Below are 144,179 nucleotides of genomic sequence, written 5' to 3'. Positions count from 1 at the left end.
CTTCTGGTTGCTTTTTAGCCACACTGCATTGTCTCTAGGTTTCCTTCCTGAAGCTTCCATGAATAATTTGTCTGTCTGTTGAGAGAGAATCATTTTGTAGACCAACCCCATCCTTGCATTGCTGGGGGGTGGAGGAGAGGGAAAGGAGAGAGAGCTGCTTTAAATCAATCAGTTGACACTAATCTAATGTCTAATTAGTTCTGGGTGGGCGTGTGCTTTGATTATAGGAAGTGCCTCAGGCTGTGGCTGGCGTTTGAAGGGCTGCTCCACACATATCAATCATCCTTTGACAAGATCTGGAAGAAAAAAAAAACAACAAAAACCACCCCCCAAAAAGGGTATGTTTCTATCATCTGTTGATTATCTGTTTCCAGCGGTCCAAACCAGTGCTTTGAAACTCATCCGTTTGCTCTTAGCAATGAGTGCTTGACCAGAGAGAGAGACAAACTTTCTAAGGTCAACTGAAACTGCCAGTTGTGTCAAATAATTACTTCCTGTGTCACAAAATACCTAATCATATTTAATAACAGTTATGCATTTCATTGTTTTTTAAATCTAAAATAAATGCAGAAGCTCTACTTGTGAGTATTCAGCTGAACCCTAAAAGGAGTAATTCATTATTATGGAATTGTTCCTATTTATAGTTTATGTTAAATGAGAGATGATGGAATAAAATAGACAAAATCTTTAATTAAAATAAGAAATTGCTTTTTATTGAAAATGGCATGTGTGCAATTATTTTCTAATTTTTTTTTCTTTTTTGTCTGTAGTTAAATTCTGTTCTTTTCAGGGGACAGATGGTTTAGAAATTTTCCTAGAAGTTCCCTTGGCAGATTTAGGTGCTTGCTGCTACTGTTACTATTTCTAGTAGAAAGGTAGGAGGCTAGTCTCATTCTCACTTGCTCTTTTTCTAAGACCTGCTCTAACTGTGACTCAAAGTTACAGAACGATGATTAGATCAGAATTAGTAAGGCAGTTTGATGTCCAGTAGTTTTTAAAACAAACAAAAAATTTAACCGAAGGGTTGATTTCCCTCTCATGCTTATTCGTTATGAGATTGAAAACAGGTATTTTAAAGCAATGTTTTTATTTCAGATCTATTTGATTTGCTTTTCTGTGTGCTTTTATTTTTCTAATGATTCCAAGCTGTCGAATCTGTTGGACCCAGGGAAGTGGAATGATAGTAAAAGGTGCTACTTAAAGAGATTTGCGTGCAAAGCCTTGTATAAAATACCATAGGAGGCTCTGCAGACTATTAGGCTTAAATCCTGGCCCTGCTACTTACCAGCTGTGTGACCTTGGGCAAGGTACTTAACCTCAACGAGCCTCACCTGTAAAATGGACAGCATGATAGTGCCTCTTTCATAGGGTGATTATGAAAATTAGATAATATGATGCACGTGAAGTGTTTAACACATGGTAAGCACTCAATAAAGTGCTCAGTGTTATTGTTGGTGTAGATAAGTGAGTGTTTTCCCAACAGCCCTGGCTGAGTTTAGAAATCCATAAAATGTGTGTTTCTCTTTGGAGGCAGAGACTGGAACAGGAAGGTCCTTTATCATATTTTATGTGAGTACCAAACGTTGATACTTCTATCATTCTCTCAAATAGAAGTATTGTGGGCTCACAGACACATTGCATTATTGGATGTGAAAGAAAATACTTAAGATTATTGACCCACTTTGAGTTAAGGTATTTCTTTTTTAAACACATTTCATAAGACTACATTTTCTTATTCTATGTGAAGAAATTCTAGTTTGACAACTTTACAAGGGAATTCACATTGGAATGTTCACTGAAGTTCCCCTGTCCTCAATGATAACTTCAAGAAAATGTCTCCTCTCCCCTTGCCCCTCTCTTCTTCTTTAATGCAGGACAAAATAGGGAAACAATGGTGTATATGTTATCAAAGGCACTAGCTCATACTTTTACCTCTAAAATTTAATGCCTTCAAGTTTTTCTCGAAATTTGAAATATATATGAAATATAAGTGACTTAACTTGAAAATATCCTTTCATTTTTACTCGTGATACATTTTAGAAGTTTTCATAAATGTTGACATGAAAACATGCATTTTAATATGAATTATTATTGTAAACTTAAGTTTTTTAAATTTGAGAAAACGAGACTATCACGAAAGTGATTAATTCTGATTTCTTTCCTCGCAGCACCTTTTTGGTAGGTGTCTACTCACCAGTTGATTAAAAAAATCCAGTAAGGAAGTTGTCAGAAGCAGAAACTTGCATTATGTATTTTCAGATTCCTTACTGAAAGACTGTTAAGTTTTATTACTCTGAATGAATTTTGAAAAGAGCAGTTAAAGGCAATAAAAACAAGTTTTATTTTGCAGAGACATGCTATTTCATTACTTTCAATTATGTATAACAATTTAAAGTAAGATGATAGGGGATTGCCAATAAGAGGTTCTGCCCTTTTACCTATTTTAAGTAATAAAAGAGTAGATAATAAAGATTTATAATTAGCGTGTTTATGATGAATATTTTAAAGATTTGGATTCATTTTTACATGTTTAATTTAGTTTAGTTTTTTTTTTTTTTTTTTTTTACAGGAGTCTCCTATGTTGCCCATGCTGATCTCTAGCTCCTGGGTTTAAGGGGTCCTTCTACCTTGGCCTCCCAAAGTGCTGTGATTACAGGCATGAACCACTGCACCCAGCCAAGTTTAGTAAATGTTTAAATGATTTTTTCAATATAATGAAAATGAAATAATGGGCCGGGTGCTGTACCTCACACCTGTAATCCCAGCACTTTGGGAGGCCAAGGCGGGTGGATCACCTGAGGTCAGGAGTTTGAGACTAGCCTGACCAACAAGGTGAAACCCCATTTCCACTAAAAATACAAAAATTAGCCGGGCGCGTTGGCAGGCGCTTATAGTCCCAGCTGCTTGGGAGGCTGAGACAGGAGAATTGCTTCAACCCAGGAGACGGAGGTTGCAGTGAGCTGAGATTGCGCCAATGCGCTCCAGCCTGAGCGACGGAGCAAGACTCCGTCTCAAAAAAAAAAAAAAAAAAAAGAAAAGAAAATGAAATAATGCAATGAATAGTTGAACAGATCTTCAGGCCAGTTTGCATCATACCATATCAAAATCTGAACTAACGGTATTGGAAGAATGTTGTTCTACTTTCCACATTGTCTTTACAACTAATTAAAATCCCCAGCAGTACCCACAAATGGCAAAAAGGAACAACTCTTGCCTTCCAAAAGCCCACATCACCTTTTGTTTTGATAAACTGTGATATAAAAAGCTCAGCTGAAATTAAGACCATGCTACAAGAAGCAATATAGAGGGAGCAATATTAAGTTGCTTTCTTTCTTCAGGGGCCTTGAATGTGGTAAATAGTTCTCTGCTACTGTGGGAACATGTTTTAAAATTGTGGTGGGAGGGAGTGTGTCTAGACTGCAGAAAACACTTTCTAACCATGAGGGTTATATGTCATGGGAAAACAGTATTACAGCAGGGGCTATAGAACTTCCTGCTATGGGGATTTTATAATAAGAGCCAGGCTGGTGTCATTTCACACAAGACCTGCCCGGAGGTAGGGGAATGGATAAAATGACCTTTCCTGCCTCCTCCATAGGCTATAGCTGGTCCTTAATGAAAACCTGGTACCAAGGACTAGTTTGGTGTGGAACAATGCTTTTAAGGCCAAAGTTTAATTTCATAGCAGAAACCAGATACTACAGATGGACAGATCACTCTCTTCTGAGATGGATAAAGTGACTTGGTCTTTAGAGCTCAACCCAAGGGGGACTTTAAGGAATATTCTCTGGGAACTGCATCCTCTGCTGGCCAAAACATTATTTGATGATTTCATGGATTCTTTCCATTTCCAGGTCTTATGATGTATTATTACTCCCACTGCATCATTATAGTCTAACATTTTAGTATCCACATGGTGACAGACACCAACCAAGGCATTTGGCCATCAAACTTCAAAATGTGGTCTTGTTTCATTGCTGCACGTTTGCTCAGGATGGTAGCTGCTGTACTTCTTTCTTTCTCTCCTTTGAATTTGAGTGTGTTCTTATCATCATGGTTAAGATCTGTATGTAGAGTTATTCAGTTTCAGTCTACATTCCAAGGTGGTTGCTGTGAAAGTTTATTGGTATTGCAACGTATTCTCTTGGAAGTTAAAAGTCCCCAGTGCCCTTGATCTTCGATCTTTTTATTTTCACAAAAATAACAGATATGGTCTACATGGGGATATCAAATATGAGTAGTTTCATATTAGGTTGTGTGTGCGTGTGCGTGTGTGTTTGTGTAACCAATTCATACCAATAATGCTCAATGGGCCATCCAGAGAAATGATTATGTTGTTGCCTTTTACGACTCTCACCTGGCATAACTCTGAAACGAGATAGGATTGCTACGCTTACTATTGAAGTAGGCCAATGGGCAGGCTTTTCAGGGTGGTGGGAGAAGAGGTACAAGGAAGCTTTCTGGCTTCCTTTTTGTATGTGTTCCTGTTGAATGCCGGTGACTTTGACTTCTTTTCTGTTGCTACTGAAACAGAATAAGGTGGCACACAATGGGGGTGGCAGGAAGGGAGGGGCGGCGGGCAGGTCTCCGCAACAGGTGCAGGCAACATGGCCACCCCTTTCCCACACGTATCAGGGAGTCTCAAGTGGCCATGTGCGCTCAGAAAATGAAATCGAAATGCAGATCAGGTGTCTGCCAATTAGAAGTTGGAAGCGAAAGAGCAACAAGGGGTTGTGAGGAAGGGAGGGGCTCAGGGAGAGGGGTTGTTTGTGTCCCTCTATCTTTGTTAGCCCCATATCCAAAGCTCGCATGTGAAATCCTATCTGTGTTATTTTGCCTCCAATAATCGTGCTCCAGTGAGGTTCCGAGATGGTATCTGGATGATGAACACAGAGAGAGCTTCCATTGTTCCTCTTCTCCTTTGTGCAGAGGAAGCCGTTGGCTGGTAAGTGTCTTCAGGTGGGCCTGGAAAGTTCCCAGGGAGGCAGATAGTGTAGGGAACCAGGCATGGGGCTTCCCCACAACTGGCCGTCTTCTGTGCCAGCACCTCTGCCCTCTACCTCATATATCATTCATATGTAATGGACTGATAGTGCCTGTCATATCCTTAAATCTGACCTGAAATTGTGATATTTGAGGCAATTTGAGATCAGACAAGTAGAGGACATGTTTGTGGTTAAGGAATTATTTTCAGGGGTCTGTCAAAGTATTTCCATATGAGGCTAATGCCATTTTTCTAAGAAGCACATGCAAGAGACAAAATAAATATTATTTCGTTTCCTTTGGTACATTAAAAGTAAAAGATTCTGATTGTCGAAAGAAGGCATTGGCAGGGAGATTTTTGCAAGAGCAAGTAAAATGCACTGTTAACTAAGAAAGTGATTGTTTTTGGGGGTGGAAGGGATAATTTTGGGGGTCCTATTTTTCAGACTTGAGGTTTGTGTGGAGATCGCTAAGTGATTTATGTTTTAGTTAATTTTCATTTCAATTTTCTGCATAATGGGGAGAAGGAATATATTCCAGTGATTCCCTCTCCAAACTTGCTCGTTTGATCCCTGCATTATACCGCTTGCTTCAGTGACTTCTAACTTGATATATTCATTACGTGTAACAGCTTTCACAAAGCTTTGGCATCTGCTACTCTTTATGTGGGGTCCTTTTTTTTTTTTTTTTTTTCTTTCCCTCTATTTGATGACCTCTTTCTCATCCTCCAAGACTGGGACCTAATGTCCCTTCTCGGTCAAACGTTCTCCAACCCCCTCAGGCATAATATAAGCCCCCTTCCTCTTTGTTGCCCTGAGCTTTCTGTGTGCATTAAGGCATGGCAATTATTTGTTAATATGGCTGTCTCTTCCCTGGGTGATGAGTCTGTCTGGAGCTGGGGACTTTCCTCCTTCTTTAATTTTCTCACTGTCTGATGTGGTGCTCCATAAATACTGATTGATGATTCCAGAAATGAATGGGGCTTTCAGAGGTTAGAGTGAGCTTGACTGAAAGATGGGATTCTCAATCCTCTTTAATGATTTGCCACGGATGAGCACTAGAGCCCAGAATTAGGAAGGCAGTTCTCAGATCTTCCTTTCGTAGTAATAAGGATTTTAGGTCATCAGTAAGTGTGATATTGAATTTATGGTCAGACTTCTTTATATGCATTTGCTTGTATATAACTAATGATGATAATAATTGCTGATATTTGTGAGTGTTTGACATATGCCAGGCACTCTGGTGAGCAGCTTTATGCTTACAATATCATTCTCTGCCTACAAGAATGCTATGTGGTTTATACTATTATCCTCACGTTATGTGTGAGGAACCCAAGGTAGAGGGACTTAGGTCCTCACTATTAGTAAGCAGTAAAATCTGGGTATGAACTCAGGGAGCCTGGTTGCAGAGTGTTGATACTGATTATGTTAGTATCAAATGAGGGCTATGGGAAACAGTCAAGGATGCTCCGACTGTACTGAGCAGTTGTAGGGTTTCAGTCTGTGTTTTCCTGCCCTACTAGAATTCCTAAGGCATCAAGTATTTCCTATTTTCATATTACCTGTAATTTTTCTCTGACCTTCCAGAGTTCAGAAAAATGTTAAGTGCATATCCCGGACCAGTTTGGGTCTCCAGACTGAATGAAGCCAGTCAGCTGGGATTCTGGTTGAGTCTCAGACTCAGAAGAAACTTGTGGGATTAAGTGGTTTTTCTGGAAAATATTGGCTGAAAACCACATTCACCCCAAATTGCTGTGTGAATGAAACACATGGGTTTTCTTTGTGTTTTGAATAATTCCAGTGGTGGCCTCAAGCTTCTATTTCCCTGTGTTTTTATGGAGTTAACCAAAATAGCTTTGTACAAATAACAAAAAGTATGAAAAAGTATATGCACCTTGTCATTGCTTTGCCAATTGGAAATACTCTTCAGACATATGAACAACAATAAAAAGCTGTGGCTTCAGCTTTTAAAATGCTGAAGACATGGCTTATTCCAGAATCTCTGTCTTATATTTGGTTACTTTTCAGTTTTTTTATTTGCCTATTTCAAGCATGACATTTTTCTACTTCTCACATAGAAAGTATTCAGTTATAGTCTTCAAATATATTTAATTGTATCTGATGCTCAAATGAGCCACATTCTAACAAGGAGGAGGAATAATGTTGGTTTTAAGTGGTAATATTATATTTTTGTGGTTGCCTATTGGGAAATTTCTAATGTAGTTCTTCATCTTGTACTTTTAAGAGATTAGAGGTTTTTGAAAGGTTTATGGAAATGCTGAAAATAAAGGTAAATCTCTTTCCTCTAAACATTACCAGAACTCATTCTAAAATACAAAGCAATGGTCCACATCTGTATGTCAGTTATATTTTTCTGTGGCACAATGTATATAAACTATGATAAACATTTTTTCTTATTTCTTCTTCTTCTTATTATTTTCAAGATGGAGTCTTGCTTTGTCACCCAGGCTGGAGTGCGGTGGCATGATCTTGGCTCACTGCAACCTCTGTCTCCCGGGTTCAAGCAGTTCTCCTGCCTCAGCCTCCCAAGCAGCTGGGATTACAGGTGCATGCCACCATGCCTGGCTAACTTTTGTATTTTTAGTAGAGCTAGGGTTTCACCAGGCTGGTCTCGAACTCCTGACCTCATGATCCACCCGCCTTGGCCTCCCAAAGTGCTGGAATTAGAGGCATGAGCCACTGCACCTGGCCTCTTATTGATTATTTACTGACTTTTTTTTTTTTTTTGGTCTGGATGGCACAGCAAATGAAACAAGAGTTACCAAGTTGCACTACCATGTTTGGTCTCAAATAGTTCTCTCCTTTTAACTATATTTAATCAACTTGGATTTAGAGAGACTATTAATAAAAAGGCAGGACTTGAACATGCCTGGTAAAGAGCAGTTTCAGAATTGTTAGAAAACATTTGCTTGGAAAAGCATTCTCGGTACTTTTATAAGCTTATTGGAAGAAAAGCACTGATGATTTTATAGAATGAGTCTACAAAATTTTGTAGAATCCTTATCTGATGTAGCTAAAGGCTTGTCCCTAGCTAAATTTTTTCAAAACCACTTGGTGATGTCAATCTATAACTTGGGCATTTTTACTTAGGTATTTAAAATACTCAAAATATTTACAAACATATCTATATATCTCTCTATATATCTATATCGATATCTACCTATATCTGTATCTATATGTATCTATATATCTATATATCTATATCTATATCTAGACTTCTGTGAGTTACAGGAGCCCAACATTACACTAGAATATTGCAGTATATTAAGTCCATTTAAAATAACAGGTGAATAGAACTTTATATTAGAAGATACTTTAAATAGACCAGGTGTGGTGGCTCATGCCTATAATCTCAGCACTTTGGGAGGCCGAGGTGGGCAGATCACAAAGTCAGGAGTTTGAGACCAGCCTGTCCAACATGGTAAAACCCCATCTCTACTAAAAATACAAAAAAATTAGCCAGACGTGGTAGTGCATGCCTGTAATCCCGGCTACTCAGGAGGCTGAGGCAGGAGAATCCCTTGAACCTGGGAGGCAGAGGTTGCAGTGAGCCGAGATGGCATCACTGCACTCCCACCTGGGTGACAGGGTAAGACTCCATCTCAAAAAAAAACAAAAAACAAAAAAAAAAACTTTAAATAAGTTGTCTTAGTCCATCTGGGTTTCTATAACAAAGTATAGACTGAGCAGTTTCTTTCTCACAGTTTTGGATGCTGGGAAGTCCAAGGTCAGGGGACAGGAAGATCTGGTATCTGGTTGAAGAGGGTGCTCTCCCTGGTTTGCAGACGGCTGTCTTCTTCTTGTGTCCTCACAACAAGTTGGACAGCAGACAGAGAGAGACTCCTGTCTGTTTCTCTTTTTATAGGGGTATTAATCTCATTCATAAGGAATCCAGCCTCATTACTTAATTTCTTCCCAAAGGCCCTATTATCAAATACCATTATATTGAGGTTTTAGACTTCCATTTTTGAATTTTTGGGGTTGGGGGGGCATAAACATCCAGTCCGTAGGAGCAACTACCTCTCACATGGTTCACTAGCTGATTGCAGATGCTTGAGCAAACCCAGTCAGAACAGCCAGGCTTGACCCAGAGCAGCAGAACTGTCCAGCTGACCTGTAGATCCTTGAGCAATAATAAATACTTATGCTGTTTTAAGCCACTAAGTTTTGAGATGGATTATTAGACAGCATAATTATGGTAATAGACAATTAATATAGTCAAACACTAAAGATACGATTAAAGCTATTGTAGGACACAGACATTTCGTAAACCACCTATAATATTCAACTTTACTCAGATATAGTCAAAACACAGTTCTTGTTTTCAGTTGTTCATTGGTTCAACGTTCTACTGATTTGAATATCCAGGCGATTATCCTTTTCTAAAAATTCCTACGGAATATTAGTTGAAGTTGGGCTTGGAAATCACTTAGTCCAACCCATTAACGTTATAGGAAAGAAATCAAGGTCAGTTGAGTTTAAAGGCATGTTTATAGCCACTCTGCCAGTTACTTACAGAGCTGGAGCTCTACAGTTTTGCCACTGTGCATTGAATGTTTTGATCTTACTCTTAATGATATATTAGAAAAAGAAAAAATATACAAATACTATATTATGTAGAGGTTATAACTAGTGCCACCATATCTTTAAAAAAAATAATTCGCCAGGCACGATGGCTCACGCCTGTAATCCCAGTGCTTTGGGAGGCTGAGGTGGGTGGATCACTTGAGGTCAGGAGTTCGAGATCAGCCTGGCCAACGTGGTGAAACCAGGTATCTACTAAAAATACAAAAATTAGCTGCGCATGATGGTGCATGCCTGTAATCCCAGCTACTCTGGAGGCTGAGGCAAGAGTATTGCTTGAACCTGGGAGGCAGAGGTTGCAGTGAGCCCAGATCGCACCACTGTACTCCAGCCTGGGCAACAGAGTGAAACTCTGTCTCAAAAAAAAAAAAAAAAAAAAAAAACAAAAATGGCTGGGTGTGGTGGCTCACCCCTGTAATCCCAGCACTTTGGGAGGCCGAGACAGGTGGATCACAAGGTCAGGAGATCGAGACCGTCCTGGCTAATATGGTGAAACCCCATCTCTACTAAAAAAAAAAAAAAAAAAAAAATTAACCAGGTGTGGTGGCAGGCACCTGTAGTCCCAGCTACTCGGGAGGCTGAGGAAGGAGAATGGCGTGAACCCAGGAGGTGGAGCTTGCAGTGAGCCAAGATTGTGCCACTGCACTCCAGCATGGGTGACAGAGCGAGACTCCATCTGAGAAAAAAAAAATTAAATGTTTTCCATGCTAGTAATCACATTTAGCTACTGCTAATAGCAAAATGTCTTCAGTCTTCATGTGGAGATGTCTACTGCACTTCAACACCACGGTACGTCTGCTTGCATGTATTTTCTAAGTTACGACTGTGAGCAAATGGTGGTTATTGAATAGACGCTGCTTAATGATTTTGGTGGAGAAGTGAAACTCTTCCTTATAGATCAAGGCCTTATTTGCCTTGCCACTTAGATATTTTACACCTTGTGACATCCTCTGTCAGCATGCAGTTTCTTGCATTATTCAATGACTGCAAGTGTGCATTAGAAACTCCACACCATGCCTATGAAACATGGCTCTGAGCAGTTTCCTACAGGGAGTAAACTGTCATTTTTCACCACATTAAATTTTATAAGTTTCAAGCAAATGGAAAATGGATTTTATTATTTTCTGTTTCTCTCTCTGTCTTTTTTTTTGCTATGAATGTTTTATGGCTGCAAAAACAGAATTTGTGGTTTCAACTGTTCAAGTTTGATGCAGAAGGCTGTGGAACCTCTTATGTAACCTGATGGCCTGAATAATTATCAAAATATTTTGCTTTCCACCCTTTCTAAGCTTCAGCAGCAGAAAAAAAAAGGAGTGTGTGCAACCTTTTGACCACAAAATAATAATAATGAGAAAGCCCCTTTTACACCTACACTATGGATACTGTAATTGGGGGAAGGTCAGTGCTCACTGGGCCTGGGCCTGTGCCCCAGCTCTTATCAGGGACTACCTTTGCAAGGAAGGAAACAATCTATGAGAAGAAAAGCCAGGGCTAAGAATAGAAGGGATAGGCCAGGTGCTGTGGCTCACGCCTGTAATCCCAGCACTTTGGGAGGCTGAGGTGGACAGATCACAAGGTGAGATCAAGACCATCCTGGTCAACATGGTGAAACCCCGTCTACTAAAAATACAAAAAATTAGCTGGTCATGGCGGTGCACGCCTGTAGTCCCAGCCACTCGGGAGGCTGAGGCAGGCGAAATGCTTGAACCCGGGAGGCAGAGGCTGTGGTGAGCCAGAATCGCTGCCACTGCACTCCAGCCTGGGTGACACAGTGAGACTCTGTCTTGAAAAAAAAAGAATAGAGGGGATATCTGGGGCATGGTGGCTCACGCCTGTAATCCCAGCACTTTGGGAGGCCGAGGCGGGTGGATTGCTTGAGGCCAGGAGTTCGAGACCAGCCTGGCCAACATGGCGAAACTCCATGGTGTGGAGATTCCAATACACATTTGCAATTGTTGAATAATGGAAGAAATTGCATGTTGACAGAGGATGCCACAAGGTGTAAAACTGTCTAAGTGGCAAGGCAAATAAGGCCTTTATCTATAAGGAAGAGTTTCACTTCTCCACCAAAATCATTAAGCAGGATCTATTCAATAATCACCATTTGCTCACATGGTTGTAACTTAGAAAATACGTGCAAGAGGACACACCGTGGTGTTGAAGTGCAAAAGACATCCCCATACTACTAAATTCTACTACAAATTCTATTTTTTGGTAGAATTTTTTTGTATTCTACTGAAAATACAAAAAAAATTAGCCAGGCATGGTGGTACGCACCTGTAGTCCCAGCTACGCAGGAGGCTGAGGCAGGAGAATCGCTTGAACCCAGGAGGCAAAGGTTGCAGTGAGTCGAGATCACACCACTTCACTCCAGCTTGAGTGACAGAGTGAGAGAGTCTCTCAAAAAAAAAAAAAAAAAAAGAATAGAGGGAAAAAAATGTAATGGAAACCACTTAGTAGAGATTTATAACAACAGGGTCTCTTACCCCTTCTGAATAAAAAAAAAGAATCACATTATTTTGATCTAAAAATATTAGAGGGTAAAAAAGTGTATGTGTTGGTGTGCACATGTGTGCGTGTGTGTTTCTTTTGGCTTACATAAATATCATTTTTCAGTGACTACTGAGAACAGAACGTCCCCTCACATCCAATATGGTATCAGCCCTGACATCTCTTAAATACAGGTAAGCCTTAATTCATGAAATCTGGAATCCAGATCCAGAACGTAATACCAGTAAGTCAAATTCTTATAATGAATGATATAAATATAACCTATCAGTTATATAAAATATTACATACAATTTCTATAATTATATATTGCTTATTATGTATAATTATGAATTTAATCACTCTACTTTTTAAGCTCAGAAATTAACCTCCATTTAAAATTTTAAATTAGAAGTAGTTTTCAATCTATGTTTTTTCATGTTGCTTTGCCCTAACACTTCTTTATGAGGTTAAAGATCCACGTACATCAACAAGTATATGAACTATAAAGTAGGGAGTCCTGCTGTAATGTAAAAACTACCGCCCACACCTCACATTATTACAACTGAAAGAAATATGGAAAAATTATGGTTTTTTTTCAATTTCAGTTTGGATTATTTTTCCCTTGGTCACTTTTAGATTTTCATAAATGTCTTAATTATCATGGTATACTCCTTTGGCAAAGAAAAACAATCTAGCATGTTTTACTTCTACCCAGAAAACGCTAACTTGTTTGCCATTCAATCCAATTTCCAACCACATTACGTAATGTATCTGATACGTGAGAAGTGTAAAAGGCATTTACGAATGTTCCTGCCATGTTTATCAGTGGAATATAAGGTCTGTGAGAGCAGGGGCATTTTCTATCCTGTTCTGAGACTTCGATAGTGGTCTACTACCATGCTACTAGTCTGGCATGCAGTGGAAATTTAATAAATGTCTGCTGAATGATTAAACCAACACAACAAGCTTCACTTCTAATAAATGGCATAACATTAGCAAATAATGGCTTATTTTTCCTGAATTAGAGATTGACAGAAAATAATAAAGTACCTACCTTTAAATCTTTCAAGTATCATGGGGTTGTTAGGTTTCAGTAGTAGAAATGGCACTGAACTTTATTTTATTTTATTTTATTTATTTATTTTTATTATTATACTTTAAGTTCTAAGGTACATGTGCACAACGTGCAGGTTTCTTACATATGTATACATGTGCCATGTTGGTGTGCTGCACCCATTAACTCATCATTTACATTAGGTATATCTCCTAATGCTATCCCTCCCCCCTCCCCCCGCCCCACAACAGGCCCTGGTGGGTGGTGTTCCCCACCCTGTGTCCAAGTGTTCTCGTTGTTCAATTCCCACCTACAAGTGGGAACATGCGGCGTTTTGTTTTCTGTCCTTGCGATAGTTTGCTGAGAGTGATGGTTTCCAGCTTCATCCATGTCCCTACAAAGGACATGAACTCATCCTGTTTTATGGCTGCATAGTATTCCATGGTGTATATGTGCCATATTTTCTTAATCCAGTCTATCATTGTTGGACATTTGGGTTGGTTCCAAGTCTTTGCTATTGTGAATAGTGCCACAATAAACATGTGAGAAATGGCACTGAACTTTAATTCCAGTGATTTTCTTGCAAGTTATTCAAACTCTTAAAGTCTGTTTCCTAAGGAAATGTGTACTTACTTCATGGAGTGACCCCCTAAAGAGATGATATAAAGAAAACAGCTATGTAGGATTCAGAATACAATATAGCTATACAATGTTATTATAGGACTCATAAATTCTCCTAAAGAGGACTAAGAGAAGAATATAAATGATACTAGAATTGATAACCACTACCACTTATTTTTAGCTAACCATCACCCAAGGCCTTGCAGTAGTGGCTCTTGCAAAGCCTCTGTAGGGTTTTAGTAGCTGTATTCAGGCTATTGAGTCTGACAGATCTGGCATGGACTTGCAGCTTCATTAATTTAAGCGCTCTCTGAACTTGCATGAGTTAGTTAATATCTTCATGCTCCAAATTCCCCACCTACAAGTGATAAGAATATTTCTCTTTTGAAATGTTTGCACATATGGAGTGACAATGTTCATATAGCAGAGTGATTTTAAATTGTAGGTAGTGGATTCAGGTTATCTGGGTTCACATTCTGACTCTTAACAGTGGGGTAAACATGAACAAGTTAGCCAACTTCTCATGGCCTCAGTTTAGGGTGGTTTTTGAGGTGATTGAGTTAATGAATAAATAATATTTACCATTTCCTTAAACATGGGACGTGAATAAATTTTAGTCTCTATTGTTATTGTAAACTATTAAATGGAAGCTATTTTAACACTTCTACTAAGCCACTCAGAAGCGGCAATTGTACTTGAAAAAGATGAATACTCTTTGTCTTTTGTTTTATTTTGTTTTCAATGAGATGCTTTGTCATATCTAGAAAATTATGCTAATGAGGGAAGTGGCTTATTTTCATGGAAGTTTCCAGAAGGTAAAGCTCTTTCAGTGCTGGGCCATGGTAAAGTTCAGCCAGGGGACCTTAAAGAAGGGACTGGTACTGGACTGAGAGATCTCATTTCTTCTTATTGGATTAACCCCATGCCCGTCAAATGTAAATTCTAGTGATTAGCCATCCATGCTGCTTTGTTAATAACAGTCCTTCTATTCAGCGCGTATTGAGTTTGGGGGCTGATGGAGTTTCCTTTTCAAATCAACTCTTTTGGAAATCCTTCCTAATGGAACTTTGTTCATATGGCCAGAGAACAATGCGACCAAATAAGCTACCAGCTGGAGTAAGAGAGATGGCAAAGCTAAAAGGCATATCTCATTCCGGGGAAAATTAACCTCCCAATTTTGCCCAGTAATTGATTCCATCTGACTGAGGCGTTTCAGCCTCCACTGTGACTGTCATTTGGGTAGCTGGGAAGCGAAAGCCTGTAATTACAGTCATGCAACCCTGTTATCAGAGCCCGGGGAGGGCTTTCCTCTCTTCCTACCCTGGGTGATCACAGGTGAGGCTGACCAGAGAGGGAGGAAGGAGAGAGGGGCAAGCAGGCTGGTGGTTCTTTCTCCATGGGAGAGAGACCCCTAAGGCAACCCCAACCATGGAGAAAAGGTCAGAGGTCGCAGGGAGTCCTCTTGAGTTTTCATGATATGAACATGAAGAGGCCAGAGCTTCCTGCTTGCTGCAAATTCTTCTCCCCAGGGAGATGCTTTGCCTAGATAGAGCTAATAAAGAGCAGGGAGTGTGATTAACAGAGAATTAGAAGAATTCTTCTGATACCATCTATAATAGGTCGTTACAAGCTGTGTAAATAATTTTGTTATGCTCGGATAGGACCTGTGAACCAACTGCATGAACACTGAATTTTACAGGACACTTTATGTATTTATTGCTGTTTTTTTATTTGTATAAATTTAAGGAGTACAAGTGCAATTTCCTTACAGAGACATATTTCATAGTGGTGAAGTCTGGGCTTTAAGTGTGTCCATCACCTGAATAATGTCCATTGTACTCATTAAGTAATGAGATAAAATAAAAATTGGACTTGTTCTCACCTCCTACATGTTTGTAAGCAGATGTTGTTGAAACTTATAAGGATTGTTCTGCTATCACGATAAGACTAAGTGCAACATTCCTGCTGCTTGTCAGCATAGGTATACATGCTTGTCTTGTTAAAGGTTGAACTGAGACTAGCAAAAGCGAGATTACCTTTGCTGTGGCTTGAATGTGTCCCCCAAAAACTAAGTGCTGGAAATTTCATTGCCATTGTAACAGTATTGAGAGGCGGGACATTTACAAGGTGATTAGGCTATGAAGACTCCGCCCTCATATATGGATTAATGCAGTTATTGAGAGAGTGGGTTCCTTATAAAAAGATTGCCATTTATCTCATATTTGGGAAGAGTAAACAATGTATTTATTATATCAAAATGAAATATAAAGGGGTGTATGTGTGTGTGTTAGCTACTATGAATCAACACAAGCACTTCTGGTATTCGCCTAATTTCTTCTTTGGATGTTCACTATATTCATTTGTTAAAAAAAAAAAAAAAGGGAGAGATGAAGACACCTTGCAGGGTTGCTTTGAGTGTTAAATACGGATACACGGCCTGGCGCAGTGACTCGCATATGTAATCCCAGCACTTTGGGAGGCTGAGGCGGGCAGATCACGAGGTCAGGAGATTGAGACCATTCTGGCTAACACGGTGAAACCCTGTCTCTACTAAAAATACAAAAAATTAGCCGGGTGTGGTGGTGAGTGCCTGTAGTCCCAGCTACTCGGGATGCTGAGGCAGGAGAATGGCGTGAACCCGGGAGGCGGAGCTTGCAGTGAGCCAAGATCGTGCCACTGCACTCCAGCCTGGGTGACTGCATGAGACTCCGTCTCAAAAACAAAAACTAAAACAAAAACAAAAAAACGGGTACACATGGTCTGACACACAGCTCAATAAGTACTAATTTTCCTTCTCCCTGCTCTTCTCTTTTTAAAAATTATTTAAATGTGCTATTTGTCTATCTATTCATGTTATGTATATAAGTTTGTAAGAATTTTCAACCATAAACCAAGTATTATTAAATGATATCAAAGATATAAATGTATTTATGTTTTGGACAGGAAGAACATTCACAATTCAAAAGGCACGTGAATGATATACAATGAAATTTTCTCTTCTATTCCCCTCCTGACACCCAGTTTATCTTTCCACAGGCAAATGATTTTATAGCTTCTTGTGACTCCTCCCAGAGGTGATTTAAGTGCATTACAAACTTATATATATTTATATTTCTCTATCAATATATGCATATGCATACATGTATATATGTGTGTATTATATATGTCTGTACACACATACATTTCATCACATATATTTTCTTCCCTTTTTTTGCAAATATAACATTTCATGTATTGTTATGTGATTTGCTTTTTTTTCCCTTTAATATCCTGGAGAACATTCCATAGCTGCATACACGACATTTCCTCATTTCTTTTTAAAGCCATATTGCTGTGTGTTGCATGGATATACTATGCTTTATTTAGCCTATCAAGTACTACCATTAGTTAGTAACCATTTTTTTTCTATTACAAACTATGTTGAATATATGAACCTGCCCCCACTATTTCCAATATTTCCTCACAAGTGCTATTTTATCTTCTGAAGATAAAGCCTCCTGGTTATTGGAAAGGGCCCAGGTAAACGGCCTATATGGCTATTTTCTATTTTACTAAAGGGGATTGGAAGGGAAAGCAGGGGAGAAACCCACAGAGTGGACACTAGGGCAAATTAATTATTGAGGTCGGACAGCACTTTGCTGGGATCGCTGGAAGGTTGAGTCATTGGAGTATGGAAAAATCCCAATTAGATGATTAATTTAGGTACTGGGTATGCTTTTAGCCTATGGCCATGGATTCAGGAAAAGAAACAATTACCTCTCCAAATTGCCATGCTGGGCTGATTAATTTTTAATTGAGTCTTGTTAAAGGCATGGAAAACTCTGACATATATAACCTGGAGAAATAGGCCTTAGCCAGTGGGAGCCACTCGTCCCCACAGGAACCAACAGATTTAACTGGAGAGGAGGGTGATTTAGATAAAGCCTGGAGGCAGGGGTTGGTAGTGATGTGGAGAGGACTCAGCTACCTTGGAGAGAAAGCTAGACTTCAAAGTAAAGTGTCAAAGGGACAGCCGATCTTCTTTCTGGCTGTCTATAGCCTACCCCATGGGGCCTTGATGTGTAGAGGGCTGTTCTCATATCATTTGCTGCCTAAGATGAAAACAGCTGGCACTGCATTTAATGAAGTATCTTAAATTGCATTGCTGTGTAGAAAATTTAGATGAGGCTGAAGCCCTAATCCTTGACTTCCCTTTGGCCCTGTATAATATGAGGAGAGAGAAAGAGAGAGAAAAGGAGGAGAGAGAGAATGAATGTCACATCCTCAATGGGTGTTCAAACTGTTCTAACATGAGAAACAAATCGAGTATTGGGCGAAAGGTGTAGATGTGGCACAAAACAACTTGAAGAGAAGTGTGGATTTATACCAAGATACTGGCATGCTAGAAACCAGAAAGAATCCTCAGGTGACATCTTGGAATTTTTGAGTTTTCTAAGTGTATTAGTTTGTTCTCACACTGCTATAAAGAAATACCTAAGACTGGGTAATTTATAAAGAAAAGAGGTTCAGTTGGCCAATGGTTCTACAGGCTGTACAGGAGGCATGGCTGGGGAGGCCTCAGGAAACTTACAATCAAGGCAAAAGGTGAAAGGGAAGCAGGCACGTCTTACATGGCTGAAGCAGGAGGAAGAGAGAAAAGGGGGAGATGCTACACATTTTAAATAATCAGATCTTGTGAGAACTTACCATTACAAGAACAGAAAGGGGGAACCACCCCTGTGATTCAATCACCTCCCACCAGACCCCTCTTCCAACACCGGGGATTACAATTCAACCTGAGATTTGGGTGAGGACACAAATTCAAACAATATCACTAAAGCTTCAGCTCCATTAGGTAACAAGACCTCATCTGCAATGACACCAATGTGCTAAAGGTATTGCACTGAGCCTTTCATAGGTGTTAGGCCTTCCTGGTTCCTTAGGAAACTCAGGGACTAAAGAGTGCCTGTGAATAGACCCTTAAGTGTTGGGCCAAGTGCAGTAGCTCATGCCTGTAATCCCAGCACTTTGGAAGGCTGACATGAGGGGACTGCTTGAGGCCAGGAGTTTAAGAATAGCCTGGGTAACATAGTGCGATCCCATCTCTATAAAAATAAAAAATAAAAGACTCATAAGTGCAAGTTGTTTACATGATTGTACCATATGCAATTTAATGTAAATTAATTAGCATCATGTCCCTGTTGGGAGACTTCCTCTTAAATCACTTTAATTAGTATCTTTATTATCAAGGAGATACTAATAAGTGAAAGGAGGTATTTGATGTCTGGGCAACAGAGCAAGACCCTGCCAAAAAAATAAGTTCCCAACAACCAAACAAAAATGATATCATCTTCTTTTCATGGATGAGAAAACAGAAGTTAAGTGAGTAAGTAATTTACCCAAGATCACACAGCAAGACAGTGGCAGGCCTGGTGGTCAGAGCCAGTTATGCACACCTCCTTTTTCCTCTGCATTTAGATGTAATAATTTTGCTGTCTGTGCTGTCACTGTAGACTGAATCAGTCTCAGCCCTCATCTCACTGCATTTTCTTGGTCTCACATTTGGACTTTGAGAGCCAGACATAATAGTTTTGAATCACAGCCATGTTACTAACTTCCGTGTAACCATGGGAACATCACTTCATCTCTCTAATTTTCAGTTTCTTAATTTATGAAATAGGGATTATACTTTCCTTAGCTTGTTGTGAGGGTTAAATGAAGCCAAGGCAGATGATATCTGTCAAGAGTTTAGCACATATCTGTTGTACAGCAAGCATTCAATAAATGATGCCTACATTTATTGTTTTTGTTCTCTAAAGGGAGAACAGCTGAAAGACTGGTTTATGTGAAAAAAGAAGAGCTTTGAATAATGCTGTAGTTAACTAATACATGTGAATAATACACTAATATTCAGAGAATACTTTCTAGGCCAGGATGAAACCAGTGGTTGAGTCAGAGTTACAGAAGCATGAGAAGCAGCCACAGTTTCAAGATTAGCACATGAAAAAATGTCTGAAATATTAGTAATAATAAGGTGCTGTTTACAATAAATTAGATTCTTGTTTAAAAGTATTCACTCTCTTCTCTTACCTCCATGGGGAGGGTGCACTTCCAAGGAAGTTGATTTTGGGTATGACCATGGGACTTTTTGTCTTCTTAGTAGGTAAAATATACTTGTGACTCTCAATGTGTTCTTAGTCATTGACTTGTTTTGGCCAATAGGATCAGTAGAAGTGACACAACTCACTTGCATAGTTAGAGTTTGCTTTCTTGCTCTTCTATTGCTGTGAGAGGACCATACCTTGGCCAGACCTCTGGTCTATGTAGAGTGAAAGGCACATGGAGCATATCTGGATTCAATCTGAATCCTGGGCTGCCCAGTTGAGCTTGGCCTTGAGCTTGGCCTATATGATTAACTCCCATCCCATCTGCAGATACATGAGCAAGAATAAATACCATTATGTGCCATTAGGTTTTTGTGGTAGTTTGTTTTGCAGGAATAGACAACTGATAGACAAATGTTAGGTATATGATAATTGTACAACCTATGTCAGTATTTATCTTAGGTTTTATCAGCACATAATACAGATTTCAATCATTTAAAGATAGTATCTCCACATTTTCTTTTCTGGTTTGCATAAAGCTGGAGCATGCCTTGTATTCTTAGACAAGTCACCCGGGCCTTTCTATGTCTGCTTCTCCATTTGAAGAAGAAAGATTTTACTTGCCACCTACCTTTCCCCAGAAGTCATAAATTAACAGTTGAAAAACTCTTTGAGATCTCCCATGAAAGTTACAATTTAAGCAGAAGCATGCCTATTATTTATTTTTATTATCCATTTTAAAATTGAATACTTAGAGCAAATAGATTTTCCAGCCACCAAAAAGGAAGTTTCTTCTATGCCACAACATATTATGGATTGGGCACTCTCCAACTATAGACTATATTTCCCATTTATAGCACTAATTTAGATGTTTATGGGTCTGTAAATGTATTCCATTTCTCCTGGGGCTTCTGAGTACCTATAATAGTCTAATATTTTGGAACACTAAATGATGCCTTGGGCAAAATATAAAACAGGAGAATAAGAGAGGCAGGGAAAGAATTGGGTAACAATAAAGACAGTTTTTACAAAAAGTACTAAAAAGATAAATAATTTTAGACTCCCAGAATTACCTGGGAATGTAGTCCAATTTGTGGTGATTGTCTCTCCTTCATGTTACAAATTATCACTATTATATCGAGTTTCTATTGAGTGCTTAGCATACAACTATTTGTGGAAGAGGACATATTTATACTAATAACTCACATTTATAAGTCCTTGCTCTGTGCCAAGTACTATGCTGGTGCTTTTAAATAACTCTTATTTAGTTCTCTCGCGAACTAATGCATTGTTAGTATTACCATTCTTGATGCTCCAAGAGGTTAAATGACTTGCCCAAGTTAATTCAGGTTCTTCTTTTTTGGAGAAAGCCCAAGCTCTTAATCATTATGCTGTACTTCATAGTGACTGACATGGTCCTTGTTTACAAGTTTTGAAGATGATGAAGCCAACATAAAAAGAGCATAAGATATTTAAGCATATGTAATGAAAATCATTGTGATATCCTCAAAATAACTCTAGGGAGATAACTAGCATGGAAGAATATGGAAATTAATGCCTGCTGTGCCATTGCAGCTTACCTGTGGCTTTTGTTTATTTTATTTTATTTTTGCAATCCCTGTTTTAACACTGAGGTAGATAATCAGGATTTTAGTCTAAAACCGAAGATAGTTCTGTCTTGAGCTATATGGAATTTTCTATGCAGTGATGTACAATAGATTGACTATGTAATTATTGTTCTTGCCACTTGTAATTTGAAAGATAGCATTATGAAAATTAGTTGAACAAAAATCTACTAACATAAAGTTCAGAATCAGAGAAAATATCATGGATGAGGGATTCTTTCTAACTTGAATTTTTGCATGGAACTCTAATCTATGTCAAGGTGTAAAAGTCAGTCTCTTTTCAGGAACTGAAAAATTCAAGCCACATTTTCAAAACTATCTTGGTGTTTTTGAAATCCTCAAGAGGAGGAATCATATTTTCATTACTCTCATCTATCTTATAAAATTTGAGACCCGAAGGGATCAGAGTTTGCTTCTAGGCATTGAGGTTCTGACATACTCAGAACATGGCTCCCTGAACAGTGTACCCTGGGAGGGTCATACCTTTGTTAACTACTCTTCTAGTTTTTAAGGCCTGTGTTGAAGCCAGCTGGCTATGTCTTCTTATTGGGGTGTGAAACTCCAACTTTGTCAGTACATTAGATTGGCATATACCCCATCATGCTAAAAAAAAAAAAAAAAAAAAAAAAAAGGGAAAATCATTTGAAGAAGCATTTTAAATTCTTGTATCAATCAGTCATTTGTCAGTTACCATCTCTACACAATGGTGTATAAAGAAACAGGAATCCTCAACTCTCTTTAATGTTGGGCTTAACATTTAAGTCCTCTGAAGCAGGTCCTCTAAATCAAGATAAGGTGTGCCCCAACTTGTGCTTATAGAGGTGGTGTGAGAGAGTGGAGGGAGCTGGGGGTGTTTCCCTTCTGGACCTTAATCTCTTTCTCTCTCTGCAGCTTTCTAGCTGTGTGACTTTGGGCAAATGACTTAACTTCTCTGAGACTTGATTTCCTTAGTTATGTAGCCTGGGTATAATACCATAGAGTGGTTTTGTTGGGAATATGCAATGGGTCATTGACCACACAGGGAATGGATAACACATACAATCTATCTATCTATCTATCTGTCTATCTATCTATCCATCCATCAATCTATCCATCCATCCATCCACATGCTGTCTTCATCAGCCTTTTATCAGAATAAGTGTTTAAAGAAGGTTGTGGAAAAACTGGGAGAGATAAATGTACTACTGAGGAGGTTGGTCAACTCATCACAGAGCTTTTCCATTTTTACAAATTACTTCAAGCATAAAGGATTACATAGTATATTAATATATAACTTGAGATGAGAGAACATTTTGAGAGTCTATAGAGTTTTTTCCAATGACTCCATAAAGAAGATGGGCACAGGATATGTGGATATTAACATGGGAGGAAAAAAAATCTATGTTTTCTTTTCTTCTCTCAACTCCTTCTGCTAACTGGATCTTGACTAGAGAAAGGGATTTCTCAACTATTCAATGACCTATCTAATGAAAAAATCTTCCTGTACTATCCATGGCAAGTTAGGACCTAGCTTTCCATTGACACCCAATGGGAGGCTTAAACATCTATCTCATGTGGGTGCCATTCTGTTTATGGCCTGCCAGAAGTATCAGAAAAATTTCCTTATGCTGAACCCAAGTTTCTCTGATAGTGTATACTTTTTAGTTATCTCAATTCTGTACTCTATAGCCACACAGAACTACCTACCTCCTTAAAGAAAATCTAACGTCTCATAACTAACGGCAAAAGTGGCTCTTAGGCAAGAAGACATATTTATGTTTCTTTAGAAAATAAAAAATGGTACTTATCCAGATTTCTTTACCAGACACCTTAGTAAATTGTGCCTTCCAGGGGCAGACGGCTGAATCTTTTGGTGGGTGCCAGATTATGTTGGTGCCACATTGAAAACCACATGCTTCACTGAAGGGGGTGATCTAATGAGTTTATTTCCCTGCCTAGGTTCCAGCGACAGGGCTATTGAGTGACTTCACTGCAATCAGTATTGCTGACTAATGCCTGTATCAACACCTACCGCCGCCACCACCGGCGCTTCAGTGATTTTATGTTCAGTTTGATTTCTCCAGACAGAACTTTTCCACATCATTGGAACTAATTGAGGTAATGGAGAAATTATTCTGGTGCCAGAACACTCTTACTTTCTTTCACCCACTTTCCCCTTTGGTATTGAAAGACAACAATACGCACAGTCTCTCCGTGTTTCTTTACAGTCAAAAGGGGAGAACTTGATTATGTCGCTATGGCACCCGGGCTGCTTCTGGACAATTAAGGCTAGAAAACAGACTCTCACCTCCATCTTTCTTTGCTTCCCAGGGCTGCACGTTCTGGCATGTCCCTGTGCCATGCTCATGAGCTGCTTCTCAGTGGGGATTTCAGAATCCCCTCTGTTGATCTCCGACTGACCGCAAGAAATCTAACATTCGCTAAAACAACTAGCAGATGGAAACAAACATTTTATGAGTACATATTCCACCTTAATTATATGCATTGTCTGCCAATGTTTATAGCATCTCAGAGGGAGTTTGGAGGTAAGACTGAGCTGGCCAAATATGGTTTTGATTACAGGGATTTGTATCAAAAGTGGAACAGTGCCTTTTACTGATTCCCCACTCCCTTTCTGCCCCACACTTTATGTCCCTTACTCCAGAAGGTTGAATGAACCATTCCCTAGAGAGGGTGGCATAGTGGAAGGGCTCTGGTTATGCCCCATGTCAACAGTTAGTGGTTCAGTTAGTATTGGGGCTTAATTATGGTAGACCACAGTGAGCCTCTCCACGGAAAGACCCTGTCTGGTTTGGATTTAGGAGACTACTCTGCAGTGTGAGAAGGTAGGATGGCCTTTCAATAGTCAGCAGAGTCTTCTGCGTGGCATAGAAATGCTGGTTCATCCTCGGGGATGGGAGGACAATTAAAGATTAATGGGAAATGTGCATGTTTATTGGAAGTTGGAGGAAAATATTTACTAAAATCTAAATAGTGATGACTTTAATAATAAAACTCAGCTTGGATGTTATACTGGTATCCCTTTCTCTGCATTTTCCTTATCTTTCCAGTTGTTCTCCTTGCATCTTTTCCCCTTATTGATTTGTTCATTTGAGATGGATAGCAGAAATGATGCAATTTGAGCAACAGATTGCAAATCCATCTGAGTTACTACTGGTTAGCCGCTTTGGTTCATGTTGGGAAGTAGTGGCTATTAGAGCACAGAGCTCATATGGGTGTTTTGCATTACCCATGGATTTTATTTCTCCACATCACCTCTGACCCCTTTTGCAAACTTAATTGAGAGTTGGCCTTTTTCAAATTGACTGCAGGAAATTGACCTTTGTGTTCACGCTATGTTAGGAAAGACCTGGATGAAGAGCAAATCAGGAGGCAAAATGGGAATGATCTGGCCCCTACAGTCATGCTATGGCACTACGTGAAATAATCACAGCATTCTTGGTGCAATTACATAGGTGATGTTGCCTTTAGAATTGTTTCCCTATAGAATCAAACCATAAATCAGAAAACCCCATTTTAATTTGTAACACAGTCTGGTGGTTCAAAAATTTAACAATCTGAAGGTACCTTTTAAATTAATGTCTAATCTGCTTATCCTGCTTTAGCTGAAGCCTGATTCTTTGTTCTTAATTATTGGTGGAGATAGCACCCTGGGGCTACTTATATGGAAATCCAATCCTTATCTGGCAGGCAAGCATATTTGTTACTTTGGGAAGATGGAAGGGCAATTAGAAAAAGTACACTCACTTTGACCTCAGCAATCCTGGGTTCAAAACTAGACCCTGCCACTTATTCCCTGAGTTACTTTAGGAACAATATGTAAAATCTTGAATCTTAATGCTACATCTGAAAAATGAGAAGATTTTCAAGAAATGAGATTGTGTGAGTTTTCAATGAGTATTTTTAAGAGCTTACTTAGTACATAGATTCTCAATACCTTCAGTTGCTTATTATACATTATGTGCCTTGTATGTGCACTAGGGATCCAATGGCAAAGAGAATAGACAAGGGTCTTGCCCTCATGAAGGTTACACTCTTTAGGGGGCTTATAGTGTTTTTACTCTTTCTGGGGACAATGAAGAACCTCGGTTAAACCAGCAATGTTTGAAATGCAATAGGAAATGAATTGTTATTTCTAACCAGAAAGCCGGGCTGTGAAATGGCGTCTTAAGACTCACAGCTGGACTAAATAATTCTGGGTCAGAATCTAGATTTCATGATCTGGTGATGAGAGCAGATGGAACTTGCAGGCAGGGTGTCTGATTCACTACTCTATACCAGACACGTAGCCTACTTCTATCTTAGTCTTTATTTTCATTTTGTTTTGTTGTTTTACCTGTAAAATTTGTACAATAATACTTTTTTAAAAAAAACCCATAGGTTTATGAATATAAAATGAGATATATGTGAAGGCCACATAATAAAATATATTCTTAGGTTCATTTTAATTTTATTAGTGAACTATGGCATGGGCACCCTACACTCCAGGAACTTAATTATATTGACAAACTACTCAAAAACAAAACAACACTAGACAGCCCTGAAGGAGCCTGCAGATTTAAATATAACACAAATTAGATCTTGAGGGGAGATAAAATGAAAACCAGGCATAACTTTTTAAATAAAAGCACTTGCAGGGCCAGGTGTGGTGGCTCATACCTGTAATCCCAGTACTTTGGGAGGCCGAGGCAGGCAGATCGCCTGAGGTCAGGAGTTTGAGACCAGCCTGGCCAACATGATGAAATGCTGTCTCTCCTAAAAATAAAAAAATTAGCCAGGCATAGTGGCAGGTGCCTGTAATCCCAGCTACTCAGGAGGCTGAGGGAGGAGAATCACTTGAACCTGGGAGGCAGAGGTTGCAGTGAGTCAAGATCATGCCATTGCACTCCAACCTGGGTGACAAAAGTGAGACTTCATCTCAAAATAAATAAATAAATAAGTAAATAATAAATAATTGTAAATAAAACACTTGCAGGAGGGGAGAGAGGGAAAAAGAATTTGCCTGTGCTTAGTAAAGCCTATGGCCTATTATTAACTGTGTAATGGAAACAGAAGAAACTCTAGAGACACAGGAGTGAACTTAGACATGGGTTCAAATCTTGGCTCTTCCACTGTCTATTGTATTGAGTTAGCTACTGGCATATAAAAAACTGCCCCAACCCAAGTGGCTTAAAACAATATCTGTGGGTCAGTTGATAGTCCTGATTTGGGCCAGTTCAACTGATCTTGGCTGGGTTTGCTCAGGGGTCTATTCTGAACCAGGGTCAGGCTGGTGATCTAGGTTGGCCTCACTCCCATGGCTGATATCTAATGATTGGCTGGCTATGGCCTGAGTGATGGATGTGGCTGGGCCACTTTGTCTCATCATCCTGACTTTGTTGACTTGTTAGCAGAAAAGCTGCAAAGAGAGAGTAGAGGTGTGCAGAGGATCTCAAATCTCAAGCTCTGAGCTGTTATTTTCTTTGGCCACATTCTCTTGGCCAAAGAAAGTCATGAGACTAGCTCAGATTTGAGGGATGGGGAAATAGGCTCAACTTCCTGGTGGATTTTTAAAAGTTAAACGTCGGCACATTAAAACATTAAAGAATTTATTTGGACAGACAGTGATTCATGAATTGGGCAGCTCTAGACATCAAGCAGGTCAGGGCTGTGCCAAAGCGGCACCTGGGGAAGACTTTTAGAGGGTGAATGCAGAAGCAAGGCAAAGAAAATATTTGATTGGTTAAAGTGAAGCAGTAGTCTTATTTGGATCATTCTAGTGGAAAGTCCCTAGTTAAAGGTTATTTAACAGTTGTGCTTGGTTAAACTTAATTTCATTTTATCATTTATGCTGAGTTGAGTGTCACTTTGCTAACATGGGAACCCAGGATACTGGAGTCTCTTGATAAATTATTTCAGCAGGAGCTGCAAAGTCACATTGTAAAGGGTGTAGAAATAGGGAGGAATGGAGAACTAGGTTGCTTTTTAATCTACTACATTTGTCTATGTGCTTAGATAAATTCTTTAATTTCTTTGAGGGTAAAAAGTATCTCATAGGACTGTTACGAGTATTATTGACAAATGTAAAACCCTGAATATAGTTTAAAACTTACAGGTAAATACTAAAAATGGTAGCCATTATTATATTTCCCTTTATTTTTAGTTATACAAAACTTACATTTTCCATAATACACATCATTACAGATTTTTTTTTAAATTTTTTTGAGATGGAGTCTCACTCTGTCACCCAGGCTGGAGTGCAATGACACAATCTTGGCTCACTGCAACCTCCACCTCCTGGGTTCAAGCAATTCTCCTGCCTCAGCCTCCCGAATAGCTGGAATTACAGGCACATGCCACCACGCTCAGCTAAATTTTATATTTTTAGTAGAGACTGGGTTTCACCATGTTGCCCAGGCTGGTCTTAAACTCCTTACCTCTGGTGATCCACACGCCTCAGCCTCCCGAAGTGCTGGGATTATAGGTGTGAGCCACCACACCCGGCCTACAGAATTATTAAAAATACACATAAGTAGGCAAAAAAAAAAAAAAAGGAAAGAAAAAACAAAAATTATTGAAATCTCACTCTCCCTATCTAAGCACTATAAACATGTGAGTAACTTAGATTTTTCTCATTATCAGCTATCATCATGCTTACTAGCTTGAATATATTGGTCTTGCTTCAGGTTGTACTAAGTTAGGCTAGTAGAACACTAGTAAGTTAGTGTTCCCTATTACATATAGGTGACTGTAAAGTCTAAAACTGTATTCTTTATCTACCCACCTACTCCTGTCCTAGGCCTTATCTCACTCACCCATCTACTACAAGTTTCTTTTATTTATTCATTATTTTATTGATTTGCCTGTTTGTTAATAGACACAGCTTTACCTAGAACTTAGGTATATCTGACTCCCATATTCAAATCACTTTTCCCTCTTATCCTTCCTATGGGGTGGTGCCAGAGTAAGCAATTCTGTTGCTCAAATCTTTTAGGCACTTCGAGAGAAATGTAGTTTCCCCCATGAGAAGAGTGAGCCCCCTTATTATCTTTTCTACCTGTTTCTTTCTAGTCTCACTTGCCTCCATTCTTGGACTCTATGCTTTATGCTGTTTTCATCCCAAACAGTGCAGGCCTTGTCTAACACACCATGATCCGTGCACATTCTGTATCTGTGCCTGGCAGCTGCTTCCCAGCCATATCTTCAAAGCCAGTACTCTTCTCCTGCATTACGGTTTAGCTGGACTATTACCTTATCTGTTATGCATCACCCTCCATGGAGAGAGCCACACACCCTTCTCTGGCATGCATGCAAATCTATTCTAGCCCTACTTACTAGGTATTTTGGGTTACATTAATATTTCTGTTACTAGACCCTGTGTTTAGGGGACAGAGTCAAAGTTATTCAGTCACTAAACAAGCATATGCCAAGTCTTACCTGTATAGGGGCAGGACATTTGAAATTAAAAAGAAAATGAATGAGTGATTTAATCATCTACAAACTCTCCTCTTCAGCACCCCAGAGCCACTCATCAGCAGAACAGATGGTGAGGGTTAAAATGACTGAGGCCAGAGGACAGAAGGAAGCTGGTTGTCCCATGTGGACGTAATGATGCCTTCTCCTCATGATACTCTCCTACGTCGTGGAGAGAATGTGCATTGAGAGGCTCAGCCTTGGTCTCAGCAAGGCTCACCAAATCAATAATCAGACCTGAGCAATGGAAAATACTCAGAGAAGCCACCTCATTTATGGTGTTGTAGTCAGTTCATGTCATATCGAATTCATTCTGTCTTGAAACAGGAGTAATTACCCTAGATGCAAATTGTGAGTGAATACAGGGGGAAATCTTTGTAAATAAATACAAATTAGAATATTTACTTCTTTTAAAATAAGATTAAAAATAATGTTCAGTGCTGGCAAGGATGCCATGAAGTCAGTTATTTCAGAGTGTAAATTTGTGCACTTTGACAGTAGGTACTAGTATTCTTAAATGTTCTGTAACTCTGCCATCCATATCTAGAAGCCTGTAATAAAGAATCCATAAAAGAGGCAGACAGCGGTGTATGTGCAAATTGCTCACTTATGTGAGATTGTACAATGGATTTTTGTCAGCTGGAAAAATAATAATGATAACCATGGTATTTTAATCAAAAAATAGCATGCAAAATACATATGCATGTATATTTATATATATGCACGTGTGTATATACAGAGAGAAGAGAGAAAGAAATAGATGGGAAGAAGACAAATAAACCAATTTCTTAGCAGTGCTTATACAACTTTAATAATCGTATTTATTTTTTGTATTTTCTAAATATCTTACATAGAGAATACGTACATTGTAATGTTAAAAAATAGTTAGCAATCGGTTTAAAAGATAATTGAAGACAATATCACTATTGTATGCAATTGAATACATTCTGCTTTTCACCCTGAAATGTAGGAACTATAGGACTATGGCTAAATATATACACAATAAGTTGCTAAATGGACCTTTGGATGTTTTGTAGTTAGGAAAAACAATATTGCTACTGCCGCTTTCCATGTAAAAAACTCCAGAGAAGTGTTAAAACACACACACACACACACACACACAACTATTAGAAACAAACAATAATATAGTTTTCTTTTAGAAACAAAACCTGTGTTTAGAATCCAAAAGCAATGTAATCACTCTGGAAACTATTATCATAAGTAATTCCATATCGATTAGTTCACGCTCCCATGTCTCCTGGACATGGTAGAGTCTAGGAGAAACAAAGGTTTGGACAGGAGTGAAAATAATCTTAGATTCTCAGCCTCATCCGGGTCTCTGGGTAAGTCACAATTGAACAGTAACAGAAAATCCGGGATAGTCTCAAACCTCTCTTATATGTAGACTTTTTTCATGACCTGTGGGTCTGCCTACACTTGTTTGACTTCCCAGTTGTTCCTCCTCTTTTGGAATCCACTGTATTTGGAGGAGCTGCCTTCTGGTCAGAATCAATTTTTACTCTGGTTCTCTTTTTTTTTGTTTTGTTTTGTTTTGTTTTTTGTTTTTTTTTGAGACAGAGTCTCCCTTTGTCACCCAGGCTGGAGTGCAGTGGCATGATCTCGGCTCACCGCAACCTCTGCCTCCTGGGTTCCAGCCATTCTCTTGCCTCAGCCTCCTGAGTAGCTGGGATTACAGGTGTGTGCCATCATGCCTGGCTAGCTTTTGTATTTTTACTAGAGACAGGGTTTCACAATGTTGGCCAGGCTGGTCTTGAACTCCTGGCCTCAAGTGATCCACCTGCCTCGGCCTTCCAAAGCACTGGGATTACAGGTGTGAGCCACTGTGCCCAGCCTACCGCCCATTTTCTAAATAATGTACCTTCCTTCCTCCTATACCTCATTTGAAACCCTCAGGCTGCATCAAGTCTGAAAAAGGGATTGGAGGACCCACGGGGTGAGTGAAGGGGGAGAAAGTAGTGTGATCTTTGGGCATGCTAGCTCCTCCCTGGGGGGCATCTTGGCCATGCTGACCAGGCAGATCAAGCCTCCCTGGGAGAACTTCCACTTCTCTGAACTGAGATAGATGAAGGAAGATGGAATAAATGGTTGACGTGCCACGGTGACTTCTTGGGCTAGCTGGTGGAATGTTCCTTTATAGCTCAATTACCTACATGAAAAATAATAACAATAAGAGTCTTCAGTATCTTGCCCAGGAAACGATGTGCTCTTTCCAATTCTGTCTTTTAGACAATTAGTCACCATACTTTACCTTGGTTGAGCTGGATGCAGTGTGGCAAACTGAAGACAGTGTGGAATTTGGAGCCGAGTAGATCTGAGTGGAATGTTAATTCTGCCACTTAGTAGCCATGTGGCTCTGAGCATTCTGTATAACGGGAATAAAAAGATCTATTTTCTGTGCTGTTTCTGTTTTTTTCAAGCCAGGGCAGCCCAGCCATGCACAAAGTTCCATGAGTAGGCTACAGAGGGCTCAAGTCGAGGTATGCTAAGTTTCATAACCCCTTCTCTCCTGACTGGCAGGATTGAGACCTTCTTGGGACTCATGTCACCTTTCTGAGTCTTACCTTGGCTTTTTATCAAAAGCCTGGTGTTGATTTCCAAGAAGTTCACAGGCACTGACCTAGTAGAGGTGGAGCAACTAGGGAAATTTTCTTAAAGCTAGTGATGGTACTGTTCTTACTTAGATGTTATGTCACAGATCAATACAAATATAACAGTTTTCTAACCTGTGCTTTGTATCTCATTTTTTTCTTTTGTTGTGTTTACATGGAGAGGATGGGGGCTAATGATGAAAACCTGGAGGTTTAGATTCGTCCTTCCTTTCCTGCAGACTTTAAGGTTTCTGTTTCCATAGGCACTTCCTGACTCCCCTGCTATTGTGATAGAGTGCTTCTGTCTAGCTACCATTTCTCTCTCCCCAATACCTGTCAAGCCAGTCTGACTTGGTGAAATGAAGGGAATGGAGAGGAATGAATCAAATCACCCACCTTACCAATATTTTAAAGATTATGTGAGATAAAATGTGTCAAGAATGGAGAAATGGTAGATGTATTCTAAATTCTTTTTTCTTTTTCTTTTTCTTTTTTTTCTTGAAACAGAGTCTTGCTCTGTCGCCAGGCTGGAGTGCAGTGGTGCGATCTCAGCTCACTGCAACTTCCACCTCCCAGGTTCAAACGATTCTTGTGTCTCAGCCTCCCATGTAGCTGGGACTACAGTTATGTGCCACCATGCCCAGCTAATTTCTGTATTTTTAGTAGAAACAAGGTTTTGATACCCTCTATTCTCAATTCAGGTGGTAAGCAAAGAAGCACATTTCATGAAGGGAATAAATAATGATAAAATGTTGACTAATGTTAAAATTCTTTTTTTTAACAGTTCTCTAATTTTTCTTAGTAACTTTTGCTGGTGTTTATAAGGCATTGGGATTAGGTATGATCTGTAGGCAGATTGCTTCTTTATTTTGTTCCCAAGTCACTTTGTCATCAATCAAATGCTATGAGGAGGATAAAAGAAGGGTGGCTCTTAGCAAATGTATTTGCCTATTTGGAGAAATTATCAAGAGTGGGTGTTTGAGAGAGTGAGTCAGAACTATCCTCTTCTCCTTGAAGGTCTTCTGTTATGACCAGGTACTGGAGATCAGAGAACAAAATTTGTCAAGGGGAACATGCTGGAAAAGGTATCAGAGTCCTTTTTCCAATCTGTTTGGCCTGTTTGTTTATAGTTGTTTTTCTGTAATTGATATGGTTTGGCTGTGTCCCCACCCAAATCTCTTCTTGAATTGTAGCTGCCATAATTCCCATGTGTTTTTGGAGGGAACGTGTGGGAGATAATTGAATCGTGGGGGCAGTTTTCTCCATACTGTTCTTGTGGTAGCGAATAAGTCTCATGAGATCTGATGGAAACCCCTTTCACTTGGTTCTCATTGTCTCTTGCCTGCCACCATGTAAGATGTGCCTTTTGCCTTCTTCCATGATTGTGAGGCCTCCATGGCCATGTGGAAATGGGAGTTCATTAAACTCTTTTTCTTTATAAATTACCCAGTCTCAGGTATGTCTTTATCAGCAGCGTGAAAACTGATTAATACAATAATTAATTCTGTGACCTCAGGCAATTTGTCATGTTTCTGATTTGCATGTGATTCCATTCTCTGTCTTGTGGCCACAGTTAACCATCTTAACACACAAATGTGATCATCCTATTTTCCTGTTTAAAATTTTCTTGGGTGTCTCCTCTGGTCCAGATCCCTTGTACTGTCATGCAAGACCTTTATACTCTTGCCTCTGAATCTCTCTTCCTCTACCTTCCCATCACATGTGCTTCCCTAAAGACAGGTTGAGTTATCTGTGGTCACCCCAAATCATCAGGCTATTGTCACTGCCAAAAATACTAAGGCCAGTTTCTACTTATATCCAAACGTACCTCAAATGTCTCCTATTGGGACTTACCTCAAACCTTACCCACTATTACCAAATCCCTGCACCCACCCCTTCTTGAGTTAGGTATTCGACTTCTTTATAGTCCTCATAGAATACACAGCATACTATCTTAGAGCCTATCAATCATGCCATCTTGCCCTAATGACTTTGATTCCTTGGTCAAGATTCAAATTCTAAGACACCTAGAGGTTTAGCCCAGTTACTTTTTTCATTCATATTATATTCTTTATATTTGCAATTCATTATGATGTCAGATACTATCCAGACTCTTCAAGGCTTCTTTGTCTTGAGTCAAGTGTCCATAACCACCTGGGCGACCTAAGACTCATGAGCTGGTGTACAAGGACCTCATTTAAAGATCAGGGTAGGGAGTAGAAACAGCAGCAGGGCTCTCTACCTGTACCTGAGATCTTGTAGCCATGATTTTAGGAAGCATAGTGGGCTATGTGAAGGTTCATCTTCTATTATTTCATTGTCAGTAGAATTTATAAGGAAATGGTGACATCTATTCACAACCCCTTTGTATCTTATTCAGATAATCAATTAGCAAGTTGTGATTTCTTATATATTCCTGCCTCTAGCCCAGATGTCGACACTGCCTACAGGCCAAACAGACTTATTACTTCTTTTTGTATAGCTTGTGCATTAAAAATGATTTTTATGTTTTAAAATAGTGGAACAAAAATCAAATGAAGGATGGTATTTTTAAACGTGAAAATTATATGAAATTCAAATTTTAGTATCTATACACAAAGTTTTATGGGAACATAGCCAAGTCTGTTGCTTGTGTGTTTTGCATATTGTCTATGGCTGCTTTTGCACTGTAATGGCAGAAGTGAGCTGATGTGACAGAGATCTTGGGTCTGCAAAGCCAAAAATGGTTACTCTCTGGCCCTTTAGCAAAGACATTTGCCAATGTCTGCTCTAGATAGTACATTCCTTTAGGTCACGTTTGTGTTGTGCTTAGCTCGATGTTCCTGGAATATGGTACATGCTTGGCTCATAGTAGGTACTCAATACACATTGGATGAACACATGAAGCAATGAATACATGGGTGAGAGGTGGTTGAACTATTTTGTATTTTAGAGTCTATTCTAATTGAAGTATTCTACAAGTCTAAAGCACATGCTGGATGTCACTAGTATCTGGTCATTTTTTCTTGTGGTTTTATATTTACATTCTGATCATTATGAGCATTATTTTGGAAAGGGAGAGTTATAAAATAAATCACAATCGGCACCTCTTTAATAATGTCTTTTTTCCCTATTTGTTATTATTTAACAAGCATATTTTCTCTTTGTTTGATAAGCTGTGATCATTCAGTTTTAATATACTAGCAAATGAAAGAAGCTAAGTTATTCAAGATGGTAGGAAATGGGGAGGGAGCAAGCAGGGAGTGGAGGCTGCGGATAGAGTAACAGATATTTGCAGAATCTATCACTGTTTTCATGGTGCTACTGTTACCACCTCAGAAAGGCCCACATTTGGGACCATTTATAGCTAATGGACTTGTGTTGAGAGGTGTATGTAGGGTGATATGTCATGCAAAAGTGAAAGGTAAATGTTTGATTTTGCCCAACCAGAATGTGGACCAAAAGGGAGAATCCATGCCAGTTACTTTAAGTGCCTACACTCATAACTAACAGGTGTCCTGGGCTCATTTTGGATGTTTCTATGCATACTGAAATTTTCCCTTTGAAAAAGAATTTGTCAAGAACATGAAGTCAAGACAATATTTTAAATCACTCAGGTTCTCTAGGGCCCCAGCCTTGGCCAGGAAGACAGCCACAGTCATTTCAGCTTAGATGTTTAGGCAGCCTTCCTCCAAATCTGTCTCATGATTTGTATCTGTCTGGTTCTTGCAAGTAAATTCTCATGTCTCTAGCAAGTGCTTGAAATCTAAGAATTCCTTATTTTGGCTGCGCTTTCTGGGGAAACTGTTTCTCTAGACATGCCTGTGAATTGATCACTTTTGATGAGACCACCCCCCTAAGAAGAGAGATACAGACGTTTCTCCAACTTTCTTCCTCTTATGCATTGCACCGATAGTAATGGAAGTTGACTGTCTTTTTGGTGCATATTTTGGGCACTGTTCTTAGAGCTTTTCATGTACTGATCCATTCACATGGTTATCCTCTAAATAACTCACTGTATAGATACAGAAACTGAAGCATAGAGGTAACGTATTCCACTATCCATTTAACAGATTTCTTCATTGCATACCTGTGATCTGCCAGGTACTGTTCTCTCAGCACTTGAGATACCTTTGTAAACAAACATGTACTGCCCCCTAACCTCATAGAGTATAAATTCTTGTGTCAAATATTACAAAGCTGGTAGAGTGGCAGAGCTAGGATTTGAACCAGGCTTTCTGGCACTAAAGTAGGCATTTAAGACCACAGCAGGGTAATGCCACTCCAAGCTAATTTACATCTGCCCATTGACTCTGTGTCATGGTGTAACGGAATTCAGTGCAATGCTGCGGCTGGCTCCAGCACAGTCCCTTGTTTATTTCAGCTGCATCCTTCTAGTTCTCTGAGGTCCTGGTTTGATGCCTTTCAACCTATTTTAACTCTTGTTAAGGCTCAATTGCAAAAATTATTTTTCTATCAATCAATTTATCATCTCTCTTTGCAATGAATATTTCTTTTTTTATTATCGTAGTCACCAGAGGCAAGGAATGAAAGCAAACAATTAAAAATGAACTCAGATAAGTGACTGATATCAAGGTCGTTTATTCATCCGCTAGCTACCTTGAAGGATCTGCCTCATCCTCACGCATTTAGGCAGTCCATGGCAGATGTTAGAGCTCAGCAATGTTTGCAAGGGTGTCCTAGATTCTGTTCCTGTTTCCCCAAATGCCTCTCCCTGCATTTCTCTGCTCATCCCATGCCTGCTTTTGATTCTGCCTCTGCCCTTTGGGGAGTTTGCATTTATTTTCATTGAGTTCCTACCATGTACACACCTTCAAAGACTATGGATCTTCCATTTCTCTATCCTGGTAATAAAACTAAAGCACATTGTCTCCCCCTTTTTCTTCATACAGATGCTGATATAATGAAGCTTGTGCCTTTTTGAGAGCTTATACACATATCCTTCCTATGTCTTTTTGCTGAGAATGCCATCGTTTGTTGGCATCTACATTAAAGATAAAGAGTTTTTTTAAAAAAAGAGTCAGGGGGCATAAACTGTGTAATTAGCCACTTAGAAGTTTTTGTTAAAGTTTGAAGGGAAAAGTTGCTGAAATTATTGTGTAAAATGAGGCTTTTGCTTTAAAGGTTTCATTTGTCAGTGAATAATTCATACCAGCAATTAATAGTGGCACATAATTTTCATGGAAAAGACTTTAAGGTCATTGGACTATAAACAAAAGGTCAATCCCAAGTTATATTCTTTTTTTTTTTTTTTTTTTTGAGGCGCTCTTGTTGACCAGACTGGAGTGCAATGGTGTGATCTTGGCTCACTGCAACCTCCGCCTCCCAGGTTCCAGCAATTCTCCTGCCTCAGCCTCCCAAATAGCTGAGATTACAGGCACCCGCCACCACGCCCGGCTAATTTTTGTATTTCTTTAGTAGAGACGGGGTTTCACCACGTTGGCCAGGCTGGTCTTAAACTCCTGACCTCAGGTAATCCACCCACCTTGGCCTCCTAAAGTGCTGAGATTACAGGCGTGAGCCACCACCTGGCCTGGAGTACAGTGACACGATCTTGTCTCACTGCAACTTCCCCCTCCTGGGCTCAAGCCATCTTCCCAAGTAGCTGTGACTACAGGTGCACGCTACCACACTGCCCTTTTTTTTGTTTTTTGTTTTGTTTTTTTTTGAGACAGAGTCTCGCTCTGTCACCCAGGCTGGACTGTAGTGGCATGATCTCGGCTCACTGCAACCTCCACCTCCCGGATTCAAGACGTTCTCCTGCCTCACCCTCCTGGGATTACAGGCATGCGCCACCACGCCCGGTTAACTTTTGTATTTTTTGTAGAGACAGGGTTTCACCATGTTGGCCAGGCTGATCTCAAACTCCTGACCTCAAGGGATTTGTTCGCCTTGGTCTCCAAAAGGGTTGGGATTACAGGAGTGAGCCACTGCACCTGGCCACATTATCATTTTAATCAGAGGTCCACACCCAAGGGATGGTTGGCTGGGAATATGTCAGAAAAAAGAAATTCCACAAGTGTATGTTGTAAGCATGTCTGTCATACAAATCTGTGCTCAACATCAGACTTTTGCTAGTTACCAGTTTGGAAATTAGTAGCTTGTTAATCAGCATGAGGGATATTAAGAAAGGATGTTGATTTAGACTTAGAGCACTTGAGAGAGGTGAATGGGTTAAAACATTTTAAAGACCTGGCTACCCCTGTGGGTAGAGGCTGTTAGAAGCCAGCTCATACCTTCATATGGGCACTGAGAACCTAAGATGAATATCTGAAAGGCCTTATGTCCAGTCATCTGCTTTGAGCAGGGTTTCCAAACCTTGGCACCATTGACATTTGGGGCCATTTGTTAAGATGCTTAGTAACATCTTTGCTCTCTACTCACCAGTTACAATAGCACCCTCATTCATCTCTTTCTGGGTTTTGTCAATCAAACGTGTCTCCAGACATTGTCAAATGTCCTCTGGGGGGCAAAATTGCCCAGTTGAGAACCAGTAGTTTAGAGAATTTCTGGTTACTGGGGACCACCTATAAGGAAGACTGAGTTCTAGCCTGGCTATTATTATGTCAACCTTGGGTAAAGTTTCATAGAAGGTGGTGGCCAGATCCCCTCCAAAGACAGGGCACGGAAGCTTCCTTGAGCTCCCAGAACAGTTTCTGTAAGCTTTCTTTGTGCCCACTTGCTAATAAATGTTTATATTAATATCTCTGTGTGAGACAGATTTGATCTGACACTTGGTTTAATTATAACTGGTAATGAGTCTGTGGAGTAAATAATTAGACCTCTCCCACCTTGAGCTTCTTGGTGGCTACCATTATCCACCTCAAAGAACCTAAGAATAATGACCAAATTGCATCTGGCCAGTTCTCAGCAGGAGTGGACAATGACACATGACTGACTTAGTTGGTATGGGGAGCCAGTTAAAGCTCTAGCACAAAGTTCTAGGTACTTGCTGGCAGAGAAGCAGGGCAAGGAGACCTACGAAAGTGATGGAAACTCTCTTTCCCACTCCCACCCCCAACCTAACTTTGGTATAATTTTATCATTTAATGCCCTGAGCTCTTTTGCAATGGTCCTTTCTGTTTAAGCCACTTTTTACTAAGACCTATTGGAAGAAATAGTACAATAGCAGCACTTTTTTTTTTTTTTTTTTTTTTTTTTTTTTTTTTTTTTTTAGTTGAATGTCCTTTGGCTCAATCTCATCGTTGGGTCTCAAGAAGATACAAGGATGAGAATTTGTTTATCTCCCTGGAGTCTTTTTGGCAGAGATTTGGAGTCTTGGTCCACAGATTCCTGTGAATCTAAACACAAACTCATCGTAAAATAAAATGTCCGCAGAATTTAAGTAAGATCAAAAGGTCATCTGACCTAGACAGATGAGCGTCTGCAGCTTTGAAATGCCTCAGAGACTTTACGAAGACCCCTAAACTAAATTTGAATTGCTCCGTACTTCTTTAGCACCCCCACCCGCCTTGGAAACATCCAGGAGAGGTGCTTATGTGGCTGAATAGCTTGGCTGGGCAGTAGGGTTCCAGCTGTCAGAGCAGAGAGTGCCCCCAGCCCACTGCCTCTTTGCAAACCATTCCCCTTTGCAGCAGCTCCACCAGGCGGCTCTAAGCCCGGGGAGGAAGGAGGAGCAGAGTGCTACTGTCCCTTTGCTGTTCTCTTGATGGGAAAGTTAACGATTTAATTGTGTCTATGTGGGATACATAATGAATGAGTCTGAATAATTCAAGACAGGATGTTAGTGAAGAGGATGCAGCCAACACCTGGGCTGCACAAAGATTTCTTTGGCTGCCTCAGGGGGAGGGGGTGTGCAGTCTTCATTTTACCAGACTGTGTTCCCCGCTGCGAACAGTCTAAACTACAGGGACATTCTCTTTCTCTTTTGAGAAGATAACTATGGCTGTTTGGATGTGTGTGTGTGAGAGAGAGAGTGCGTGTGTGCATATATGCATGTGTATGTTTGTGCATATATGTGTGTATGTGTGCATCATGTACATGCAGGTGTGTGTGTACATGCATATGTGTATGTGTGCCTGTGTGTGTGTGTCCTTGCCAAGAAAAAAAGTCAGATGACCAGTCTGGCACCTTTAAAAAGATGCTGGTCTTTATCCCTTTACTCAACCTCAGACTTGGCCCTGAGAAAAGTATCAAGCAAGCTGAATTCTCTTCTAAAGTTTTATAATAATGATAATAAAATGGACCCCTACCAAGTTCAAAGAGGCTTTTCATCTGGCTACTGTGACTGGGATCTTTGCTGAGGGGAGAATGGGAATCTGCTGAAATTCCGCTGCTTTGGGAGAAGACGGGAACAGCAAGATCAAGCACCTGGCTCACCTGAAATAACCCCAGAACTGAAATTATTTAATGACAGTGTCCTGGCTCTTTGTGGTTGAGGTGTTATATTTTAAGTAAGGGGCTGTATGTAGATTTTATAGCTTCTGAGAGTTCTATTATTTTGTTTTTCTTCTGTTAAATCTCAGAAAATAACAAGAGGAAGAATTCGTCTTCATGAATTGCAGAATTGTCAGTTCTGCAGACAATTATCAAAAATTTTATAGGAACACCTTGGGAGATGTCGAAGTGTTTATTTCAACAGCCCAAAGAAGAGAACCACAATATGGACACTCTCTGTCTTCACAAATCCCCCGACGCATGTTTTATTCAACCTTCCAATTTTTAGACAAAGATTCTTGTTAGCCTCATGAAAGACCTGGATACTGGGGGAAAGATGGTATCATATTTTCAATTATGATCAACTCACCTAATCTGACGGAAGTGGTAAGAAGGAAGCTGGTGTGTATGCTGATTGTGATTTCGAGAATAAACTCCTACTTCTAAACCACTTACAAAAGTATTTGCTTATAGGAAATGCTGTGTCTGGGTGAGGTACTAGTGGCAGTAACACCTATTGTACTGTGACAAGTATTTAATGGAATTTAGAAGTAAGGTTGAGCTAAGGATGCTCCCAATGTGGCAGGATTCACAGCAAAGTATACAAAGGAAAGACTATGAGTGGAAAGTGACTTGTTAGAATGTGAGCAGAGATGTGTCCAGAGCCTCTTCCACCTGCTCATGGGAAACCCTTAAAAGATCCTCTAAAGTCTCTCCAGTGGCTCTGTCCAAGTGGAAAGAAGAGAAGGAATAAGGTAGAGTAGGAAAAGGAGTTCTTCATGCTTGGGAACGTGAAGAACATTCTCCTAAAGTAATGTTCTTATTTCTATTAATCAGCTGTGCATTGCTCAGGTGATTTCTGAGATGAGATGCATCAGAATCCGTGCATATCTTTTGTGGTTCCAGATAACAGCCTACTTCACTAAAAAAAATCTTCCAGAATCATTAAGAGCATTAATTTTTAAAACTATAGCAGGACTATGGACATCTTGTGCTTTTAGAGAATGAACACACAACACATTTTCTGGTATATCAGAGCTTACAGCTTCTATCAATTAAGAAAGTATGGCTCCACTCAATGAGCTATAAAGTGATAGCACAAGAAGGACTTTAGGAATCATTGAGCTCCCTTATCCCTTTGGACAGATGAGCAAACTGAGACCCAAACAGGAGAGGAGAGGACAAAGTCTTACCCTGGTCGCCTACTGAATTTGTGGCAGGGTCAAACAACATTCATCCCAGATTCTCAACTGACATTTCCTTATACTGTCTTCATTTTGACCATTAGCTTGTCAACTTAAAGGATTCAATTAATTCAAACAGGATCTTGTAATTAAAAAAAATAGAAAATACAAAATACAAAATCAGACTAACTTTCCATGAGTCACTTTTCCAAAATGTTTTGTATCAATGTGTAACAAACGAGGCAAATATATGAGTTGTAGCAGGACCACAGCCAAGATTCCCAAAGTGGGGGTGGTGGTGGTGGGGGGGGGGTGTATTTGGGAACCCCTGATACAGAAGAATCGGTTGCAGAGTCTCTTTTAGTAAATCGTTGTTTATAAGTTCCCTCTTAAAGAGAATGAAAAATTAAGACTTCATGCAAACCACAGAACAAAAGTTGAGACTTCCAGTGAAGCAAGAAAGCAGGGACTTTTAAAAAATGAGAGTGGGGGTGGGAGGAAGGAAAGGGATTCTTAATGGTATATTGTTTTCTGAGCTCTACCAATTAGCAAACATCTCTTATAAAAGGAAGAAAGAGGGAAGGAATTTCATGCACTGAAATAGCCCCAGTCAGCTGCAAACGCTCCAGGCTTCTGCAACAAGGCTTTCATCCCCCCTCCCTAACTCTGGCCATTACATCAGTCCAAGTGCATCCTGGGGCTATTGTCATGCTGATGAGACAGCCCCTGAGACTGGATTCTCCCACTGCCCGGGGAGACATTCCCACCGCAGACTGGCTCTGGGGCTCATTCAAGCTGTGCTGAATTGCCCTGGAGAATAAAAGATGCAGCCTTAATTAACCACTGCGCTCAGCTCCCAATCACAGCTTGATTGTTTTGCTGGCTGCACTCCCTGCTAAAGAGGAAATGCCAGGGCTCCTGATGCAGACCCAGCGCTGGGAAGTAGGGCTCTCCTTAGGGAGCTGGAGTTGGGTTATGTCTTGTTTTGAAAATAAAATATCTTAGAGTATTATATCGCTGTATCACTGATGTCCTGTTTTGCAGAGAGAAACAAACCTCAGTGTCTATTATTTCCCAGCCCTGCTCCTGGGATCCACCCTCATACATCTCCCACTAAGGGTCTTTCTTGCATTTTATAACTCTGGCAGAGATCTCCAGTTTATTCTCAGCACTGTATTTCATTTTCATACTGGAGAAAAGAAAAGACCCTGATCAATACTGGGGAATCAATACTGGGAAAAAGAAAAGACCCTGATTTTAAACAATATATATTGATACATACATGCATATCTGTATGTGCATGCTTACATGTATATACATTTTTCTAATATATAATTTATACATATATATTTAGGGACTTGGGGCTTGATCTCTTTTTTGTTACTTTCTTTGCAACCTCTTCACCAAGAGGTTGGGTGAAATCAATAATGGTCACGTCTTTTTACTCTGTGACACTTCACCTTTGCTCCTCCCTAAAATCATAGCCATTGGCTTGATTTCTTACAGTTGAGCTCTGTTCCCTCTAATTACCGTAGAAAAAAAGGGTGTTCTTAATGGTGTATCAGAAAAAATTGAATACAGAAGTTTTAAAGATGCTGCAGCTGGTGGGGCTTATGATCTCTGAGTTCTGGATGCTGGTGACTGCGAAGACAGACAGTGGGGATCAGAAGAGGCCTCCCCATTCTCCCTGGGAGCCCAGGAAGAGTGTTGCTGGATTAAGCAGGTGGGCAACTATGGGAAGAGTCAGCCAGGCTTTGAGCAGCACTTGAGATGCTACCAGGAAGGAAGGAAAGTTGGAGTTGATTTAATTCCCCCTTCCACCCCACTTCCACTAATTTGACTCTCAAGTAAAATGACAGAGAGATTTTGAGGGCTGGAAATGAGAGATTGTATTTTTCTGGAAATGAATTCTTATGAGCACGATTTTAACAATCAGGTGCAATTTTTAGGAGATAGAGATCATGATGTGTTTTTACCATTTACCATCATTCTAGAGGAATTGGTCTGCAAGGCCAGTGTCAAGAAGGTAATTGTTCCCCTTTGCCTATTCTGGACACTGTAGGATATGCTGCTGTCCAGTGCGTGATCCCACGTTCCCATTCAGCCTGCAAGACTTCCCATGGTTATGGTCGAATAAGGGAAATCCTAGTATATTCCCAGTTCAGGCCTTCTTTTTAAGTAAAATAACAAAGCATTTAATAAATGATTCAGCATAAAATAATTTTCAGTACAATGAATCACTATATATTTTTAAATGATATGCAATTAGACCAAGACCTTAGAAGTCCTGCCTTCAGCTAGGTATCTGATATGGTTTGGCTTTGTGTTCCCACCCACATCTCATTTCGAATTGTAATTCCCACGTGTTGAGAGAGGGCCCTGTAATCCCCACCTGTGGAGAGAGGGAGGTGATTGGATCAGGGGGCGTTTCCCCCATGCTGTTCTCGTGATAGTGAGTGAGTTCTCACAAGATCTGATGGCTTTATAAGTATTTGGAAGTTCCTCCTTCATTCGTCTCCCTCCTGCAACCTTGTGAAGAAGGTGCCTGCTTCGCCTTCCGCCATGATTGTAAGTTTCCTGAGGCCTCCCCAGCCATGCGGAACCGTGAGTCAATTAAACCTCTTTCTTTTATAAATTACCCAGTCTCAGGGAAGTCCTTTATAGCAGTGTGAAAATGAACTAATACAGTATCTTAGTCATTAACCCTGACCTAATGAAACTTGATATTCCTGTAGCTTGAGTAAAGTATGTGATTCCCCTCACCAAAAATCATAACCCAAATCGAAAGTTTTTTTCTGAGCTTAATACTTTAACAATTGTACCAGGCATTCATACATGTGGAATTTATATCGATATTTCGAATGACAGAGACTTACCCACCTGTCACATTTAATAAAAAAATTAGCATGTTTTATCAAGCCATAGGATTTGAAACCACACAGCCTGTCTTCTGATTATAGCCCAGTCTCTTATGAACTGCAATTCCCTGAGCAGGCATTATTGAGATTCCAGAATTTCTTATCTCTAAATTGGGCATCGTATCATTTACCTTGCGGTGGGGGCGGGGGGATTGTTGTAAGGACTAAATGGGATAAAAGATGAGAAAGTATCCTCTGAGAGTGGACAGGACATCACATAGGTGATCTGTAAGCTCTAGTTTCCTTCTCTACTCTCTCTCGTTTTTTTCTCATCGTCTGGAATTTCTAGAACGCTAATTGACTTCATTTTATTCTTCACTGCATTCATGAACAGAAGCAGAGACAGACAAAAGAATTCACAGAGCATATCTTTATTCTTTCCAGAACGTTCACCCTGTGATGCTGATGGTTTCCTGATTATCCGATCAAAAAGGAATGATGTTTATATCCCAAATTTGATCACAGAATTTTAGGGCTGCAGTGGAATTTAGGGAAATAGTCCAAGTCCTTCATTTCATAACCTTGCTTAGTTATTCTGTGGCAGAGGCAAAAAGAGAAACAGGGTCTTTTGATTCTCAGCCCAGAGCTTGGGCTGCTACCCCAGTTTACCTTAATACTTTCTTTCTTAAATTAGTTCCTCTGCTATTGACATTTTGCAGTTTAGTATTTCTCTGCAACAATTCAACATTGGATATGAAATATATTGGAGTAAAGTCAAGTCGATCAGAGGTACAGTTTGAAAACACACACACACCAACTAAAATAGAATTCAACATACTTAAAATAGCATCCTAATGTGATTTAACTACCAGGCAACTTTGAATGAAAAGATAGCTCAATTGTCAGAAGCAGACATGCTGACACGGCTAGGATAATGGCTTTGAACTGTGCTTTTTGGTCAGCAGAATTTTAAAAAGTGAAATGTGTAAGGGAGGAAAGACTACTTTTCTCACTCCTGGCTAGCTTTATGGTTGAGATCCCTATAGAGACCAATTAAGAAGAAAGAAAAAAATGTATACACATTGATTTAATAGGAGTCTTATGTGATATGGGAGCCTTCAGAAAGGAGGGAAAGCACAATTTGTCTCAAAGAGAGAAACAGGGAAACCTGTGTATTTTTACGCTGCTTGATGAAGAAGTGGATACTCCTGGAGAGATGATGGAAGGACAAAAGGGGGTGTGACCTACTGGTATTCAACTGAGGGGAACTTCAGCAAAGCCTGTTTGTTCAGATTCTTCTTAGTGTCTCTGTGTCTTTGTGAATAAGGATGCTCTTTTCCTGAGTACAGGGAGGATGCTTCTGAAATGAAGGTCTCATGACTTACTTTAGAAGAAGTCTGCTACGTTTTATGGCTTGCTTCAGGGAAGGGGTTAGGGGAAGATAAGAGTGACATTCCTGTGTCTGCTCTTTTCTGAAATGCCAAGGGGCCCTATTTGGGAACGCTGTCTCCTAGACTCCATCAAATGTTGCGTGGAACTCCAGTGTTCTGGAGCAGAGGGAAAAAAGCCGCGGAGCAGAATTTCAATTTCTCTACTGTCCTATTGTTCTACCCTCATGTCCCAACTCTTAACTCATGAGGGACTTCTGAAAGAATGCTGGGCTTTATGTAGAAAGTTGTGGTGTCTTTCCAGCTACGATGCAGAAGATGGATTGTAGATCTCCCCTCACTGCCACCGGGGGTTTTATAAACATCTTCAAACAAGGCTGTGAATTTAGCCTTATTAAGCATGAGTCAGTCCCAAACTAAGCTATTTACATAATTAATAATACTCAATATTGATAGATTATGAAGATAGGGTAAATATCAGTTAAGTATCAGAAAATTCAGTATTCAGCAACAAGTTACTCAGTGTATTTAAAAGATGGTAAAACAGATATAGAAAGATATTTGTTAGATTTAAAACATCTGATGAAGCAATTGATTACACTTTCTGTTGACTTTCAGGTAAACTCCAGGAAATAAAGAAATCAGAGACATTTTGATATACTATTTGAATTAATTAAATTGAAACGATAGCATGGGAGTAGAGAGGCATCCTTCCAAATTAGAACCAGAGTTTAAGTAATCAAATAGATTCAATTTAGTTAATGAGTGACTTCCAATATAACATGGTTTCCCTGTGAACTGAATTCAAACTTCAAAATTTGGGTGTGCCTGGGACTTGGCTTAATTTAGCCCTAAACATTGATCATGGTCTAGCTCCAGCTCAGCTGTCCTGTATAAATCCCTGTTGTTTGCAGTGGGCACCCTTTCCTCCAAAGAACTGCAAAATTTGTGTCTGATGGTGGTTGCGTGGGCCACTATTATTTCTACCTTGAATTACATTCCGATTTTGACTCTTTTACTTTTTAAATGAATTGTTCTTTTTTATTTTCCTTAATTCTGACTAATCCTTCAAGACTCAGTTCAGCTGTTTTTTCCAGAAGTCTCTGAATCTGTAGCTTGAATTAAGTATCTTTTCACTCAACACTCTGTACATACTTTATACTCACTGTGTTATGTTTTTGTGTGTTTTAGTCCCTGCACTTAAGGTATTACAATTCAGTTAGAAAGACAATGACCTACTCATGCATGTATATTAGTGCAGGGTCTAGAATGTAGTATGTATTCGAAAATGGCTTTTTGGAATTGTTCAATTTAACAAAAAGCACAATTCATGCATTAGACATGCTTTCTGATACATATTTTTTTCTGGATATTCCTTTGTCAGCCAGAACATTAACAGAGTAATTTGGTTAACGGTTTAAACTCAAAATAGCGATTTCTTATAAACCACAGAAAAACTCATTTAGAGCACCAGATCTTCCCCCCATGGAAAATTAGTTGCTCTCTTATTGTCTTTCCGTAATACTTTAAATGTGCTTCTCTTACTGCTAGGGTGACTGTATAATTTACCATCCACATTGGGTATTTCCAAGAGTAATAGTTGGCCCTATTAGTCATTATATCACAACAGCAGACATGACCCAGGACTGTCCAAGTGATCGAGAATGAATGATCATCTTAGTGCATTGAGTTTGTACTATAATATTGGTATTAAGGTGCCTCTTTCTCCCTAGGCTGTGTGTTTCTCAGGAGTCAGAATGGCATTTGATTTATGCTCAGTAGCATGCTTTTCACATGCTAGAATGTGTTTCATGTGTGCTGAATGAATAAAGTTTCTCACAGCTATTATGATCATATCATTTTCTTCACCAAAGTACACACTTAATGTATCTGACTCCACACCCTCCTTATTTCAGCCATGTCATAAACAGATGTTATGTCAGCCTCTGAGGAACAAGAAAAAATTGTGTCTGAGCACATGTCAAACACTCTTGAAACCATCAAAAGTAACAGAGAGAGACTTAAAAAGGGAAATGCTTAAGTCTACAGGATAGAACTCTTGGATCAAGGTGGCGACTGTGACTCCAGCTGAATCAAGAGACAAGCGTGGTTGTATTGAGTTCCTTTTAAATGTACTTAATCAGTCTTCTATTGAGACAATAGGTGATATGGTTTGGCTGTGTCCCCACCCAAATCTATCTTAAACTGTAGCTCCCATAATCCCCACATGTCATGGGAGGGACCCAGTTGGAGGTAATTGAATCATGGGGGCAGGTCTTTCTCATACTGTTCTCATGATAGTGAATAAGCCTCACAAGAGCTGATGGTTTTATAAAGCGTGGTTCCCCTGCACATGCTCTCACATCTGCCACCATGTAAGATGTGCCTTTGTTCCTCCTTCACCTTCCACCATGATTGTGAGGCCTCCCCAGCCATGTGGAACTGTGAGTCCATTAAACCTTTTTTCCTTTATAAATTACCCAGTCTCAGGTATTTCTTCATAGCAGTATGAAGATGGACTAATACAATAGTACATGAGGTGATTGTGCACTCATCCAACTGAAGCCTTAGAATTTGGGTCCTGCTGATTACAAATGTTGTGAGCTAAGGCACTTTCCTTTATCTCTCTCTGCCTGTGTTTCAACATCTGTAAAATGGTGAAATAATACTTCCCTTCTGCTTCTCCTCTTCCCCTTCTTTGTCATTATTATGACAATAATATATTTTGATTGTCCTCAAGGGCCTAGGTCTTGTTCATCTTTGTATCATGAGCACTGGAAATAATAAATATAGTAGGCACTCAATATGTTTTTGATGAATAAGTGAATAAATGAATGCTGTCCTCAATACTCTCATAAGAAATACTGTAGGTAAAACCTTGGTTGGTCACTTTTCTCAAATGCTTGACATGTGTACATATTTAGGAGCAGCTGGAAAGGTCCATTTAAGAAATAATGAGGAGGAACAGTGAGCTTTCTCAGGCTCAGATGTGGAAGATGATATTGCATTTGTATTCTCCTTCATTGGTATTCCAAGAGCCAAGTTGAGTCCGTCATAATTGTCAGAGAACAAAACAGAGTTTCCAACATCTCGCCAAATCAATCAGTGTGGTTTTAATGCTCTTTTAAAAGTTAAGATTCCTGCAGTATTTGGTTTATGGTGACTCAGATATTTTTAACCAAGGAAATTAAAGAAGCAAATAAATCTCCTGGGGGGATAGCTTAGTGGTCTAAGTCTCAGGTTGGAAATGGGGAGACTCCCTAGAACTGTAAAGTTCAAATTACAGCCACGTTGACTCACCCTTTCGTCTTTTTTGAGATAAATTGAGTTGCACTTAGTTTATGGTGGGAGAGTTGTTTGGATAAGTACCCTAAACTCCCAAGGTTTGTTTGCTCTGATTGGGACATTATAGAACTCCTGAGGCATTTTTTTCTTCTATTAGGAAATGGTTTGCTGCAATTCGTTTGGCCGCAAATTCTGATACTCAGTTGAAATGTTGGAAAAACAGAGAATTGGCTTCTCCTATAGTATATTAGACACTTAATAAAATAAAATACAGATGATTAAGAGACCTCTTTCTGCTTCCCAGATGAGTGCTTGAGACTGGGTGGGGAATAGAAGTAAAGGAATGGGGTGACAAATTTTAGGATGATTCTTTAAAAGTAGGATTTAGCAGTATGGCTAGAAAAGTAGCTCTTGGGATTTTTTAACCTATGAACACTGACACTGGAAGCCATTAGATTATTTCCAGTGAACTTTCAGAAAAAAAGCAATAGTGCTAAAGCTGTTGTATCTAGGCAATGGAACCAAACAATGGATACAGAAGTGATTTTTCGATTATTGGAAATATAAAATAAATAATCTCCACTTTTAAAAGAGAAGTTCAAAACTATAAATAATGAGACTATTAAAAACATCCAAGTAAGATTCATATGAAAACACACTAAAAGAGGAGGGCTCATATATAAATGTACACTGACGAAATGTTTGTACTTCAAAGATTCTTAAAGATTCTCTTAATGTTCAAGCAGAAAACTTAGATTATGTACAAAGGAACAAAAGCAAGCCCTTTCTCCTTAGTAATACTTTACACTACGAGATAATCCTGGAATTCTTGGAGACTTTGGGGTGGTAATAGACAATATTCAAGTATTTCATAACATGCCATATAGCCACTCACGAGCAAAAGCAACAGAAAGATTTTCTGAAATATGAAAATATAGAGGATATGAACTCTTTGATAAAACTGCTTAGATTCAGTCTAGCAATATTAGAGGTAAGTGAAGTTGATAGAGAAACATAGTATCAAGGGTGGACATAGGAATTAGAACCAGGTACTTCTTTCATGTAATACAGATGAGGGTAGAAACTCAGTAAATTCCTTACATATGCATGTATGTATGTATGTGTGAAAAGATGCAACAGCCAAACTGAATTATTTTATTTTATTAGATACAGGATCTTGTCCTGTTGCCCAGGCCAGAGTGCAGTGGTGTCTTCATAACTCACTGCAGCCTTGAATTCCTGGGCTTCAGTGATCCTCCTGCCTCCGCCTCTTGCAGGTGCATACTACCATGCCCAGCTCATTTTTCTATTTTTTGTAGAGATGGGGTCTCACCATATTGCCCAGACTGGTTTTGAACTCCCAGACTCAAGTGAATCTCCCACCTCAGCCTCCTGAAGCACTGAGATTATAGCATGAGCCATCATACCCAGCCTGAATATTTTTAAAATGTAAAATAAATCAGGTCAAAATTTGGAAGTGTCACGTGTATGCATGCATGTCTTTGGGATCTATTGCAGCATTTACATGAAGCCATGCTCTCCCTAGGCTACTCCCAGCTGATGGTTGAGCACAGCAGAGGACGAGAGTCGGGCCTTTTCTGCCCAATTCAGTTCTCTTTGTTCTATGGTTTCCCTATGGGCTGGCTGAGACATTTTCAAAGCTGCATTGCAGTCAGAAGCCCTTCCTGCCCAGGCCTTTCTTCCCTCTTTCCTTTTCCAGGCATCAGACCTGTATTAAAATACATTTCACTGCTTCATTTCCCCTTTGTCTTTCATCCAATCAATCTCTTGGACTTCTAGTTCTATCTTGGTGTCTGCTTCCTGGAGGACTAATATTGATATAGGGTGTTTATGTGTGTACTTGCTTGTTGTGAACTGGTGGGTGGAGAAAGTAAGTTATACTAAATTAGCATTTTTGGAGGGTGGTGTCAGAGCTTAGAGAAACTAAGAAAACCATCAAAAAGGGGTCACAACAGAAAGCATGGGATTAAATGGTTAAGATATGACCAAACCATTGGTCATTACATTTACAATATTGACCATTTATAATATTGTAGATGTAATGTTTTAAAACACAAAATTCAGCTACCTGCTCCTCATACAAGACCCTTCAAAGGGTTAGAAAGGTAAACAACTAAGAAAACTGGTTAGATAATTTAATGAGCAGCCACAAAAGAGAACAGGGCAGTTGAATTCAGAGCAAGATGACAAGTAATAATTTGATAAGAATCTCATAAAAAGTTGAAAAAGTGTTTTAGAAATTTTATCAGAAGCTATAATATATAATGGAAATGAAGCCTCAAATTCCAGAATGTAATCCTGGATGGCTTAGAAAATTTAAAGCTGGAGTCTTATGGTGGGTCTTGGATTAGCTGGACTCCAGTATGACTGCACACATTGATAGAATATTGAAAAAATACCTGTTAGTAAATAATTTCTGCTGCCTATGGCTCAGAATTGCCTGCTCCCCACTGCCACCCTGGCCAGTGGCTCCTCCTTTATGATCCAGGAATCAAAGATTCAATGCCCATTGCAATAGGAGATTCCAAGATGCTACTCTAGGGTCTGTATCCATTCTGACCAGTCGATGCTTGTGCTTACCTGTTGTTAAATATTATAAATAATTGCCCCTGGTATGTTTCACTTCACTTATAATGCATAAATATTTCTAAGGAGATGTAGAAAGACAAAGTCCTCTGCCAAAATCAGTTAGATACACTGTGAAAGAAGCTTTGACTTTCATAGGTGATGATTAAGACCCTATCATACAATCGTATTAGAAGGACCACTTAGTAAAGCCATGCCTATTCACTTATCTTAGGTGATTGAAGTACTTAGGTGATTAAAATGAGCAGCATTTAAAGAGAGATTGCTTTATCATTTATTCAAAATGCATTTGTTTCTTTTTCTGCACATGACTTATATTAACTCTTCACTGATAAATTAGGCTTTTGCAGTTGTGTTTTTGGCCTGTCCATTTATATAATTCTTTACCCCTTTTAGAGGAATTACATGATTTATAAAGATATAGCAATTATATAACAAGTTGTAGATAAAATACTAAAGGCATCAAGACTTGGAGGTCATTACTCTTTGCCAGTCATGTGTCATTTAAACCAATTCAAATGTCCATTACTTTATTCAAGACTGTGTACACAATCTTTCATTCTTTCTCCTTATCCTTATTCCCCCCTCTCTCTCATTCTCTCTCTCTCCCCACAATATGAGCAGCTACAAGCAAAGTCCTTCAAGATGGCAGGGCCATAGGGCAGAAGGCATCCAGGTCCCTAATTTGGAGGAAAGCTGCCCAAGACCATCTACAGTGGACTTGCAAGTGTGAGAAAAAACCTTGGCTGGGCTAAGCCACTGATATTGGAGGTTGTTTGTTTCTTCAGCCACCACTGATGGCCCTAATGTAGGTCTTAAACTTTTATTTCCTCTTTCTGTTGATGCAAATTAAGAAATAAAACTTAGACATTACTCATTTTAATTTAAATGTTACTCTCCTTCCGTAGAAATATGGGATTTTATTGTTCCACTCTCCCTTTGAGAAATATAAGAATTATTTGGTTATTTTAGATGAAACAACTCTAACACCAGTTTTGTTAAATTCAATTATCCCTGCAGAATGACATTATTTTATCAGAGATTTGGGAATTCAGAAGTTAAGATTTTTTTAACAGCAAAACGTTAGTAATGAAAATTGTCTTAGTCTGTTTAGTGTTGCTATGAAGGAATACTTGAGGCTGCATAACTTATAATGAAAAGGGTTTATTTGGTTCACAGTTGTGCAGACTATACAAGAAACATGTCACTGGAATATATACCTGCTGAGAGCCTCAGGCTGCTTCCACTCATGGAGGAAGGTGAAGGGGAGTTGGCATGTGCAGAGATCATATGGTGAGATAGGGAGGGAGGGAGGGAGTGAGAGAGAGAGGGAGAAGAGAGGGAGAAGAGGAGAAGAGGTACTTGGCTCCTTTTAACAAATAGCTCGCAGGAACTAATAAGAGTGAGAACTCATTCACCCACAACTGCCTCAAACACCTATTAAGTGCAATTCAGGAAAGGCGTTATTCTGTTCATGAAGTATTCACCCCCCAACCTAAACACTTTTCATTAAGTGCCACCCCCAACATTGGGGATCATATTTCAACATGAGCTTTGGAGAGGACAAATATCCAAACTATAGCAAAGATCAAATTTCATGTGCAAAAATTCTTTTCCCCCAGAATATATTTTATATGAGTATAATAGACAGTTTTAGACCACTCACCACTAAATATCCAAAAAAAAAAAAAAGTAAATTTAGTGGCATGAGAAGATTTATCCATGTTTTTAAATTTATACAAAGAAGGTTTGGAATATTTACTAAAATGTCCAGTTTTCTGTCAGAATTGCGGGATGATATAGACAATACTTTCAGTAGTCTCTCAGATAAGGATTTAAAACATATCAGACCACAGAAGTAATTTCATTTTCCTCTTTTCCCAGGAAAAAAACATTAGCACACAAAACATACGTAATTAGCATTTTGCTCTTGTTTGCCAGGAATGTATCATTTTTCCCTCTAGAAGTTGGCCCAGAACCAGTTAACCCCCACAGAATAATCAAAAATGAGAATTCCTATTTTGAAGCATTAAGGCACTGTATGAATTAGAAGAGTCCAATCTTCTCTTGCTGAAGGGAACCCCTTGAGTTATAAGCCTATGTTTGTTAGTTAAGCAGAGTTTCATCCCACTGATTGCTTCTATAGGTAATATTTCTATTCTGTATGTTTGACATAGAGACACTTTCATCTGTTGTTTTCTCTCTCAATCCTGATGCACAGAATTGGGTGAACACCTACATGCTTTGGTAAAGATTTAGTATGTTAACTTATTTCTCTATATGATTCTGTACCAGATGGGGGTCTTGTAAGACGCTTTGGTAGAATTTGGTAGGGAATAAATGTTCTTTCAATGAACTAAGAAATAAATGACTATTTGGACATGTTCGGGTTTGGTAAGTGCTATTTAACTGAAGACAAACAAAAAAATAAAACAAAACCAAAAAAACACCAACCAAACAAACAAAAACAGAAAACAAACAAAAAAACTATGGCATACCCAAAATGGTGACCAAACCTGAAGTGTTACCATTTGGAGCTTCCTGATCGTATAACAGCTACTAGCTAAATGTAAAGGTCATCTCCCCTTTTGCTATAACATTATGATCAAAAACATGAACCCATGCTTTTAAAAATAACTCCTTTGGCATCAAGTGGGACAGGAGAGAGAAAAAAGAATAAGAAAGTAGAGTCATAAGTTTCACTGCTCTTCCTGCCAATATATATAAACCCACATCCAAAACACATCTCATTTACATGCCTGTTTATTTTGTTTTCATGGCTGTCTGGAAGCTGGGCCCTTTCCTTTTTTTCTAAATTGAGACAAAGGGATATTAAGATAAAGTAAACTCTGACCCTGCTCAGCTGTGTCCATCCCCAAAATGCCTTGCCATCGCCACCTGGACAAATGTTCTTTATCACTGAGGGACTCAGTGAATGGGTAGGTGGGTCACTGGAGATTTGGAAAGAATACTGTGAATTCATTTGTTCATAAATTTTAAAAAATAAATTTTGCTCTAGGAGTTACTAATTTTACTTGGTTTCAGGAAGATTTAAGGTATATGAAAGGGACATAGTGGGAGACTAAGTCATTTCCTAGAAATAGAACCTGAATTTGTAGAGATTTTAGAGTAGAATACATCATGCTTGAGCAGCAATTTTTGATAAATTTTTGTCACTATTATTAACAAGCTCTTATCTGTGTCAAGCATTACTCTAAGTATTTGAGAAATATTAACACATTTAATCTTAATAACAATCCTGTGAGATATGATTATCCTCATTTTACAGATGAGGAAATAGGCTCATAGAACTTCAGACACTTATCCAAAGTCAAGTGTCTTGCATGTCTGTTTACAGCAAGTAAATTGAAGATCCTGATTTGAATTTAGATAGTATAGCTCTCAAGTCCTATATTATTCTACAACTATCAGCTCATTATCCATATTCCTTTCCTCGTGAAACTCCCTCTTTATAAATGGAATATAACTTTCTTCTTTGGATACAGGATGCATCCTTGATCAAAACTTTTCTTTAAAGTTTCTTTTCTTCCCAACACTGAGTTACTGTCATGTCTGTAGGCAAGCACTCATTGCCCAGTCCTGAGGCCACATTAGGTTAGGTTTTAGAAGTAGGAGATTTTGAGTATTCGAATCCTCCAGAATTCAGTTCCCTATTTTAGAGCACACAGTTTTGTCTCATAGAGTTAGTGATTCCTCTCTGTTTCATCTGATTTCCAAGGGCTGCGTTCAGTTTCCAGTCCACCTTTCAGAACTAATTTTTCCATTCTTAACTATTCCCTTTCTATCTTAAATGAAAATGGTCAATTTGATGGTGGTAGAAAAGGCTTTCTGGAGAATAACAGCAAGGAGGTTCAGCATTGCCTCACTGAGTGAGAAAAATATGCTGGTGAAAGATTTTCTATTTTTCAAAGAGAATAAGAAATCTCCACATAAATCTCCGCAAACTCAGCCTGGACCATAAAGTAGAAAGGAGCTTTGAAAATGGGCTGTAAACCGGGCATAACCAACAACCTGTGCAGGCAATGATTCATTCTGGAATTGTTCTGCTGAAATGTACACTCAAGGGCAAAATGGATGCTGCATGCTTTGAGTTCTTAGCCATGTCACCTCCATGGTCTGGAAGAGGAAGGCCGTGAAGAAAACGATATGAGTTGTAAAAATCAACAGTTTCTAAGAGCTTCCAAATAAAAGAAGCCCTTTATTCTCTAGGTTCACAGCTCCCCAACATCCACAGCACATACTACCATTGCTTACCCTTAGTAAACAGGGTCCCTTCCTTGGCTTTTTAGTGCCCTTAAAGTACATTGATTCAGATTTTCTGAACCCTCATGATATGACCACTACTGATCTATGTCATCCTTTGCAACTTTTTTTTTCTTTTCTCAACTTTTATTTTAGATTCAGGGAGTACATGTGCACGTGTGTTACATGGGTTAATTGCATGTACCTGGGGTATGGTGTAAAAATGATTTTGTCACCCAGGCAGTGACCATAGTATCTGATAGGTAATTTTTTGACCCTCCCCCTACCCACTAAGTAGGCCCTGGTGTCTATTGTTCCCATTTTTGTGTGCATGTGTACTAAGTGTTTAGTTTCCACTTATAAGTGAGAACATATGGTATTTGGTTTTCTGACCCTGCGTTAATTCACTTAGAATAATGGCCTCCAGCTGCATCCATGGCTCTGAAAAATACATTATTTCATTATTTTATGGCTGCATAGTATTTCATGGTGTATATGGACCACATTTTCTTTATCCAGTACTGTTGTTGATGGGCACCTAGGTTGATTCCTTGTCTTTGCTGTTGTGAATAGTGCATGTGTCTTTTTGGTAGAACAATTTATATTCCTTTGGGTATATACCCAGTAATGGGATTTCTGGGTTGAATGGTAGTTTCTGTTTTAAGTTCTTTGAGAAATGTCCAAACTGCTTTCCACACTGAACTAATTTACATTCCCAGCAGCAGTGTATAAGCCTTCCCTTTTCTCTGCAACCTTGCCAACATCTGTTATTTTTTGACTTTTTAATAATAGCCATTCTGTCTGGTGTGAGATGATATCTCATTGTGGTTTTAATTTGCATTTCTCTGATGATTAGTGATGATGAGCATTTTTTCATATGATTTTTGACTGTGTGGATGTCTTTTGAGAAGCGTCTGTTTGTGTCCTTTGCCCATTTTTAAATGGGATTGTTTGGGTTTTGCTTGATTTGTTTACATTCCTTATAAATTCTGGATATTAGACGTTTGTTGGGTGCATATTTTGTGAATATTTTCTCCCATTCTATAGGTTGTCTGTTTGCTATGTTGATAATTTCTTTTGCCGTGTAGAAACTCTTTACTTCAGTCCCACTTGTTTATTTTTATTTTTGTTGCAATTGCTTTTGAAGAGTTCATCATGAAATTTTTGCCAAAGCCGATGTGCAGAATGGTATACCCTAGGGTTTTTTCCAGGGTTTGTACAGTTCTAGGTCTTACACTGAAGTCTTTAATCCATTTTGAGTTGCTTTCTGTATATGGTGAAAGGAAAAGGTCACGTTTCAATCTTCTGCATATGGCTAGCCAGTTATCATAGCACCGTTTATGGACTACATAGTCCTTTCCCCATTGCTTGTTATTGCAGACTTTGTCAAAGATCAGATGATGGTAGGTGTTGCTTTATTTCTGGGTTCTTGAGCCTGTTTTACTGGTCTATGTGTCTGTTTTTGTACCAGTACCATGCTTTTTTGGTTGCTGTAGCCTTGTAGTATAGTTTGAAGTTGGGTAGTATGATGCCTCCAGCTTTGTTCTTTTTGCTTAGGATTGCTTTGCCTATTTGGGTTCTTTTTTGGTTCTACATGAATTTTAGAATAGTTTTTTCTAATTCTGAAAAATGGCATTGGTACATTGATGAAATAGCATTGAATCTGTAAATTGCTTTAGGCATTATGGCCATTTTAACAGTATTGATTCTTATGCATGAACATGGAATGTTTTTCCATTCGCTTGTGTTGTCTCTGATTTCTTTCAGCAGCGCTGTATAATTCTCATTGTATAGATCTTTCACCTCCCTAATTAGCTGTATTTTTAGGTATTTTTTTTGCGGTTATTGTAAATGGGATTATATTTTTGATTTGACTCCCAGCTTGGATGTTATTAGGGTATAGGAATGCTACTGGTTTTTGTACATTTATTTGGTAGGCTGAAACTTTACTCAAGTTGTTTATCACTAGTAGGTGCCTTAGATATAGACTATCGGGTTTTCTAGGTAAAGAAACATGTTGTCTTAAAGAGAGAAAGTTTGACTTCCTCTCTTTCTATTTTGATGCCTTTAATTTCTTTCTGTTGCCTAAATACTTTCACTAAGACTTCTAGTACTATGTTGAATAGAAGCAGTAAGAGTGGGCATCCTTGTCTGCTTCTGATTCTCAAGGGAAATACTTTCAGCTTTTGCCCATTCAGTATGATGTTGGCTGTGGGTTTGTCATAGATGACTTATTATTTTGAGGTATGTTTCTTCAGTGCATACTTTGTTGATGGTTTTAACATGAAGGGATATTAAATTTTACTGAAAGCCTTTCCTACATCTACTTAGATGATCATGTGGTTTTTGTTTTTAGTTCTGTTTATAGGATGAATCACATTTATTGATTTGTGTATGTTTAATCAACCTTGCATGTCAGGAATAAAGCTAGAATTATACTGGATTTGCTTTTTTTAAATGCTGCTGGATTTGGTTTGCTGGTATTTTGATGAGGATTTTTGCATCTATGTTCATCAGAGAAATTGGCCCGAGGTTTTCTTTTTTCATTGTGTCTCTGCCAGGTTTTGGTATCAGAATGATGCTGGCCTGATAAGATGAATTAGGGAGGAATCTCTTCTCCTCAATTTTTTTTGGAATAATAATTTCAGTAGGAGTGGTATCAGCTCTTCCTTGTACCTCTGGTAGAAGTTGGCTGTGCATCCATTCAGTCCAGGGATTTTTCTGGCTGGTAAGTATTACTGATTTGGTTTTGGAACTCATTATTGGTCTTTTTAGGATTTCAGTTTCTTCCTGGTTCAATCTCAGGGGGTAGTAAGTTTCTGGGAATTTATCTATTTTTTCTAGGTATTCTAGTTTGTGCAGAGAGGTGTTCATGATAGTATCTGAGGGTTTTTGTGTTTCTGTGGGGTCAGAGGAAATGCCACCTTTATTTCTGATTGTGTTTATTTCAATCTTCTCTCTCTTTTTCTTTATTAACCTAGCTAGCAGCCTATCAATCTCGTTTATTCTTTCAAATAACCATTTTTTTTGTTTCATTGATCTTTTGTGTGGATCCCTGTATCTCAATTTCATTCACCTTAGCTTGGATTTTGGTTATTTTTTTTCTTCTGTTAGCTTTAGAGTTGATTTACTGTTGTTTTTCTAGTGCCTCTGGGTGTGATATTAGGTTGTTAATTTGAGATTTTTCTACTTCTTGATATAGGTATTTAGCACTATAAACTTCCCTCTCAACATTGCTTTAACTGTGTCCCAGAGATTCTGATATGTTGTATCTTTGTTTTCATTAGTTCGAAGAATTTTTAAATTTCTGCCTTAGTTTTGCTCTTTACCCCAAAATCACTTAGGAGCAGTTTGTTCAATTTCCATGTAATTGTATGGTTTTGAGAGATCTGCTTGGTATCAACTTCTATTTTTATTGCACTGTCGTCTGAGAATGTGGTTGGTATGATTTCATATTTTTTTAATTTGTTGAGAATTGCTTTATGGCCGAGTGTGCCATTGATCTTAGAGAATGTGCCATGTGAAAATAAGAAGAACACATATTCTGTTGATTTTTTTGGGTGGAGTATTCTGTCATCACTGTTAGGTATATGTGGTCAAGTGTTGAGTTTAGGTCCTAAATATCTTTGCTAATTTTCTGCCTCAATGATCTGTTTAACACTGTCAATGAGGTGTTAAAGTCTCCCACTATTATTGAGTGGTTATGTAAGTCTCTTTGAGGGTCTCTGATAACTTATTTTATGAATCCGTGTACTCCAATGTAGGGTGCATATATATTTAGGATAATTAAGTCTTCTTGTAGAATTGAACCCTTTGTCATAATGTAATGCTTTCCCTTATCCTTTTTTTTTTTTTTTTTTTTTTTTGAGACAGAGTCTTGCTCTGTCACCCAGGCTGGAGTGCAGTGGCACGATCTCAGCTCACTGCAAGCTCTGCCTCCCGGGTTCACTCCATTCTCCTGCCTCAGCCTCCCGAGTAGCTGGGACTACAGGCGCCCACCACCATGCCCGGCTAATTTTTTGTATTTTTAGTAGAGACGCGGTTTCACCGTGTTAGCCAGGATGGTCTCGATCTCCTGACCTCGTGATCCACTGGCCTCGGCCTCCCAAAGTGCTGGGATTACAGGCGTGAGCCACCATACCCAGCCTCCTTATCCTTTTTGATCATTATTGATTTAAAGTCTATTTTGTGTGAAATAAGAATAGCAATCCCTCCTCGTTTTGGTTTTCCATTTGCTTGATAGATCTTTCTCCATTCTTTTACTTTGAGTCTATGAGTGTCATCACATGTGAGATTGGTCTCTCAAAGACAGCATACAGTTGGGTCTTGCTTCTTTATTCAACTTGCCACTCTGCCTTTTAAGTGGGGTGTTTAGCCCATTTACATTCAAGGTCAATATTGATATATGAGAATTTGGTCCTGTCATGTGTTGTTAGCTGGTTGTTATGTAGACTTGATGGTATAGTTTCTTTATAGTGTTAGTGGGCTATGTATTTAAGTGTGTTTTTTTGTAGTGGCAGGTATCAGTCTTTCATTTCCATATTTAGTACTCCTTTAAGGACCTCTTGTAAGACAAGTCTGTTGGTAATGAATTTCCTTATCATTTGTTTGTCTGAAAAGGATTTTATTTCTCCTTTGCTTTTGAAGCTGAATTTGGCTGGATATGAAATTCTTATTTGGAATTTGTTTTCATTAGGGATGCTGTGTATAGGCCCCCAGTCTCCTCTGGCTTGTGAGGTTTCTGCTGAAAGATCCACTGTTAGCCTGATGGGGTTTCATTTCTATGTGACCTGCCCCTTCTCTCTAGCTATCTTTAAGATTTTCCTTTTACATTAACCTGTGAATTGGATGACAAATGGAGAATTGGATGACTATATGTCTTGGGGATAATTGTCTTGTATAATATCTTGCAGGGGTTCTCTGAATTTTCTAAATTTGCATTTCAACCTCTCTAGTGAGGTCAGGGAAGCTTTTGTGGACAGTATCCTCAAATATGTTTTCTATATTGCTTGCTGTCTCTCCATCTCTTTCAGGAATGCCAATGAGTCGTAGGTTTGGTCTCTTTACATAATCTCATATTTCTTGGAGGTTTTGTTGTTTTTAAAATTCATTTTTCTTTATTTTTGTCTGCCTTTGTTGATTTGAAGGAAGTGGTTTTTGAGCTCTGAGATTCTTTCCTTAGCTTGATATATTGTTTTTAATACTTCCAGATGCATTATGAAATTTCTATAGTGAAATTTTAATTTCCAGAATTTCAGTTTGGTTCTTTCTAAAATGGCTATGTCATCTTTCAAGTCTTGGATTGTTTTACTGCTTTTCTTGGATTGGGTTTCAGCCTTCTCCTGTATCTCTTTGAGCTTCCTTGCCATCCAGAATCTGAATTCTATGTCTATCATTTCCATCATTTGAGTTTGGTTAATAACCGTTGCTGGAGAGCTAGTGCAGTTGTTTGGAGGTAAAAATACACTTTAGCTTTTAGAGTTGCCAGAATTTTTGCACTGCTTCTTTCTCGTCTGTTTGAACTCATGTTTCTTTAATCTTTGAAGTTGTTATCCTTTGGATAGGGCTTTTAGATTTTATGTTCTTTGATACTCTTGAGGGCTTGTTTGTGGCACAAGTTGAATTTAGTCAATTGCCTTTGTTTCTGGATGCTTTCAGGGGGCCAAGGCTCAGCTCAGCACTTCTAGTTTGTGTGTTGTAACCCTCAGGACCTAGGACCAGGCTCGTACCTTTGTTTTCTGGCCCCTCGAGGTCAAACACCTGCTGCACTGGAGGGGCCAAGGTGTTCCCAGTCCAATGACAACAATACTCCCATGGGGGTTGCCAGCAAAAAGTGCTGCAGTTGGACAGCAGGAGTCCATGGGAGAGTGTGCTGCAGTGGGTGGTGGGGGGTGCTGCAGGCAAGTGTGCACTAGTGAGTAGGCTGGGGGGCCATTTGTGTGGCAGTAGGTTGGGGCCCATGGGTGTGTGTGCACCAATGGGAGGGTGAGAGAGGCTGCAGGCATGTGTACCCTGGTGGGATAGTGATGGGTCCCTGTGTGTGTGTACCAGCAAGGTGGCAGGGGTAGGCCACGGTGAGTGTGTGCTGGTAAGGTGGCAGCTCGTTTCTGTGTGTGTGTGTGCTCACCAGTGGGGAAGCAGTGGGAGGCTGCAGGTGAGTGTGTGCTGGTGGGGGAAGGGTACAGGTGGAGGCATCCTGGTGGAGGTTCATCTGCAAAATTGCTCCAACAGGAAGGTGGGGGCTGTCAGTGAAGGAGCTATGGTGGTGGCCACTGGCAAGCATTTCAGCAGGGCAGCTGAGGCTGTTCTGCAAATATGTGTGGCAAGGCAGGGACCCTGGGAGAGGCCAGCAGAAGAGGTCGTTCAGATAAGACTGGCTCCATCCCATGGGTAAGACAGCCCTGCTCTTTCCCAGTCCAGCTGCTAACAAACTCTAAACCCACCTAGAGGAGTATGGTGAGTCTTGGGGGATGAGAGTCCATGGCCATGCTCCACTGCAGTTGTTCCCGCACCAGACCCTCTGGGATCCATGCTGCCTGGAATTCTGTCTCTGCCAAGACTCTAGGCAGTTATTCCTGTCAACTCAAATGTCCACGGGGCTCATGGGGTCTCTCACAGCTAGGATCTCAGAGGTCTGTGATAAGAATGGGCTGTTCCATGCCTATTTCACTCGCCCATTCCTGGGAGCCACTTGAAGCCAGGAATGAGTCCTGGTGCTTGGCAACTTGGTGCACAGTTCCCAGCTTCCTCCCCTTTCAGCCTTGGGATCTGCGTCCTCCCTGTATCCAATCGACTCTCAATGTCTTCTTTCTGAATATCTGTTCTGAGAGTGCCAGTCTACTTGACAGTCTGGTCTCTCTTTGTGGGAGAAGCTTTTCTGGGCTGTGTCTAATCCTTGACTCTTCCTCCCAACTTTCTCCTTCATACTTCAGGATCTTTCTGTGTTTTAATTTCTTTCCGGTTCTCCTGACTCTGCTGTGTTTTGGACTTGCTATTCTGCCCTTTGAAATTAGAGCTCCTTACTGTGCTTCTGCCTCATTTTTCACACAGCTACTCCCACTCATCTATGAACTATCAACCTAGATTTTGCCTCTCTTGGAAAACTTTCCTGCACTGCCTCCCCACATAGATCAGGTGCTCCAAGTACCCTAAGCACATTTTCCCTCCCAACAGGCTTATCCTACTGCAAAGGAACATCAGTGTGGGCATTTAATTGCTCAAACCAGGACACTCTTAAGAGAGGGGGCAACTATTAATTATTCTGAAACAACACACAGAAACCAGGACTGTCCCAGAAAAAACTGGTCTGTCTTGTCAGTGTTTCTGGAATTTTATATTGAATTGCATGCTTTCCCCACCATCAGTAGCTTATTGGCAAAGTAGAACCTCATTCATATTTTATTTTCTCCTTTGATATGGTTTGAATATTTGTCCCATCCAAATCTCATGTTAAAGTATAATCCCTCATGTTGGAGGTGGGGCCTGGTGGGAGGTGATTGGGTCATGGGTGCGGATCGCTCATGGCTTGGTGCTGTCCTCATGACAGTTTTCACGAGATCTGGCTCTTCCCTCCCTGCTTGCTCCTGCTCTCGCCATGTGATGTGCCACTCCAGCTTCGTCTTCTGCCAGGAGTAAAAGCTCCCTGAGGCCTCCCCAGAAGCTGAGCAGATGCCAGCACCATACTTTCCATAGAGCCTGCAGAATGTGAAGAATTTAACCTCTTTTCTTTATTAAAAAATTAAACCTCTTTTCTTTATATATCATTAACTTAATAATATATTATTAATTTATAAAGAAAAGAGGTTTAATTCTTTCATAAAGGAAAGAGGTTAGTTCTTCATGTTCTGCAGGCTTTATGGAAAGCATGGTATTTCTTTATAGCAACACAAGGAATGGCCTAACCACGTGTTTATTCATTTGTTCTATCTCATTGCCTAATGCATAATTGCAGCTCAAAAATAGTACCTATTATATAAAAAACAATTATACTTGTAAATGTATAAATGTATATATATATGTACAACAAAATAACATTTCTATGGAGCTGTATAATAGCAAAATATAAAATAATATGTGTATGTGCCTATTGTCTGTCAGGCAGTGAGCTTATTTACCATGTATTGAAATATTGATTTTTATAATTCTCACTTTATATACGGGAATGCTGTGGCACAAGGAAGTATAGAGATAAGATTTAACCTCTAATCAATCAGTCAGATGCTAAACCACCAGTGTGCTCTGTGATAGTTAATTTTAAGTGGCAACTTAACTGTCAAGCAGACATGTCCAGCTATCTGGTTAGACATTATTTCTGGGTATGTCTGTGTGGGTGTTTCTGAAAGAGGTTAGCATTCAAATAGGTAGACTGAGTAAGGTAGGTTGTCCTTGCCAATGTGTGTCGGCCATCATCCAATCCCTTGAGAGCCTGAGTAGAGCACAGAGGTGCAAGAAGGGAAGATTTGCACTCTTCCTGACAGTTTGAGTCAGGAAATCAATCTTCTGCTCTAGTACTCCTGGCTCTCAGCTTTCAGACCAGAACTAGAATCTATACTGTCAGCTCTCCAGCTTCCAGGTCTTCAAAATACACCACTGGCTTTCTCATGTCTACAGCTTGCAAAGAACAGATCTCAGGACTTCTCAGTCTCTGTAATGGTGTGAGCCAACTCCTTATAAATCTCATTATTTACGTATGTGTGTACACACACACAAACACATTGGTTCTTTGGAGTACTCTAACACAGATGAGTTTCTGGTGTGTTTTCTGCTTTTCAGTCTCCTCGACCACAGTTTTCAGGAGTCATCTTAACATTTTGTTCCCTTTGATGTGTCCTTTGAACTCTACCTTGGGCTCAGTGGCCAATATAGGTCATTATTTATGTGACTTACAATTATTCCGAGTAGTGAGGGACCTGCGGAGACTCTACACACACAAAACAAAACAAAATCATTTTGGCAATGTTGAGAGAGATGTTAAAGGGAAAAACGGGTCATTCTGGCAAGGAATTGGTAAGTAGGATTCAACTACTTAAAGGTGTTCTTACAGTTTTTAAAAAACACAAGTGCAGCATGTAACACTAACCATCATCATTATGACCTTATTGATGAGAGCCTTGTTAGTATGATCTGTGGAATGATTCCACCTATGGGCTGATATTTCTTTTCCTTCTCAGTTTCCAAAGTAAAATAAGTTAACATGGAATATTGAGAAATCTGAACAGCAGCACTTATGTCAAATAACTTTTACCTTTGTAGCTTTTAACTCAAGCTGATGTCAACATATGAGGATTCAATCCTGCTTTGTCTCTTTCTAGTTTGTGTTGAATGGTATTTGTTCTCTGGTCTTAAGACAAAACATACCCCCGAATCCTCCCTTACTTCCTTTATCACTCTACGACGTTATGTACATTCCATGTATTAGGACGTATTTCCAGTTTTCACCTTTCTTAATACTACATTTCTTCTCATTGTAGCACGTCATAATCTGATTGGTAGAAACCACTATTGTCTGGTGCCAAGAATAACCAAACATAGCTCAAAACATCAGTCTGATATTATCCCAGGGCAAGCTAAGTTGTAAACTGAATACAACTGAAATAATTCTTTCAACCCGAGGAAGGTCAGTGGTGGGAGGGGCAGTGGACTGATTCCCTTAATGTCTCAGAAGTAAGAATTTGCCTATATGGATGCTATTTAGAGGGCAGTTTTGGTAATTCAACGTTCGTGTTTCACAGCTTGTAAGCCATTGACCAAGTATGTGAGTATTCCTCTATTTCTACTTTAGAGCTGAATGAAGTACAAAATATTAAAGAATAAATGACAGACTAGGGAAATTGTATGATATCTCCCAAGGATGGTAGCATATTTTAGAGTTCATATTACTTTTTAAGCAATTATACTGTAAGAGATATTGATAAAATATATTGAAGTATTTTAATTATAGTTGAAGACTTAATCACCATATTGGGATAAAAGACTAAATTTGAAGTCATTGGAGGTTTGTGTAGTGCTGTGTTATTATTCTATTTCCAAAATAGTAGTTTTTATTTTGTGGTAGTTTAACATTTGTCTGTCTTGATATTCCAACATGGAACTGTGTATCATAAGTGGGTTTTTTTGGTATTATTTTTGTCAAGAGTAGAAAATTCTGGAATTTTTATGGTGAACAAATTAAACTACTTTAAAGAATAAAGGGAACTCCATGGGTATTCTGCATGGTGCTCTGATTCTACAAACTTTCTCCTAGTCTTTTTGCATAAATTTACCAAATCCTCCATGTAAAATTTGTCAAATATTATTTTCAGTACTTCTAGTTCCTAGAAATCCAAGACACTCAGTTTAGACGTGTTTCAATGTTGATCAGAACCATGTAAAGCATTATTATTCACTTAATGCAACTAATATGAAAATTATCAGCAAAAACCAAAAACAAATTAACAAAAACAAGAATTACAAAGGCTTACCACGTGTCAAACTCTGGAGAGCTGTGGATACAAGGATGAATAGAATAGAATTTCTAACCTTGAACAATTCACAGTCTAGTGGAGAGATAAAGATACACAAATATCTGTAACTCAATAAATGAGACATTTGCAAAGTTCTATTAGAACACAGGTGGAGAAGTGATTGATTTTTCTCAGGAAGTTGTGGAGAGTTAACAGAAAAAAAGTGAACTTTGAGTTGGACATTAGAGGATGAGTTAATTTTCCAGAGAGACTGTTGAGACAGATCATTACAGAGAGTGGAAAAATGTCCATTGAACATGTTAGGAATGGGAAGTAGTCCATGGATACTAACATGAACAGTGTACAGGGAATGCAAGAGTTCTCAGCAGGATCCCACACACCAAAAGATTTTCCTACGATGCAGAGTAGTTTAAACTTCAGGTGACCCTACCAGGTCAGGTATCATCAGATACTGAAGAGACAAAAGGCCTGGGAACCAGGCCACCTGTGTGCAAGTTCTGACCTTGCCATTAGCAAGAAAATATCCTTTGAGTCAAGTTTTTTACCTTTCTTGCCTCCAAAATGAGGCAGTACCTACAGCACTAAAATTCTAATTTATAGACTGAGGATAATGTTTTATCCAAAGAGAAACTGAGTTGAAAAAAGTAGTTTTGTTTGTCTGCAAAACCTGAAATATATTTAATTCCTATTCTAGTTGCAGTCACTTTAGCTTACATATAGAACTGAATTTATATGGTGTAACCAAGGAGAAGACTTGACATATAGGCTGATGATCCACAAATACCCTCAGCAAAATGATATAAATGAAGAAGGAGAAATTACTTCTTCCAAAATAAGAGAAGAAATAATGGCCTGAGACAAAGGATAGTTTTTTTTTTTTTTTGAATAGACTTAAAAGTCTTCTAATCTTTGAGAGCATCTGGCCTGTATTGCAGACTCCCTGGAGGAGCAGGAAAGGGCTTTTCTGAGATTCTTGGGGCAGGCATGTGAGCTATAGAATTGGGGAAGACGATGGAGGAGTTGAAAGAGGCCATGTCAGTAACAGGCTAAAGTAGAGGAACAGAGGGCTTTCAGGAAACTGGAAAGTCATCATCAGAGTCTCACTCCCAGGGAGCACAGAACTCAGAATTCCTTACTGCCTTTTAGAGAAGTAACATTTATTAAGCATCAACTGTATATTTGCCACCATATTACTCACTCTACACGTATTTACGCCTCAGAAAAACTCTTAAGAAGAAAGGAAACCAACACATATTAATGCATATCAAATACTTACTAAGTGTCATAGGCTGTGTTACATGGTTTAGTGAATAGGATCTCATTGAAATCTCAGAGTGGCCCTCCCAGGTAAGTATTATGTAAGCGTGTAATTCTCTACTGCCTCTTTATGTGAAATGAAGCACCTGAGCTCCAAAAAGATAAATAAAGCTGCCCAAGGTCAGGGGGCTGAGTCAGGTTTTGAACCTAGAACTCTTCCGCTCCAAGGGCCACACCTTGCCGCAGCATCCAAAGAGGGTGTTGTCAACTAATTCCCAATAGGACTGGTTTCTTGCAGGGCCATTTCTTATAATCTGCTGGAAGATTTACCCTAATAAAAACACTCCATTTGCATCTGTTCTTGCAGGTGGTAGAGACACAGTCGGTAAAAGTTGACATATGACCAGAGGAAGGGCATCCATTTTTCTTTCTTTCTTCAGTTAAAGCTCTGAATTGGATCCAGCTGTTCTTTGATGCAGAGGCCAAAAGACCCCAATATCCTGCTTTTTGTTTTCCTGGAAGTTATTGGCTATTGTTAGCCATAAAGGCTAGGTTAGAACCTCTTAAGGAACTAAAATGTTGGTCAACGGGTGCTGGGAGCAAGGTCACAGAACAGCAGAGGTGATGGCATTTCAAGGTCAAGCCTCAATTTCAGGCCTGGCCAAAGCCAGGTGTTTACCTTAATGGGAAATAGTCTAAATAAACTTTAACAAATAAGCTGACTGAGCTCTTCTCACCCTTTACTTAGAAAAAGTAATAATATAATTTTAATAATAATTATCATCATTTATCAAGTCATTATTACATGCTAACTACTGTGCTGAGCTATTTGTAAACCCCATCATTGTCATCATTTTTATCTCGGACTTTTACTGAGCATTTATTATGTACCGTGCTCTCATACTAAGCAATTTAGTCTTCACTGCCTTGTGCGGTAAATGCTAATATAGTGCCCATTTTCAAGGCAAAAAATTGAAACTTTGGATAATAAGCTTTTCCAATGTGCCATTACTAGTTAATAACAAAAGTAGGAGATTAAAATAGAACTGTTTATTGAGATTCTCAGAGGTCTTGGAATCGGTTGCAATAGAATTAAAAGGAAGGGGCGTGAAAAAAGCAAAATTATTGAGAGAACTGAGAAATTTGCCAGCTCCTTATACCATGCCAGCACTGCCCCCGCTGCCTCTTGTGATGCTTGTTCTCTCTTTTTATCCTCTGGTTTTGCAGCCAGAGGGGATAGACTGTTTGGATTGGCATAATGCTAGGCACATCTAGAAATGGGATTCCCAAATTTCTTACCAAAGAACAAACTCCAGTCAATACCTTTATGGATCAGCTTGGTTAGAATAAGAAACTCACCCACAAAATTAAACTTGGAACTCACAAAGGATTTTCGTCTTCCAAATGTCAGATGTGATAGAGGGTTGTTGGTGAGTCACTCCCCTTTTCAAGGAACAGAGGCATAATTCCCAGTGGAATAATGAGCTTCAGCCCTCTGGCGCCCAAGGAACTCACACAATGGGCAGATGTCCGAACTCCACTGGCCATGTCCCAGGCGCAAACAATAGAACACTGGCCAACTCCTACTAAAGAGAGTTTCTGAAGCCATGGTACTGCCTTGGCTGGCCAAAAATGCATTACGAGACCACAGTTATCCACAATAGTCTCACTTCATAAAGAAGGAAAGGGTTAGGGAGGGGAAGTAACGTGAGCTTACATTTTCTAATGGAGTTTGAGAAAAAGGGCTCAGAAATTTTGCCTCTTTGCCCTTTTTGGATGATGGATTACTTCAGTTTTATGAAATGCTGGAGCTAAATCCCTTCAGGGTTGGGACTACATGAATATTAATTGGTCCCTAATAAGAAGAGGGAGGCTTTGCTCATTGCCAGTCTGGGACAGTCATCATCATTGGTCTTTTCCAGACTTTGTTTTAAAGGAGATCCTTTTACGGGCAAATCCAGAGACAGACTTGGGAAGAAGATTTCTATTAAGTTTTCTACAGTCACCAGTTATTTTGTTCCTAAAAAATTGCATCATGTTATAGGAATATAAAGACATTGGATGATCTAAGCCGATCCTATTTCATATCCTCTGAAATGGATGCAGACTATAGAATTCAGGATAAGCATTTTTTTACGGTTCTTAGAATTTTGTCTATGTGTGTAGTTATGCTGTACTTTCATATACGTTATCTTCCCTCAAGATAAAGCAGGTATTGTTTTTCCTCTTTTACAGGCAAGATCAGTAATTAAATAACTTGCCATTGATAGATCACAGTGAGTGAGTGGCAGAACTGGGGCTTTAACCAAGGTCTCCTGACTTAAGCCCCCCTTTCCTTCCATTTTCTACACAGGTCCTATCCAGTCCATATAGGCCACTCCTTGTTTCTTCTACTCATTCTATTAATATAGATTGCCCTGGCCATGACAACTTTTCCATACACAGAAATAACATGGAGCCTAGACAAATTGCATTTGCATAATTTACCTGCCAAGCAGTGACTTTTGCTATTGGGCAGAAACAATTAGTTTTAGAGGAGTGATTTAACTCTAACTTTTAGGGAGATAAAAAAATTATTTCCTGAGATATATTTACAGGTGAGTGTTCTCCAATGAATAGATCCCTGTCAATCATGCTAAGACAATGAAACTAGGAACTGCAGATGCATTTGGCTGGGTAGGATCAAAACCATAAAAACATTAAAAAAATCATATTAAGTCATTGAAAGTAGGTTTTATTTTTATCAGAGCCACTAAAAGTCTATACATGGTTCCCTTGGGCATAATTCTGAAAGCTAAGAAGACTTCTGCTAAATTAGAGGAAAATAAAACAGAACTCCCCCTCATCTTGCAGAATTTTCAAGCCAAGATTGAGGGTTCTAACCCTGTTGGATTTGGAATGGGGTCTAAACTTGGCAAAAAGGCGCTAGCCCCTCCCTGTTGGAAATCTCTCAAGAGAGTCAGTTCCAGTTTTCCAAAAACTTGCAGCCCAAATATGTCTGGTTCCACATCTGAACTTTGTAGTAGTTGACATCTATTAGAAATTACCAACTCCACTTCAGAAACCTAAAATCAAACTGAACTGCGATGGGCTTATGAAGTGAAACTGATAAGGTTACCATATAACTTAAGCAAACACTGAACCTGCCTTGAAAACCCATGTGAATGCTCAGTCACAGTTTTGGCAACGACTCAGAGATCTTTGGAGATATTAATGAGGAGGAAGCGGAAGGAGATCTCATTTTTCTCTTCTAATCCATTACTTCCACATAGCTACTGTATTCCATGACCTCAGAGGACAGAGGTTCTGAAACTAGCATAACCATGGCCCCTGTGAAATCAGAGTTCTTTCAAAACAAGGTGATAATTTTTCTTAATCTGAGTTAACTGAGTAGAGCTAGTAACAGAATAAGAAAATTGCTATTTTGACTTCACCAAGGGACTGGCAGCCTGTAAGCTGGAAAAACCCGGATAGGTTTGCTCACAAAGACGGAACAGCACTTACAGATCAGATAAGATATTAATCCAATTTGGAACTCTCTAGTGAACAGAGAGGAAGTAGCCAATTAGAACGGTCTGCTGTGGCCTAAAAGCTGAGAGGACACTTAAAGTGGCTGATCGACTCTGGTTTGGTTGGTTGGTTGCTCTTTTGTTTTTTATTTTTTTATTTTTTTTTATTTTTTGAAACAGAGTCGCTCTGTCACCCAGGCTGGAATGATGCAGTGGCACAAACTCGGCTCACTGCAACCTCTGCCTCCCAAGCGGTTCTCCTGCCTCAGCCTCCCAAGTAGCTGGGACTACAGGCATGTGCTACCATGCCTGGATGCTTTTTGTATTTTTAGTAGAGACGGGGTTTCACCATGTTGGCTAGGCTGGTCTTGAACTCCTGACCTCAGGTGATCTGCCCGCCTTGGCCTCCCAAAGTGTTGGGATTATAGGCATGAGTCACTGTGCCCGGGCTGCTTTTTTATTTCTTTTAAGGATCCTATAATGTAGAAAATCTGCCTAGTCATTTTTTTGTTTCTTGTAAATGTTGAGAATTTGGTAACCTTGCAATTTATTTGTGAATGTTGAGGCTCATAGCAATGCCATCTCGGGAGTAACACATGCTGTATCCATCTGGGGCAACAGGAGTAGCAGGAAAACCCATGGATCTGGTCCAAACAGTCTGCCTCCTAAATGGCAATGTGGCCTTGGGATAAATCACTTAAATCCTCTGAGCTTCAGTTTCTTTAATAGTAAATGGTTATTATCTTTTTCAAAGTGGTGAAAATCAAATGAAATAATGTATATGCAATCCTCTAGCACAGGGTCTATCATAAGCATAGGTTTTAGAGGTTATTTTATAAGGATATGCAAATTCCATCTCTCCTACTCTCTCATCTCTTCTACCTTCTCAAAGTATTCTAGGAGAAGAAAACCTAAACTTGTCTCTGGAACATTATTCATGATAATTATGTTAAGTATGGGACTCCTAAGCATGTAAATAGCATGGCTTTCCATCTTAACATCAAGGGAAAGAAGGTAAGACAGCATGTATGTATCATTCTTCCTTCTTTCTACTTATTTCATTAGAAACTCTGCCTAATGATTTTTTCCCCTTTTTTTAAGATAAAGTATAGATTGCCATGCTTAGAATTAATGACTCTTCCTTGATTGAGTCAAAAGGTTGGGAGATCTAAAAAGCGGTTTTTGACTGATAATGTTATGATCCATCGAGACACAGATATACTCTATGTGGCACACAAAGTTTTTATAAAAATGACAGAGAATTCCCTCCCTCTCAACTCCCACATCTCCCACACTGCAGAGAGGCTGGCCCTAGCATCTTCTGCAAGTCCTGCTCTCAATAGGACAATAACATGTTTGCTTTTACTTTATCATATTTATATTTTGTAGATATCATGGCAGCAAACTGAGTAATCAGTAGCATTACAACAGTTTCAAACTACTGATGCATTGTAGTTTTAATCTGTAAAATGTAATAGCAAGCAAAAGCATTTCTTATAATACTGCTGCATTTTTTTGGGCCGTTGACAAAAAGGTAATGACAGTATTCATGTCCAGTAGGTCAATGGCCATATCAGGGACAGTAGAGGTTTTTTTGTTTGTATCCTTATGGGATTCAGTCTTTGAAAGACAGGTTCAGGTACGGTAGCTGGACAATTAGAAGGCAGGATGGGTAGAGGTTTTTGGAGGTTTTGGTATTTGGAGTCTGACAGCCTCTTTTCCCAACCCGGGTTTGTTGTGTATTCATTGTGTGAAATTGGGTGAACCACTTTACCTAAGTCTGTTCTGTCATCTGTAAAAATGGGATTATAACACCTCCTGCTCAGAGTTGTTCCAAAGATTAAATGAGATTATGATAGATAACACAATGCTAAGCTCTTTACCGAATGTTTTAAGTGACTGATAGCTATTAGTGGAGCTTGAGAAACACTAGTACAGAGAAGATATTAAGGATTGGAGTGGCCTTGGACTGCAGCAGTGGCTTTCTATGTAATGTCCATGATCCACCTGTGATTTCTCTGCTTTTCCCATATGATACTGCAGAGCCTGATGTAAGTGTGCTGTGGTGGGGCCATTGGCTTCCTGTTGCCTTGCCTTTCAGCGTTCTTAACGTAAAGGACCAAGTAGCTCACACATCTGCTAGCCAGGCCATAGCTGTGTATAAAAGGAAGACTGAGCCTGCATCTAGGTGAAATTATTTTAAGTAAGCTGATCCACAAACGGTAAATGACTATATTAGTCTGTCCTCATGCTGTTAATGAAGACATACCTGAGACTGGGTAATTTATAAAGTAAGAAGGATTAATGGACTCACAGTTCCACATGGCTGGGGAGGCCTCATAATCATGTTTGAAGGTGAGTGAGGAGCAAAGTCACATCTTACATAGTGGCAGACGAGAGAGTTTGTGCAGGGGAACTCCCCTTTATAAAACCATCGGATCTTGTGAGACTTATTCACTATCATGAGAACAGTGTAGGAAAGACTCACCCCCGTGATTCAATTACGTCCCACCAGGTCCCTCCCATGACACATGGGAATTATGGGAGCTACAATTCAATGTGAGATTTGGGTGGGGACACAGCCAAACCATATCAATGACCTTCTCTCCTTCCCTCTTCCCCTCCTTCCCTCTTCCCCTCCTTCCCTCTTCCCCTCCTTCCCTGTCCACCTCCTTCCTTGTCCACCTCCTTCCCTGTCCACCTCCTTCCCTGTCCACCTCCTTCCCTGTCCACTTCCCTGCTTTCTTTTCTATTCACTTACATATTTAACAATATATTTGAGTGCTAATTATGAGCTGTCATTTGTTGAGGCTTGATATATAAGAGCAGTAAACTGTATACTGTCCATGCTCTCCCAGAGCTGACATTCTAGTGGTGGTGGTAAGGGGGGACAGGAAGTGAAGACATATAGAATCAAACAAACATTATGTACATAGAGGTGACAGTAAGTACCAGGGTAAACTATGACACTGGAAGAGGCTGATGGGGGATTAGGCTATGGAAGATATTTCTAATAAAGGAACATCTATGTAGGGACTAGAGGAAGGTGAAGGAGAGAGACATACGATTATCTAGGGGAAGTATTCCATGGAGGGAGCAGCCAGTGCAAAGGCCTCCTGGAAGCTCAGTGAGGAAGCCAGTGTGGTTGGTGTAGAATGTGACAGGGCAGGAGATGAGAGAGGTGGGCAGGACCAAAAGACATAGGGTATGTGAGGCATTGCAAAGATGCTGGGTTTTACTCTGAGTTGGATGTGATGCCATCAAAGGCTGTTGAGTGGATGAAAGACACAGTAAAATGTAACTTTTGAGAAGGATCTTCTGGAGCCCATTTGGGACATGGAAGTAAACACCAAGTGAGAAAAGAGCAATCATAGGGATTGCTCTGCCTTTTCCATCGAAAAGCTTCTGCCTTTTCCATTGAACCAGTCATGTTTAGTTAAAAAGAAAGCAAAATAAAGTGCTAATATTTCTATCTAAAGATGCAGCTTCCAGCTTTTCCTTCATTCTCGTTTTTCCCCCTTCCCTTCTCTGTTCTTCTCTTTTCTTCATATCCTTTCTTCCCTATTTCCCCTTCCCTTCTCTATTCTCATTGGTGTATGAATTATTATTCCTGATGGCAAGTGATATGGTTTGGCTTTGTGTCTCCACCCAGAACACACCTTGAATTGTAATCATCCCCATGTGTCATGGGAGGGACCCAGTGGGAGGTAATTGAATCATGGAGGTGGGTTTTTCCCTTGCTGTATTCATAATAATGAATAAGTCTCATGAGAGCTGATGGTTTTGTAAAGGGGAGCTCCCCTGCACATGCTCTCTTGCCTGCTGCCATGTAAGACATGACTTTGCTCTTCATTAGCCTCCCGCCATGATTGTGAGGCCTCCCCAGCCATGCTGAACTGTGATTCAATGAAATCTTTTTCCTTTATAAATTATCCTAATTATAAATAATTAGTCTTGGGTATTTCTTTATTAGCAGCATGAGAACAGACTAATAGAGCAAGTAATTCCATTGTATCATGCATTCATTTTATGTCAATGTGCTACATAAAAAAGAAACCCATGTCCTTTTCAGTGTTATAATCATATTTGAGATTATGTCATGTCCATGACTCAGTTTCCTCACCAGTCTCTTCAGAGAACCTCCAAGGAAAGCATCAAGAAGAATGTGTGCTTCATGATGGTCAGTTTGCCCTGCATCATCTTGCCCTTCCTGTTATACCTTTCTTTGGAAAAGGAGTACCAATTTGAGAAGGTGGTTATCCTTCTTTAGTAGCAGTATAGCTACAGTTAGAAAGTGTTACCTCTGGCACTTCTGATCAATTTATAGGTCATCATTCTAATAATCAGTGATAATATTTATTGAAAACTTACTATGTGCTAGGTATATTGCTGAGTGGACAGTATGCAATGTGCTAGCTCCTTTAAGGCTCACTACTACTATCATCCCATTTTGTAGATGTTAAGACCAAGTCTTGAGTTTTAGTAATTTTTGCAATGTCATATACTTATTAATTTGTAAAGGCATGACTCTACCTCCGTCAGTCTGAGTCAGTCTGTATTTTCCACAACCATGCAATATTACTTTCCAGCCATTTAGCTACTCACTCACGTAAATAGTTATTAAATGTGAAAATATTGTGCTAGGACAGGATGTGGAATGTATGTGTAGTTGTATAAATCAAATCTAATATAAAAATGGTATTTCTTAAAAATATTGGTTAATTTTATGTCCACCAAATTTTGAACCATTAAAATGGAGACTTTTTAAATAATGTAAAATTCTGCTCTTTCTTGTTATCATTAAGAGCTGGAGTACAACGTTTTAAAAAAGGATTTGTCTTACACAAAAAATATTTCAAGTACAATTTTTCTCTGATTAGAGACAGGTCCACATTCAATTACTTCATGTTAAGCACCTAGGGTTTATTTATTGTTAAAAGATTATGAATAAGATTCCATTCCTTTCCACCAAAAGAGACAAGTTTTCAGAAGGAATAAGGAATATCTCAATGGTTAAGGCCAGCACACGACAGCTTTTCCTTGCCAATGATGGAGAGCTAAGTCTTCCATTTTCAGTCAGAGCTGAAAGGTTGCTAGGTTCTGCTGGACAAAACCATAAGAAAGATTTTCTTAGTGCATGGGGATATCTATGGTGTATTCTTCTAGGATCTCTTTGCGATTTATCTTTTTATCATCTCAGTGTCACTGGGAGGCATTTGAACATTTTTTCTGTCGCAGTTACATAAGGGGAAAAGAAACCTTAGAGAGTGTAGTGAATCTATTAAGATCCTGAAGGTACTTGACAAGAAGTTGAATATATTGGGATTCTCCAGAGAAACAGACCAATGGGATGGAGATTATGTATCTATCTTTCTATCTATCTATCTATATCCATCTATATATATCTATATATATATATCTCCATACATACATACATATATATGCACATATATATATACACATATATATACACACACACATATATATATATACACACACACATACACACACACAGAGAGAGAAAGAGGAATGGGCTGAAGTGATTATGAAGGCTGACAAGTCAGCCCCAGGAGCTGCAGTCAGCAAGTTGGAGACCTAAGAGAGCCTATGGTGCAGTTACAGTCTGAGTCCAAAGGCATAAAAACTGGGAGAGCTGATGGTGTAGTTCCAGTCTGAAAGCCAGCAAGCTTGAGACCTAGGAAGAGCTAATGTTTCAGCTGAGTCCAAAGGCAGGAAAAAAAAAATGTTGTTTTAGCTCAAGCAGTCATGCAGGAGGGGGTTCCCCATGATTCAGGGGAAGCTCAGACTTTTTGTTCTCTTCAGGCCTTCAACTGATTGGATAAGGCCCACCCACATGAGGAAGGGCTGTCTGCTCTACTGATTGAAATGTTTACAACTTAAATGTTAAACTCACCCCAAAACAGTTTTACAGAAACACCCAAAATTATGTTCGACTAAGTATCTGAGCACTCCATGGCCCAGTCAAGTTGACATACAAAATTAATCATCACATTGGGTCTCTACCTTCATGTCTTATGCCATATATATTTTACTATGATCTCTTTTTACCCCTCCCCACATACAGTAATATAGTAGCAGCAAAACAAACATAAAAGATAAATAAACAAATTATTTTTCTAAAGGAATATCCTGAATGGCAGAATGAAATCTAAATTGAACATAAGACATTATCTAAATGATTTGTAATATGTTAATATTTATCTGAATCCTGACCACACCTAAGATTTCGACATAGACATTTAAAAAAATGGAAATGGAAATCAAAACAGGGATTGCTTGTACATTTAAATATGTCCTGAATATGAATCAATACCCTGGTAAGTTTCTGATTCATTGCATACCATGAAGTGACCCAGAGGCCTTTCAGCACTCAAAGTGCATTTAGCTTGCTTGCCTTGGCCTGAATAGGAAAACCACAGCTCACTGACTTGCTTGATACACTCTATAAGAAGGCGAAAGCGGGCTGGAAGGGAGGAAACATTCCCGGCAGCACTGACTCCATTTAGAAAGCCTCGGGACAATGAAGGAGCAGTGTGTCCTGGCGTCTGACACTGTTAAATACGACCCTACTACTTTACTTTTCATTTCTCACCTTACTCAAATAGGAGGGAAATGAGGGGAAAAGAGAAATTTGGCAGGAATTCCACCTTGGAGACAGAAAATCTTATTGGAATAAAGGTACCACATTGAGGAGCCCTCATTGCAATTGCCTTGGTAACTGGCGAAGTCTTTATTAATTTGCCTACAAACACTTGCAAAAGTTGCATGGGAGGAGAGACTAGCAATGATTAGTTTGCAAGATAAATGTAAGAGGGGAAACTGACATGAAACAAAAATCAGTGCATGTATCTGAAAGTGAATACAAGAGAGAGTGGAGTGCTCATGGTGATCGAATTCAGTGGCTCTGAACGGCCTCCTAACAGCGTCTTGAGCATGAAGTCCAATCCAGGCATCCGTAGCGTTCTCTCTCGAAGTCTGTCGCATCCTAAAATGCTTTGAGTTTGCAGTAGACCTGAGAATCCTATACCTTCTGTCGTTCTCCTCATAGTTAAGAACATGGAGATGGATGAAGCTAAATTGAAAACCAAAAGCTTGCTTTCTGGTTGTAGCAGGGATATTTATTTACCAGGATAAGCTTATTGGACTACAAGAAAGAGAATAAAAATGGAGTTTCCGTTCCCTTCCTGAACCCTGATTAGAAGTTGAGCATTTTCAAAGACAATTGTTCCCTGAGATGGGAGCATGCATATATGTAGGTGTGTGACAATAATATGCTTAATAAGTACTAGCTAAAATGAATTCAATCTTTATTAGTCTAGTCACCAACTGAGACTGGAAAACCCAGTATAAAATGGGCTAAGCAGTTCTAGGGATCTTTCTGTGCAGCAGAATACTCTCCTAAGAGGTATAAGCACCCGCCCATAATACTCTGTTCTATCTCAAAACTTTCTCTTCTATTACTACTACCCACATCAATTGTTTTTATTTGAAAACTTATATGACACAAGATTTACTTATATACTGTAGGGCATTGCCACAATATAAACTTTGCCTATAAGGAGTTCTTATTCTCTACCAGCTAAGTTTTGTATTTTTAGTAGAGACCGGGTTTCACCATCTTGGCCAGGATGGTCTTGATCTCTTGACCTCATGATCTGTCTGCCTCGGCCTCCCAAAGTGCTGGAATTACAGGTGTGAGCCACCGTGTCTGGGCTGCTATGCCAATGTTTTTACCTATTATATGACTACCCCCCACACTTAATCTTTTAGATTATTTGACAGTAGTCTTCATCTAGTCCCTTTTTAATCATTTCCACAATGCATTTTATTTTTTTCCTCACAAAACGGTGTTGTTGAGGGTTAGGGACAGTGCACAAATAAATAACATTGTTTGGATATTTGTCCCTGGCCAAATCTCAAGTAGAATTGTAATCCCCAGTGCTGGAGGTGGGGCCTGGGGGGGGGGTGTTTTGATCATGGGATCAGATCTCTCATGGCTTGATGCTGTCTTCATGATACTGAGTTCTCACGAGATCTGGTCATTTAAAAGTGTGTGGCACCTCCCCGCTCCTCAGTTTCTCTCACTTGCACCTGCTTTCAGCATGTGATGTGACTATTTCCCCTTTGCCTTTCACCATGATTGTCAACTTCCTGAGGCCTCCTTAGAAGCCAAGCATGCTTAGATCCCAGGGCCATGCTTCCTGTAAATCCTGCAGAACTGTGAGCTAATTAAACCTCTTTTCTTATAAATGACCGAGTCTCGGGTATTTCTAGCAATGCGAGAACAGCCTAAGAGAGTAAACCAAGTGACCATTTGAAGTAGGTCATTAAATATTTGTCATCCACACAAACCCAGGTACTTCCTATTCTGTTTCTCCACAGTGCCACATTCAAATAAACATCAATCCGAAACTGACATTCATGGAAAAGACATTTAATCTTTATTGATATCTATTTAAAATGGATATGTTTCATTCACTTACTACATAGTCCACGATTTTCTAAAATCTCCCACTCTCACTCCTTGGAGATATTTGACTCACCAACAAAAACCTCTCTCACATCTCCAAAAAACAAATTCTCCTTAAAGCTCTTCTATTTTTTTTTTTCCTCCTCTGCCTCCCTCTGACCATCCAGATGGAGTCTGTTTTTCTTTACCAGTGATTCTCTTCTGTCCCCACTGTGAATTCACCCAGCAGATCTCAATTATCTCCTTGTTAATTACCATGATGATTCTTCACAACAGAGGGTCAAGACCTCTGGGAGACTCAGAATTTGTAAGAGGAAGCAAGGGAGTGAAAGTGATAGTTATCAGAATTATTTTTTTCTTCTGCCATATATACTGAAGATAATTAAATTTCCTGAGCATTGTCTTTTTTCATTTAGAAGAATGCAGTAATTTGTTAGGTCTCACCCAAAGCTTGTGTCCACCAGTTCTGTGAATGGACTTCCAAAGAAAAAGACTTGGAGGGCAGGTGGCAAGAAGGTTTGAAAGTGGGAAGTTGGAAAGGAGATTATTTGTTTGCTTTATAATGTTCTCCCGTCCTAGAAAACTTCAAATGGTTTATGTGAGCTCAGACTAATCTAAACATTTTCAACTGTCAATCATAGCATGTTTGTTGATCTAAGATGGACAGATAGTAAGATAATTATTAGAGACAAAAGTTCTACCCTCATCTCTGTTATCTTGGCATTAATTTCAGGGTTTTGTTTTCCAACCTGGCTAAATAAAACTGAGAAAATAAATGTACTCCGATCATTTTAGCTCTTTAAAGGGCATATGTGTGTTTAATGTTTTCTATTTTTTTTTAATGGAGAGGAATCATGGCTTTTTTTTTTTTTTTTTTTTTTTTTTTTTTTTTTTTTTTTTACTTATTCCCTGAAGCAGCCTCTTTCTCTCTCCCATATCACTGTTGGTTTTTTAAATCTATGTTTTCTAGTTAGCAGTCTCTGTCTCTGAAGTTGTCTTTGTATGGCTGTTGCTTTTTTAAAAAGAGGGGACGGCAATTAGTTAGGAAAGTCAAAGATACAATCTCTGAATATGTTTTGAATCCTGGGATGGTCTGGGATGGAATGAAGCCCCCATCTCACGATGTTCCCTGACTGTGCCTGCCGGGCCAGAGCACCATGTTGGTGTCCCAGTAAAGATTCTGGAAGCTTTCCTCATTCCCCTTGCTGATTTACCCAAAAGAGGACCACATCTTCCCATTTCTTGCCTTACTGGCGGAGATATGGGGGCCCTCCCGGATCCTATTCTTGGCAGTTTCCTCTCTGGACCAATACTGTTTAGGCTCATGGCTAGGGCGCTTGTGTACTTAACCTCTGAAACTATGTTCTAAAGTTCTAAGCTTGTCCAGCCCACCTTATTTTGTTGTTATCGTTGTTGTTCTGTTTTGTTTTGTTTTAGGCTTTCAGCAGCCTGAAGCCCATGTTCCTTACTTTCTGTCTCTAGTGATAAGTGAAAAAGAGGGATCAGGAAGGGGCTTTACTGACCCAAACAGAAACAGAGAACCCATGACTGTATTGTCTTCCACGGATACCCTGTTTAAATGAAAAGCTCCCCGCTCCCAAAAGAAAAAACTAAGAACCACATTTTGGGGAAGAAGGAGAAACCACCTTGAGGGATGATGTAAAGGCTCCTTTTGAGGTGGTGTAGCACTCTGGTTTTCTTTTCTTTTCTTTTTTTTTTTTTTTTTTTGAGATGAAGTCTTGTTCTGTCACCCGGGCTGGAGTGCAGTGGCATGATCTTGGCTCACTGCAACCCCTGCCTCCCAGGTTCAAGCCACCATTCTTCTGCCTCAGCCTCCCGAGTAGCTGGGATTACCGGTACCTGCTACCACGCCTGGCTAATCCCTTTTGTCTTTTTAGTAGACACGTGGTTGCACTATGTTGGCCAGGCCCGTCTTGAACCCCTGGCCTCAGGTGATCCGCTTGCCTCAGCCTCCCAAATTACTGGGATTACAGGCATGAGCCACTGTGCCTGGCCGTTTTTCCATTTTTAACCCAAATTCTGCCCAAGTCACAGACACAAAAGGCTTGGCAATGTCCAGTAAGAGATGCCAGTGCCATATGGCAAGTGCTAGACTTCAAATTAGAACTGATGGATCCTCATTCCAGATATATTACCCTCTGACCACATGACCTCAGAGAAATCATTTCATCTTTTTCTACATTGATGCAATGGGACTAGATGATCCAATGATTCAATTTATGACTCACTCTATGAAATGTGAATTATATGTCATTTTCCTTGTTCTACCATGGAGGGCCTGCTTTCTCAGGAGAACACTATACACTCAGGAAGAGAAAGTCGACTATAAAAATGACTTCAGGTTTTATTCTAAAACATTCTCTCTCCGTAAAGTTTTAAGAATGTGACTGGATGCAATGCTGACCTAGACAAGGCTCTCCAGGGAAGCACTTCAGCTTGGGAGTTAAGAGAAGGTATCTGGTCTCAGTTCTGGTTCCTTCACTAGTAGTCATGTGATGAAAAGCCAGCACTTTCATCTGTGACCATCTGTTTCCTCAGCTATCTATCTCATAAAAACATTTCAGGGACTAAGTTGGTAAAATAAAGAACTTACAACAGCCTGATTTATAATAAGCTCTCAATAAATAGTATTTGTTAGTTTCTGATTACTGAAAGTCTTCATGAAGACTGACAAAAGGCTAAGAGAAGGAGCAACAGGGGAATGTGCATGTAGTTTTGATTCATTCAATATATAATGAGTACTTTCCATGTGTTTTGTCTTCTGAGAGCAGTCAGAGATGCAGAGAGTACCATACGGCTTTCAGCTTCAAGGAATCAGGCAGGGAGAGAGAACAACAGGTAAAGAGCTATAGCACATAGTGATAGACGGGATAGCAGAGATATTCCCAATGTACCAGAGTGCAAATGAATGAAAAATGATTAGACACATCAACTCCCACTCCCACCTCCCAGACAGCAAGGTGACATTAACACAAAAACCCAAACTTTACCAATGGCCAGAGACACTAATACGATTTGGCTGCGTCTTCACCCAAATCTCATCTTAAATTGTAGGTCCCATAATTCCCACGTGTTGTGGGAGGGACCTGTTGGGATATAATTGAATCATGGGGACAGTTTCTCCCATACTGTTCTTGGGGTAGTGAATAAGTCTCACAAAATCCGATGGTTTTATAAGGGGTTTCCGCTTTCACTTGACTCTCATTCTCTCTTGCCTGCCACCATGTAAGACATGGCTTTCGCTTTCCACTATGATTATGAGGCATCACTAGCCACATGGAACTGTGAGTATATTAAACCTCTTTTTTTATATATATATATATATTTTTTTAAATATATATTTACATTTTATATATTTTAATAAATATATATTAATCAATATATTTATATATTAATAAATATATTTATAGATTAATATATTTATAGATTAATAAATATATTTATAGATTAATATATTTTTATATATTTATATTTCTATATTTTAATAAATATATATTTTAATATATAATATATTTATATATAAATATATATTTATATATTTATATATACATATTTTTAAATATATATTTATATATTTATATATTTATTTATTTATATATATTTATATATTTATACACACAGACAAATTACCCAGTCTCAGGTAATCTTTATGAGCAGCATGAAAACAAACTAATGCAGGCACTATGCACAGCTATGGCATTTTAAACAGCTGATTCTTTACGTCTGAAGTTAGTATTATAGGGGATTTTTCTGGAGGGCTTGAGGAAAATATGTAATGTAGTGACCTAGTATGAACTATTCAGAACTCACCACTTATTCATGTTTTACTGTTTCTCCAAAGCAAGGGTTTGTTGTTATTGTTATTGTTGTTGTTGTTTGGAGACAGTCTGGCTCTGTTGCTCAGGCTGGAGTGCAGCGGCATGATCTAGGCTCACTGTAACCTCCGCTTCCCAGGTTCAAGTGATTCTCCTGTCTCAGCCTCCCTAGTAGCTGTGATTACAGGCACACGCCAACATGCGTAGCTAATTTTTGTATTTTTTGTATAGACGGGGTTTCACTATATTGGCCAGGCTGGTCTCAAACTCCTGACCTCAAATGATCTGCCCTCCTCAGCCTCCCAAAATGCTGGGATTATAGGCGTGGGCTACCACACCTCGCCTGCAAGGGTTCTTAATTAAGAGTACACAGCTAGACAACCCACTGTGGTTTTGGAAAAAAAAACATCCACACAGTTTATTCTCAATTCTGAAGATTCTCTTTCAGCAGGTCTTAGAGTTGGGCCCAGTCATCTATACTTTTGAAAAAGCTCCACTGGTAACTGTGGTGTGTTCCCTGGGTAAGGATCATTCTTTTAGGTCAGGCTTCCTGAAATATGGTAACTTTTAATTGGGCATCACAAATGTGTACAGTGACTGTGTACTCAAATCTCCTTTGAAGGAATACTTCCTTACCGATGACTTCTTCTAAACGGACAGCCTGTAGAAAGACATGTTTTATTATATCCTATCTTATATCCTTAGCAGAATTGAGAGTACCTGTAGCCAATATAATCTCAGTACATGAATTTCCCAATTCATGATACGATGCATTTGTAATGTATCAGCTAGGCTGAACTACATTTCCCAGAATGGCCTTTCTTTTAGAGTAACCTGCTTTAGCAAATAAAAATGCAGAACACCTAGTTAAACTTGGATTTCAAATAAACGGCAAATACATTTTTAGTATAAACATGTCTCATGCAATATTGGGAACATACTTTATTTTATTTTATTTTATTTTATTTTATTTTATTTTATTTTATTTTTTTGAGACAGAGTCTCGCTCTGTCACCCAGACTGTAGTGCAGTGGCATGATCTTGGCTCACTGCAACCTCCACCTCCCAGGTTCAAGCGATTCTCCTGCCTCAGCCTCCCGGGTAGGTGGGATTACAGGCACAGCCACCATGCCCAGCTAATTTTTGTATTTTTAGTAGAGACGGAGTTTCAACATTTGGCCAGGCTGGTCTCGAACTTCTGACCTCAGGTGATCCGCCCACCTTGGCCTCCCAAAGTGCTGGGATTACAGACGTGAGCCACTGTGCCTGGCAGGAACATATTTACACTAAAGCAATTTGTTGTTTATCTGAAATTCAGATTTAACTGGTTGTCCTATATTTTATCTGGCAATCCTACTTTCTTGTATGTCTTTAGTTATAGTTAAAGTTTACCACAAGGGAGGGTTTTGGGTGATTTGGAGGGATGAAGTAGCAGTTCCTTTGCAGTTCAGATACAAGCATACCTTAGAGATATTGGGAGTTTGTTCCAGACCACTGCAATAAAGCTGGTATCACAAAAAACAAGTCACACAAATGCACTTTTTTGGTTTCCCAGTGCATGTAAAAATTATATTTATAGTATAGTGTAGTCTATTAAGTGTGAAATAACATGTCTAAATATGCAATGTACCTACATTAGTTCAAAAATACTTTCTTGACAAAAGTGCTAATGATTATCTGGACCTTAAGTGAGTCACCATCTTTTTGCTGGTGGAGGGTCTTGCGTCAATGTTGATCACTGCTGACTGATCAGGGTGGTGCTTGCTGAAGATTGGGGTGGCTGTGCCAATTTCTTTTCTTTTTTTTTTTTTTTGTTTGAGACAGTGTCTTGCACACTGTCGCCGGGGCTGGAGTGCAGTGGTGCGATCTCGGCTCACTGCAACCTCTGTCTCCCGGGTTCAAACAATTCTTCTGCCTCAGCCTCTCGAGTAGCTGGGATTACAGGCACACAGCACCATGCCCAGATGATTTTTGTATTTTTAGTAGAGATGGGGTTTTACCATGTTGGCCAGGCTGGTCTTGAACTCTGACCTGGTGATTCACCAGCCTCGCCTCCCAAAGTGCTGTGATTACAGACATGAGCCACCTTGCCCGACCCGGCAATTTCTTAAAATATGACAACAGTAAAAGTTGTTTTATCAGTGGACTCTTCTTTCACAAAAGATTTCTTCATAGCGTGTGATGCTGTTTGATAGCATTTTATCCACAGTAGGAATGCTTCAAAATTGGAGTGAATCCTCTCAAATCCTGCTGCTGCTTTATCAACAAAGTTATATAATATTCTAAATCCTCTGTTATTTCAACAATGTTCACAGCATGTTCATCAAGAGTAGATTATGTCTGAAGAAATCACTTTTTTTCTGCTCATCCATAAGTAGCAATTCCTCACTTGTTAAAGTTTGATCATGAGATTTCAGTAATTCAGTCACATCTTCAGGTCCACTTCTAATTTTAGTTCTGTTGCTATTGCCACCACATCTGCAGTTACCCTCCCTGAGGTTTTAAACCCCAGAAAGTCTTCCTTGAGGGTTGAAATTAACTTCTTTCAAATTTCTGGTAATGTTGATATTTTGACCTTCTTCCTTGAATCATGATTTTTTTTTTCTGTTTTTGTTTTGTTTTGTTTTTTTGTTTTATTTTTTGAGATAGAGTCTCGCTCTGTCACCCAGGCCAGACTGCAATGGCGCTATCTCAGCTCACTGCAAGCTCTGCCTCCTGGGTTCACGCCATTCACCTGCCTCAGCCTCCCGAGTAGCTGGGACTAAAGGCACCTGCCACCGCGCCCGGCTAATTTTTTTTGGTATTTTTAGTACAGATGGGGTTTCACCATGTTAGCCAGGATGGTCTCGATCTCCTGACCTCGTGATCCGCCTGCCTCGGCCTCCCAAAGTGACCATGAATGTTCTTAATGGCATCTTAATGGAAAGAATGGTGATTTCTTTCCAGGTTTTTGCTTTACTTTGCCAAGATCTATCAGAAGAATCACTAACTATGGCAGCTATAGCCTTATTTTTTAAATAATAAGACTTGAAAGTCAAAAATTACTCCTTGTTCTGTGAGCCTCCAGAATGGATGTTGTTAGAAGGCATGAAAACACATTCATATTGTGCATATCTATCAGAGCTCTTGAGTGTTCAGGTGCATGGTCAATAAGCAGTAATTTTAAAAAATAATCTGTTTTTGAGCAATAGGTCTCAACAGTGGGCTTAAAATATTCAGTAAGCCATGCTGTAAACAGATGTACTGTCATCCAGGCTTTGTTTTTCCTATAAAACACAGGAACTTCAGCACAACTTTTAAGAGCCCTAGAATTTTCAGAATAGTAAAGGAGTATTCTCTTCAACCTAAAGTTACTAGCTGTATTTAGCCCCTAACAAGAGAGTCAGCTTGCCCTTTGAAGCTTTAAGGCCAGGCATTGATTTCTCTCTAGCTGTGGAAGTCCTAGATGACATCATCTTCCAACATAAGGCTGTTTCATCTACATTCAACATCTGTTGCTTAGTGTAGCCACTTCATCAATGATCATAACTAGATTTTCTGGACAACTTCTGCAACTTCTTTGTCAGCACATGCTGCTTCACCTTGCACTTTAATGTTATGGAGATGTCCTGTTTCCTTAAACCTGATGAACCAACCTCTGCTAGCTTCACACTTGTCTTCTGCAGCTTCCTCGTGTCTCTCAGCTTTCATAGAATTGAAGAGAGTTGGAGATTTGCTATGGATTAGGCTTTGGCTTAAGGGAAATGTTTTGGCTGGTTTGATCTTCCAGCCAGACCATCAAACTTTCTCCATGTTGGCAATAGGCTGTTACGCTTTCTTTTCATTTGTGTGTTCACTGGAGTAGCACTTTTAATTTCCATGAGGACTTTCCTTTTGCATTCACAACTTGGCTCTTTGACACAAGAAGCCTAGCTTTTAACTTATCTCAGCTTTTAATGTGCCTTCTTCTGTAAGCTTGATAGTTGCTAGCCTTTGATTTCCCATTTGTCCTGAGAAAAGAGCACTGGCAAGGAGCTGTACTTTTTTTTTTTTTTTTCTAAATAGGAAATAGGTTAAAGTGAGTGATCTGTGGCCCTTCCTTTCACTCAGATACTTAGAGGCCATTGTAGGATTATTAACTGACCTAGTATCAATACTGTTGTATTTCAGGGAGTAGAGAGGCCTGAGAAGAGGGAGAGAGATGGGGGAACCACTGGTCATTGGAACAGTCAGAACACACACAACATTAATCATTTAAGTTTGCCATCTTATACGGGAGTGGTTGTGGTGCCTCTAAACATAACAAGAACAATATCCCAGATCACTGATCCCAGATCACCATAACAGATATAATAATGATGAAAAAGTTTAAGCTATTGTGAAGATTACCAAAATGTGATGCATGGACACGAAATGAGCACATGCTATTGGAAAAATGATGCCAACAGATGTGCTTGATGTGGAGTTGCCACAAACCTTCCATTTGTACAGAAAATACAATATCTGCAAAGCTCCATAGAATGCAGTGTGCCTGTATATGGTTGCTGATCTGCTGACCTGCCCCATGGGTATGAAACAGCAGCCACACCTGCAATGACTCTACCTTCCCATGGATCCTCCTTTCGTTGTCCTACTCCTAGGCTAAGCCTGTGCATTCAGCTTTGTAATGAAGAGACCTGGCTTCTAGAGGATACCCTCATCACTAAGGTCAGAGGCAACAAGAACTGGCCTGAGTTTCAGTCCCCTTTCGTGAGGTTCCAGTTCATGCTTGTGAGTTTTTACTTAACTTTGATCTCCCCCAATGTATACCCACAATCTCCTTCCCAACTGCCTGCCCAACCTCAAGCTCCAGCCCAGGACCAAGAGATAAGAACCTTACAGGGACTGCTTTACCAGCTCTGACAGTTGTGGAAAGCCAGTTTTCTGTAACAAATCAAAAATTCTCATCAGGACCTCAGGAAGAAGTCCAGGCCAAGGATTCTCCTAAGTGTTCTTAGCTATTGCCTACTTCTATTTTACATAACTGGCTTCGTGGTCCAGGAATGCTTCTTTTTCTTGACAATCACCAAACTGAAGTGCTACGAGGAAGACTGTTACCCTGAGGTCTAATGCATGTGTCTCTGAGAATAGGACAATTTTTCTTAGAGAAATGGAGCAATCAAACATGGAGCCCACTGAAGTTCAACCTTCTCTTGTATAATCACATGCACTTGCCAGCCCATGTAGTCAAGCCTGTCTGCCCTTGTGATTTTCTACAGATAAATGAGTAGGTCATTCTCTTCTTTACCGTGTTTATCTACAAGGGTACCATCAAGATAGAAAAGATGAAAGTGGGACACAAATATGGAAGCATCCATTCACACTGCTCACCCATAAGAGATGGTGGTAAGTCCTCAAGGCAGTTTCTTTTTTTAACACATGAACATATGGTCCCTGTATCATCTCAGGTCATGTCACCCCTGTGGGGTATTGAATCCCTGCTGTTTGTTTATGCCTTATAACATTTATATGTTCAGCTTCAGTGTGTGAATTGTGTTCAGGAAAATGCATGCTTTAACACTAGAGGCATAGATGCAGCATGCTAAGAGGACACTCTGCCTTCAAACATGTGCACTCCTTTGACTATGGAGCTCTCTATAAGAAGCTACTGACTTGCTCCTTCCAATGTACAGAGGATCTCCAATCCTTCCCTCCAGCTGAAAGCTGCTGTATGTGCTATTAGTCCCTTGCTCTCCTCCAATGGCCAACTTCACATTTGCAACAGTCTTCTTTCACATAGTATTTTAAATGTCTCCTGTAGTCTGGGCCAACTCTGTATAATAACACTTGAAGGGAAAAAGATGTATAGAAAAGAAGAAAATAAAACCCACAGAGCTACCTTAAATTCCCAAGAAATCAGAAAATGTCCGTTTTCCATATAAATAGCTATAAAACCCCAGGAGCCACAATTACCCCGCAGACCTGTATGTCATTTGCTGGACCACAATATTTTTCACTCTTACTGAACCCTCTTTCTTAAAGATAAATTTTTCTGTTGATAAAGACATGAGTTATTTATCCAAAGTCTTTTTCAGAAAAACACTTTATCTTCAGGAGTTAGAGAAAATCCTAGGTAATTCTACCGTAACATACCTTTTACTCCACCGCCCGCTCACCAGCCCTGATAGAGATTGGCATCAACTTACATTTAACTCTACTGAAATTGGGAAATCATTCCTACCCAAGAAGTGAGTTTGCAAGTTTTCAGCTTTCCTTGTTCAGTTATCTAGCTGCCAGTTTGGCTTCCCTTTTAGCGTTCTTTTTGATTCTGATCTTAGAACTTCAACCTTGAGTTGGGAAAGGAATCCTTTATTTAAATTTCCAGGGTCAAGTAGCACAAATATATCTTCTTGGCAAGACTGGATGTCTCTGCTTTGATTAACTCACCATTTATACTTCTTAATTAATAGGAGGTTTTTGTTTTTGTTTTTGTTTTTTAAAAAAAAAAAGCCAATGTGGGCAACTAAAAGCATTGTATTCTGTTTAATTTGTTTATGCAAGGAGGAAGCTTTGAAGTAACTCTGAAAGGTGAATCCTATTGCTTTAATATGACAGAACATTTTGTAATTTGCATTTTCTTCCTACCTAACTGGCTGTAAGAGCAAAAGAAGCAAAACAAAATCATACCCTGGAAGTGACAGCAATAAATTAAGGGTAAAGAAATGCAATAAACTGATAGAAACTACTTTTGAAGTACAGCACAAAGATCATTTCAAGTTTCAACTACATTGGCTTGCCAGGGATTACCATTCGTGCATCTGTGTAGTTTCACTTTGACATAAGGCAGTGTCTGTGGCCACAGTCTTCACGCAGTAAGGAACTGGGAGAATGAAGGTGAGAAGAGGTCCTGATACACTGGAACTTGACCTCAGACTTTGTGGAAAAGGAAGCAAAGGAAACCCAAAAGAGTAGGCACAAAGATGAAGAGGGAGCTGGGGAGAAAGACAAGGACTCCTCGACAGCCCTCTGCTTCACATCTGTTCGCTGCCAGCAGACAGGCGGAGGGCACCCTTGGCCACCCAGAGCTATGCATGCCCCTTTCTCTTCTTACCAATGTGAGTAGAGATGAATGTCTGCGTGGAGGTGTGCCCGGTCCAATCACTGCCTAAATTATAATTGAGAAAGTTCAACTGCAAGTTTATATTTTTTTCAAGCTGGCTTTGTCTGTATCATCAAAATCAGTCTGGGTCATCCCCGCCTCCAGGGGGAGCTCCTTGGCCCTAAGAACTCATTGCACAGAAGGACACTTGACACTTGATGTGATGATCACTTGTGCTTCTTGACTTCATTCTTCCAAGGAAGATGCTTATGTGATCATCACACTGACAGAATCTAATTTGCTTCAATCTTGATTTAAAACATGTTATCATGTTCCATAGATGACACACATTTGTTTTTTAATGAATATGTCAATGTAATCTCAAACTATTGTCTAAGAAATGGTCACTCACCCTTGCCGTGAAATAGGGGTTAAAGGAAAGCCTTGGGGGTTCTTAAAATGATACTAACATGGCATTTTAGCAGGGCTCATAGATATACCAGAACTGTCTTAAACCACAGCCACCAATCACCACCACTTTTCAAATATATGGATACATATGAAGAACATTAGCAAGTGGGAGAGTACTACTTTGCTATTGGCCGAGAGCTTTGTCTGAATTCCAGTTCATGGTATCTGCTAAGGTGGATTGTAGAATATGGTCTAAGAGACTTTTCATGTTGTTAAGCTCAAACTTGAATCCCTTCACTACAGAACATCTGATGGGATGAAAGAGAATGTAGGCTGCACTAGTGTCAAGTGGACAGCTAAGACATACTGGTAGCACTTCGACATCATTGGTGCAAGAGAAAGCCCTCAGAGAGACAATTACATCCAGATGTGTGACCATTTACACCACAGTGGCTAGATAACTAGAATTTCAGGCTCAATTAAGGCCTTGGAATCTAAGTCATAGTAAATTATCTTCACTGGGAGGAAACAGGGAGAGGGTAAAAATCTTAAAAGTCTCATGCCCTAGAAGCCTACACAGCATGGTTTCTCAGAGAATTTGCTGGATGTGATCTTTAATCAATATTCTTGTCTGTTTGTCAATGTATAACTATTCATCACAGACAACATGACCAACACTGTGGAAAATATTTTAAAATATAAAAAATTATATGGACCCACAAGGTGTTGATTGTTTATCACACAAGTGAAATAAAATATATTAAAATTCTCATAAGCTGTCTTTTGATTCTGGAAAGTCCATCTTAATTTTCCTCATTCTAACACCCTAGCAACCACCCTATATTTTTTAAGATTTTTTTTCACATTATAATTTAGCCCAGTGGTTCTGAATAGAAGGCAGTTTTGCTCCCCAGGGAACATTTGGCAACGTATGTGACTTTTCGGTTGTCACAATTGCGGAGAGGAGGAGGAGGTTGCTACTGGCATCTAGTGGGGCAGGGCCAGGGGTGCTGTTAAACATCCTATAATGTAAAGGATAGTTCCCACAACAAAGAACTATTTGGCTCAAATATCAATAGTGCTAAGGCTAAAAAAGTCAACTTTTTAGCCTATTAAGTCATCTCTCTACTGTATAGACTCTCTCATAGATAAATCTCTGGACATTTTTATTCACAACTCCATGTATTATTTCCATGGGCTTAATATAAATCAATATATATGTAAATATACATGTATATGTAAATCTCTCTCTCTCTCTCTCTCTCTGTGTGTGTGTGTGTGTGTGTATGAAACTATATTGGACTTTATGTAGGTCAGGACTGTGAGATGGTTTTATTTTTCTTTCTAGAACTGTGCACCAAATTTAAACTTGGGAAAGGGAGAGTAGGAACAACTCAGTTATTTCAAGGATAAATTTGAGCATTTCTAGGCATTGACAGTCTTTTTTCTTCCTCTAATCAGATGGCACAATTTCACTAGATTTTTTTCTAGTAATTATAAAATGCTGTTTTTATTATTGTTATTTTAATTAGCACTCCCGAGTTTTCTGTTCACACATGTGAAAATCAACATTCATTCTTTGACAGAGTAAACTTAATGTTTGTCCCATCATCCTCACCTCCAGTAAAAAGAGCAAAAAGATCTGCCAGTAGCCATAAAATAAGTCCTGGCAGGCAAAAATTTTCATTTCTATTTTTAGGAACTAAATCAGCTGTCCTATGAGCTAGAAATATGCATGGAATCTTAAATTTTACTTTGACATTTTTAATTTGCCTTATTTTCATAAGCTTTATTTTAAAAATTTGTTTCTACAAGCAATTATTTTATTGTTTTCAAAAAATTGTGACTGATGTTCGTTATAAAAATTCCAAACAGAGAAGGAGAAGTCAAGGCAGACAAAACCTGATTTCCCTAAATTCAGCATTACTATTACACGTGCATCCTGACAACTCACCCTGCACACATACAAAGAGATGGTTGGGTGGATGCATCTATAAAGAGAGAGGGAAATTTACTATGCAGGAGATATCTTTATATAATACCTTCATTTTTCCATGAGTGTAATAGAAGAAAAACTGAAATAAAGCTTAATTAACCTCTAGGCTATGGATACCTGTTTCGTAAACACCAGTGACATCAGTTCTTAGCATATTCCTCTTAGGCAGTAGTTTTCAACCTTGACTGCACACTGGAATCGGCAGAGAACACTTTAAAACCCAGTCTGCACCCAAGAGCGATTAAATCAGAATCTCACTGGATGGGACTCAGGTATTAGTATTCCTGAAATCTCTCAGGTAATTCGAATGGGCAGCCAAGGATGTGAACACTGCTCTAATATTAAGAAAAAGGTAATTATGAAAATATTCCAGAGTTAAAAATCTGTTTATCTTTTTATTTTTGAACTCCATCAGTTGACTTGGTGCTATGTCATAGGAGATTAACAATCTTAATCCTCCTCCCACTCTTCCCACTGCCTGCTCATTTTGTAATATTTTTACTTTGTCAGGGTTTATAAGACTTATTGTGTGTGCCAGTGAAGTTGCCCCAGTCAGGGGAGTATCACCAGAGATGAGAGAGTATATTTTAGAACAATAAAACAGTGCCTGCATTCATCTGTTCTCATGCTGCTAATGAAGACATACTCAAGACTGGATAATTTATAAAGGAAAGAAGCTTAATTGCCTCACAGTTCCACATGACTGGTGAGGCCTCACAATCATGGCTGAAGGCACATGAGGAGCAAAGTCACACCTTTCATGGCAGCAGGCAAGGGAGAGGATGTACAGGGGAGCTTCCCTTTATAAAACCATCAGATCTCATGAGACTTATTCACTATCATGAGAACAACATGGGAAAGACCCACCCCCATGATTCACTTACTGCCCACTGGGTTCTTCCCACAACACATGGGAATTATGGGGTCTACAATTCAACATGAGATTTGGGTGGGGACACAGCCAAATCATATCAGTGCCCAGGTATACAGCGTGTATGGAGAAAGAGTAAAGAATGGCAGTGGGTTACCCATGCAGGGAGAAATCCCAAACCAGAGGCTCCCATGTGACTTCTTACTCTATAATCAATGAATTAATTATGTTTACTTTGGGAAAAAGAAAAATTGATTATCAACTGTATCTTAGATATCTTTTTAAACCATGATTTAATGATCGTAACCTATGGATGAAAGTGCTTCTTTCAGACAGATTGTTTTCAACTACTTATAGGCCAGAGATCCTCTTAAATTTCAGGTGAGAGCTATGGGAATTCTCCTCAGGAAAACATAATAATTACCCCAATGTACAGGGTCCTGAGTCAATTTGAAATGGTTCACAGACCTCAGGTCAAGAAGAAACCCTGCTTTAGATACTCTGCCTTACCTGTTTTCTTCTCTGCTAATTCACTGATCAAACTACATTAGCAACAATGAAATCTTCCCAATGTAGGAATAGGTTTCTGATTGAGGAGGAAATGTAGGAACACGTCCCAATGAATGCTACTTGAGAATGTATATCTTTTTAAATTTATTTATTTATTTATTTTTTAGTGTTGCTACCTTGTTCTCATCACAAAAGATTCAAACATACACAAAACATTGCCGGGCAGCCCAGGCAATTAGGACTACAATAAAACAAGGGAAGAGGCTTTTTCATAGGGACTAGAACACAACTTAGGGTCTTACCTTAATTGGTTCTCATGCTGCTAATAAAGACCTACCCAAAATGGCATGATTTATAAAGAAAAAGACGTTTAATGGACTCACAGTTCCACATGGCTGGGGAGGCCTCACCATCATGGTGGAAGGTGAAAGAGGGGCAAAGTCACTTCTTACATGGTGGCAGGCAAGAGAGCTTGTGCAGGAGAACTCTCATTTATAAAACCATCAGACCTTGTGAGACTTACTCACTATCACAAGAACAGTATGGGGGAAACTGCCCCCATGAATCAATTATTTCCACCTGGGTCCACCCTTGACACGTGGGTATTATTACAGTTCAAGGTGAGATTTGGGTATGGACATAGCCAAACCATATTAGATATCAAGGCATTATGTCTAAAAAACAAAGATGGGCCACTTGAGGGAATGCCAGTTAGTCTAGGGTATTTTCAAAGCTGTGCAGGTCTTTCCTCGCGTTGGAAGAAACTCACTTTTCATGAGATACCAGTACACAACTAAATCCTGATGGGCAGAGGTCTTTGGTATCAGAATGCTGAAAGGCTTCCAACATTAATGCTACTGCCACTTCTTTTTCTTCTCTCTGATGTAGACCCTTCCATTCCCACCTTAAAGGCACTGGACAAGACTAGGAATTGACATATTTGGGCTCCATGGTAACTTCCAGAGAATTGCCCTATTTTTTTTTTTCTTTGAAGATCATGCCATGAATTGATACTGCATTCTTCCAACCTTGAGGACAGTATCTTACCTTGTTTTGTACCTTCAAAGCAGTCAGTCTTTCTCTTAATAATAACAATTAAACTCATCCTTCACACCTTTATAGCATTCTGGGGTCAGTGTTCCTTTATTTTCTTGGATCCTTTGATCTCTGTTGTCTCTGTTCATGATCCAGTCCCAAGTGTGGCCACATCTTAGATCTCATCATTATCAGAGACTGGCCCACTTAGAAGGTCTCAGAATGTGAAAATCCCCTCTCAGAGAATGATGTCCTTTCCATTTGTATTTTACACCCCATTACGCATGCTAGGCATTCTATTCATTTTCAGAGTAATTAAGTCTCAGTGGTTTAACAACAGAAGCTCACTTCTCATTCACACAAATCCAGTGTGGGTTGGCAGGGTCTCCATCTGGGATCCAGTCTCCTTCTACCTTGTAACATTATTGTTTCAATCCATACATGGCTTCCAAAAACACTTCAAGAGTGGGAGATTGGGATGCAGAAGACACAGCAACCTTTTTCTGCCTCACACTGCAAGAGATGCACTTCGTTTCTGTTCCCAGTTTTTTGAAGTGAACAAATCACCTGGCCTCCAAAAAACTGTCACGGAGAAATGCACAGAATCCAGTGGATATTTGTTGGATAGTGACTGTCTCTGCTGCTCCCATTGTGCTTTCCAGTCTCCTGAGGTCTTCCCTACATGTCTCTTTTATTCTAGCTCCACTTACCTGCTTTATCAGTCAGGACCATGTGGCTAGTCATGTCACAAAAATGCTAACTCTCATAAAAAAGCCAACAAAACTTTCCTCAGAAATTTCTCTGTCCTGCCTTATCAATCCCATATTTTATATCCCCAGGCAACGTCCATTGTACTTTATCTCCTCTTCCTTTTATGATTTTCCAAGTCTGGATACTGCCATAAAATCATGTTAATTTGACTCAAGGAAGATTAATTCTATGCAATTCCAGGAAGGTCACAATTCATCTCTTGTTGATTTCATATTCATCTCTAGTTGACTTTATTCTGTGACCATTTAAACCTTTTCCACATTTTTAAGGTTGCCATCTAATCCATGTCTCCTCAATTTCTGCACATGGATGGATTAATATTCAATGTTAATGAAAGGGTAAAAGGTCTGTGACTAACTTGATGAGAACTTCCTCAACTCTTTTATTCTCAACATTGTATTTTCATCCGTCTCATCTTCCTTTGTCCCTATCTTTTAAGAAACAGTCTTCTTTCCTTGCTAAAACCACATTCCTTCATTTGTTCTTTTAATTTGCGTATCTTCATTAACCATATGGTGCCTTGTTCCATTAATAGTCACAATCTTGGGCCAGGCATGGTGGCTCACGCCTGTAATCCAGGCACTTTGGGAGACTGAGACGGGTTGATCACCTGAGGTCAGGAGTTGGAGACCAGCCTGGCTAACATGGTGAAACCCTGTTTTTATTGAAAACACAAAAAATTAGCTGGGCATGGTGGCAGGCACCTGTAATCCCAGCTACTCAGGAGGCTGAGGCCTGCAGGAGAATTGCTTGAACCTGAGAGGTGGAGGTTGCAGTGAGCCGAGATCATGCCACTGCACTCCAGCCTGGGCAACAGGGCAAGACTGTCCAAAAAAAAAAAAAAAAAAGCCACAATCTTATTTAAACCTTCCCTTTCCATAGACTTCTTAGCTATACACAGACGAAATACTTGCTTGGTTCTGATTTTTTTTTCTCTGATATCCCTTTAGGCTACAGCTTAGTTCTCACCTGTTTTTTAGTATTAAATATCATAATGGAGAAGTTTCTATCTGGTACTTCTTGCAAAATAGCTTCATCTCCAACCACTACTACCTCCTTTGTGTAAAAACTACACATTTAGATGGCTGTTAGTGGCTTCCTAATCACTGGATCCAACAATGTTTCATCATTCTTGATATCATTCAAACTTCAGCAAAGTTTAATCGTTTTTACCATTTAATAATTCCTTTTACCTAATTTTCATCACATTGTGTGTGTAAATTTGTTCTTATGCTTTGATGATGAATTCTATTTATAATTTTAAAAAATAATTGCCTCCCTCCTTTCTCCTACTAAAACTCAGAATCTATTTGTTTCAAATAGAATAAAACTTTACAGAGTCATTATCCATACTGAGCTGTATTTCATGGTATACCTCTTATAGAGGATACTACCTAACGTATCCAATGCTTCACTGCCTGAAGCTAAATACAAATTCCTGCTCTTTCTGGTTTTTATTTCCCTGAAACATGTGGTCTCCAGCTAATTAGTAACAGTCCGAGGAAAATCCCACTATTGCATCCTGGATCTTGTGACCTTTGACACACAAGAGAAACTTTGAACCCATGATGTTTTGATGTTTGAAAACCAAATCCAAATAAAATAAAGCCAAAGTGAAGAGCTATATCTGGAGGTTGTTTATCAGCTCAAAATTATTGGAGAGAGGTTTGTCATAGACCCAAAGTCAAGTCTATGGAGGTGAAAGGAAATAGAAAATTGGCTGTTGTGTTGAAATGTGATAATTTGTATGATCTAAGAAGAAAAAGTGGAAATATGGGTCCATTGTGACACTTTGCAGCTCCTAATAAGAGTGATATTGGCAACATTCATCTCCTTGAAGATTTTATTTATTTCCAAGCACTCGATCTGAAATTCTGATTGCTATCAGCAGAATCGTTTGTGGAATGGCATTCTTCTTTATAATTCAAGATTTTGTCATAATTTGTGCATCTGTGGATTCATTTCCATTAATATTGTTCAAAACAGGTGGAACCTGTTTAATTTCCATTTTAAGGTGTTTAGGTTTGAGTTTCAGAAAATACTATTTAATTATGGATTTGGTTAGTGCTTCTCTTGCTAGTGATTCCCCTACTCAGTTTTTTTTGTCCTTGGAAATAGCTGTATTTCTTAGCTTCGATATCTATCATCTGTCCTCTCACCACTGTCCTTTTCCTCCTTATTTTAGACAAGTTTATCAAGTTTGGTTTGAAATTACTGATTCAAAATGTTTGCATGTCATTTCTGCTTTTTAAAAGTCTACAATGCAGATTTTCATTTTGCTGTCGTACTTTTAGTTGCCATGCAATCCTTCCCTGTCTCTTCTGGATTTATGTGTGTGTGTGTGTGTGTGTGTGTATTGTATTGTTTGGATTTAGGCTTGTTGCGTTTGTTGCTAATTCTTTTTGTCTATTGATTTCACTTTATTTGTTAACAGTAGTCTGTCTGCTTACTTATGGATTTCAACTTTTGCCTTACAGAAGACAATTCTTGTATCCTATTGAGCATTATCTTTTGATTCCTGGATTACATCTTTTTCAGAAGCATATTTTTGTCGGACTTGAGCGTTTTTTTTTTGTTTTGTTTTGTTTTTTGAGACAAGGTCTCACTCTGTTACACAGGCTGGAGTGCAGTGGCATGATCTCGGCTCACTGCAACCTCCATCTACTGGTTTCAGGTAATCCTCCCACCTCAGCCTCCCAAGTAGCTGGGACTAAAGGTGTGCACCACCATGCCCAGCTAATTTTTATATGTTTTGTAGAGATGGGGTCTTGCTATGTTGCCTGGGCTGGTCTCAAACTCTTGGGCTCAAGCAATCAGCCTGCCTTAGCCTCTCAAATTCCTGGGATTATAGGTGTAAGCCACTGTACCTGTCATGTCCTGGGTTTTTATGAGGTTTTTCTTTTATTTTATTCTGAAGTCCTTCTATCTTTGGGCTCCATTTAGTTGTTTTTCCTTTTTATTCTTACTTGTCCTTAAATAAAGAGAGAAATACATCACTTAGTGTTTGCAGACTGACAGGGTGTATAGAATGCTCTTGTTTCCACTCCCGAGATAGTAAAGAGCAAGCTGTCAGTTGAAGACCCTGTGCATGGTAAACTTTCATCTCACACAGCTATGCTACACTGAGGTAAGAGATGCTCCTGTTGCCTGAGTCTATAGAACATATATCTTCACCTAATGACTTTGAAATAGACTTTTTCTAAAGATACTGACTGTGTTTTAATTATGGATGCGTTTTGTAGGGTATGATGAGTAAGTCAACCACTGCTGTATGCACTCTCCATCCCTATTCTGAACACTTTCCCTTGGAAATAGAGTCCCAGACAGATGCAGTAGTGTAACAGTTGGGAAGAGGGGGAAGTGGAGGAGAGACGCACAGATTTCATGTTATTTCAAAGAAATACTATCTTAAAGTAAAATAATGGTTGTCTAATTTTGAAATTGGTAGCCATTTTGCTTTTCTTAGGGAGTAGTTAAAATGGCATGAATATGATATATGTATAGTCCCTCTTTTATTCAGGCAGGACTCTTCTTTTTCATGTGTAAACAGCCAGTTTTTCTTCCAATTCAATTTCATTCATCTTGTGCTTGATAAAATTTCCTTTCAATTTCAGCAAATTTTTGTCTAGTAATTTGGAGTCGTTGTATTATGAATTTACTGCTTTATTGAAGGATGGAGGTAAAAGCTGTCTTTTTTAAAAAATATATTATGACTGGGATGTTGTTAGAAACCATGCCAAGCTAAATAACTGTTATTTAGAAACTAAAGACGAATGTGCTTTCAACCAAATGATATGATTCTCTTTAAAAAGTAAATAAAGCCGGGCATGGTGGCTCACACCTATAATCCCAGCACTTTGGGAGGCTGATGCCAGTGGATCACCTGAGGTTGGGAGTTTGAGACCAGCCTGACCAACATGGCGAAAACCCATCTCTACTAAAAATACAAAAATTAGCCAGGCATGGGTGGTGGGAGGCTGAGGCAGGAGAATCGCTTGAACCCAGGAGGCAGATGTTGCAGTGAGCCAAGATTGTGCCACTGCACTCCAGCCTGGGTGACAAGAGCAAAACTCTGTCTCAAAAAAAAAAATAAATAAATAAAAATAAAATAAGTTATAGTTTCAAATGGCAGAATCTCATTTTTTTAATGGCTGAATTGTACTCCATTCTGTATATGTACCACATTTTCTTTATCCATTCGTCTGTTGATGGACACTCGGGTTGCTTCCAAATCTTGGTTATTGTGAATAGTGCTGCAATAAACGTGGGAATGCACATATCCCTTCATTAGACTGATTTTCTATCTTTTGGGTATATACCTAGTTTCTACTATGAGAGCTACTCATTAGAATTATTAGAATATTAGCTGGGTGCGGTGGCTCACACCTGTAATCACAGCACTTTGAGAGGCCAAGGCAGGCAGATCATTTGAGGCCAGGAGTTCAAGACTACCCTGGCCAACATAGTGAAACCCCGCCTCTACCAAAAAGACAAAAATTAGCCACGGGTGGTGATGCATGCCTGTATTCCCAGCTACCCGGGAGGCTGACGCAGGAGAATCTCTTGAACTTGGAGGTGGAGGTTGCAGTGAGCTGAGATTGCACCATTACACTCTAGCCTGGGTGACAGAGTGAGACTCCGTCTCAAAAAAAAAAAAAAAAAAAAAAGGCTGAATGGAAGCTCCAGAGATCATTAAATCTGTCTCCCAGGTTTCTGAAACAACTCTATCTAAATTGCCCTATGTATCTCTCTATAGAAATGAGGACTCCAAAGGGACAGACTCCCTCCCAGGTAACTGCCCCATTTCCCAAGTCCCAGTTCTTTCTGGGGCTTGGTTTTAGATCTAAAATCTGTGGTCAGATAGGTGACGGCTGTGATCTCTGGAGTAACCCCTGTGGATCCTTATGCAAGGAGACTGTCCCCACCAATACCACCAAGCCTAGAGGCAGGTGAAGGTGTTAACCTTCTTGCTCCACTGCCAGCAGGCTTCCAGCTCTGTCAGTCTTCTGGTATTTCAATGCCCTGGATCCCAGGCAGCTTGTTATAAGGACTGGACTTATAACTGCACCTGGCCAAGGGCTGGACCTTTCTGTGGGGTACTCCTGGGAAAAGCCTTCAGTGGCTTTAGGAACATGAAGGGTTTGCTCACAGGATCTCAGTCCTCATCTCAGTCTAACCAGGAGTCTGAGAACCAGACCCTGAAAAAATGTCTAACTACAGAGGTTTTATTTTCCCTAAAAAGAATTTTGTACTTTGATAACTGTAACTATCCATTGACCGCCCCCAGCACACATACTTTAAAGTAAAATTTCAATGACCTGTGAAAAGATAGGCTATATTAGTAGTAGGAGCAGGGACTTTTCTATCTCTATATCAATGTGGTGCATGTGTATGTATATTTTTCTTCATAACTGAAGATTTCTTATAGTTTATTTAGACCAATTCTGCTTGCTTACTTTCCCAGAGGGAGAAATGATTTAGTCTGGATTAGTAGCATAAAACTTGATTTTCTTATGTTTATGTGAACCTCCTGGAGTTATAGGAAGAGGTGGTGATGTGCTGAGATTGGTAATGATTGGTGAAAGCTGTTCTGCAGGCGAATCAAACTGGGATATTCATTTCTAAGACCGAGTATAGATATAGAACACTAAGTATCAATGTTTTCTTGTGAGGAATTTGAGAAAGCACCCACGTTTCAGGTGAGGTGAGAGATGGCTTGTAGAGACCCATCACTGGGGCAGGAAGAGCCAGCACCTTCTAAGCACCAATCAAGCAGCTCATTGGCAGACAAGAGCAGCTCATGTGTGACCTGTGGAGTTGGCCTGATTCTGTCCAGAGCCCTGCTTCTTGAAAAAAAGGAGGGTGCCTCTCAATACCCTTGCCAGGTCTGGCAGGGGCTACTGGAATGCTGCAGATGAGATTGCTGGCAAAAGTGGTCCTCGGCTCATTCTCCTGTGACAAGAGAAAGTGGGGGATGGATGCAGAATGAACTTGGCCCTGAGTCATGCTGGCTTTTTGGAGGCTATAAATCTTCTCTTTCTGTTTTTAGAAGCCAGGCCATTACTTGTTCTTTCTGTGTCTGCTATCTACTTCACTGCTGGTGATTTTGAGAGCAGCGTCTGAAGTCTTCTTGCATCCTAAATTGATACAATGAAGCTTGGTAAATGTAATGAGAAAATATAATCATTCACCTGGACATTAAATACTGCTTTTTGTATTCCTTGGTCTTTGAAAGTTCTAGTTAGCAAAGGTCTCAAGAAATCTCATAGGAGATAGCCCAAATATAAACAAACAAAAACAAATGAATAAACGAAACCAAAAAATAACTTTCCTACCATTTGTATCTGTTAGAAAATGTAATTTTTTAATTCATGTCATTCCAATAGTTAGACTAGTTTGATATTCAGCATGTTTTACCTGTATGTTTAAAATATTGTTTTTAGTTGTATATTTAATTGACAAATTTACTTATGTGGGTATGTGTGTATTTGTATATTAATGGATTAACTGTATCCTTAATATCTTTCTGTCTCCATCCCCATTTACATTTTAAATTTAAGGCTGAACTGTCATTCTAATTAACCTCAGTAACGTCTCTTTTTTAATCCTTTCATAATGATTAATATCACTGTGCATAGGCCAACTACATTAGAAATTGAAAGAATATAGGAGATATTGTTGATTAAATACAACAACCATCTCCTACTTCTTTTTTATTCCTTACAAGCAAAATTAATTCCATTTTTCTCATCTGCTCTGATTAAGGAATGATGTGTACAATTGTGGTCCATGTGAAGTGTGAGGAAGTGTGCTAAGGAGTTTGTAGGAAGGATGTGTGGCTAAGTAAGAGAAGGCATCACAAAAGAAGCCTCGCCTGCCCCTGCTGGTCATTGCTGTGTCTGCTTGTGATGCGTGGGCCCTTAGCAGCTGTGTTGCAGTGCTAAAGGGGACAAGCCAAGGACAGGGTCAGTAGGGTGAGGATGACAGAGCAGCAAGCGGGAGGTGATCGGTCCTTGATGACATCGTTGATCCACTGAATTATTCAGTCCTGGATCTGCCCTACCTGAGACTTATTGACACATAAAATAACAAGGCTCATTGGCTTATCGTTTAACCAGTTTAATGTGAAGTTTTATTTTATGAGGTTGACAACATTCTAATTGAACTGAAGAACAAAACTTACTTGTTAAGCACTTAATGTGTGTGTGCATTCAAGTTCTAACAGGATTTAAAGTACAAAATGATTGGGCAGCCCCTGAAAGCCAGTAAGTGTGAACATTGGACTTGCATTCAAACCTCAATCCTGAAAATATTTATTTGTCTGGATTGTTTCAATCAACTCTAGGTGCCTCTGTTGTGTCATTTGTGGGTACAGGATACTAATAATGTCTATCCTCTTCCACTTAAGTTGTAGTCACTACATTGAGCATATTAGTTCAAGAAGAAAATAACTGAATTTCCTTTTTCTGTTTAAATGCACACTGTGGGTATCATACTTTTCTTCTCTTTAAATAGAACCTCAGGCATATCCTAAGAGGTGTATGTGTGTTTCTTAGAAAATAAAAGAAAAATTTTCTAGTTATTTTGTTCATAAAAGGTGCATCACTTGGCAACTAAAATATAACATCCTGTGTAATAATCACAAACCCTTTGGCCCAAAATAGCTTATGGGGCTGGTGTCACATAGGTGAAGAAATATGATGATGCTCATTACGTAGAACACAGCTGGGATTTTGGATTAACATGTACCCAAGACCGAGACTAGGAAGAGAAGCAGCTCTTCTACTTAGCCACTGTGCAGCAAAGCAGGTTTCTGCTGCTATCCAAGAAAACTAGGGAGCTCAAGCTAAACCATGCACTTCCATTTGCATGGGTATTTGAAAAGTGGGAGTACATTTAAGTGTGTTAGTCTTTGCAATCGGTGGGGCTCTTTCTTCTTGGGATTTTTGCAGTACTGATCTTGTGCTGTAAGACAAGGTACCAGGTGAATGACTTTTGCCACACATTGTGATATGATTTGGTTGTGTCCCTACCCAAATCTCATCTTGAATTATAGCTCCCATAATTCCCACGTGTTGTGGGAGGGACTAGGTGGGAGATAATTGAATCATGGGGGCGGTTCCCCCATACTGTTCTTGTGGCAGTGAATAAGTCTCACGAGAGCTGATAGTTTTATAAGGAGAAACCCCTTTCACTTGGTTCTCTCTCTTTGCTTGCTGCCACGATTGTGAGGCCTCCCCAGCCACGTGGAACTGTGAGTCCATTAAACCTATTTTTCTTTATAAATTACCCAGTCTTGGGTATGTCTTTATCAGCAGTGTGAAAACAGACTAATATACGTTGTTAGTTGGAATTCACTATGGTAACCCACAGAGGCCCTAATAGCACCCAGGAGTTTGTATCTAGTTTCCCCAGAACAGGTGAAGTCACCCACCCCAGTTAATAATGTACCTTCCTGACTGCACCTCAGAGTTTAAGTCACCTGTGGGCAAAAGGAATGGTTGCTACTCAAGAGTACTATGAAAGTGACTGAAACTGAGGGTGAATCGGGCATTTTAGTGAAGACTTAAATCCAATTTGGTTTTACTTTTTCTTGCTTTTACTCTGCATTTGAAAAATAGTCATAACTGCACAGCTTATCTAGGAGGTCTACATAACAATAAAGGGTAAAAGACATTTGGGAATGTAGGAATCATTAAATTATTTCTCATTTAAGTGTCATAAACTGCATTCTTTTACTGTAATACTGTTCAAGGGGCAGTAATCAAATTGTGTCACATTTTCCATGGACGCTGCCATCAAGGTGTGAAATATTGCCTCCCTGGTGATTGGATGGAATTGGGGTTCAAGGTGAGGTGGCCATTATCCAAGACACCTGCCCCCACTTGAGCTGTACACGCATGAACTATGACTCACTGACACTTTCTAGTAATCATTAATCTCTTATGTGCTTTTTCTTCCTTACATTTTGGACAAATGACTTTTTAAAGAGATGGAAGGAGCTGTTATCCATAGAAATAACTTGCAGTGATATCAATAACTTCATAAGGGAATGATAACCATATTTAAATGTAAAGATGATTACACATAGCTCAAATGCTGCAGAGAGTTAATTGTAAATGTTTCTAACCTATGTCCAACTATCACAGTCTTTTCAAAAGGCACAAAATGATGAAAACCATACAGTATTACTAAAGACGAGGACACAATGCAAACACAAATGTACAAAGCATCTTTTGTAGTAGGTTTCTTTTACTCAGTTTATTATGCTTATTTCATTGCATATAGTTGTGTTGTATTACCATTTGTCATCCCTGGAAAACAGAACTTCTTCTGCAGAGATCCTTCTTTCTTCAATTCTATATTCTCAGAACTCAGCACAGCATTTAACAAATACATAAAAACAAGATTATAAGTAAATTGTCTGGGCATGGTGGTTGACACCAATAATCCCAGCATTTTGGGAGGCTGAGATGGGAGGATCACCTGAGCCCAGTTTGAAACAAGCTTCGGCAACATAATGAGACCCCCATCTCTTCAAAATAAACAAAATTAGTTGGGGGTAGTGGCACATGGTTCCAGCTACCACATGGTTCCAACTACTTGGGAGGCTGAGGTGGGAGGATCACCTGGGCCCCAGAAATCAAGGCTGCAGGGAACTGTGATTGTATTACTGCACTCTAGCTTGGGTGACAGAGCAAGATCCCATCTCTAAAAACAAGCCAAAACAAAATAAAATTATAAGCAAATAAATTAAGAACTAATATCACTATAGGGACCACAAATACTAACTTGAGAAGACACTTTTATTTTTCTTTGGGGCAATTTTTAAGAGTTTTTTTTATCATTAAATTGCATCCATGAAAGATTCTAAGAGAGGTCTATTCTGACAATATAGAACATTGAGAGGATATGTAAATTACGTAAATGAGTTATTTAAATTTGTGTTTAATTTGTACTCTTCATTGGGTTAAATGTCTTATGTGTTGTTGGTGTTTCTGCTTGTTTTCCTTTTAAATGCATTTTGTATGCTTCTAATGAACAATAACATAATTGAATAAAACTGAACATACATAATTATTTTAAAAGCATTTATTATGATAATGATATGGTAGTGATAAGAAATAAGAACTCTTTTGATAAGAAAGTGAAAGTCAATAGAAATAAATGTGGTTTAGTTCTTAGCCAAGCTCTATTTGACTGAAGATTTTGTGTTGAGCTGTGCCTCATTTAAAAAAAACTTCATTTAAAATATGTATTTTCAAGAGACAATGGAGGTTGAAACCTAAGTTATATGGTCACTAACACACGAAGTAGCTTCAGAGTTCCCAAAGTCTTTTCAGTTCCACCCGCTTGTATCGGCTTTACAATAGCCATGCAACAGAATAGGATTGGCATTCCCTTCATGTAAGCGGTAAATGTAAAGTCAGAAGTCAAACCCTATACTTTAGTTAAATTTACAAAATATTTTCACTTTCTCTTTAGGAGTTGTCATGTTTCTTGCAAATGCTTTTTCTACTTTTTTAAAAACATACATTTATTTTGGAATTTCTTGAAATATCAAGACCCCTTAAATGGCTTCTGAATCAGGGTTGATTTGCTATCATTTTTGAGGACTGAGACTACTGCATTAAAAAAAAAAGTTGTATCAACTCATAAAAGGTCCAGCTACCAAAAGAAAGAACATTTCAGCCTTTTGCTTTTTGATTACCAGCTGAAATATAGAATAATAGAATCCAATATATGTTTGAAGTCACTAATATTCAATAAATTATACCACTGAGTTTAGATATACAAAACCCAGAAGGTTAGAAAGGGCATTGCTATGTCTCTTGTCCTGTCATTGATTCAGGGCTTTTTAAAGATAATAGTCACTACTAAAAAGGAATGCAAAGTAAATATTTATACTTCTATGTTTTCTAGAACATAGAAGTTTTGGGAATATATTTAATACTCATAAAAAATGTAAATAACTAGACAGAGATGAGTTGTCATTCTTCTTTAAAATTCTTTATGTAAAAGTGGATTTGTAGGGATGAAGGCCAGTTTGGTGGCAGCAAGATACCTTTGAACCAGGAGGCACCAGAGAACACAGCATAATTTGTGTTTTTATCCATGCATGAGGAACTGGGAAAGTTGTTTGTGCCAAACTGTAACTGGGAAATGCAAGAAATATAATGTCAGGATAGAGAGGAGTAAATTGACAAGATTAAACATTTTCCGTTCTATAAGGTTTACTATGGCACATGTGCAGTAATGTACATTGCAGAGCAATGTAAATGAATTCAGCATAATGTAAGGTTTACAGGTGGCAGCTATGGATCAGGAGGCCTTGGTTTGAATTGTGATTCCATGACTTAGTTTGTTTGAATGCTGGTAAGTTGCCTAAACCTTTTTGAAGCCTGAATTTACTCATTTGATAAATGGAGATAGAGCCTGAGGAAGAAATGCAAGGCTTGTAAAATTTTGGGTACAATAAATAATAACTATTACTATTGTTATTATTAACATAAATACCTAGGTACTTGGGTATCAAATATGACACATTACATTTCCCTGATGGGAAATCAGTGTCGATATAGGAAGTAATTACTGCCCTTTTATCACTTATATACTTTGTACTTCCATTTCACTCTAAACAAAAAACCACTGTCTGCCCTTTTAGCTCAATCTAAATGCAATGCATGTTGAAGATCCCACGGTAAGTAAGATAAGTAAGTACTGATTTAGAGCAATCAGTAAAAATCTACCAGGTAGTAAAACCACAGCCTAGTTTCAATGGGTATCACTTGTCTAATAATTGGCCTTCAAAACCATTTGTAACTTAATCTTGAATTCCACCAGATGTTGTATGTGATGATATAACATTTTTTTCTTTAAGTATAGCCCACATACTCGGCATATACTGTGTTTCCCTTCGCCTTCCCTAATCATAACAAGCCTGTGGGATATGCAATGATAGCATAATCGAGGTTGCCCAGATGGTCTGAAATCCGTTACTCAGCATTAATTGTGGGCGGGGGGGGGGGGGGAACAAAACACTATCGACTTTCAAAAAGTGGAAACTCCTTTCCAAAGCTAAGCAAAAAGTAAAGGAGCACAAATCATTTACTAGTTAAAGGAGAGAAGAGAAGAATGTGGCTCACTGGTCTTAGGAAACAGAGTAGCAAGAACAAACTCTGAAGTGCAAAGATGTATCTCATTTTCATATCTGTACAATTAAACTCTGGGGAACTTTTTGTATAGAATCCTCACATGTTATACTTTGATTCAAAATGAGTTTTATTTTTGCTCCAAATCCTTCTCTTTTTGCATTGTTTTAGGTCCACTTGCCTTATATACCTGTCATCAATTTTAGGAGATCTTTGCCAATATTAATCCATCCTAAAGCCCGATATTATAGTCTATTCTCAACACAGCAGTCAGCACAATCATGCCAAAACTTCAGTGATATGATGCCACCGATGTGCTCAAACCCTTGGAGACTCTCCATCTCCTTGATTGCAAAAGCTCAATGCCTGGTAATGTCTTCATCCTCTGGTCCCTGGGTGGTGTCTTATCTTGCACCCTCCAGGATTCCCTCACTCCACTCCAGCTGCTTTATCAACCCCCACACATGCTCATGGGTTTTGCCCTTGCTCCTCCCTCTACCTGGAATACATTTCTCTGGGATACTTGCTTTGCCCAACCTTCCACCCCTTTATCTTTTCAGTGAGGACGACTCTGAATACCCCATAGGAAAATGCAGTCCATTCCCCAACGCTTCCTAATCCTATAGCTAACTTTATTTTTCCACATATCACTTATCACTCTAACATATTATATATATAATATGTATTGTATATATACAATAATACATGTTGTATAATACATGTATTGTATATATACAATATTGTATATATAGGTATGTATATTATATATTGTATATATACATATTCTATCTAATATGTGTTGTATAATACATATTATTCCATGATATATAACAATACATACTATATAGAATATGCATTCATATGCATATTCTATGTATACATATATACCTATTATATGTATACATATTCTATATAATATGTGTAATATATTGTATATAGTATATATTGTATGTTGGATATAAACATACTATATATTATATATAACATATATTACTGTAGATAACATTGACAATAAAACATACAATATATTGTGTAATATGTATGACCAAATATATTATTGTGTGTCATATTAATATAATAATATAATTTTAATATAATATAATCATATTTATATATAATATATTATTATAATATACAATAGAATATAATGTTATATAATATAATTATAGTAATTATGTTATATTGTATAATTTATAATACAATTAATTTAACTATATTATATTAATATTAATATATCACAATATATTAATATAATGTATTATTAAATATTGTATGTTATTCATGTCATATAATATATTGTATGTTTTTAAAAATTTATTGTAAATGTCCCCCACTGGAATCAAAGTGCCAACATGGTCAGGAGTTTTATGCTTTTCTCACCACCTAAAATAGCTCATAGAAGACACTTAATACATATCTGCAGATCTACTTGATTAGTCACTTGTTCAGCCAACAAGTTTCAGGGAAAGTTGTTTTCCTCCAAGTTTCCTATGAATAGGAACAATGGGAGTGATCCTTTAGGCCTGTGATAAATAGAAGTAGTGTCTACTTCCAGAGGTTTGGGGTTAAGGACCCAATGCTTTCCTCCAATCTGAAAGACTTTTATGTGGATGGTATTGATTATGGATTAGTGATCTTGTAGCTTCGTGACTGCTCATTGCTGCTGAGAAAGTAAGTGAAATTTACTGAATAGGATACTCTGTTTCCTGCTAAAGTTTAATTTTCTTCTCTCCCTTGTTATCCTCATTTTATTTTGTGCAGAAAGTTTATACTAATCACTCTTGGAATGAAAGAGGCTAGCTAGAGATGCTCTTAGATTGCCCTGCAAATGGAATTAGTCTCCTTTCTCACCCTTAACACTTACTCCCCTATTTTGAAGACACGGCCTAGAATTCAATAAGATCTCACGAAATCCATTGAAAGGTAGGCAGGAATAATACTCAAAGTCTCAGAGCCCAGACACTGTCAGGCCCACATGAAGAGGAGGAAGAATGGGGAGGTGTCATTTGAGGTACTTTGTCTATGCTTGGAAGATTGTCGGGAAGCTCCTGATGAATGAGATGCTAGACTGAATGTGCTGCATTTCATCCCTTGGCCACGCTGCAAAACGGTGCCACATCTGGGACTGATGGGAAGCAGATGTTTAACTTTGCAGGGAGAAACCTTTCTGAAATATGGAACTGGGGACTCAGATGCCCTTTCTCTTTTGTTCCTCCTCAAAAACAAATCAAGGAGGGAAAATTACACCCAAGTAATGACCTGCAAGAGGACTTAACTACAACAGGTTGAAACCCATCCCATATTTTAAGGATTTGTGTAATTTTAAAAAGGGGGAAAAGAAGTAATATACTTTAAAGTTAAGTTCCGCCAATTGGACAGTTTTGGAAATTTTTTTAATGTCAAGTTCCGTTACTGCTGTTTTCATGTTTCTTTGTCTCTGTCTCCTTATGTTAATTGCTACTGTCACTCAGATTCCCTGAACTACCTCTTCTTTTTTTTTCTTTTTTGTATTTTTGCTATAGCTTTCCAAGTTGCTTGTTCACCTTTTCTTTTTTCACTACAAACCATCCCATGCTCTACAACTGATTATTTAAATTCCCTGAATCTTAGCTCTGATCATGCTGTACTCTTCCTCATAAACTCTCAGAGGCTCCCAGTTAGCTACTGGATAAAGTCTCTGTCCTGAAGCCTTGAATTTAAGTCCTTTGTCATTTAGACCCAACATGTGGCAGCTATCTCCCAATTCATTCTCAATACTCCAGTTAAACATAAATACATTTTACCACTGTGGGGTTTTTTTTTTTTTTTGGTGTTTTGGTATTTTTGCACACTTTGGTGTCTTTTTGATGTGCTTTCGGTCACAATTGTCACCACATCTTATGAACCTTCTGTGTGTTAGTTTGCTAGGGCTGTCATAACAAAATACCACAGACTGCATGGCTTCAACAACAGACATTTGTGTTCTGGAGGCTGGAAGTTGAAGATCAAGGTGCCAGAAGGTCTGGTTGCCCCTAGGCCCCTCTCCTGAGCTTGCAGGTGGCCCCCTTGACTCTGAGTCCTCACGTGGTCTTTTCTCTTTTTGTGGGCAATCCCTTATGTCTCTCTCTTTTCTTATAAGGACACCAGTCATGCTGGAATAGGACCCCACTCTAACGGCCTCCTTGTAACTTAGTCACCTTGGTAAAGACCTTATTTGCAAATATGGTTACATTCTGAGGTACTGGGGATCAAGACTTCAATATATGAATTTTGGGGAGAGACAGTTCAGTTGGCAACAATCCTTCTCATCTCTGTGCTTCCAAATCCTACCTCTCAAGAACAAAATTTCCTCCGTTTTTCAAAGCTGATTTATGTTTAGATTGTCTTATTGATGAAACTCTAGCATAGATTTTTCTTTTCTTTTTTTTTTTTTTTTATTTGAGACGGAGTCTTGCTCTGTTGCCCAGGCTGGAGTGCAGTGGCACAATCTCGGCTCACTGCAAGCTCCGCCTCCCAGGTTCACGTCATTCTCCTGCCTCAGCCTCCCGAGTAGCTGGGACTACAGGCGCCCGCCACCACACCCGGCTAATTTTTTCTATTTTTAGTAGAGACGGGGTTTCACTGTGTTAGCTAGGGTGGTCTCGATCTCCTGACCTCGTGATCCGCCCGCCTCGGCCTCTCAAAGTGCTGGGATTACAGGCGTGAGCCACCGTGCCCGGCCAGATTTTTCTTTCAACTGAATTTCTTGGTCTTGGTGTAATGCATCTTGGTCTAATGAACAAGCAGATCCTTCAGATGTGGAGGGAAGAGACTCAGAACTGGGCTAAAAATATCAGCTCTGTCACATAAATATATGTAAACATGGCCAGTTACCTGCATTCTTTGAGTTATCCTTTCCATTTTGTAAAAAGCAGCTAATAATACTGTCTTAGTTCACTGGTTATGAGGATTAGAAAGGAAATAAACTTCCTGAGGTTTTCTACCTAGCACATAATAAGTGCTCAGTGAATATGGGAGGGAGCTATTACTATTGCTGTTATTATGTTCATATAATGAGAACACTTAAATAAATTCAAGATTGAAATTTATTTATCTTACATTTAACATTTAAGATATAATTTTTTAATAAATTGAATATTTGTCTATATAACTCTATCATGTAATATTTGCAAATCAATTATGAAGACTGTAGGATGCTTGGAGTGGTAGAACTTATTTATAATTGAGGCTCAGGATGTTACACAATTTGAAAAGGTAATTTAAAACTCACTTTGGAGTTGTGTGGCTGAAGAATTTTTAATCCAGAAAAAAACATTTTGCACCATAAATTAAAATATTTAGTAAATAGTATTTCTAAGCAACAAGATAATTGTTATTATTGATACTGATATTATAGGCATCACTATATATTATTTTATTTAGGTGTCACAGTAAGTAAGCAGTATTTCACAGGTTATCTACACGTGGAAATCAAGGCTCAGTGTGGTTATAACTACCTGCCCATGGTCATAGAGTGATAGGTCTAACAGACGTCGCTCTGATTCCTTATTGGTCTTCACCCAAACCTACACTGAACTCCTGATCTGGAATCATATCTGCCCAATTGCAAGATGGCATCTCAGTCAGAGGCTGTTTGAACTACTCCATCCTATAACATAACTTTGATTTTTTTTTTTTTGAGGGTCTGGCTCTGTTGCCCAGGCTGGAGTGCAGTGGCATGATCTTGGCTCACTGCAACATCTGCCTCCTGGGCTGGAGAGATCCTCCTAAAGTAACAATTGTTTCCCATTTTATAGATGATGAAACTGAGAGACTCACGGATTGTCACTTAAGTTTACACAAATAAGTAACTGAGCCGGGATGAGAACCCACTCTGCCTGAATTCAGATTCCATCTTCTTTTACTACACTACCTCACAAAATAAAACTTGTTTCTGTAGTCATGGGCTGAATGGGTCTTCTTGTCTTCTTAAAGCCTCTAATATAATAATATGTACTGTGAGTCTCAAGGAGGAAGCTACAGTAAGCATTGCTTCCTGAAAATAATTGCTAGTATTATTTCCCTAGGAGCATATTTTAGGAATTCTGTTATTAGGAATACACTGAAAATTGCTATTTTTAGGCAAAGATATTGTTTTGGAGTGGCAATGTATTATTAATATCTGATTTTATAGTCTCCTTTTCTTTCAAACTGTTTATGGCATGTAATTTATCAAGTTATTTGCATGTCTTTTAACATATGAATATGTGTTTGGTGAAGTCTTTCATTTTTCCCCACTGGAAAATGGCTGAGATATCAAACCAAAATATTTTTCTTTTTAGACATTATTATCCTATGCTTAAAACTTAAAAGTTTCCATGCTAATCTTTTCTATGCTATGCTAAAAGTATTCTATGCTAAAAATGTAAAAATTTTCTTTTAAGGCAGTATGCTATGTTTGGCTTAAAAAATACCTAAGGTGCACTGATAAAGATTTTTATAGATACAAAGTTTAGTATGAGTTCATAGGCAGTAAACATTCTTGTTTGATAATTTCTTCTTTACCAGTTGGATTTGGAAAATAAAACACTTCTCATGGTCCTCAATTTGATGGTAAAAGTATATTCAAAAATTTTCCAGATTTTATATTTCAATGGCATCGAAGAAGTTCTGAAATACTTATTGTGTACAGAACATCATAGAAAGTCTAAGGGATATTAGAGTAAGTGTCATTACTATTCTAGGAATCTCATAGCCTGATATTTTATATACATCTAATTTTCTGTAAGAAATATCAAACAAGATTAGGTTAAACCTGACAAGAAAGAGCCGGCAACAACCTCTCATCTCAGCACTGACTATTCAGCAGTCTAACTCTCCCTAACAGAAGGTGGTCTAACATACCACCTAGGAAAGCCAAGGGTATGTTTCTCTACAAGAAAAGCCTCAGAGGATAATAAAGTCTTGAACTAACATCTCCAAACGAATGCATTTTTCAAGACATGCTAAGATTGGCAAAGTATGGGCTTCCCTGGCATTCGTGTTTGTATTGCATGGCAAATAGCTGTCTCAGTTCTACATGACTTAAAGTCCTAAACTGTTATGGTGGAAAAGAAATTTTCAACATTCTTTTTTTCCAAATCCCACACATTAAAAAAAGCACAGATTCAAGAAACATACACCCTGCTGGGAATCTATCCCCTATGTGTGGGCACTGACCGCTCCTTTTGGAATTCGCTTGTGTGTAGGAAGCATGCAGTATATTAGTTTTTGGAAACTTGATACCAGCAATGGACAGGTAAAGAAACACTAGCAAAGTTAACTTTTTAAAGAAGTTACTTTGTGGATGTTTTGGAAAAGTAACGGGTTTTTTGAAACTGAATTTCAAGTACTTGGAATTAGAGTAAGCCTTGTCCTGTTTGGTCTCTCTTACCCTCACGCCTCAAGAAGCTCATAAGCATGGCTATAAATCTTGGAATGAAATAAGCACAGAATTCTAATCCCCTTTGTAAGATTTAAGAAAGAGAATTTTGTGTGTGTGCTCTCTCTCTCTGTCTCTGTCTCTCTCTGTGTGTAAACCTTATTTGTTGTTAGAATAGCCAATGTAAGATCAGAATATCTGCATTCAAATTTCTGATTTACTGTACAACCTTAGAGAAATTGCTTATACTGTACATACCTATGTTTCTCTATTTGTAAAACAGGAGTGAAAATGCCCATCATGGCCTGTGTTATAGAGAGTGGAACACAGAATCAAAATGGCAGATTTGAGACAACAGTATAATACTTTTATAGAAATCTTATGAATGAATTAAAAGTATATTCATGGACAAGAAGTGGAAAGAAGTACAGTGAGGGAAATGTGAACTTTTAGAGTGACAAAATGTGGGTGATTTTCACTTCTCTTTACAATAGTCAACGTAGATTTTTATTCTGTTTGGAACATACAAATAATTACTAGGGAATTCAACTTTCAGCAAGGCTAAGCAGCTCATATCAGACCCACCCTCTAACAGGTAACAACTAGGAATTCTTGACAATATACAAAATGTAAATACGTGAAGGGAATGCTAGTGACCAAAGGCAGGCAAATTGTAAAAGGCAGAAGTTGATATATTTCTTTTTGAGACGGAGTTTTGCTCTTGTTGCCCAGGCTGTAGTGCAGTGGTACAATCTCGGCTCACTGCAACCTCCGCCTCCCAGGTTCAAGCGATTCTCCTGCCTCAGCCTCCTGAGTAGTGGGGATTACAGGCGCCTGCCACCACACCCAGCTAATTTTTGTATTTTTAGTAGAGATGGGGTTTCACCATGCTGGCCAGGCTGGTCTTGAACTCCTGACCTTGTGATCCGCCTGCCTCAGCCTCCCAAGATGCTGGGATTACAGGCGTGAGCCATCGCGCCTGGCCAGAAGTCGATATTTGAAAGATGATGATGGCATATAGGGTTAGTTTCCTATTTTTACGAGTTTTTAGGCTGAGGGCAGACTCCAATCTGTAATATAGGAGTAACTGAAGTTCAGATACACACCTCTCAGTCATATTGGCTCAAAAAGCCAGTAGGAAAGCCAGAGGAAAGGGTCTGGGTAGTCACAACGTCTAGAAAGTGGGAGAGGAGAATCCTAGAAAGGGAAAACTTTAATTTTTATATTTAAATTCTTCCCACATTTCTAACTGATCCCTGAACCATACATACTCAAGGAAGACCCCAAGTAGCTTAGCTAAAGCTGGAAAGAAAAACAAGAGTCCTAGAATTCAATTTGAAGTTTGAATTTACTCAAGTAATACCTGCTTAAGAAATAAAATTACCCTGGCTTGGTCTGTGCCTGGTCCCAAAAGGAGCTGAGTATGCTATAGCCAGGAAGGAGTTGAAGGGAGAAGGGGAAAAGAACCCATTCTGTCCTACATTGTTTTGCTATAATAAATAATGCACACACACACACATATACACACACATAAATTCAATCATTATTGTACCCTGAATATATATATTCAGGGCACAAACCAAAATTACTTTACATATATATATATTTTCAGGGCACAAACCAAAACTACTTTATATATGAAGAAAAAAATGTATATGATTCCCAAGTGGTGGTGGGGAGGAAATTAATCAATTGATGGAGACTGATCTCAAGATGACCCAGAACTGAAAATAATCAGGCAAGACTTTTAAAGCAGCTATTATACTTATGATCAAGGACTTAAAGGGAAACATGGTCATAATAAGTGAGAAGATAGCAAACATAAAAGAATAATTATTGCAAATCAAAAGCCTAGATAAAGATAAAATATTAGCAATAGAGAAAAACTGGCAGCAAATTTCACATTTCTTCATCAAGCTTATTTGCAACATTATATTTTAACATACATCTGGGAATGTTTCTACAAGGTTGCTACTCAACTAATGTGTAATATCTATTGTCAAAAATATGTAGCCGTAGAGAAAGAAAAGAGTAAAGTGATACAACAAAGTTAGAAGAGGTAATACTATTAATAATAAAAAGGTAAGCCTTTATTTAATGTTTTCTACATTGCATATCCCATGCTAAGTACTTATCCAATTATTCATTATCCAATTTAACATCCTAGTGTTCTATTGTTGTTCTGAGAATACAGATTAGAAAACTGAGGTTTAGAAAATTGAGATATCTCTCCCACGGTCCCATAGCCAGGAGGAAGTTGGTTCTTTCAGCCTTCACTCTCTGATGCAGCAGCCTGGTCAAAAAACAAACCAGAAATCTTAAGGAGCAGGAGCAGTTCTCTCTTGTTTATAGGATTGTGCTGACTGATTGTATCTACAAAGGTGAAGGAGACTGGGGAGAATATGATAACAAAGTATTGAATAAATCCAGTTTTAAAAAAAATGGCTTCTCTACCTAAGGCTTTTGGTATAATTGTATCTAATAGAACTAAAAATCTGTCATTTCATCATTAGAGACAAAAATGAAAAGCAAATATCCCTGAGAGAGAAAACCATCTGATTTTAAATAATTTGAAGGTATAAAGCTATCTACTTTCATTCCTGGGTGAGACTGTGTTAGAAACAATTATTTATTGAGAGTATGTTCTAGACCAGGCACATTGCTAGGTAATTTATAAATGCATGATGTATTTCACTCATCATAACCCTATGGAATATGCACTACTATCCTAGCGTACATAAATAAAAACTGAGGCTTAATGAGTTAAATCACTTGCCTAATATCATGGTTTGAAAATGGCAGAAGTGAATTAAAAAGTGGGCCTGATGGACTCCCAATTCTGTATTCTCAGATTACACCAACTGCAGAATATGCTGATGTCTAAATTTAAAGGAGGCAGAGAAGATGTAGAGAAAAGGAAGCTAGAAGGTTGAAAAGGGAGATGGTGACACTGCAGACAAACTTTTCTCTCTGATAACATTTTCTGAGGCTGTGCTGTGAGTGATGTAAGCTCATATATGAAGGGCCCAGAAGAAAAAAAGGTGTAGAAAGACTTTAAAAGTGGTATGACTGATTAGTGGAAATCTTCTCCCAACTTCCACATCCAATCATTCATGGATTCCTTCTAATTCTTTCTCCTTGAAGTCTTCAAATATGCTTCTTCATATTCACTTCTGTCAACATTGTCAAGGCCACCAGTATCACTTACATTTTCTAGTTCCTGCCCTTCTCCAAATTATTGTTTTTATCACCAAAGGGTAATCTTTCGAAAACAAAAATCCAATCTGAGCACTTTTAGCTCAAACATTTTAATGACTGTTGAAATCCTTCATCTAAAGCTCAAACTCCTTTATGCGATTTATTGAATTGATCAGCCTTATAATGTTGGACATAAATTTTAAGTTTTTACTGTCACAGAAAACGCTTTGATGAGAATTTCTCTATACATCTTTAAGTACATCCAAAACTATGTTATTGCAGGACTAAACGTCATGCTCGCTATTCAATCCACTTCGGGTACTTAAGATTCCACCATCTTTAAAAATCCCTTGTCTTGGCTGAGGATCCACGTCTGGCCTGATATGATGACAGTCACAGCTATGTTTTTCTTCCCAAGACACACAGCATGATAATCAATGGGGCCCCCATAGTGAGGCAGCAAGAACAATAACTCCGTACTCTTTGGTGCAGAAGCATATTCTCATATGGAAATGGGAAGAATATGGAGAAGGAAATGACAAGTATGACCATGAAAATGATTCTTGCTTTGCCTTCAGGGAAATTGTCTAGGAAGACTCCAAGGAACACTGTGAGGACAGTATTTTGGAATAGATAGAGGGGTGATGGAAACTCAGAGGAGCTATAGAAGCTGGAACACAAAACTAAGATTGAAAAGACAAAGGAAAAAAACCTCACAGAATCTTAAAACTTAGTAATGAAAAGAACCTTGACCCATGTATCTTTTACAGCTTTCTACTTAAAGATGATGATTCAGCAGCCAAGGAGGTCAAGTGACTGCCTTAATGTTGCACAGACAATAAGTGGCACAGTGGGATGTAATATTAAAAAGGAACATATTGAATGCATTTTAGTTATGCTAAACTTCTACCTAGGCTGGAAATGGCACTTAGGAAGGACAGCTCCTAGGAAGACTGACTGACACAGAGGGCAAGGACAGAGATAACACCTCAATTTTCTGGAAAAAAATTGCAGATAAGCATCCCTAATGTTTCAACTTCTCTTTCTAAAACAGAAACCTCCCCAAAAGTTAAGAAATAAATAGAAGCAAAAATACCAGGAAGATGTGCATAGAATTTTCCAATCCCACACTTCTGGGTATATATCCAAAGGAATTAAAATCAGGATCTCAAAGAGATAGTTGTACTCCAATGTTCATTGCAGTATTATTCACAATAGCAAGTTGGGGAAGCAAGCTAAATGTCCATCAACAGATGAATAGATTAAAAATGTAATATATATATATATCACATTATATATATGTATATATATGATATACGTGTGTGTGTATGTGTATGTATATGTGTGTGTGTGTGTATATATATATATATATAATATATTATCTGGCCTAAAAAAGAAGGAAATCATGCCAGGTGCAACAGCATGGATAAACTTGGAGGACATTATGCCAAGTAAAATAAGACAGGCACAGATGAACAAATACTACATGATACTACTTATATGAAAAATCTAAAATTGTCAAACTCATAGAAGAACACAATGGAATAGTGGTTGCCAGGGGATGGAGAGGAGGGGAAAACAGACAAATATTAGCCAAAGGTTACAAAGTTTTGGTTATACAAGATAAATAAGTCCTAGAGGTCTACTGTACAGTATAGTGCCTATAGTTAACATTATTGTATTATATACTTAGAAATTTACTAAAAGTGTAGATCATATGCTAAGTATTCTTACTACTACTGATAATAAGAGAGCAAGAGCAAAGTTTTGGAGGTGATAGATTTATGGCATAGATTGCAGTGATGGTTTCATGGATGTATACTTGTCTCCAAACTCATCAAGTTGTATATATTATGTACAGTTTTGTATGTCAAATAATATAAGTAAATTAAAAAGAATATTAATTTGGGAATAAAAAATGTCAGTGATTTGAAATAATCAATGGGACATGGCATTTATTAGAATAACAATAAATAATTTTGAGAGCCCACTCAGAAGTTAGAGATGCTAGAATTTAATGATATCTAGACTGAAAAAGAAATCTAGGGCCATATCATACATTAAAGTGGAAGTGGAAAGGAAGCAAAGAATCTGCTGAGATTTCAAAAAGAGGCATGCATATGTTAAGAGAAAGGATTGAACTTGGACTCAGAAGAGTGAGGTCAAGCAAAAAATCATCCTCTGGTCTTCCTTCTTCCTTTCTCTTTTTCATTCCAATTGGTCTCCTTCGAACATTTGTCCATTCTCTTCCCACCCTCATAACATAATGTTAACTCATTCTGTGTTTTGGAATTATAGTCAGATGGTTTATTTTCCCCAATAACAGACAGAAGAGAGTAAGATAAGTTTACCTAAGCTGATGTAGTTGGAAGTGATTTGCTGATTTAGAAACAAAATCAACTGACTTGGGGGTAGGGGAAGAGGCATCATTAAATCCTTGAGAAATGGAAGTGTTCTTGAATAAATGAGCTCACTTCTGAATTTTACAAGAAACTTTCAGATCTTTAAATAAGCTCTTGGCTGAGAAATGTACTCAAGTTTATGAAAAGGGTGTATTGGTTTGCAAAAGGGGAAGAATAAACACTCTAAGGAATATCAAACACCAAATATGAAATATTTGTGGGAATATTATTATAAAGTCTAGCTGCAGTAGGTGGCAGAATGATACATGAGGCCCAAGCATTAATGAAAGGAAGATGGCGTTCTACTTACTTACTTCAAGAGAAATGGTGAAATAGCTGCAAGAAGAGAGATGGCCAGATCACCCAGGGAGCATGGACCAAGACCAGACCAAGTCTCCTCCAGAAGACAAGGAAGCTTGTGTATAAGAGTCAAGGAACTGTGTGGGCAGGACTCAGGAATATGTACTTTTTCCATGTTTCCAAAGAGTATAGAGAGAATGTTAGGAGAATAAGCTCCAATGGCCTGAAATCATAGATTTTGTCTGTTTTCCTTTGTAGAATGGGTCCAGGTCTGACTTGGAAGCCCAGGGAAGTCTGACTTGGAAGCCCAGGGAAGTCTTCCTAGACAGTCTGTTCCCTCTTACCACTACCCACCATCCCCATTCAGCAATTGCTAGATTCTGTCCACTTTCCTTCTTTAAAAGATTCTAAGTCTACATGACAGTGTTGCCTCTTTGAAGCCCTTGTAATTTCTCACCCATATTGATGTAATATTCACACATAATACTGCAGCCAGACTAATCTTTCAGACAAGGCAAATCAAATGAGATCTTATTGGCCTCCTGCTTAAATTTCTCCAACAATTCCCCATTGCTTTCAGGATCTGGTTTTACATTATAACATAGAAGGTGTTTTATGATCTAGCTTATACCTAATTCAACTCCCATCAATCACCAAACCTTACCAAATCTACATGCATGTGTGCTTACACATGCATGCACATACATACACATATAGCCCCTACTCCATTGAAATACTGAGCTACTTACAGTTCTCTAAATACGCTACGGTCTACTTTGTTTTAGCACACGCTACTTTTGAAAGGAAAGCTGTTACTACTGTATTCTACTTTTTAAAGTCTCAGCTTTAATATAACCTCTTCCTGGAAGCCTTATCATAGCAGAGTATTCAATGACTCTCACAGTAGAGATCATAATCTATTAAAATAAGATAACTCATCTACCCTTCACCATGTGGCTTGAGTGTGTGGAGAACAGGGATTGCCTCTTTAACTCTCTTTACCGATTTTCAATAATTGCTATATAAAAGGCTAGATCAATGAAGCTCAAAGCAAAATGTTTTTCTTATAAATTATGCAGTTTTATGTGTGATCTAGGATTTGATCCTGTACTGGCATAAAGGGGGAGGAAAGCAATGAAGGACATTATTGAGATTGTTGAATATGTTTTGATAATTTTGCATTACGTAAGAGAATATTCCCGTTCCTAAGAAATACACAATACCATCATGTACAATAAAGTGGCATAATGTCTCCAACTACTCTCTAAGGTTCATCAAAATTATATAGCTGTGCAGACAGAAAGATTGGTAATGCAAGTGGGGAAAAGATAAACAATTGGTGAATATGAGTAAAGGACATATGAGAGTCCTATTCTTGCACAGTTAAAGTTTTTATAAATTCAACATTACACCAAAATCAAAAGTTGAAATAATGGTTAAGAAGGATCCTCCAAGAAACTGAGAGATAGTAGAAACCAAATGTCAAGAGGCCTGCCCTCCACTATAAAGGTGTCAATAAGAAGAAAAAGTTCATAGAAAAAAAGGTAATGAGAAGTTCCTTAAATTTATAAGAGTGGTTTTCTCTCTTCTGTTTCTTTGATGATATTGGAACTCCTGCCTCTAATATTCTTCATCTGATCTTGTATTCCTTGACTGCACAGGCTCTAATCTTGCTTTATTCTGAAAATTTCTCTGACAAGCACCTTCCCAGTCAGATCTCACCTTCTTTGCCTTCTACAAGACTTATCTCTGCCTTTGATACTGGAATTCAGTCATAGCTGAATTCCATATATGAACTATAGTTGCCTGTAATGTTTTCATTTCTCTTTGGTTGTTCATTTACAGTTTAATGTCTTTGAGGACGTGAACTGTTTTTGGATGTTCCCACAGTGCCTAGCTTGCTCTGATGAGAAGGATGTAAGATGTGCTAGACCTTTTGAGAAACTGCTTTCTTTGTGAATATTTACAATATTTGAGAAACAAATATTGTAAAATTGAATGGATGAGCAGTAGTTTGGTGCAGTGAAAAGAATAAAGAAAGGACAGGGAGCCAGGAGACCCAGTGGTATGTCTGTAGGTGAGTCATTCACCTCCTCTTGATTTCAGTGTCATAGTTTAAAAAGTGAAAATTGGACTGTATGACTACTAAGATTCAGTCTTGTCCTGAAGCTCTATGCCTACACTCACAACAAAGAAATATAATCGCAGAACAATCATACATAATACAGTATGCAAATAAACCTTAAGGGAACAAAAACATGAATAGTTAACCAAAGTAGATAGGTACAAATGACTTTTTATTACTGCCTAAGACAAAAGAGACAACGCTTCAAAGACAAAATGCTACAGTCAGTCCATAAAAGTCCTAAGTCATCATGGATGAAAAGAAGAAAAGCAAATAATGGAAAAGGAAGGCATATGTTTATCACTGAGAAATTAGACAAACTGTCTATATTCATTCAACGAAGTACTATATAGCTGTTATTATGACTTAGGGCTATATGTGACATATTGATGACACTCAATGCTGTGCATAAATATAGAATAAAAAAGTTACATATGGATATGTACCATATCTACCATTGAAAAATACTATGTAAAAATACACACATGAAGTAAAATAATGAATATCACATTTTGGAAAGTAGTGACTTTTGGGAGAAGTGTAATAATTTGGGGAACTGGTGTGCAAGGAGCAATGTTAGAACAATTTACTACTTAAATGAAATTTGAAACAATTAAGAAAAATGCAAAGATTTCAGAATGCTGGGTAAGTAAAGGTAAAAATGATGTTTCTTACATTTCACTCTTCATTAAAACGTTCTGAGTGTTTTGAATATTTCATAATGAAAGAACAAGAAGAGATGCAGCAAAAAGGAGAATGGTGTCTCAAAGTCTTAGGGGTTAAAATATTTCAGGAAGGAGATTTTAAAAAGAGGGACAAGAAGGAATAAAGCTAGATGCAACACAGAAGTGCTCCTGCAAGTTTGCTGAAATAACCACAGATGTGGAATAAGAACGCTCCCATTTGCATTCTAAAGACAGAGCTGACATCTTTCTGTGTATTAAGAGAGAATTGAACTGTATATTTCTAATGCATGCTGTTTGAATTCAGGCATCCAGGTTTTAGAATATAAATCAAACTTTCTTTTTTCCCATCTTCAGCGAAAGCTTCTTTGCTTAAGTTTTGTAAATAGATGTAGCCTTATTTGGGAGATGGTTTTTTCCTCTGTGGGAAATGGGAGCAAAAGTGCTGCGTGGCCATTGTTTCTGACAGTTCATTTATGCAGATGAAACAATCCATTCATTTGGTGAATCCATGGAATTAATGGCTTCCACTTTGTACTTTTTGAAAAATATACAGCGTTTCAGGCCTCTGGATTTACATTCTACAGACTTTCTGGTATAATGGAATAGTTTCAGGTCCCTGGAGGGCAGGCATATGGCTCTGCAAGAGTGTTGATGGCTTTCCTAACACACAGGCGTGTGCATTTCTAAATGTTCTCACTTGGGGCATTTTTTAAAACAGCCCTTTGACACAGTGTGGAAGAAATGCTTCTCAATGACCATTTCTGAGGAAAGTTGCTTATAGACTTGGGCCCTAGTGCTGAAATGTGACCAAGTCATCTTCTCCTTCAGGCAAGAGGCTTCTAAACTGAGAGTAAGTATTATTTTTTGTAGCAATTTAATGAAAACTGTTTTTGGAACAAAAATCCTTAAAACGTGATTTTTTTTCTTCTATATCTAATTTGGTACTTGTGGGAATTAGTATTTAGCACACTGAGAATTAACGTAAAGTGATCATATATGAGGTGGGAGAGAGTTTATCAATTAGCCATTGCCCCACAAAAATATGATAATTCTCCACTATATTTTATTTTATTTCTTTATTCATTTTTGAAACAAAGTCTTGCTCTGTCACCCAGACTAGGGTGCAGTGGGGTGATCTCGGCTCACTGCAACCTCTGCCTCCTGGGTTCAAGTGATTCTCCTGCCTCAGCCTCCCAAGTAGCTGGGATTACAGGCACCGTACACCATGCCTGGCTAATTTTTGTATTTTGGGTAGAGATGGGGTTTCACCATGTTGGCCAGGCTGATCTCGAACTCCTGACCTCAGGTGATCCACCCACCTCAGCCTCCCAAAGTGCTGGGATTACAGCTGTGAGCCACCGCGTCTGGCCTATATTTTAAAACGATGTTATGGTTGGACTCATTCTTACCTCTAATAGGAATAATTGCATTCTGCCACCGAGGTCTTATTAGGTCTCCACTATCTGGTAGCTGTGAGTAGCCCAGCTACTTTAGGAACAAATGGACCATGATTAAACAATTAGTGACAAATCTATGGCACTTTTATTTTTATTATTATTTTTTTATTTCAATAGCTTTAGGGATACAACTGGTTTTTGATTACATGAATGAATTGTATAGTGGTGAAGTCTAGGCTTTTAGTGAACTCATCACCCAAATAGCATACATTGTACCCAATAGGTAGTTTTTCATCTCATGTTCTCCTCCCACCCTCTCCCTTTCTAGTCTCCAGTGTTCACTGTACCACTGTGAACATGCAGTATTTGTTTTTTCATTCCTGATTTACTTCACTTAGGTTAATGGCCTCTAGTTCCATCCAAATTGCTGCAGAATATATTATTTCATTCGTTTAATGGCTGAGTAGAAGCCCATGATGTGTGTGTGTGTGTGTGTGTGTGTGTGTGTGTGTACCACATTTTCTTTATCCACACATTTGTTGATGGGCACTTAGGTTGATTTCATATCTTTGAGATTGTGAATTGTGCTGTGATAAACCTATGAGTGCAGGTGTCTTTTTAATGTAATGACTTCTTTTTCTTTGAGTAGATATCCAGTAGTGGGATTCCTGAATTAAATGGTAGATCCACTTTTAGTTTTTTTAGAATTCTTCAGACCATTTTCCATATAGGATGTACTAATTTACATACCCACTAGCAGTGTGTTAAGTGTTTTTTTCACCACATCTCTGCCAACATCATTTTTTTTGACTGTTTAATAATTGCTAGTCTGACTGGGGTGAGGTGATATCTCATTGTGGTTTTAATTTGCATTTCCCTGATGATTCATGGTGTTGAGCATTTTTTCATATGTTTGTTGGCCATTTGTATATCCTCTTTTGAAAAATGTCTCTTCATGTTATTTGCCCAGTTTTTAATAGGATTATTTTATCATTTCTTGATGGTTTGAGTTTCTTATAGATTTTGGATATTGATCCTTTGTCAGATGTATAGTTTGCAAATATTTTCTCCCATTCTTTATGTCGTCTGTTTATTTGTTGATCATTTCTTCTGCTGTACAGAAGCCTTTTTAGTTTAAGTCCCATTTACTTATTTTTGTTGTTGATGCATTTGCTTTGTGGTCTTAGTCATAAGTTATTTGCCCACATCAATATCCTATGGCATTTTTAGATATTCAATATCAAGTTCATAAATATAACACATAAAAAGTAGAATGAATAACAATGCCTAGGAGGACAAATTGCAGAGTTACAATAAAGGTATTATCTAATTGATACTTTTAAATCTTCCTAGAAATTATTAAAAAGTGACTGATATCCTTTTATGAATGTAGTGCTATATATTGCTATCTTGTTTCATCCAGATCATTGATATGATTTGTGTATTTTGTTTTGCTCACTGTCACTGCTTTTCCTTCAATACTATTAATTTTATTCGATGAATAAATTAGTGAAACATTCACTTATTCATTCAAAACCAGTAAGTGTCATCTTATGCCAACTACTTTGCTACAAATAAGACATGCTCCCCATAGTGAAAGTGCCTTCAGTCTAAGTGGAAGGGTGATTGGGGGGGCAGATTCAAAAATTAGTCAGTACTAGACATTTATTACATTTTGATGTACACTGTATTCCTTTCTTTAGGGAACTGCTCTGTTCCCCAACCCATGTGATTTTTTGGATCTATCACCCCTGCCAAAAGTTGAGCATGTGAATCAAACTGGACAATCAGAATAATTCATGCCTTGAGACTTCATGATTAGTGCCGCATAATGCAAACGTGAACAATCAAAGCCCTTCTGTGCAACTGCTATGGGCAGAGGCAGAGCTGGGGGAAGGGGAGAGGGGGAGAGAGAGAGAGAGGAAAGAGAAATAAAGAATCTTACTTTTTGAGATCAGATGCTCGGAATGGTACCATGTGATTCAGGAGAGGCTGCAGGTTCTCTTGCTGACCTACAGAGAGATTGTGTACTACAATGAAGTGAAGTAGAGATAATCAGATCAAAGAAGTCAGGAGAGAGAGGGGAACACACTTCTGAAGACATCCTTGATAGTTACATGCCTGAAGCCAGTTCTACCCTATAGATTTCCCAGAGCCAAAATATCTCCCATAGTTTTTATTTTTTATTTGTTTATTTTCCATCTTAAATTCATTTGAGTTTGATTTCTATCAGTTGCAATCAAATGGATCTTAACTACAACCATTAACCAGGTGGACTTTATGAGGAATGAAAGAGGAGAATGATCTGGAATCAGTCCCTTGTCTTCAGTTCCTACAGTGGAGTGGGCAGTGGGGATGGAAAGGAGAGTAGGAATTAAGCCGAAATTGAGGAAGCTAAATTTTGAGAAAAAACGAGGACAATTGCCTATCAGAAGATCAAGTATAGAAAATGATTGTCAGTTTCTGTCTAGCTGCCTTTTGTGGCATAGCAGACATGTCCACCCATCCACAGTACTTCGTAATTGTAGAGCCCCATTTGCTCAGGTGGTAGGTGAGGATCCTTTTATTTCAGGGTGAGATGCTTTTCCATTTTCAGGGGGTGAATCAGGTTTCAGGAGAAGTCCTGGTGTATACCTGTTGCCTGGTATAATTTTCAATATTTCTTTTTGATGCAGAACAGGCAGGCCCCAAAGTGCAGTTTGGCCCATAAGGGTTCTTGGCTTTGCCTAGGAAAGAATTCAAGGGTGAGCTTGTGATAGTGTAGAAGAAAACAGTTTTACTGAAGCAGCAGCTTACAGCTCTGGAGGTGTTACAGCCCTGTGACTGCTCTTGCAGAGCAGAGCTACCCCATAGGCAGTGGACTGAGAGTAACAGCTCAAGGTTGTTTCACAGTTATATTTATACCTCCTTTTAATTGCGTGTAAAATAAGAGAGAGTTTTATGCAGCAATTTCTAGGGAAGGGGTAGTAATATTTAGGTTAACAGGTCATTGCTATGGAAAGGAGTGGTAACGCCGGGGGTGTTGCCATGGTAATGGTAAACTGACGTGGGCGTGGTAAACACTGGTGGGCTTGTCTTATGGAAAAGCTGCCTGTGCCCCGTCCCTGTTTTAGCTAGTCCTCAATTTGGTCCTGTGTCTGAGTCCCACCTCCAGAGTTGAGTTCTGCTTCCTACCTCACTTTCACACTCAAAAGTGTTCTGTCTGGGATGATAAATTTCATGGTCTTTTGATCATGGCCAGACTGCATCAGGCATGGACTCTAAATCAATAGTGATTGGTCTTCAAAGGAAGACTTGGGACCTAACTCTCGTGAGTGAAACGTGAAAATGTTTCTGCGCAAAGCCTCAGTAGTGCACAGATACCTGTTTCCCTCAGAGTACTAAATTTCATCATTTAAAAATATTTGCTAATTTGATCATTTAAAATGAAAACCCTTTAAATTTGAGTTTCTCTACTAGTGCAATTGAATATTTTGTATAATATAGTGAATTTGTTTTTTATTGAACTGTATATTCACATCCTTTCTTTTTTCTATGGGAAACTGCCTCTTACTCAATTTTAACAGATTTCTATAAATTACTTATACAACTTTTATTTTTTCTTTACATAACAATTTTACCATATTTTTTGTTTGCCTGTTATTTTTTTTTCGAATGTTGTTCTCTTCTTTTTTTAAAAACATGCACAACATGGTTAGTGAATGTCTGAATATATATAATTATATAGAGATGGTTTATTGCTTCTACTGGAATATGTGCTTTTTTTTTTCTTTTTTTCTTTTTTTTTTTCTGAGACGGAGTCTCCCTCTATCACCCAGGCTGGAGTGCAGTGACATGATCTTGGCTCACTGCAGCCTCCATCTCCCAGGTTCAAGCAATTCTCCTGCCTCAGGTTCTCAAATAGGTGGGATTATAGGCACCCACCACCACACCTGGCTAATTTTTGTATTTTTAGTAGAGACGGGGTTTTACCATGTTGGCCAGGATGGTCTTGAACTCCTGACCTCAGGTGATCCTCTCACGTCAGTCTCCCACAGTGCTAGGATTACAGGCATCAGCCACCGTGCCTGAGACTTAATGGTCTAAATCAGCTAACATGCCATTTTTATTGGGAAGTATCAAGAATTAATCTTGAAAGATAGTTGCATGTATATAGAGAAATATCTTGAATACTAGGGTAAAGAATTTGTGTATAAGTTGTTGATTAGTAAATGAGGATGAAGATACTACTTTCAGTTCCAGTCTGTTTGAAGTTTCATAGCCAGAGAGACTGGAGGAGCCCTATCAGTTGGTTAAAGAGGATGCACTCCATCCCTTATCCTGGGTCCTTAAAAAGAAACCAATTTTCCACATCCTATGGGGTGATGGGCTCAAACAAGTTTTGTGAAGAAGAAAAAAAGATTGGAAAGCTTTGTGGCACTTGCCATTGGTAATATGGAGTGAAGTTCTGGAGTAGCGTGAGCCATGGAAAGGCAAAATGGATGAAGAGATTCATCCTCTGCTGGAATTAATCACTCTTTACTCATGTCCCCTAAAGGAAAGTTATTTTGTAGCCTCTATGCTATAATGCCTCTTTTACAGTCAATTGTCTACATGTTTCATTTGCTACAAAGATGTGAGCTGTTAGCTTGTGGGAAACAGTACCCAACGGGTTCAATGACTGGCTACTGAGCTGAATTGTTGCCACTATTGTACAAGGCCTCAAAAGAACATCATACATTCTTACCACCCAAGGGTCTCAATGTCCCAGAGTTCCCTATTATCTCCTTATATTCCTATAATTTACCCATGGAACCAGTATCATGCTGCTGTTTTCTTGAACACTGTAGTTCTTTTATATTTTTTAAGTATGCCATGATAGTTAAAAGGGTGGTTTCAGAAGCCGGAGTCCTTTGTTCAAATCACTGCTTTATAACTCTCTAGCTTGGGAAACATAGAAAGTTATCTTACCTCTCTGATTCTTAGTTTCTTCATCTGTAGAGTGGGAAAGACAATGTTATCAACCACTTTGTACATCAGGATACTTTCTGCTGAAGGTGGCAGGAAAACCTAGGTCAAACTCATCTACCCAGTGATAAAACTGATCTCACATCAGTGGAAATCAGGAAGATAGCTTGGTCTAGATGCAGTATGATCAGTGGCTCAATAGTGACACTCAATGCTCAGATTTTTCTCTCTTCTGGGACATCTTATGATGTGGTGGCAATGAGATTGCATTAACTCAAGCGGTCACACTCAGGAATATTGGTGTGATATCAGATGAAAGATTATCTCTTTTACTCTATCTTCTTTTTAGAATACAGAAACCTCTTATCAGACTTCCTTTCCTATGTTTTTTTGGTAGGTTTGGTCACATGCCCACGCTTAACCCAACACTGAAAAAAGGAATGGCATTGTAATAATTATCATGAGATAGTCAGTTGAAATGTGCTCAACAAAGCAACCACCATGACTGCTATGCATGGTTTGTTGTTGAGTATTAAATGAGATATTGCATATAAAGCACTTCAAACAGTGCCAGGCACAAGTAAGCTCTCAGTGAATCATTATCTATTATTAGCTATGGATCAATTTACTTATTTTTAATAAAATGAAAATAATAGCTATCACTTGATATGTTTCTCTAGGAACATTTTGTTCCAGTGAGCCATCAGACTTTAAACGAAAACAATATTTAATGGTGGATTTGCAGACATCAGTGAGCTGGGTTATTAAGCTATTTTGTGGGCTTGGGGTACTTTCATAGAAGAAATTCTTCAATGAGAAGCATTACATCTTCATAATTTCAGCTTCTATTGAGACAGGGAAGTTAATGAAGCTAACAGGAAGTAGAAAAAGAAAAGCAGAACAAAATTCCTCATCTGCAACTTGGTCACAGCCCCTTCCCTTTCTTTAGCATAGGGAGTTATCTGAGCTTCATGGCTATTGCAGTCCACCAGAGACCTTAGAGGCTGCCTTTTCTCCTAGCAACCCTCATGCTATCCCTTGACATCCCTTATATTTCCCAGATCCAGAACAACATCAGATAGAGCCCTTTTAGCTTCAGGCACTGGAGGAGGTATTTCTGCAAATAATCACTATTGTTTTTGCATTGTCTCCAACTCCTTCAGCATTCTAATCACAGAATAGAGAAGGAGAGGGCAAAGGCCCAAAGGTTTAAGATTGCTTGGTGAAGACTGAAGCAGGAATGTCAGTGAACTGCCTCACAAATCATTCCTGAGGAGTCCCGAGGTGCAAAAACAGATCTGCTCATAACGACTAATGAGGTGTCATGCCATGATTTTTCCCTCCTACTATACATTGTATTTGTCAAGGGGAGAAATTCTGAATAGGGAACAGTTCATAGCTTGACCTCAGGTTTCAGCTCAGGGTCCTAATTTGACTACCCACTTTAAAATACTTCATAAGCATTTTCTTGTGCAATCAATGTACAAGATTGGTTGGGACAAGCCTTAGAGCTTTTTGCATGAGCTCTCCTCACTCAGGGTCACCACTGATAAACAACCATGCAAACTTCTGGGCCTTACTCACGGGAACTTTGGTTGAAAGGGGCGGTGCAGGTGTTTCCATAACCCTTACCTCAAATGTGCCAAGGCTCTGGCGCCTTCAAGACTGGTTTGGGACTCTTACAAGACCAGCCATTCTTGGGGAGGTTTCCAAGAACTTCCTGTTACTAGTCAGGCAAAAAGAGAGATGGAGAAAAAGTAAAAACAACTTCATTTCTTTTTGGGGAGTTCAGCATAAATTTTGCGGTCAAAGACAGAGTCAGAAAATGCCAAGCTTGCAATAAATGTCACCTTTTTGGTAGTGCTGTGGGTGAACAGATGGTTAGTGGGACTTTTGGTGGGAGAGATGGGGGCGGTATGAAGAAAATCTTTCATCAAACCTTTGCAGAATAATTTCAATAAACTATTCCTTGACATCAGCAAATGCCTATCAATTCCAAATTTAATTAGTGGCTTTTCTTTATGGCCTTGAGCTTAGTTGCATAATCATGCACTTATTCTTTCTGATATTTAAGTACCATATTAATAAAAGAAATATATGTAATACATACTTGTGGAATTACTGCTTTCAGCACTTTCTTTGGGATCTTCAAATAGAATACATAAAGATATGGTAAAGGAAGCTTCTTTGTTATTGCAACATCTCTTAAAAGGCTTATTACTTTTTTTTCCAGGAAGGAAAATAATTTGTTAAGTGTCTTAGCTACTGCTCGTTGAGCTGAAGTTCAAGAAGCACCTATCTTTTTTTTTTGACAAAGCTATTCAAACTTAGAAATGAATATTTTGCCTCTTTTGCTAGCCACAGTGCTACATTTCAAAGCTCATTGGAGCAATTAATGTACAGGAGTCTCACTGTATTTTAATGCAAACATAACAGAAGAGAAAGCCAATTCTAACAACTAGTTCAAGACAACATTGTATAGTGCATTTTTAAATGGCTCTCCTGGTAGCTTGGCTGTCTATCAGGAAGAAAACAAACCAAATATTGGTGAGCTTGTTAAATAGAAGTTTACCACCCCCTTGTCTATTTCATAGTCTCCTCCCTTTAAAACACACACACACAGAGACACACACACACACATTTTCTAATTGTAAATGAGTGGACAGTTTATTTGCAGCTGTGCTATGGTCAAACCAGATGCACAGAAAATAAATACAGAAAAGAGAATGATCCTCTGAAAAACATGTATTTATAAAAGCCTCCAGCAAAGTGCCTCAGTATGAATGTGGCTGAAACCTAAGGGCCTCTTTATCCCTGTGTAATGAAGAAATCACAAACAGTAGACTTGAAAGTATGAACTCAGGCTTCAGTATTATTTAAAATGTTATAAATTACTATAATCACATCCAATATGCATTCATTCACCTACCATATGGTAAATATATATATATATGTATGTTGAATTTAAAATATATGTAAGTTACTGTTCAGGAACTGGAGGTGCACAGATGAACATGCATGCTTCCTGATCTCAAGTATCTCCTAGTTTCTCTGCAGGGGTTACGGGAGAGGAGAGAGAAACCCATAATTACAATAGAATATAGCAAATGTAGTGCAGAAATAGGAAAAGTGGGCTCTCATTGTCCAGAATATGGTGAGTGGTCAGCACAGTCTAGGGGTGATAAGAAAATAATTTCTGCAGAAAATATTGTCTCAACTCTGTATCGAAGTATGAGTGAAGGGTTAGTTATACAACAGAGGGTAATAAAGGAAAGAGACTCGAAGCTTCCGGGACAATTTATGCAAAATCCTGGGGTCAAGAATAGCTTGATATGAAAAATTACAAGCAATTGAATGTTGCCTAACGGCATCCATAAAGGAAGGGGCATATTACCAGATAACAGATGCAGGCAGGAGCAGAGCTCAGAAAGTCTCCCTGTGATACTTTAAAGAGCTTGGATTAATCTTGTAGATAATGAGGAGCCACAGAATGGTATAAACAAGTGTCTGGCATAGCTAAATTTTTGTTCTCAATGAATTATTCTCCATAGAGGTTAGATTTGAACAGCAATATACTAGCAAATGTTTAACAATTTACTGTCTGGCAACAAAAAGTCCTGATTCTAGCATTTGCCAATTTCCATGGTGTAAATACTTTCATTTTAGCAAATTTTAAGGCACCAATTTAAAGTCACTGAACCCAGAGTTGGGAAGAGAAGAGCATAATTGGATTTTATCCGCTAGTAAAAGTTGATTCCAGCCCATCACTGGATTGGAGGAGTAGATTGAAGAATGAAGATACGTTAGGCCACTTACACAGTTGAGGCAAAAGATAAGATGGGCCTGAACTAAAGCAGAGACAGCTAATGTAAAAGAGAGAGGATGGCTAACCTAGGTGATTTTTTGGATATGGAAGGTGAGAAACAAGGCAAAAAGGGTAACTCCCTGTTTCTACCTTGAGTCACAGGCTTAATTGCTACACAGGGAGGAAGAGGAGGGAAGAATGCTTTAGGTAGAGGATGCAGTCAGGCCTGGAACATCTTGGTGGTGTGTTTAATCAGTGGTGGTACATATGATTCTGAATCCTGGACGCTAAGGGAGAGTTAGACAGTTGAAGAAGAGTTGTTGGTGGAGAGAGTTATCACTCTCTTGGTGCTGATGAAATCATAGGTGAATAAGATTGACTGGAAATGTATAGAAGTAGAAGAGTAGAGAAGAACTGTCTAGCTGTTGTGCTGCAGTATCCTGGTGTGTCTTAGATAGGTTATAAGTACACAGAAATATTGATTCCTTTAACTTTGGGGCTGCTATGGGGTGTCTAGAAATGACAGGGCAGGATTCGGGCCAGCAGAATTTCAGGAGCAATGATAATGGCCTTATCATTCCCTGTTCCTTCATGTCCTGTGCAAATGTGATCTTCTAAGTGTTTCTGGATATAGAAAAACATGAAATTCTAGCATATTTTACAACCATTGATTATATCCTCACTTAAGGGGGAGATAAAGGAAAATAATCTTTAGAGGGAGACCCAGAGGGAAAGATCAGAGAAGGTCAAGGAGAACCTGCAAAGAGTAGTATCAAGGAAACTAAATATTATATTTGCAGAATGAACCATCTTCTCTCTGGTGATCAATTACCAAAGTATGCCAGTTCATTTTTATATCTACTATCTCCTGCATTTATTCATTCTTTCAGAAATCCAGATAATCACACTTAGGTGTCAACTCCCTGTGAAGTGTCAGGTGCCAGGTTTTTTGAACATTAGGTATTTATTTGGTTCTGACTGATAGCATAGAGCAATCTAACATTGTAGGAAGGAAGAGTACAAATTGGTCTTTGTTGTTTTAGAGACTTAGTGATCGCGTTAGTGTTTCCACTATTTGGGAGAAAGTGCAGATCTCCTCCCAAGGCAATTCACAAAGACCAAGGAGATTCTTTCTGACATTCGGCTAAGAACCCCTTTTATTATTGTTAATATTTTTGAGATGAAGTTTCTCTCCTGTTGCACAGGCTGGAGTACAATGGCGTGATCTTGGCTCACTGCAACTCCTGCCTCCCGGGTTCAGGCGATTCTCCTGCCTCAGACTCCCGAGTAGCTGAGATTACAGGCGCCCATCACTATACCTGGCTAATTTTTTGTACTTTTAGTAGAGATGGGGTTTCACCATGTTGGCCAGGCTGGTTGCGAACTCCTGACCTCAGGTGATCCACCCACCTTGGTCTCCCAAAGTGCTGGGATTACAGGTGTGAGCTACCGAGCCAGGCCAAGAACCCCCTTTTAAATTACTTAATTCATTCAGAAATACTTGAGTACATACTATGAGCCAGACGCTGGGTTGAGAATTTAGCAAATGAAACAGATAAAGCCCCTGCCCTATGGAGCTCACATTCTGGAAGTGGGACAATAAGCAATTAAATAATGATGGCAGATAGTATGTCAGATGATGATGAGTGATATTGAGACAAATAAAGCAGGAGGGGGTAGGAATGGCTGGGGAGAAACTACATTTTAAATAGGGTGGTTGGGGAGACTCCAACACTTACTAAAACATGTCAGTGAAGTCTCCTGAGTCATAATGACTAAATTCAACCAGGAACCCGCACGAAAATCTAATGCATTGTTATTTTCCCAGAGGAACTTATTCTTATTTAAGAACTTATTTAAGAAGACTCAAGGGCCTGGTTTTTATATCCCAATTTTGGCTCTTGAATCCAGCTTATTTTGTATTCATATTAGTTAATGGCTAAACCTTTCTTTGCTCAGTGTTCCAGAATGAATACCTATCATCAGTCTGCCATGCATTGAATAAATGGAGCATTGGAAGTGTCCCTAATAGTCTTTTGGGTCTTGTGGCTTTGAAAGGAGATATTTTGAATATCTTAAAATTTTAACCTCTATACTGTCTCACTCATCTTGTATCCTTTTATTTCTGGAAGAAAAAAAAAAGGCCCACTGGTAATTTTACTTTCTCTGTGCATAACTTCCCCCCAGAATCTGTATTTTTCCTAACTGAGAGATGGCTGAAGGCAAATCCTGATTTGCCGACTTTACTCTGCCCCAGAAACTCAGGACGTGGCTGGAAAGCTGCTGCTCTTGGGAGTCTTAGGCCATGGGGCATCTGGGGTAGAAGAAGCTGTGGTTATAATGAAGTCCCTCAGGTCCTTTAAACATAATCTCCCTTGAATAGGATTCAAGACCAATTTGTATTGGACTGAATTTGGCAAATCAGATTTTACCAAATAGGTATGTTCACGAAAGCACAAATGAAACCAAATTTGATAACTCAAATCCCACCTGAAACGCTCTAAGGAAAATCACTGAGGATGACATCTAGTGAATCCTTTTGGAAAGTGAATAATTGACACCAAGTTTCTCTTAGTACAGGCACAGATTTATGTATTTGGGATATGTCTGTAACTGCTATACCTCTAAGGAAAATTTTGAGAATGCATGAATTACACACTAAACAATGTGATAATCTTTATTGTATGAGATATTTTCTAGAAGAGTTGTCTCTGCCTAGAAGAAGGGTCATCGTCTTTTTCTGTAAATAACCAGTGAATTCTTCTGCTTTTGGAAGTCTTGTGGTGTCTGTTACAACTGAGAACTCTTCCATTGCAGCACAAATGCAGCTATAGACAATATGCAAATGAGTAATGTGTTGCATTAATATTTTATGAATGCTAAAATTTAAATTTCATATAATTTTTGTGTATCATAAATTTTTCTTGCTTTTTTTCCAAAGCATTTAACAACATAAAAGATATTCCTAGTCTGTGGGCCACACAAAAACAGATGGCAAACTGGATTTGGTCCACAGGGGATAGTGTGATGATCCAAGAGCTAGAAAATTATGTTATGTACTGTTCACACATTATTTCCTCCAGATTTACATGATTATCATTCAGTAGATGTTTGGGACATTGTTTGTACGTCTGTGTATTTAATGGATAAAGTTCCAGCCAGATTTCCAACATTTCCTCTGGGCTTTTGAATGAGTTATGGGACCTTTCTGACTCAGTTTCTTTAGCTGTAAAATGGGGAGAATGATACTCACCTCTGGTGGGTGATATAATAATTAAATTATGTGATATTTATGAAATAGGCAGCACAGTGCTTATACATAGTAACTTAATAAATGAATGTGTCTGTTGGCAGGCGTTTCATATTTCCTCTCACTAGAAACATATTTTGCTCTTGAAGGTTCATCTCTAGAGGGCAGATATGTGGCTTATGAATCTGAGGCTGAATACTAGCCAATATCATCTTTCAGCTTGATGTCGTGGATTGTCTCTTTCCCGGTGGTTGTTCCTCTAGCTAGAGAGAAGATTTGTCCCTATTGGGCATTTCTGGTCATCCATGGCTTGCCCAAGGAGCTGATAGTACAAACTGGCCTTCCTTGTCTGTGGTTTCTTTAACTTGCCTTCCTCATTAGATTCCGAGCTGTTTAAGGAGAACTCCTGATTTGATTAGCCAATACATCAGTCAATTTCTCTTCAATAGGAACCCTCTTAGTTCCCTTTTACCAATCACAAGGCATATTAGTCAGTTCTTTCACTGCTGTAAAGAAATATCTGAAACTAGGTAATTTATAAAGAAAAGAGATTGAATTGGCTCATAGTTCTGCAGGCTGTACAGGAAGCGTGGCAGCATCTGCTTCTGGGGAGGCCTCAGGGAGTTTCACTCATGGCGGAAGGCAAAGTGGGAGTAGGCATCTTACATGGCAGGAGCAGGACCAAGAGAGAGAGGTGGGAGGTGCCACACACTTTTAAACAACCAGATCTCATAAGAACTCACTCCCTATCACAAGAACAGCACCAGGAGATGGGGCTAAACCATTCATGAGACCTCCACCCCCATGATCCAATCACCTCCCTCCAGGCCCCACCTCCAACACTGGGATGACATCGCCATGTAAGATTTTGGTGGGGACACAAGTCCAAACCATATCACAATATGGCCTGAGATTTTGGTTGCTGTTTGTCATCATTAACTTACAAAGGATATGGTTTGAAGGGCCATTTCTTCCCTGACACTTTGTTTTCTGTCTTCTACATTCCTTGAATATATACATTAGGTCAGTTTTGACACATTTTTAGAGAGGGAGGAAAGCTTTTCTAGGGGGTGCTCTCTCTGGATTGGATGCAGAGAATGAATCGATGATGGACCACACAAGTCAATATAACAGCCGGGACTATAGAGAGGAACTATAGAAAATACAGCTCTTGGCTGGGGGCGGTGGCTTATGCCTGTAATCCCAGCACTTTGGGAGGCTAAGGCGGGCAGATCACCTGAGGTTGGGAGTTCGAGACCAGCCTGACCACCATGGGGAAACCCTGACTCTACTAAAAATACAAATAATTAGCCGGGCATGGTGGCACATGCCTATAATCCCAGCTACTAGGGAGGCTGAGGTAGGAGAATCACTTGAACCCAGGAGGCGGAGGTTGCAGTGAGCCGAGATCGCACCATTGTACTCCAGCCTGGGCAATGAGGGCAAAATTCTATCTCCAAAAAAAAAAAAAAAGAAAAGAAAATACAGCTCATTCAGGAACCTAGAGGTAGAGCAAGAAGTAGAAAAGTCTGAAGATCTCATAGACGCAATGACACTGGCATAAGAGGAAGCAAAGTGTTGATTGCTTTTTATCTTCCACTTCTGCAAGTGGGGTATTTTCCTAAGAGGTGTGGATATATATAGTTTGTTGCCAATATAAGATAAAAATATTACATAGAAAACAAAATACATTGTGCTTGTTATGTTAAATGTGTATATATTATAGAATATATATTATATAGAATAGACAGTAAAGCTAATACCTAGGGGTAAAATAAAATATGAAGTGCAGGTTCCCTACTGTCCAGGGCCTGGGGCAATAAAGATGACTGAAGAGGTGGAAATAGGGACTGCTGTTTTATGGCCACCAACAAGGAGTTGCTTTACTTCAGCATTCTTTCCAAGTTTGCTCACTTCTTTTTGCTGTAGAAATGATTTTAGAGCAGATTCTTGCCACTGACAGCTGGATCATAGTTAAGAATTATTTTCACCAAGCCTATACAGGCTGAACGTCTACTCTCAGACCATGGAAGGCTGTTTCAGCTTTAGTCACCAGGAAGTTAGATCCATAAGCTTTCCCATTGTCTGTTTCTACCTTCCAGTTCAACCTGGGAAGGATGGATCAGCTGAAAAGTCCTACCTCGTTGGCATTGGGAAAAGGCTCAAGCATAATAAATGCTGAAGTTGCTGGGAAGTTAGCAAGCTACCGGGCAAGAGAGTAATGTTTTGATAAAAGAAAAATGGCTCAGAAAGTAACAAATGTTGGCAAGGATGTAGAGAAATAGGAACCTTTGTGCATTTCTGGTAAGAATATAAAATAATGCAGCTGTTATGAGAAACAGTATGGCGGTTCCTCAGAAAATTAAAACATAGAATTGCCATGTGACCCAGCAATTCCACTTCTGTGTATATATACATCCAGCTGGAGACCATTATCCTAAGCGAATTAATGCAGGAACAGAAAACCAAATACCACATGTGCTCACTTATAAGTGGGAGCTAAACATCAGGTACTCATGGACATAAAGATGGCAACGATAGACACTGGGGACTGCTAGGGTAAGGGAAGGGTTGAAAAACTAACTGTTAGATACCATGCTCAGAACCTGGGTGCTGGGATCATTTGTACCTCAAACCTCAGCATCACGCAATATACTCAGGCAACAAACTTGCACATGTACCCTCTGAATTGAAAATAAAAGTTGAAAAAGTAAAACAAAATAATTTAAAAAAGAATTGAAAGCAGGACTTGAACAGATATTATATACCCGTGTTTCTTAGCAGCATTATTCATAATAGCCAAAAGGCAGAAGCACTCCAAATGTCCATCAGTAGGTGAATGGATAAACAAACTGTGGACCATGTATACAACGGAATATTATTCAGCCTTAAAAAGAAAGGAAATGCTGACATATGCTACAAATGGATCAATCTTGGAGACATTATGCTAGGTGAAATAAGCCAGTAACAAAATGATAGATATTGTATGATTCTACTTATGTGAGGCTTCTAGGGTAGTCAGATTTGTAGAGACAGAAAGTAGAATGGTGATGGGCAAGGGCTGGTGAAAGGACAATGGGGTTATTGTTTAATGGGTATGGCATTTCAATTTAGAAAGGTAAAAGCACGTTCTTGACATGGATGGTGGTGATGGCTGTACAACGACATGAATGTACTTGATGTCTTTGAAGTGTATATTTGAAAAATGGTTAAAACGGCAAATTTTGTGTTGTATTTTACCACAATTTTTTTACAAAGCACAACGGAAGGAAGGGAAGGAAGGGAAGGAAGGGAAGGAAGTGGGGGGAGGGAAGGGGAGGGAGGGGGAGGGAAGGGGAGGGAGGGGGAGGGAAGGGGAGGGGGAGGGAAGGGAAGGGAGGGAAAGGGAGGGGGAGAGGGAGGGGAGGGGGAGGGGGGAGGGGGAGGGGGGAGGGGGGAGGGGGAGAGGGAGGGGAGGGGGAGGGGGGAGAGGGGGAAGGGAGGAAGAAAGGAAAAAAAAGGACGGAATGAAGGTGGGAAGGAAGGAAAGAAGGAAAGAATGGCCCAAACCAGCAGATGTTAAGCCACAGTGGAATAGGAACCTTCGTTTCAGAACTAGGCTAAAGCCAAACTTCCCATAGAAAATTATTTCTGTTTAGTGTCTCTGTGAGCTGGGAATTAAATATTTCCCACCATTTCTCTTCTTGGGGCAGCGAGCTGAGCGAAGAGAGAAAAAACAAAAACACTGTGCAACAATTTGTTGGAACAACTTTGTTCTTCAGGACATGAGCGTGTAAAATTGCTGGATAGAATATAATACTGAATGCCACAATGTATGGAACAGATGAACCAGGAAATTCTGTTCTAGAATAATGTGGTCTGCTGAATAATTCAGGACTTTCCAGTAGGAAAAGGACTTGCAAAATGCAAGCATGTTCTCTGGTGTTGGCCACCTCTTTTTCTATTGCAAACATGCAACTTCCTCACTTCCCCTCAACAGCATAGCTATTCCCAGGTGCACCCTGCTGTCACTTGTCTTTAAGAACATTTTGTTTTACCCTGAAGATGGTATGAAATATCAATGAAAAGGTTGCAGGCCTTCATTTGTGGTAAGAAGATATTATTTTAGTGTTCAAAAAGTCTTTGATCATTTCCAGTGACTTTGACCAGTTGACATAGCCATGAAGTGCAGCCTCGCCACCAGCTTGGAAGGCAACACCGGAAGCAAAGAAGCAAGAGCACATGCATCCTTGTGCTTCTTTCATTTCTTCCTCCTTTCTCTCATTTTTTTCTTTCTTTTTAAGGAAAGATTGGTTCAAACGACGAATAAATAAGAGTGAAAGAAATGGTGGTGAAGAGAAGGGTGAGGGTGGAGAAAAACACCAGGGTGTTTTTATTTTATTTTATTTTTTCTATAGAGCACTCGGGGAAGTTTTGAAGGGGGAAAAAAGATTTAAGAAGTGATACTTTTGAACTTCAGCCAAAAGCAAGCCATCAAAATGGGACACTGTCTCTTTAAGTGCAAGCCTGCACAAACGAAAGGAAATTAATTAAGTATCCGACGCTGGTTTGGCGCCATGGAAAGAATACACAATCTGGGTCCTGCATGCCAAATCTGAAATGAAAATGAAGGTGATCCGTCATATTTGGCTGTTTTTTTAAAGACAGAATATATATTTTTGAAAGTTGACTAAGCAATTACCCAAATTAAAGAAACTGGAAAAGCAAACAGTGGTAAAAAATGCTTTAATTTTTTAGAGGGTAAATTAGTTTTCAAATGTGTGCCTTTTTTTATCTTAATACCAAAGAGAAAGAAAAAAAATTAAAAACAAAACAGAGGGTTCCTTAACTCTTTAATGCCGGCATCTAGGAGACTTTATTTACTACCTCTGCCAATGATAAAGTTTCCAAACTTAACGGGGAAATGTAAGAAAGCTCAGGCTCCTTCTAAGCTCAGGAAGAGATGTTTAGTATGTGTTTCTAAATTTGAGATTTCTTAAAGGTCGTTTTCCTTTCTTAAGCATGGGCGTCTATGCCCCACTAGCCTTACATGCTGTCAGCAACCAGATGGGTTCTCTCCCTTGCCACCAACTCCTACCCTCTGAGCCACTAAGCTTGGGCCTTGCCATCTGGCAGGTAGGAGCAGCTTTGCTTTGCCATGATTCTGTATTATTCTCTGGCAAAGGCTAAGAGAAGAGAAGAAAGGGCTTTAGATCCAAAAATTTCCACCCTGAGGACAACAGGACATGTACCAGGTGGTCTGTATGGTCAACTAGACTTTGGTTTTGCTCCTTCTTCAGTTAGGAAGAGAACATCAGAGGCAACGCTCCAGCAAACTTCATCTTATTCCCCAACATCCTAGAGCTTTTCATAGTATGCTACGTGGAAGAAGTCATCAGAAAGAGGTGACTCCTGAAATAAATACAGCATTTATGGAGATTGTTGAAGACGAGGTTATGTTAGATTAGACGCTCTTACTTGCAACAGACAGAAAATCCGTAATAAATGGTCTTGAAACAAAAGGTAGTTTACTGGCTTTTGTAAGTTGAAATATCTACCATAAGTTTGGCTTTAACTCTGATTGAATTCAGGGCTTAGGCATGTGGTATTGATGAGAGTCTTCGCTTTCTATTTTTGCCAGTTCTTTCTCACTCTGGAGCTGTATCTTCACTCTTGTAAGGTTACTGAGAAAAAGGAAAGCTATGAAACGTCAATCAAAGGCTTTGAAAATTTTGCTGCCCTTGATTGGCCTGATTGGGGTATGTGCCCATTTATGAATTCATCACCGTGTTCAGGGATGTGAGATGGGCATGCAGGATTACCCTGGTTGTATGTTCTGGAAACTAGGAGCAAAATTGTCTTCATGAAAAGTATCTGGGGACAGTGGATTTGCTTTGATTGATTGCTATAAGATAGAAGGGCATATAGTGAGTGGCAAAAGAAGATAGCCTTCTAAGTGAACTTAAACATCATTAACTGTTTTCAGTAACCAAAAATCACTTCACAACTAGTTCAAAGACTTAGGGATAGAGGCAAAAAACGCCTGGCAGCAAGCATGATGCAGAAGGATGGTTGTTGGAGGGAGTTTGCTGGCAGCTGGCTTAGTGATGTGGCCACCAACCCCTAATTTATTTATATTTATATATTTTTTATTTTTTTGGAGACAGAGTCTCACTTCGTTTCCCAGGCTGGTGGGCCATGGTGCATTCTCGGCTCACTGCAACCTGCGCCTCCTGGATTCAAGTGATTCTCCTGCCTCAGCCTCCTGAGTAGCTGGGATTACAGGCACCTGCCACCACACCTAGCTTTTTTTTGCATTTTTAGTAGAGACAAGGTTTCACCATGTTGGCCTGGCTGGTCTTGAACTCCTGACCTCAGGTGATCTGCCTGCCTTGGCCTCCCAAAGTGCTGGGATTACAAGTGTGAGCCACTGCGCCTGGCCTACCAACCCCTAATTGAAATCAAAACACATCTGGCTTTTGTGTATCAGCTTGAACACTCTCTAGATGTGTCATCTTGGCCAAGTGACTTAACTTGTTTGATCCTTGGTTACATCACTTTTAAAACGGGGATAACAACACCTATCTTGTAGGGTGTACTAGTTTCCTAGAGGTGCTGTAAGAAATTACCACAAACTATGTGGCTTAAAACAACAGAAATTCATTCTCTTTTAATTCTGGAGGCTATACATTCAAAATCAAGGTGTTGGCATGGCCAAGCCACACTTTCTCTGAAGGCTGTGGGGAATAAATTGTTCCATTCTCTTTTCTTAGTTCCTGGTGTTGCCAGTAATCCTTGGTGTTCCTCAGCTTGTAGAGGGATCACTCCAGTTCCCATCTCTGTTTCAGTGTTTTTCCTCTTTGTCCACATCTCTTCTCTTCTTCTTCTTCTTTTTTTTTTTGAGATGGAGTCTTGCTCTGTCGCCCAGGCTGGAGTGCAGTGGTACGGTCTCGGCTCACTGAAAGCTCCGCCTCCCAGGTTCTCCTGCCTCAGCCTCCTGAGTAGCTGGGACTACAGGTGCTCGCCACCATGCCTGGCTAATTTTTGTATTTTTAGTAGAGACGGAATTTCACCGTGTTAGCCAGGATGGTCTTGATCTCCTGACCTCGTGATCCGCCCGCCTCAGCCTCCCAAAGTGCTGGGATTACAGGTGTGAGCCACAGCGCCCAGCCATCTCTTATCTTCTTATAAGGACATCTGACTAAATTCTTTTAAGGAATGAATTCTTATAAGGACTGAATTAGGGCAGGCTGTAATTCAGTGTGACCTCATTTTCACTTGATTATCTCAGTTAAACCCTATTTCTGAATAAGGTCATATTCACAGGTATGGGGGCTTAGGATTTCTACATATCTTTTTTGGGGGAAGCAATTCAGCTCATAACATACAGTTACATAATAATCATGTGAGATGATGATTTAAACATCATTATCAGCTAATGCTCCCCAGCCAGCTATTCAAAGCTTGCAGTGTTAGGATAAGAGAGTGTTAAAAAATGTATTTTATGATGTATAGCAAATATATAGACACTTGCTCAAAATGTAAGTATAACCTCAAAAAATTTTTTTAAACTGAGCACAGCCATGTAAACAACACCCAGATCAAGAAATGGAACATTGCTAGGACATAGGATCATGGAATAAGCGTATGTTTAGCCTCCTTGAATAAGACTAAATTGTATTCCAAAGCAGTTATACCAATTTACACTCCCAAAGCAAGGTATACAAGTTTCAGTTGTGCAACATTCAGGAGAGAAATTTTATATTTCTTCTATTCTTTTCCTGCTGATGTCTGAAACATGTTATCAAGATCTGTAAGAAGGTACTAAAGAAAATCCTAGTTTAGTTCT

At 39.0% G+C, this 144,179-nt stretch overlaps 1 long non-coding RNA gene across 1 annotated transcript in view; it reads left to right on the top strand.

Annotated features, from left to right (window-relative positions):
* LOC134729436 (uncharacterized) overlaps positions 1 to 6,263 on the top strand; it is a 6,499-nt gene extending 236 nt beyond the window's left edge. The window contains exons 2-3 of the long non-coding RNA XR_010110525.1: positions 228 to 338; positions 4,858 to 6,263. This is a non-coding gene — a long non-coding RNA (uncharacterized LOC134729436). The remainder of the gene's footprint in view (positions 1 to 227; positions 339 to 4,857) is intronic.
* Positions 6,264 to 144,179: the final 137,916 nt, after the last annotated feature.

The sequence above is a fragment of the Pan paniscus genome, chromosome 19 (assembly GCF_029289425.2).
Source record: "Pan paniscus chromosome 19, NHGRI_mPanPan1-v2.0_pri, whole genome shotgun sequence".
Lineage (NCBI taxonomy): Eukaryota > Metazoa > Chordata > Mammalia > Primates > Hominidae > Pan > Pan paniscus.
Note: the sequence above shows the minus strand (reverse complement) of the source record. Positions and strands in the feature narration are given on the sequence as shown.